Source organism: Lithobates pipiens, unplaced genomic scaffold, assembly GCF_037356315.1.
Source record: "Lithobates pipiens isolate NorthernLeopardFrog02 unplaced genomic scaffold, aLitPip1_a1.2 Scaffold_28, whole genome shotgun sequence".
Taxonomy (NCBI): domain Eukaryota; kingdom Metazoa; phylum Chordata; class Amphibia; order Anura; family Ranidae; genus Lithobates; species Lithobates pipiens.
Genome location: NW_027507789.1, coordinates 46,097,955 through 46,242,133, shown reverse-complemented (window position 1 = coordinate 46,242,133; position 144,179 = coordinate 46,097,955). Strand labels below are relative to the sequence as shown.

Below are 144,179 nucleotides of genomic sequence, written 5' to 3'. Positions count from 1 at the left end.
AAAGCCGGTTTCAAGAGATTCGAACATTGGCTAAGAAAATGCTGAGCTTGTTTGGCTCAACATATATATGTGAGAAGACGTTCTCTGTTATGAACTTTAACAAGAACCGCGTGAGGACAAGACTAAGTGACTCTCACCTGCGGGACATTTTGCGCATCAAAACCACTGCCTTTGACCCAGATTTGACCTATGTGCTGCAGTCCAGATCTCAGTTTCACCCTTCACATTAATGCAGACAAGTTTTCTTTTTCAATTCAGATTAATGTAAAATCTCAGTTAGTATCAGTTGGTCTAAATCAGTTATGACTATATTTCACAAGATGGACACTTGGTTTTATGTTCCTGTTCATATTTTTTTTTTAGCTTAAAAGTTGACAGACAGCCTTTATTAATGTACTTTAGAATGTTCCTGACATATATTTCAGCTTCCTGGATTTTTTTTTTCATCCGGCCTTCATATATGAAAGGCAGAGTGATTTAACACCTGTGTAGATTTGTCATCCATGTGACGAAATGAAAAGTATGCCGTTTGCAATAAACTTTGGTTAAAAATTTAATTTGCATTTCATTTTAACGGTTCAAAAAAAGTCAGGCAAAATGGTCGGCCCTCATGCATGTTCACTTCATGAAATCCGGCCCTCTTTGAAAAAAGTTTGGACACCCCTGGGCTAACTGGTCTGTAATTACCAGGGATGTATTTTGGGCACTTTTTAAATATTGGTGCTACATTGGCTTTTCTCCAATCACCTGGTACCATTCAGTAGGCGGTCAGTAAAAAATAGGAACAATGGTCTGGCAATTATTAATCTGGTGCAGTTGTTCATGCCAATCAGCATCTAACTTCAGCTTGTTCAGTTAAGCTTTGACAGCTTTACAGCTTTGACTGTTTCTATGCAGAGCTCCACCAGATTTTGCACTCTCCAGTTTTAGTAAATCAACCCCATTGCGACTTCAGGGTGTCCGCTGAGGGCTATCAGACTTCATTTACAATGTGTTGGTGAAGTACTGAAGTCATCTCTGTCAGTTCTTCTCTCTGCATCAGTAAGCACCATCAATCTTGAGGAAGAGGGAAAGATGTTCCTGTGGTGTCATGTGACTGGCCTGAAGACTTTGGAAAAGGTGAGTATAGAAAAAAAATCTAAAATACCCATGAGGGACCTTTGCAGAGGGAAAAGTGTGGGGCTCACACTGAGAATTTAACCCGACTTCAGTTCCAGAAGTGAAAGGAGGTCTACTACATGGATTTTGGGAATTCCATAAGGGATAATTCCACATTAAGCATGCCTGAGTGGTGGTTGAATAACTCTAAAATGCTTAGTAATATGAATATGTCCGAAACATGGAAAGGAGCATTCCTGGAATTCATGGGTTGTTGAAGATGACGACCGTGCAGAGATTAACGGAAATTACAGTGGTCTCATTCTTTCACACGTGGGAACCATGTCTGAACAGGAATCCACATCCCCAAACCACAAGTGCAGGACAAAGAGCAGGCTGACCATGTGAGGCCTTCGTGGAAGCACTGACGTAAAAAAAGACCAACTGTGCAGGGAAGATTCAGGGACTTTCTTATGGGAAAATTGGTGAAAATAGAAAGGTAAAGGACCAGGACTGCATAATTTGATCATTATATAAGGTTAGAACATGTTGTATCCAGTATTGGACTTTTTTCACATGACCTTATTTACATTGTGTGCACAATTATTAGGCAAGTTGTATTTTTGAGGATTAATTTCATTATTGAACATTTACAGTGCTCTCGAACAATCCAAAATATTAATAAACCTCACACCTGAATATTTAAGAAAATAAAGGTGAGGTTTTGGCTTTCTAAAGCCTCATACACCCGATCGGATTTTCCGCAGACAAAACCTTGGACTTTTGTCCGAAGGGCGTTGACCAAGAACTTGTCTTGCAAACGGCAAGAAATTGTTGGCCAACAAACACAAGCGTAGTGACGTACTACATGGTTTTTCAGCTCTTTAGCACCACCCTTTGGACTCCTGCTAATTTTGTGTTAGAATTTTGGTGAGTGTTGATTCGCGATTTTCAGTTTGCGCATTTCAGTTTGTTTCTGAACGGCTGTTCATCAACCAGCTATGTTGCGGAATCGGAGGAGATATTATTATTATATTATTGGAGTTATTGCTTTGACCCAAGTCCAGTCCAGGAATAGGAGGAAGAGAATTTCTTGGACCAAAAATTGGTTGCTTTATTAATCGTGACCAATTATGTCATATGCCTTTGCTGCGGTAGCTCCAGGAGAATAAGCCAGATGATTTTCAGAATTATTTCTGGAAAACGGACCCCTGCTTTCACCAACTCTTGGCATTGTTGACCCCCCATATTAAGAAGCAGGACAAATGCATGAGGCTTTTATTTTATTTTTTAATGAATAATGATTTGATTTGGTATATTTTCTATATTTTTGGATGCATAGAATGCACTTTTTGGTTAAGTTCTATTGGCAGATAGCATGTCTAATTTTATTTGTTTTCTTTTTTTAATGCACAATAAAAAAATTGTGGAGAATAATACTTGGCTATGTGTTTTACTTCAAATGACAGTTTGGGAGTAGGCAGTTACATTTTAAAAAATGGAATGTAAAATTAACAAGGGACACCAACATAGTTGTATCTTTGATCTTAAAAACTACAGGATAATCGTGTTGTGGTAACTTGCACAAAAAAAAATAACAACAAGCATAATAATATTATTCTTGATATCCCTAGAAACAAAAAAGCATTTGAAAATTAGTTTGCAATAACTCCATCAGTATCACCAGCAAAGCAGCTTCATTGTTATCCCATTAAAGAAGAATAGAATTGTGCGCTGCATTTCAAGATTTCATAATTTGCCACGTCATGAATGTTAATTCTCCATTATGAACGCTAGTTTACAAAACCGACCGCTTCTGGCTCATCCTTGCTTTCGAGCATACATGTTTGTACTTTGGACTTTTGTCCGACAGACCTGTGTACACACCGTCCACCAACAGCCTGTCATCACACAATTCCCATCATAAAATCCAATCGTGTGTACAAGGCTTTAGGAGAATATCTATGTGTGCACAATTGTTGAGCAACTATATTGTGAAGAATTATTATGCAACTAAATGAAAAACTAACATTTTCCCATCTCATTTGTTTATTTTTATTTGTTAAAGTGAGAATAATAAACAAACAAATTAAAATTTACAAAGAAACATTTCTGACATAAAAAAATAAATAAGTGACCAATATAGCCACCCTTCTTTTCAATAACAGTCATAAGGCTTCCATTCATGGCATGTCAGTTTCCTGATCTGTTGACAATCAACTTTTTGTGCAGCAGCAACCACAGCCTCCCAGACACTGTTCAGAGAGTTGTACTCTTTTTCTTCACAATAAATCTCCCGTTTAAGAAGTGCCCACAAGTTCTTAATAGGGTTTAGGTCAGGTGAGGAAGGGGGCATGTCATTTTTCTTTCATCTTTAAGGACGTTACTGGCTAGCCACGTAGTGAAGTACTTCGATGCATGCGGTGGAGCATTGTCCTCCATAAATATCATGTTCTTCTTGAAAGATGCAGACTTTTTCCTGTACCATTGAAATTGTCTTCTAAAAATTGGTTACAAATAGGGATGAGCCGAACACCCCCCAGTTCGGTTCGCACCAGAACCTTCGAACGGATCAAAAATTTGTACGAACTTTAGAACCCTATTAAAGTCTATGGGACTCGAACGTTCGAAATCAAAAGTGCTATTTTTAAAGGCTAATATGCAAGATATGCAACAGACAACACCAGCAATAAGGGGTATCATCAGGTGTATATTGTGCTGGAGACACACAACACCCACTTTAACTTCTGCAGATGCCTGTATTAGAGAACAGCAGCAATAAAGGGTAGATACAGGTGTATACTGTGCTGGAGACACACAACACCCACTAACTCCTGCAGATGGCTGTATTAGAGAACACCAGCAAAAAAGGGTAGATACAGGTGTATACTGTGCTGGAGGCACACAACACCCACTAACTCCTGCAGATGCCTGTATTAGAGAACACCAGCAAAAAAAGGGTAGATGGAGGTCTATACTGTGCTGGAGGCACACAACACCCACTAACTCCTGCAGATGCCTGTATTAGATAACACCAGCAAAAAAAGGGTAGATGGAGGTTTATACTGTGCTGGAGGCACACAACACCCACTTTAACTCCTGCAAATGCCTGAGAAAAGAACACTGTCCCTGCCTTTCTTGCTCTTTCCCTGCTCTCCGCAACACACTACACAAGGCCACCGCGCTGGCGGCCTTATATAGTGTGGGGCGTGCACTAAACCCCCTGAGCTATAATTGGCCACAGGCATCCTGCCTGTGGCCAATTATGGTTCTCCTCGCTGCCGGCGCTGTGATTGGCCAAGCATGCAGGGTCACAGTGCATGCTTGCCCAATCATGAGCCAGCAATGCACTGCGATGGCGTAGTGCATTGTGGGGCGTTCGTGCCACACGAATTTGGTGCGAACAGTCCACAAAGTTCTGAATTCGCCGAACAGACGAACGGCTGATGTTCGAGTCGAACACCGAGCTCATCCCTAGTTACAAACTTAGAAACATGTTAAACATTCAACAGCACCAGTGTACAATGCAGCTCCCAGATCAATAAAAGCAGCAATCTTCCCAGAATAAAATTATAGTAAGGAGAGAAAAGGGTACATACAATATATATATATATATATATATATATATATATATATATACTGTAAACAGTACAATATCCCCCCCCCCCCCCCCCCCCGCTGTACTAAAAGAGCTTGTATTTGGTGCCCATCAAGGCTTACACAAACCTCGCTGCTCACCACAAATTAAACCCTCAACCAGGAGGCAATTAATCTGATGCTGGGGAGCTTTTTTCTGTCCAACCACCCCATACCTTAAACTTATCAGGTATCCCTCTTAAGATATGTGGCTTCATACATCGGCAGACCCTTGTTTATCAATGCCTGATGGTGGGGGCCATGGGTTTCTTCCATGACAAGATAATTACTTTACATGCTTAATACAGGAGCAGGGTGAGCAAAGTACGGATCACCTTTTTGGGTGCTAACGTGTCCACCAGGCCCAACAGACAAACTTCTATAGATGGTTTTATGGTAATCATAGTGACCGACTTAACAGTCAGTCACCTCCACCCAAAACTGCCGGACATGCGGGCAATGCCAGAAGATGTGCAAAACATCTGCCCCAGGTGCATCGCACCTCCAACAGTTTAAAGGGTGCACAGAGAAAATTCTCACCATTTTAGCAGGTGTGTAGTATATTCTATGGAGGAACCTAAACGGCATCAAGTGACCACTCGCCGACCCCAATCTAGCAAATGTGGCGCTCTATACATCATCCCAATCATCATTGTCAAGCTGCGGGAAATCCGACAACCGTGTAGCATGGCAGGAGGCCAAAACCTTATTTATTAATATATTTATCTATTAAAATGCTTAACCTACGCAGTCTTACCCGAAGGCATCAATGCACAAAACAAAAGACTTTGACATTAAAAGACCTTAGGAGAGCCAACATACCAACATGACAACATACAAAATCAAAACCTGGGGGTCTGTCCATCACACCCCATTAAAATTAGGTGACTCCAAAAGCTTGTACAAAAAGTTTGGTTTTCAATTTCTTTTCGAAATTTTGCGAAGTCATTCTCAAGTCTCAATTTCAGAGGCAAGGAGTTCCAAAATTCAGCTCCTTGTACTTCACTTGTTCTCCCTCCGCAGGTTTTCTTTTTACATTTTGGAATCTTCAATATGGCCAAGTTTGTCGATCTCAAGGATCAGGTAGGCACATACTTGATACATTTTTCCTTCCTTTTCCTTGGTAGTGTCTATGAATAATTCCTTGTAGATAGTAGACAAGGCTTTAGATAGGTCTATGTGAAAAAAAGTCAGGTAGAATTGGCGCTATACCCTTAAATAACATTTTATTTAAGGGTATAGCGCCAATTCTACCTGACTTTTTTTCACATGCTAATAAGCCCCACCCATTTTCGGGGGGGGGGGGGTATACCAAGTAGAGGCAGCTCATACCTCAAAACATCTTAAGACATTGAAGAATTTTTCAGTAGTATCACAATTTTATATGTAATCTCACTTTTTTCCAAACACTGATTCAGGGCTGTTTAATCATCACTATTATACAGTCAGGTCCATAAATATTGGGACAGTGACACAATTTTAATCTTTTTGGCTCCATACACCACCACAATGGTTTTGAAATAAAACAAACAAGATGTACTTTAACTGCAGACTTTCAGCTTTAATTTGAGGGTATTTACATCCAAAGCAGGTGAATGGTGTAGGAATTACGACAGTTTGTATATGTGCCTCCTACTTTTTAAGGGACCAAAAGTAATGGGACAATTGGCTGCTCAGCTGTTCCATGGCCAGGTGTGTGTTATTCCCTCAGTATCCCATTTACAAGGAGCAGATACAAGGTCCAGCATTCATTTCAAGTGTGCTATTTGCATTTGGAATCTGTTGCTGTCAACTCTCAATATGAGATCCAAAGAACTGTCACTATCAGTGAAAAAAGCCATCATTAGGCTGAAAAAAACAAAACAAACCCATCAGAGAGATAGCAAAAACATTACGCGTGGCCAAATCAACTGTTTGGAACATCCTTAAAAAGAAAGAACTCAACGATGAGCTCCGCAACACCAAAAGACCTGGAAGACCACGGAAAACAACTGTGGTGGGCTGACCAAAGAATTCTTTCCCTGGTGAAGAAAACACCCTTCACAACCGTTGGCCAGATCAAGAACACTCTCCAGGAGGTAGGTGTATGTGTGTCAAAGTCCACAATTAAGAGAAGACTTCACCAGAGTGAATACAGAGGGTTCACCACAAGATGTAAACCATTGGTGGGCCTCAAAAACAGGAAGGCCAGATTAGAGTTTGCCAAACAACATCTAAAAAAGCCTTTACAGTTCTGGAACAACATCCTATGGACAGGTTAGACCAAGATCAACGTGTACCAGAGTGATGGGAAGAGAAGAGTATAGAGAAGGAAAGGAACTGCTCATGATCCAAAGCATACCACCTCATCAGTGAAGCATGGTGGTGGTAGTGTCATGGCGTGGGCGTGTATGGCTGCCAATGAAACTGGTTCTCTTGTATTTTTTGATGATGCGACTGTTGACAAAAGCAGCAGGATGAATTCTGAAGTGTTTCGGGCAATATTATCTGCTCATATTCAGGAAAATGCTTTAGAACTCATTGGATGGCAATTCACAGTGCAGATGGACAATGACCCGAAGCATACTGCGAAAGCAATCAAAGAGTTTTTTAAGAGAAAGAAGTGGAATGCTATGCAATGGCCAAGTCAATCACCTGACCTGAATCTGATTGAGCATGCATTTCACTTGCTGAAGACAAACCAGAAGGGAAAATGCCCCAAGAACAAGCAGGAACTGAAGACAGTTGCAGTAGAGGCCTGGCAGAGCATCACCAGGGATGAAACCCAGTGTTTGGTGATGTCTATGCATTCCAGACTTTATGCTGTAATTGACTGTAAAGGATTTGCAACCAAGTATTAAAAAGTGAAAGTTTGATGGATGATTGTTAATCTGTCCCATTACTTTTGGTCCCTTAAAAAGTGGAAGGCACATATACAAACTGTTGTAATTCCTACACTGTTCATCTGATTTGAATGTAAATACCCTCAAATTAAAGCTGAAAGTCTGCAGTTAAAGTACATCTTGTTCGTTTCATTTACAAATCCATTGTGTTGGTGTATAGAGCCAAAAAGTTTAGAATTGTGTCGATGTCCCAATATTTATGTACCTGACTGTATATACACATATATATTTTTTCAGCAGGAGGTCCCTGCAAAAGGGTATGGACACTAATATCTTAACAATTTGTATAACAACGATAGCAATTTTATAGTGCTAACAAGTTGAGGATTAGTGGCAAAAAATATATTAATTTAAAGGTATAGCGCCAATTCTACCTGATTCCTTTTTAGATAGGTCTACTTGCACTACACAGTTGAACGTAAATCTAAAGGAAATTGAAAATTAAAATTGTATAATGTATGTCCAGTTTAGGTATAACAATGCCAGGGGTGCCTACAATGGTCTCTGTGAATTCACATGGTTTAACCACTTCAGCCCCAGAAGGATTTACCCACTTTCGACAAGCCCATTTTTTGCGATACGGCACTGCGTTGCTTTAACTGACAATTGCGCAGTCATGTGACGTTGTGCACAAACAAAATTTATGTCCTTTTTTTCCCACAAATAGAGCTATCTTTTTGTTGTATTTGGACACCTCTGCAGTTTTTTTGTGCTATAAACAAAAAAAGAGCGACATTTTTGAAAAAATAATTAATTTTTGCTATAATAAATATACCAAAAAATAAATAAAAAACGTGATTTCTTCACCAGTTTAGGCCAATATGTATTCTACAGAAAATTGCAATAAGCGTGTATTGATTGATGTGATCAAAAGTGATAGCGTCTACAAAATAGGGGATATATTTATGGCATTTTTATTATTATTATTATTTTTTTTTTTACTAGTATTGGCGGTGATCAGCAATTTTTAGTTGGTGTCCCTTGTCAATTTTACTTTGTATTTTTTTTAAATGTATCTGCCTACTCCTGCAACATTGCAGCGGACAGATCGGACACTTTTGACACTTTTTTGGGACTATTGACATTTATACAGAGCTAAAAATAGCCACTGATAACTCTCGAAATGTCACTGGCAGGGAAGGGGTTAACACTAGGGGGCAATCAAGGTGTTAAGTGTTCCCTAGGGAGGTGTGGGGAGTGGACTGACAGGGAGAACAGAGAGATTGCAGTTCCTGATCACTAGGAACAGCTAATTCATTCCATTCATTTCTATCGGGTTGAGCCCTCCACCAAATGATTTGGAGCAGTGCACAAAGCAAGGTCCGTACAGACATGGATGAGCTAGTTTGGGGTAGAGGAACTTGACTGGCCTGCACAGAGACCTTAGCTCAACCTGATAGAAAACCTTTGGGATAAATTAGAGCGCAGGCTGTGAGCCAGGCCTTCTCGTCCACATCAGTGCCTGACATCACAAATGCGTTTCTGGAAGAATGGTCAAACATTCCCATAGACACACTCCTAAACCTTGTGGACAGCCTTCCCAGAAGAGTTGAAGCTGTTATCGTTGCAAAGGGCGGGCCAACTCAATGTTGAATATTTTTGGGACCATTGACTTTTATACAGCAATTAGAGCTAAAAACAGCTACTGATTACTGTTTAAATGTCACTGGCAGGGAAGGGGTTAACACTAGGGGGGAAATCAAGGGGTTAAGTGTTCCCTAGGGAGGTGTTTCTAACTGTGGGGGGAGGGGACTGGTAGGGAGAACACAAAAACACAATTCCATGAAGAATAGATTACAAGACCAATAAGTAATGGATGTGTATGGATTGTTTTTGGAGAATAAAGCTATCGTTTAGTGTCACTTTATTTCTTTACAGCAGAACTTTCTCTTGTTCTTACATCCAAAGCCCTGAAAATGAACAAACAAAATGAACAAACGTATCAATAACATGTATTCAATATACTGCGGTTTATAGCTGTTGGATCTCCCCCATGGAGCTTTTTTTTTTTGTAGCCAGGTCAGGAGACTCCAGCAAAACAGAGAAAGGCTTGGAAGAAATACACATACCACCCATGTCCACAGCTGGGACGCTGCCTCTTGTTGAAATGCAGCTGTTCTGGAAACGGAGACAGCTGGACACTGAAGGAATGCAGCTGTTGGCTGTACTAAGCTTCCAGTCAATGTCTTGGGCAATGCTCAGTCCTGTCCAATCATAACCCATGACCAGAGAGAAAGCACTAAAAATGTATCGGAACCTTTGCAGCTTGTGCCCATGGATAACCACATTTTCTCTTTGTGTTCCCTGGAATTCCCGCCAGCGTTACGGAAATCCATTACAGATGTTGGCTTAACCCTCTACGACATCTACAGTTACCGATAAAGGCTGTGCAAAGAGCATAGCTAACCTCATAGTGGCTATAGTATATATGATCGTTTTTGTTTTTTTTCCTGATCGACCCCTTCAGATTGAAATAATCGATCTGTAATATGCCACAACCCATTCGATCAATATGCCACACAAAGGGAGGTTGATTTCAACCATTTCAGTACCTGGGAGGGTGTCCATAGACATTCTCCCAGAACTCTGTCCCCTGCAATGCGCATTGGGCGTGCTTTTTGACGGGTGTGTCCTTCAGATACAGCCGATCACAGATTGGGGTAAAGGGCTAATCAGCCATTTACCATGTGATCAGCTGTGTCCAATGTGCTGATAACCGGGCAAGGCCGTCGGCACATTGTTTACACTGATAATCAGGGCACTGGGTATCAGTATCCTAATTATCAGTGCAGCCCCATTAGTGCCAATCAGTGCCCACCAATGCCACCTTATCAGTGCCCACCAATGCCACCTTATCAGTGCCCATCACTGCAGCCTCATCAGTGCTCATCACTGTAGCTTATTAGTGCCCATCAGAGCAGCCTAATCAGCACACATCAGTGCAGCCTTATCAGTGTTCATCATAGCAGCCTCATCAGTGCCCATCAGAGCAGCTTTATCAGTCCCCATTAGTATAGCCTCAGAAGCGCACATCAGTGCAGCCAATCAGTGCCCATCAGAGCAGCCTCATCAGTGCCCATCAGAGCAACCTAATCAGCGGACATCAGTGCAGCCTTATCAGTGCCCATCAGACCAGCCTCATCAGTGCCCATCAGAGCAGCCTCATCCGTGCCCATCAGAGCAGCCTCATCCGTGCCCATTAGTACAGCCTCATCAGCGCACATCAGTGCAGCCAATCAGTGCCCATCAGAGCAGCCTCATCAGTGCCCATCAGAGCAACCTAATCAGCGCACATCAGTGCAGCCTTATCAGTGCCCTTCAGACCAGCCTCATCAGTGCCCATCAGAGCAGCCTCATCCGTGCCCATTAGTACAGCCTCATCGGCACACATCAGTGCAGCCTCATCAGTGCCCATCAGAGCAACCTCATCAGCGCCCATCAGTTCAGCCTAATCAGTGCAACTTCATCAGTGCCCATATAACAGCCTATCAGTGCCTAACAGTGCCCATCAGAGCAGCCTCATCAGCACACATCAATGAAGAATAAAATTTACTTATTTGCTAAATTTTACAACAGAAACTAAGAAAAAGTTTTTTTTTTTTTCTTTTTTGGTATTTTTTCATTTGTTTAGCAAAAAATTTAAAATAAAACAGTGGTGATTAAATAAAGCTACAAAAGAAATCTCTATCTGTCTCAAAAATATGATAAGTTTAATTTGGGTACAGTGTTGCATGACCACGCAATTGTCCTTCAAAGTGTGACAGCGCTGAAAGCTGAAAATTGGCCTGGGCAGGAAGGGAGTGAAAGTGCCCGGTATTGAAGTGATTAAAATACAATCGTAACTTACCATCAGAAATTATGGCTTGCATCTCTGTTTCCATCTTGTGATGTCACATCTGATCCACTGAAATATGATCTTATTCATGAACAAAGTATTGCCAGCTGATGCAAAGCAATCAATAATATTCCACCCTGGCCAATCAGCTCAGTTTAATCGAATCTGAACAAAATAGAGTTTAGAGCCTCGTACACACGATCGGATTTTCTGACGGGAATTGTGTGATGACAGGCTGTTGGCAGAAAATCCGACCATTTGTACGCTCCATCGGACAATTGTCAGATTTTTCACGGACAAATGTTGGATGGCAGGTTATAAAATTTTCCATGGACAAATGTTTTTTGTTTGATTTTCCAAGCGTGTGTACACAAGTCCATCGGACAAAAGTCCAAAGTACAAACACGCATGCTCGGAAGCAAGGGCGAGCCAGAAGCGGTCGGTCTTGTAAACTAGCGTTTGTAATGGAGAATTAACATTTTTGACGTGGCAAATTATAAAATCTTGGAATGCAGCGCACATTCTCTTCTTGTTTAATGGGATAATAATGAAGCTGATTTGCTGGTGATACTGATGGAGAAATTGCAAACTAATTTTAAAAGGCTTTTTTTTTTCTAGTGACATCAAGAATAATATTATCATGGGTTTTTTTTTTTTTTGTTAGTTTTTTTGGAGCAATTTACCACAACACCATTATCCCCTAGTTTTTAAGGTCAAAGATACAACAATGTTGGTGTCAATTTTACATTGTATTATTTTAAATGTAACTGCCTACTCCCAAACTGTCATTTGAAGTAAAACACACAGCCAAGTATTATTCTACACTATTTTTTTTATTGTGCATTAAAAAAAGAAAACAAATAAAATTAGACATGCTACCTACCAATAGAACTTAACCAAAAAGTGCATTCTATGAATCCAAAAATATAGACAATATAACAAATCAAATCATTATTTAACCAAAATAAAAATAAAAGCCTCATGCATGTGTCCTGATTCTTAGGGGGTAAACAATAGCAAGAGTTGGTGAAAGCAGGGGTCCGTCATCAGGAGATAATTCCAAAAAACATCTGGCTTATTCTACTGGAGCTCCCGCAGCAAAGGCACATGACATAATTGGTCACGATTAATAAAGCAACCGATTTTTGGTCCAAGAAATACTCCTCCTCCTGTTCCTGGACTGGACCTGGGTCAAGATAATAACGCCAAGGCCAATAATAAATAACACATTATCCCCTCCGATTCCGCAACATGTCTGGTTGACGAACGGTCGTTCAGAAACAAACTGAAAAGCGCGAAATGAAAAGCGTGAATCAACACTCACCAAACTTCTACTAACACGAAATTAGCAGGAGCCCAAAGGGTGGAGCTAAAGAACGTAAGAACCACGTAGTACGTCACTACGTTCGTGTCTGTTGGCCAATAATTCCTTGCCTCTTGTATGCATGACAAAATCCAGGCACACGCCCTTGGACAAAAGTCCAAGGAAAATCTGATTGTGTGTATGAGGCTTAAGGGTCCTTTCACACGGGCGACTCGATCAGGTCCACCTGTCAGTTTTTCAGGTAGGCCTGATGTGATGGTCCATGCATTCCTATGGACCAGTGGGTGTAAACAGACTTGTGTCCGTTTACACCTGCCTACCTCCAATCCAATTAGGACCCCTAAAAAATGGAGGAGGACTGTGTCCTCTTCTGTTTGGATGGATCGGAGGCAGCCTGGTGTAAATGAACATCGAAGTCTGTTTACCCCCGGCCTCCTATAGAGCAGAGTGGGGTCTGTCTGTGTCCGCTCTGCATATACTGAGCAGGCACGTTCCTGTCATCCGCTCGCTCTGCTGTGATCAGCAGGGGGTCTGTGCATGGATCCCCTGCTAATCGGAATGCAAACCACCCGTGTGATGGGACCCTAACTTGATTGGAAGGGAAGTTATGACTATTCACATTTTTGTTTGGAGTTTTGATTGCTTTAATCGAATTGCACATCGATTAGATAAAAAAACAAATGTATGTAATTGTATGTAGGCCATACAGTACGTTTGATCAATGTGCGATGCAAACAAAATAATTTATTCTGCAAACAATCAGATAGGTATCATTTTCCTTCCCAATCAGTATAAACTCAATGGCAATTAAATTCTATCCAACTCGATCAGCCAGAGAATGCCAGAGTCAATTGTACAGATCAGAATATTATCAACCGTTTTGTACCAATCAGCGAGGCTGAGATATTTTATTCATCGGTAAAATCATATTTATATAGATCAGATTATGAGAGTGCATGGTGGAAACATAGATACGATTGGTAACTTATGATCTCAAATTGCAATCATATTCTGGCCATTGATCGAAATCCAATTTACTATGTGTGGCATATCAATTGAATTGGGTAACAAATATGTATAAATTATTCCCACCAGAAGAGATCGATCAGAAAAGAAATTGATTATTTATCAAAGCGAGTATAGGCGCTGTTATGTATGACCTTGTGTACCAACCTACAGGACATTTACAGTTGTGATTTCTTTTAAAGGGACCTCGGATCGATGAGGGTGTAACTACAGATCGAAATGTAAAAGAGTTATGGTAGAAAAAAGACCTAGTGGTTGGCCAATATTTGTGTGACCGTGTGTAGACAAGACAAGTTTGAGCCAACAACCTTCGAACAAAATTGTTGTCGGAGAGTTCGATCGTGTGTACGGGGCATTATAGTTTTTCTTATAAATAACAGCATTCTGCCTGAACATGGGTTAAATAAAGTGCATTCCATATGACATAAAAAGCAGGAATGAGGTATTTCCTATCTCTGCGTCTTGAGGTCGTAGGAGGCGTCTGGAAACACTGAGCCTTTTTGGCGTTCCGAAATCAACTTTATTTTCAGATTTTTTTCTAAAGTAGAAATTGGAGGGTCTTTAGCAGTAAAAAAAAGAAAGAAAAAAAAAAGGACTATTGAGTGGTTTGTAAGCAATGAGGAAAGCTTTTAGTTTTCAGGATACATCCCGTCCAGAACCTTGGCTCACTTACATGCTGTGCCTTTCTCCTGGGGCTGCATACATCATGGTGACACACTGCCTTCCCCTTGTAAAAAGAATCAACTCTGTGCTTTCCCGGAATAGAGATTTAACGTGCCCTTTTCAAAGCAATTCAGGTCATAGGCTACTTTTTGTAGACAAATCAGTATTTAATGGTAACTGTTGTAAAACGCATCATTAGAGATACCTTCCCCGTATTGCCTGTGTGTCCCCTGAAGAAGTGTGCTGTTGGTCTAAGAAACGTGTATCTTCTTGTCAATCACCTTTACAGTTCGTTGAAAAAGTATTCATACCCCCTTGAAATTTTCCACATTTTGTCATGTTACAACCAAAAACGTAAATGTATTTTATTGGGATTTCATATGATAGACCAACACAAAGTGGCACATAATTGTGAAGTGGAAGGAAAATGATAAATGGTTTTCAAAATTCTAAATATGTGAAAAGTATGGTGTGCATTTGTATTCAGCCCCCCAGTCAATACTTTGTAGAACCACCTTTCACTGCAATTCCAGCTCCAAGTCTCTTTGGGGATGTCTCTACCAGCTTTGCACATCTAGAGAGTGATATTTTTGCCCGTTCTTCTTTGCAAAAAAGCTCAAGCTCTGTCAGATTGGAGGGAGAGCGTCTGTGAACAGCAATTTTCAAGTTTTGCCACAGGTTTTCGAATGGATTTAAGTCTGGGCTTTGACTGGGCCATTCTAACACATGATAACCCTTTGATCTAAACCATTTCATTGTAGCTCTGGCTGTATGTTTAGGGTCTTTGTCCTGTTGGAAGGTGAACCTCCGCCCTAGTCTCCAGTATTTTGCAGACTCTAATGCCCCATACACACGGACATTCCAACAACAAAATCCATCAGATTTTTTTCTGATGGATTTTGGCCCAAACTTGTCTTGCATACACACAGTCGCACAAAGTTGTCGAAAAATCCTATTGTTCAGAACGTGGTGATGTACAACGCATACAATGGGACTTTAAAGAGGGCAGTAGCCAGTAGCTTTTGTCTCGTCATTTATTCTGAGCATGTGTGGCACTTTGTCCATCAGAATTGTCTACACACGCTCGGAATTTAAACAATCGGATTTTGTTGTCAGAAAATGTTAGAAAAAAAAAGTCAAATGGAGCCCACACACGATCTGATTTTCCGACAACAAGATTCAATCGCACATTTTCCGTTGGAAAGTCCGACCGTGTGTACAGGGCATAACAGGTTTTCTTCCAAGATTGCCCTGTATTTGGCTCCATCCATCTTCCCATCAACTCTGAACAACTTCCCTTTCCCTACTGAAGAAAATCATCCCTACAACATGATGTTGCCACCACCATGTTTCACAGTGGGGATGGTGTGTTCAGGGTGATGTGATGTATAGAACTCCTTATGGCTTTCAACAATGGCTTTCTTCTTGCCACTCTTCCATAAAGACCAGATTTGTGGAGAGCACGACTAATAGTTGTCCTGTGGACAGATTCACCCACCTGAGCTGTGGATCTGTGCAAAGCGGGCTGCACTTTCTGAATGGCCTGGCAGCGGGGGAAGGAGGAGGGGGCCGAACTTCCTGGTGATCTCGCCACAGCAAGGACTATCCATCAAAAACAGGTACCCTCTCCCCCATGAAAGGTGTCAAATGTGGCACCAGAGGGAGGGAGGAGTCAGATAAGTGGAGCTTCCACTTTTGGGTGGAACTCCGCTTTAACTAAACTGTAAAGTTATCAAATTGCTGGTGTCATAGCTGATCGCATGTGCAGTCCCATGCCAATTACAGATTAAACAGGGGCTAAGATGGCAGTTTAGGAGGGGTTAGTTCCAATTTATGTGCTTGATGCAGCCTGGCTCCCAGTTCACATGGGATTGCAGTAAAAAGGATCATTCCCCTTTCTTCACACACAGATTGGAAAGTGATCATCCTCAGCCTCATGCTGGGAGTTGTAGTTTAGCAACAGCTGGTGGAGGAAAAGCTGGCAAGTGGTAATTCAGCACCCCATTATGAATGATAATAAATCATCTGAGTATAGTCTGTCTCCAATTATTGTCTACCCACATATATGGCTTTTCTCCCAGCTTCAGATTTCTCTATTTTTCCCTCTTTTCCTGGACTGCATGCCTCTCACTTCATATTGCTATTTCCTCCCTCTCCATCCTTCTCTCTTTATCCTCTTCTACCCCGTTCTCTTTTCTTCATTTCTCTCTTTTATTTCTTTCTCTGTCTCTCCCTTTCTGCCTCTCACTATCTCTCATCTCTTTTTCAATCTCTCTTCACCTCTTCTCTCTTTCTCTCCTTGTTCTCCTCTCCCTGTCCTCTCTTTCTTTTTCCATTCCTCTTTTATTTCACTCCTATTTTATATCTCCATTTCATCTTACTTTGTTTTTCTCTCTTTTATTCTCTCTCTTTCTTCCAACATTTCTAATTTTTTTCTATATGATCTATTTATCTATCTATCTATCTTTTTCTCCACCCCTCTCTTTCTTTATCTTTCTTTCTTTTTTTTTACCCTTGCTCCCACCCTCCCTACTTTCTCTCTTTTATTCTCTCTCTTTCTTCCAACATTTCTCATATTTTTCTATATTATCTATCTATCTACAGTATCTATCTATCTATCTTTCTATCTATCTATCTATCTTTTCTTTTTCTCCACCTATATTTTCTTTCTTTCTTTCTTTCCCCCTCCCTACTTTCTCCGCCTCTATTTTTCACTCCTTTTCCAAAAATGTCTTATTTTTTTCTTATCTATCTATTTAGCTATCTATTTCTTCTATATTTTCTTTTTCTCCACCCCTCTCTCTATTTCTTTCTTTCTTTCTTTCTTTCTTTCTTTCTCCTTATCCTTCTTTTTTACCCTTGCTCTCTCCCTCCCTACTTTCGTCTCCCCTCTTTTTATCTCATTTTCTTCCCTTCTTCCAAAATTTCTATATTTTTCTACATTATCTATCTATCTATCTATCTATCTATCTATCTATTTCTTTTATTTTTCTCCACCCCTCTCTTTCCTTATCTTTTTTTTTCTTTCTTTTTTTATACTTGGTCCGGCCCCCTCCCTACTTTCTCTCTTTTATTCTCTCTCTTTCTTCCAACATTTCTCATATTTTTCTATATGATCTATCTATCTATCTATCTATCTATCTATCTATCTATCTATCTATCTATCTATCTATCTATCTATCTATCCGCCCCTCTCTCTATATATTTTCTTTCTTTCTTTCTTTCTTTCTTTATTTCTTTCTTTCCCCTTGCTCCCACCCTCCCTACTTTTTCCCCCTCTATTTTTCACTCCTTCTCAAAAATGTCTTATTTTTTCTTTATCTATCTATCTATCTATCTATCTATCTATCTATCTATCTATCTATCTATCTATCTATCTATCTATTTCTTCTATCTTTTCTTTTTCGCCACCCCTCCCTCTATATTTTTCTTTTCCTTATCTTTCTTTCTTTTTTTACCCTTGCTCCTGCCATCCCTACTTTCTCTTTCTTTCTTTCTTTCTTTCTCTCTCTTTTTTCCAAAATTCCTCATCTATCTATCTATCTATCTATCTATCTATCTATCTATCTATCTATCTATCTATCTATCTATCTATCTTTTGCTTTTCTTTCTTTCTTTCTTTCTTTCTTTCTTTCTTTCTTTCTTTCTTTCTTTCTTTCTTTCTTTCTCTTTTTTCCAAAATTCCTCATCTTTTTATCTATCTATCTATCTATCTATCTATCTATCTATCTATCTCTCTATCTATCTATCTTTTCCTTTTCTTTCTCCTTCCCTGTTTTTCTCTTTCTCTCCTTCTCTTCCAGACAGCTGTTTTCATTTATGTTGTTCGCCAGCGCAGCTCCCTCCCCTGCCATTCACTGCTAATTTATTATTTTCCCCTAATCACTGTAATTAGTTTATTGCGTTGATATTAATGGAGCTTGTGGAGTGCGCGGGAGCTAATTGAAATGTTTGTGATTCCTGATGGCTGTTGATTCTTGCAGAGAAGGAAATTTATTTTCTGTGTTTAGCGAGGAAGGTTGCAGAAAAGAGCAGACTGTAAATCCACCCAAATGATCTCATGTCTTAGGGAGGCCCCCAACCTTGCCGCCAGTCATTGTCTGGGGAACATTTGACTGGCACATTACAAAACCTGTCCTAATTACTGACATAAACATAAATGCTGGGCTGGGATGAGTACTCATGTTTATGAACCACCTGAGCAATGGGCAGCTTAAAGCTGAAGTTTGTAATAAGCAATTATTGTCTAAATACAAGAGATATGTATATTCTTACTTGAATCTTGGAGTGCTTTGTGTATTTCAGTAATCCAGTCATTTCAGTAATGGGAGACTTTGCCTCCTCTCCTTGTGCAGAGTGACTGGTCTTATCTGCCCCCTCTTGTAGTTTTCTTTTGGGATTTTACATCAGTGCTCTACAAACTGCAGTCCTTTGCTTGTCTTTGTCCGGCCCTTGGGGCCTTTGGGGCACTATTCCTCCTACTGACACCAACGATTGGGCACTATTCTTCCCATTGACACCAACAATGGGGGACTATTCCTCCCACTGACACCAACGATGGGGCACTATTCCTCCCATTGACACCAACAATGGGGCACTATTCCTCCCATTGACACCAACAATGGGGGGACTATTCCTCCCACTGACACAAACGATTGGGCACTATTCTTCCCATTGACACCAACAATGGAGGACTATTCCTCCCATTGACACCAACAATGGGGCACTATTCATCTCACTGACACTAACGATGGGGCACTATTCCTCCCATTGACACCAACAATGGGAGACTATTCCTCCCACTGACACCAATGATGGGGCACTATTCTTCTCACTGACACCAGCCAGCGATGGGGCACTATTCTTCTCACTGACACCAACGATGGGGCACTATTTCTCCCACTGATACCAATGATGGGGCACTATTCCTCCCACTGACACCAATGATGGGGCACTATTCCTCTCACTGACACCAGCAATGGGGCACTATTCATTCCACTGATACCACCGATGGGGAACTATTCATTCCACTAACACCAGCAATGGGGCACTATTCTTCTCACTGACACCAATGATGGGACACTATTCCTCCCACTGACAACAACAATGGGGCCCTATTCCTCCCACTGACACCAACGATGGGGCACTATTCCTCCCACTGACACCAGTGATGGGGCACCATTCTTCCCAATGACACCAACAATGGGGCACTGTTCCTTCCACTGACACCAATAATGGGGCACTATTCCTCCCACTGAAGCCAACAATGGGGAACTATTCCTCCCGCTGACACCATTGATGGGGTACTAATAATTCCCCTAATACCAAAGATGGGACATTGTCTACTTTCACTAATGCCAGGACATTTTCTGCTCCCAATGGCCATGGTCTGGCCCCTCTGAATCCTGAAGCACAATGAGCTGGGCCTTTGTTTAGAAGGTTTGAAGACCCCTGTTTTACATAATTGAATAAAAGCTGACCATTGACAAGGTTAAATGGTTTGTCTCAGTCCTCTAACTGCCACTTTTTCTGGACAGCTTGGTCTCTTAAAGTAAGTTTAGAAATAACAGACTTACTGGCAGGATAAGCAGGTGAAAATAAAGAAAAAAGCCTAAAAAAATTATTGTAGCCACATCTCCCAACTGGTAAATTATTGCATCACCTATAATATAGCTTGCCATGTCTGAGGTTCTCCAGAATGAGACAGATTATCCATATGGATCCACTACAAAGAACCACTTTCTTTTTCAGAAGCTGCTGGTACATCTTGTGCCTGAGAACACTAAGCAGGGGATTAATCCTTTAATAAAATCGTTATACGACACTTGGGTCTCCAGCGAGAATACAGAAGACAATCCCATCACTGTGAATTGTGCTACTGTAAAATTTACCACTGCAGCAGTCTAATTGGCTTCATAGTAAGTGAAGAAATTATATATATATATATATATATATATATATATATAATTCTGACCTACAGATTTCCCGACATAGAAAACAGGCACCTAAAATATCAACTAGACAAAATATCCCAATACTGGTCTGAAACTGAACTCCAGCTATATACAGTATTCACAGCGCTTCACTTTTTCCACATTTTGTTATGTTACAGCCTTAATTCAAAATGGATTAAATGTATTATTTTCCTCAAAATTCTACAAACAATACCCCATAATGACAATGTGAAAGAAGTTTGTTTGAAATCTTTGCAAATTTATTACAAATAAAAAACAAAAACAAAAAAAATCACAGGTACATAAGTATTCGCAGCCTTTGCCATGACACTCAAAATTAAGCTCAGATACATCCTGTTTCCACTGATCACCCTTGAGATGTTTCTTCAACTTGATTGGTTCAGTTGATTGGACATCATTTGGAAAGACACACACCTGTTATAAGGTCCCACAGTTAACAGTGCATGTCAGAGCACAAACCAAGCCATGAAGTCCAAGGAATTGTCTGTAGACCTCTGAAACAGGATTGTATCGAGGCACAGATCTGGGGAAGGGGACAGAAAAATGCATGCAGCATTGAAGGTCCCAATGAGCACAGTGGCCTCCATGATCCATAAATGGAAGAAGTTTGGAACCACCAGGACTCTTCCTAGAGCGGGCCGCCCGACCAAACTGAGCAATCGGGGGAGAAGGGGCTTAGTCAGGGTGGTAACAAAGAACCTGATGGTCACTCTGATAGAGCTCCAGCTTTTCTCTGTGGAGAGAGCAGAACCTTCCAGAAGAACAACCATCTCTGCAACACTCCACCAATCAGGCCTGTATGGTAGAGCGGTCAGAAGGAAGCCACTCCTCGGTAAAAGGCACATGACAGCCCACCTGGTGTTTGCCAAAAGACTCTCAGACCATGAGAAACAAAATTCTTTGGTCTGATGAAACAAAGATTGAACACTTTGGTCTGAATGGCAAGAGTCATGTCTAGTTAAACCAGGCACCGCTCATCACTATGCTAATACCATCCCTACAGTGAAGCATGGTGGTGGCAGAATCATGCTATGAGGATGTTTTCAGTGGCAAGAGCTAGGAGACTAGTCAGGATTGAGTGGAAGATGAATGCAGCAATGTACAGAGACATCCTTGATGAAAACCTGCTCCAGAGCACTCTGGACCTCCTGATGGACCTTGAGAGGTCCTGCATAGAAGAATGGATGAAACTACTCACAAATAGGTGTGCCAAGCTTGTAGCATCATACTGAAAAAGACTTGAGGTTGTAATTGGTGCCAAAGGGGCTTCAACAAAGTATTGAGTAAAGAAAGGCTGTGAGTACTTATGTACATGGGATTTTTTTTGTTTTTTATTTTTAGTACATTTTCAAAGAATTCAAACAAACTTCATTCAAGTTGTCATTATGGGGTATTGTTTGTAGAAATTTGAAGAAAATAACGAATTGAATCCATTTTGGAATAAGGCTGTAACATAACAAAATGTGGAGAAGGTGAAGTGCTGTGAATACCTTCCCAGATGCATGTACACAGATGAACTACACATATGGGATCTGTTTTATCTGCCAAGTGGGTGACAACACTTTGTCTGTTAGAGATGAGGCATACAGTGGTGTCACCTCCCTTTCTGCAGCCCCTTTGTGCTGTGCTTTGTAAATGGGGAAGCAGAGGCACAACCCCAAAACTGGAGTTATCCATAAACACTGTTTTAATGCTGCGGGTAATGTCAAGTGTGCCTTGTAACTGTGCTTGTCAGAGCTTAGAGAGCTCTTGAAATAGTAAAAAAAATTACAGTCCTAACTTGAGTATTAAACATTAAATATCCATAAAAATAGCAGTGCCTTAAGTTTTAATCATCCTAGAAAATTAATTCTAGAAAATTTATTATCAGTCACTAACTAATTTGAAACAAAATTATTATATTATCTTGAAGGCAAGTTATCACATTTAAAATACCTTTAATAACATAAAATGCCCATTATAACATAACATGGATAAAAAAATGACCTAATACAGCAAAAAACATGTAGACCAGTGGTCTACAAACTGTGGCCCGGGGGCCGAATGTGGCCCTTTGCTTGCTTTTATCCTGCCCTTTAAGGGATTATTCCCCCCTACTGTCAGCAACAGTGGGGCATAATTTCTGACACTGACCCAGACAATGGAGCACTATTCCTACCAACGACACTAATGATGGGGGGGGGGCACTGTTCCTCCCATTGATCCAACGTTGGAGCACTATTCCTCCTATTGATACCAATGATGGGACTCTATGCCTCCCACTGATACCAATAATGGGGCACTATTCCTCCCACTGATACCAATGACTGGACATTATTTTTCCCATTGATACCAATGACGAAGCACTATTCCTCTTATTGATACCAACAATGGGGTACTATTCCTCCGATTGATACCAACAACAGGGTGCTATTCCTCCCATTTATACCAACAACGGGGTGCTATTCCTCCCATTAATACCAACTACAGGGCGCTATTCCTCCCATTGATACCAACAACGGGGTGCTATTCCTCCCATTAATACCAACGACGGGGCACTATTCCCCCAATTGATACCAACAATGGGCCAACTATTCCCACCACTGACACCAATGATGGGGCACTATTCCTCCCATTAATTTTAAAGTTACTAACTTATTCTCTGAGGACTGAGGTTGGGAACTACTAGTTTAAGCTAACCAGTGCTTTTTCTTCACTGCTTTTCTTCACAGGCTCTAATTGGCTTCAAAAAGGGTGGGCTTGTGTGACGATAGGGAATTAATATTCGCTATTGTCTTCCTACTTCTCCTCCCGGCCAATCCCGGCTCAGGAAGCGGGTCCTGAGACCCAATTGCTCAAGAGGAGAATTGATCCTATTGGCTGCCGAGGAGCAGGAGGGAGGAGATGCAGGGGAAGCTGAAACTGAAGAAGGAGGAGACGCAGAGGGAAGCCACCCAGAGGAAGCCTGTGACCTAGATGGGGTAATTGCAGGGACTAATTGACTGACTGGGGGGGGGATGCGGGAGACCAGACTGACCACCAGGGGGGTGGGGATGGCTGCGGACGGATTCCCCCCCCACCAAAAAAAAATATACCACCAGCCACCACTGATGATGACATTTGAATAAATGTAAATCTCCTATGTCATCATGTTTACATACAAGGAATACTTTTTGTTCTTCACGTGCTCCAGAAAAAGAGGGTAACCCTGAATGTAGAGCATTAACCCAAAAATGGTGGAACCCCTGGTGGAATATAACCTTAAATTTTAAGGTTTACATTGGTTTTAACTGTTTTTATATGTTTTTGTAGTACTTAATAAAAGCTGTTTATTTTGTACCTTTGTGGTTCTTGAGGTGCCTACAAAGTCCATATTTTTTTCTTTCTGTATTTGATTCGTATTTGGGTAAAAGTATGCCATCTTTGTACATTATGGCAAGAGCTTGGGGGACCCATATTAACTAAAGCTTTGCTCTAAATGGATTTTAGGTCCCTGATACTTGTAAATTTCTCCAGTTTAAATACTTTCTTCTTGGTAAACCTGAATATTCTTGATACAGACTATTGACCTCGGAAGCTTGAATGACTCATGGTGGTCAACCTTCCCTTACCATTAGTTATTAACATGACCACCTTGTTATTTCTGCACAGTGTTTTATGTACAAAGATGCTTAAAAAAGTTTGCTAACCAGCTGTCACTGAATAATGAAATATGTTAAATAGCTATGCAGAATGGCTTCAGGCTAACTAAGGCTCTATCTCCCCCAGCCTGTGGCTGCTTAGCAGTCAGATGGCAGATAGAGACAATAGTTCACACTGCTGCCTGTCCCATTGTACTACCTGCCACGTGCCCCCTACTCTCTCCCAGGGCCAGCTGCTGGTAAAATCCTATTATACAGAAGGCCCAGGCGGGACATGGCCAGGACTGCGACCATCTGTTCCTCCATCATTCCCAGTCTGGCCTACAATGGTCATCTGTGTCCAAGCTGTGGAGGCCTGGGGGGGGGGGGGGGGGGGGGAGAAGTACCCTTTCAGTGCTGGTAGCATGCAGAAGCAGCTGAGCAAATTGATTTGAACATCACTTTCAATAATCAGGCAACACAGAGAGCACCCCTGAGAGCAACAATGAGTAACCCCTATGAGAACGTGTTATGGGACAGTAGATTTTAAGGTGTCCACATATGTTGCTGTCCAATACGGATAGTAACATTCTTAGCAATTTTTATTGACCATTTTAAGCCCCCATACACACGGTCGGACATTCCGACAACAAAATCCGTCGGATTTTGTCCGACGGATTTTGTCCGAAACTGGTGTTGCATACACACGGTCAGACAAAGTTGTCGGAAAATCCGATCGTTCAGAAAGTGATGACGTTATTTCATTACGACTGGACTACGTTCAGGCTAGTAGCCAATAGCTTTGGTCTGGGAATTTGATCTGAGCATGCCTGGCACTTTGTCTGATCGTAATTCTCTACAAACGATTGGACAAAGTCCAATCGGATCATGTTGTCGGAAAATTTTATAGCCCAGCTCTAAGCCCTTGTACACACGGTTGGAGATTCCGACGGAATGTGTCCTATCGGACTATTTTTGTCGGATAATCCGACTGTGTGTGGTCTCCATCAGACTGTTTCCGTCGGAGTATCCGACGGACCAAGTTTTCCAATTTGTCCGTAAAATTTTCCGACAAAATGCTCCGATCGGACATACTCCGATCATGTGTAGCCTACTCCGACGGACAAAGTGCCACGCATGCTCAGATCAAATTCCTAGACCAAAGCTATTGGCTACTAGCCTGAACATAGTCCCGTTGTAACGAAATAACGTCATCACGTTATGTACAATCAGATTTTCCGACAACTTTGTCCGACCGTGTATGCAACAGTTTCGGACAAAATCCAACGGATTTGGTTGTCAGAATGTCCGACCGTGTGTACAAGGGCTAAAACTTTTTCGGTCGGATATTCCAGCGGAAACAGTCCGATGGAGCCCACACACAGTCGGATTATCCGACAACACGGTCCGATCGGACATTTTCCGTTGGAATGTCCGACCGTGTGTACAAGGGCTAAGGCTGCTTTCACACGGCTCCATTGCGAAAAAGTAAAGTTGCATATGTGTTTCCAGTGCGTTTTGCACCTGTGAAAAAAGAAATGTGACTTCAAAAACGCAAAAACCGCGGTTGTATTTTTGATACTTTTTTGCCACGTATTTGATGCGCTTTCTATTAGTTTCAATGGGAAGGTGCATTTATTTTTTTTATTTTTTTACTGCACTGAAAATGCAGCATGCAGTACTTTTAAAAGCACAGCTGGCTTGCAACTGACTGGTGTAAAGAGTTCAATAGAATTTAATAGTCTTGCAATTTTCTTCCGCTTTTGGTATAGCAAAAACGGAAGAAAAACTGATTAGAGTAAAAGGGGTCTTTATTGTTTTGATATAGTTATTAAAAAAACAATCGTGGCTGTTTCCGGTCACTTTTTATTTTTTACTTTCTGTATCAGTCTTTTTATTAAGATTTCAGGTAATGATAAAAACATTATAAAGTAGCAAAATTGAGTAAAAAATTTAACAGTCAAATTAGTCAATATATAATAAAAGGGCGACAATAACATAAATGAAGGATGAGGGGTTAGGCCAAGAACCCATGGAAAGTCCAAAAGTAGGTATGAGGAACTGCAACAAAGTAGTCAACCAAGAAGAGACCCGTGCTACAGTACTACAAGTTCTGCCATATTCTAAGAAAAGGCCAAACAGTGTACAGAAAAAATAATTAATAATTGAAGATCTATAGCATATGAAAAAATATATATTTAATGCATACAGTACACTATATTACCAAAAGTATTGGGACACCTGCCTTTACACGCACATGAAATTTAATGGCATCCCAGTCTTAGTCCGTAGGGTTCAATATTGAGTTGGCCCGCCCTTTGCAGCTATAACAGCTTCAACTCTTCTGGAAAGGCTGTCCACAAGGTTTAGGAGTGTGTCTATGGGAATGTTTGAACAATCTTCCAGAAGCACATTTGTGATGTCAGTCACTGATGTTGGACAAGAAGGCCTGGCTCACAGTCTCCACTCTAAGGGTCGGTTCACACTGGGACAACTTGTCAGGTGACTTAGGCGCCTGACAAGTAGCGCCCCCTTCTGTACAATGGAACCATTCTAATCGGAGCGACACAAGTCGCTCCGACTTAGAAAAAGGTTCCTGTACGACTTTGGGGGCGACTTGAGGCGACTTGCAATGACTTCTATAGAGAAGTCATTTTTGAAGTCGCTGCAGCAGTCGTGTCTAGGTCACCTGAGGCAGTCGCACTGCAAGTCATGCTGCCTCAGTGTGAACCGTCACTGATTCATCCCAAAGGTGTTCTATCGGGTTGAGGTCAGGACTCTGTGCAGGCCAGTCAAGTTCCTCCACCCCAAAGTCACTTATCCATGTCTTAGCCTTGCTTTATGCATTGATGTGCAGTCATGTTGGAACAGGAAGGGGCCATCCCAAAACTTCCCACAAAGTTGGGAGCATGGAATTGTCCAAAATGTCTTGGTATGCTGACGCCTTAAGAGTTCCCTTCACTGGAACTAAGGGGCCAAGGTCAACCCATGAAAAACAACCCCACAACATAATCCCCCCTCCACCAAATGATCTGGACCAGTGCACAAAGCAAAGTCCATAAAGACATGGATGAATGAATATGGGGTGGAGGAACTTGACTGGCCTGCACAGAGTCCTGACCTCAACCTGATAGAACACCTTTGGGAATTAGAGCAGAGACTGCTAGCCAGGCCTTCTCCTCCAACATCACTGCCTGACCTCACAAATGCGCTTCTGGGAGAATGGTCAAACATTCCCATAGACTCACTCCTAAACCTTGTGGGCAGCCGTCCCAGAAGAGTTGAAGCTGTTATAGCTGCAAAAGGTGGGCCAACGAAATATTAAACCCTACAGACTAAGACTGGAATGCCATTAAAGTCCCAGTGCGTGTAAAGGCAGGTGTCCCAATACTTTTTGGTAATAAAGTGTACTGTATGCATTTAATATATATTTTTTTTCATTTACTATAGATCTTCAATTATTAATATATTTTTCTGTACACTGTTAGATAATTTAAAATACAATCATCGGACTAAAACTGGGATGTCATTAAAGTTCATGTGCCTGTAAAGGCAGGCGTCCTAGAACTTTTGTAAAACAACAAGGGGCAATATCCGCGCTAGGATGACGATCAGCTAATAACATACAAGCAGCTGGCATAAATACAGTGATTGCAATATATAAAAGAACACATGAAGTCCAAATGCAGCACTGAAGGTAGGAGATAAATAAGGAGACGGTGGGTATAGATGGATGGGGGAATGAAACACCTCACACCAACTTCAAAGCGTAAGGGAACAGACACCACCATGCTGACAAATGTATCTTCTTACCAGAGGTCAAATAAAATCAAGCATTGGGGTACATGCCACATCCAATAACTCCTGCAGCAGCATCATCATCAGTTTTCACATAGGACGCAGAATGGAAGCTCAGAGGAATATTAGGATCCTCTGCAGATTTCCAATAGCCAGAGTGGAAAAGCATCAGACTGCAACGCCAATGAATGGAAGCGATATATGCCATATAAGAAAACAAGGAGGCACATAGTGAAGCCCATAACGACAATCCTCAATTTATTAAAAAGACTGCGGTAGTGGCGTGGTAGTGTCTTCACATTATCATCTAAGGCAGCCTTTCTCAACCTTTTCAACACAGAGGAACCCTTGAAATAGTTCTCGAGTCTCAGGGAACCCCTTCTAAAAATTTGAAATCTACAACTCATGATACATTAGTGTGATAGACAGTGGGAAGAATGCTCCTTACACTTGTGGTCATTGGGAAGAATTGCCCCCTTAGATAGCTAAAAAGATCAATGGTGTCGGTGGGAACTTATCTGAGAGGCAGTAATTGCCCAATGCTGAAGCAACCCCTAGCAACCTCTGGAGGAACCCTAAGGTTCCACGGAACCCTGGTTGAGAATCACTGATCGAAGGTGATGATGTGGGGATGCTACCATGCCACTACTCCAATCTTCTATGATTTACATGTAGCACCCTGCTCCTAATGAGCAGACGCTATTGTTTTTTTTCAATTTAAGTTGTCTGAGCTGCAGTTTGGCTCAGGCTAATTATTCCAAAAGTTCTGGTTTCTGTACCAGTTCAGCTGATTGCGCTAATTTCCACTTGGCTATAGGTGTCGCTGTCACCACCGGTAAGTGTAGAAATGCAACAGGCTGGATGCATTGAATACCACCTTTGCTCGGAAATAGCCCAGTGGGAGTGGTTCACCCGCTGTGCATTCTGGGTGGGGGTATTTAAGGTGCCGACGCCATTTTCTGGGGTTTCTTTTGCAGGGGTTCGCTATCCCAACCTCATGGCCCTCCTGGCCTGGGGTGTGTGTCGCATGATCCTGCGGCTCGGGGCCGGCTGGCCCGAGGCTTTGCAACTGAGAGAGTAGGCCCAAAGGTCTTGGGGTCTACAGATGCAGGGGTGGTCCCATGCTGTCTCGTCTGCGGGGAGAAGCCAATCGACTGGAGGATTCAGGGGAGGACTTTTCTAGGAGAGGACCGAACATAAGGCTGGTATCTATGGAGGAGCCTGGAAACCCAGTTGGAGGACCCAACCCGGGTCAACAACCATACAGTATCGCCGGATCGGCTGAAAGGAAACTGGTACTGTATGACAGTTCTTTAAATCTCTCAAGAAGTTTCAGTTCATTTGACAAAGTCTGTGGCAGAGACTTTGTTTGAGCATCCCACCGGCTGCTAGGTCAGTGAGAGAGGCCTATCCAGTGATTGCTGGATCCAGTCTGTGGAGCTGTTTGTCCTTTGGATCAGAACAATACCTCGAACACCCCTTAACCCTCTGACCCTCTATTGAAAGACTTTGTGTTTATCCCAAATAAATCATTAAAAAAGGACTAAGTGTCGGACCTAACATTCTTTGGGCTACTTTCCAATGGGACCCCTGAGACGGAGAAGCGAGCAGGTGAGGTAACGGTAAGCCTAATAAAAACCAGCAGCTCCTTCGGGGATCAGTGCTAAATACATGTTTGTATTCATCTTTCATTTGTGAGTACCCCCTTATTTTTAATAAATTGAGGATTGTTTTTATGGACTTCACTATGTGCCTTAGATATAAAGAGCATTTGTTTTATGTTAGCCTAACATTGAAAGAACAATTACACTCTTTGAATCTAAGTGGCTGCCTGCAACTGCAATGTTATGCCACGTACACACGGGCGGACTGTATAGCGTACTTAGTCCGTCGAAACACATTTCAGCGGACAGTCCGCTCGTGTGTGGGCTTCAGCTGACTTTTTCAGCGTGCAGTCTGGCGTACTAAGTATTTTGGATTTTTCGAAATTCTGTCCGTCGTACTTTGGTTTCAGCGGACAATCCGCTCGTCAGTAGGCTAGTTCGACGGACTAAGAATGGCGCATGCCCAGAAAGGATTTACACGGCGGAAGGGTGCTTTGCTGTGTATTGGACTTCCTATTTCTAGTCCCGTCGTACGTGCTGTACACGTCATCGCGCAAGCTTTCGACGGACTGTTTGGGTATCCGTGTGTGGTCAAGTCCGTTCAGTCGAAAGTATGACGGACTGTCCGTCGGATTGTACGACGGACTAAGTACGCCATACAGTTCGCCCGTGTGTACGCGGCATTAGGCTAACATACATTGAACAAATGCTTTTTCTATCTAAGGCAGGGGTCTCAAACTGGTGGACCTCCAGCTGTTGCGAAACTACAAGTCCCATGAGGCATTGCAAGGCTGACAGTTACAACCATGACTCCCCACAGTTTCGCAACAGCTGGAGGGGCCGCTAGTTTGAGACCTCTGATCTAAGGCATATAAACCCCACTTCACTTTCGAGCATGGCCACCCGCCAACTGCATTGTATGCAAAGTGACAATTCTTAAGTAAGCGGTGGGGCCGCCCAGCGATGTCACATGGTACCAACGCTCTCTTGTGACATTACCGACCGGTGCATGCTGGAGGGAGGGTCCCTGAATGGCAGTGTGGAAATGTGGTAACCCTCACCCTCCCCTTCCCCCACTGTTATCTAACCATGCAGCTCGCAAGGGGGGGTGTAATAAGTGCTTATTGATGATGCTGGTCTCTGTCATCAGGCAAACAAGTACCTTCAATTGACAGACAGAGGAGTCAGCACAGATTATAGCAATAGTAAATTCACTTGCAAAGATCAGTCAGAGTTGGTGGCAGATTAACCCTTTCCCGCCGAGCGTACGCACATCTGCGTACTCGGCTTCCGGGGGTTATACCGGGATGATGCCCGCACCTGCAGGCATCATCCCGGTACCGTTTTTTACAGCAGGCGATTGGCTATCCAGGCATAACAACCGATGCGGCTAAAAGCCGCTCGGCTGTTATGCCGGAGGAGCGGGAGGGGACGTCCCCCCCTCCCGCCGCCTCTCGCCGCTGTTACCGGTGCTCCCGCTCGATCGGGAGCACCGATTAAAGATCCGTCGGCTCTGGCTGCTGGGGAGGAACTGGAACGAAGCCGTAATCGGCTTCGTTCCAGTCTCCTCATCGTAAACACGGAAGCGACGTCATGACGTCACTTCCCGTTTACTCGGCTGCCAATGGCGCCGGTTTTAAAAAAATATCCGGTATTCAGAATCGCCGTTTTCGGCGATCTGAATACATTGAAGTGTAAAGGAGGGGTGGGGGGTCTTTTAGACCCCCGATCCCTCCATAAAGAGTACCTGTCACCACCTATTACTGTCACAAGGGATGTTTACATTCCTTGTGACAGCAATAAAAGTGATCAAATTTTTATTTTATTTTTTTAAACAATTTAGTCATTTAAAAATAAATAAAATAAATAAAAAAATAAAAAAAAAATTTTCAAAGCGCCCGCCGTCCCCGCGAGCTCGCGAAGCAAAGAAAACGCATACGGAAGTCGCGCCCGCGTACGTAAACGGTGTTCAAGTCACACATGTGAGGTATCGCCGTGATCGTCAGAGCGAGAGCAATAATTCTAGCAGTAGACCTCCTCTGTAACGCTAACCTGGTAACCGTAAAAAATTTTTAAAGCGTCGCCTATTGAGATTTTTAGGTACCGTACTTTGTCGTCAATCTACAAGTGCGTGCAATTATAAAGTGTGACATGTTTGGTATCTATTTACTCGGCGTAACATTATCTTTCACATTTCGCAAAAAAATTGGGCTAATTTTACTGTTTTGTTTTTTTTTTATTCACGAAAGTGTCCCTTTTCCCAAAAAGTTGCGTTTAAAACACCACTGCGCAAATACCGTGTGACATAAAATATTGCAACAATCTCCGTTTTATTCTCTAGAGCCTCTGCTAAAAAAATCTATATAATGTTTGGGGGTTCCAAGTAATTTTCTAGCAAAAAATATGTATTTTAACTTGTAAACACCAAATTCCAAAAATAGGCTTAGTCATGAAAGGGTTAAACCCACAGCCCCGCCACCACTGACTGATCCTTTGTAAATGCAGGGCAATGTTTACTACTAGTTAACAGATAGATCCCACAGCCCCTGCAGCACTGAAGGATTTAGTCGGTGCTTAGTGGGGCTGTGTGATCTATATGGCAGTTGGTAGTAACATTCCCTGGTACTTTCAATTGTAAATGATCACTCAGTGCTGGTGAGGCTGTGTGAGCTATTTGGCAGCTAGTAGTAACATTCCCCCGTATGTACAATATTAAATGATCAGTCTGGGCTGTGTGATGTATCTGTACACAAAGTGAGAATCTGAGTGAGGCGGAAGTGCCTTCAGTGTTGTCTGTAGCTATCCCATAGGAACATCCATGCCCATAGGAACATACACAAATTGGGCTTCAGCCTGGGGTGGAGCTGACAACCACACATAAAGAGGTACTTTCAGAGCAAAACACAGCATAGATCAGAAAAGGTCCAAGTGTTCCATCTACTTGGTGCCCTGGGATCTTTTGGTTGTGATGATACTTTTTCTTTCACCCATGCAGCATGAAGAGCGGGGAGGCAGAGAGGATTGGTACTGCATATTTAAATATTATGCCATCAATTGGTATGCCAGTGGGCAAATCTCTTACTTCTAATCTTTACCAGTCTGTTCGTCTATGGGCAAACTACCGTAAATGCAAAATAAATTAAAAATAAACCTTATATGATAATGAAAAGATTCAACTGCTATATGCCAACTGCAGTTATCTTCCACTACAACAATCTGCTTGGTGTATTGAGCTATAATTACTGATTAATATCCTTTACCAGATAATGTTTGTGTTAACAAAAATTTGGTTTTCACAAAATATAGTTCAAGCATTGTGCTTACAAAAAATACTTTTTGTGTACAAAATTTAGTGTTCCACAAATGCAAGGTGAGACAGAGCAAAGCAAAACAGAACATCCAACCAGAATTCACTTTTTCAATTCATAGCAGTCAGAATGATAAAACATGAGTGCTGATTGGTTACTTTGAAATACTGCTCTTTGCCCTATTAAATAAGGACAATTGTTACATGCAGCCGCTACAGGTTTTACGTGATAAATAAATAAAACCTTAATGATCTACTTAACTATTAATGATACCACACTATGAATAATCAATCAAAGCAATAAACTATTTTGTTAAATACTTAATGCAAAACAACATAATGATTTACTAAAATGATTTTCTACTTTTTTTTTTTGTTAGTTGTTTTTCTATGCTGGCCACGCTTTCTGTCAGGGTGGTCATACGTGGCTTGGGAAGAGCAAGGTATATGCTAGGTTCAAGCATTATATGTGATAACTGAACCACGTAGTGCTTAACAAGAGGCCAGCAATGATTGAACGATGGATCACCCATTACTGCAACTCTCTAGGACTGACCACCAATTGTTCCCTTTATTCCACGGGAAAGGATACATACCTGCATTTACATGTGTGGTGTATGTGTTCATTGTCATGGAGGCAGGATGGGTTCCATTGGTCAGGTGACTCAAGCAAGGATAGAACTACCACTAGCTGTTGATCTTAGCAAGTTACCCATACCAGTATGGCCACCACCTAAGGTTTGTAGCCACTACTGCTGGAGTCTGGTGTCTTGGGTAGGAAAGAAGGAGCGCCCAGTGTCCACAAAACTGCAACTTTTGATGCATGGTTCATAGACGTTTATTAAAAATGTAAACATATATCAAGCCAATGCGTTGTTGCCAATGCAGATCTACATCTCTAGCCTGCACTCTGTCATTCTGTTTTCCAAAACCTTGTAAGCAATATATCTTTTTGGGAACTATTCCCATCCAATAGCACGCAGCAACAGCCTTGAAGAAGGGGGAGTGCATTCCCCCCGAAAGGCGTTGGCTCTATGGACATGTTTACATTTTTGACAAATCATGCATCCAAAGTTGTCGTTTTCCAGACACCAGGTGCTCTTTCTTTCCTACCCAAGTCTTCTCCGTGAAATGACCACAAGGCCATTTGAGAAAGGTAGCAGCCCAAGCCCCTAAAAGGGTCCATCACCACCAATCAGTTCAGCGTGGTCTCCAGCACAAACCAGAGGAGTCTGGTGTCTGTCCTTCAGACCCCGTATCCAATTACTGTCCAAACTTTGCTGCCTTCAGCTTCCTAAACTTCCAAAAAAACTCCCTTTCTTAACCAATGACACCTCCAAGATACTACAATGACACCATCAAGATATTAAATCATTCCCTTGTTATCTCTCACCTCAACTATTGCAACTCCCTCCTCAATGACTTACCGCTACATAGGCTATCCCACTTTCAGTCTATCATGAATAATGCTGCCAGACTCATCCACCTTACCAATCTTCCAGTGTCTGTCACCCCCCTCTGCCAATCCCTCCACTGGCCTTCAGTCGTCCAATAAATAAAATTGAAAATACTAACAACAAAATACTAACAACAAAGCCATCCACAAGCTACAACACCAACCTCATCTGAAAATATCAACCAAACTGTTCTCTCCACTCGTCTGAAGACCTCCTGCTCTATAGCTACCTTACCACCTCCTTCCATGCTCGTTTCCAGGATTTCTCCAAAGCCTGTCTGGCTATCCTTTACTCTGCCTGTAGGAGATTCCTTGAAACTCATCTCTTCAGGCAAATCTACTCAAATTCTACCTAACAACTGTACTTTTACTTCTCCATCAGCTTACTCTGTTAGCCCTAATGCTCATATGAGCATTTATATCTTGAAGCTTAAAGTTCCATAACGCTCATCAACCAAAATCCAACATTTTTAAATTGTGCCTGTTCACACAGAGTGCTCGGGTGCCTGTAGCTCGAGGTCTGAAGCTTACAAAGGTATATGGGCTACTATTTTTGGAGCAGAATGGGGTGTTCTTAGACTCAGAGACTTAAATGGAAGCACCTGAAAATATCTGAAAATTAGTATTTCTCAAGCTATTTACAACCATCTCCTCTACTAGTAATTAGCTTTCCATTGGCTAAAACAAAAACACTCAAACCTGACCTAAAGCTGGTCATAAACTAGTAGAATTTTATTGGGGTATTTTTGTTTTCAGAACATTTAATTTTCTAATCATTGGTGGGCTTAAATCTACACTTGTTTTTGACTATAGTGCTGAGAAAATTCGATGAAGCAGGATGGAAATTTTTCTGGAACATAATAGATTTTGAACAGTGAATGTGTTTTTTCTTTGGCAAAGTCCACTCTTTTAAAAATCAAATGTTAAAAGCAAACAACATTTTGAAGTGCTTTCAAATGATGTGTCAAGGCATCGGATGTACTGATCACAATTTTTGTATGAATGTTTAGAAATCTGCTAGTTTATGGCAAGCTTCATTGTAAGCTTTCATGAGGATTGTATTGTATTTCAACTGTACTGCCTTTCATTACATTAGTAAAGCGCTGTGCAAACTGTTGCCACTGTATAAATCCTGTATAATAATAATAATTCTTATATCTAAATTTGAATATCCACTCAGTAAACGGCCTGTTTTCGTCTTATAATCCCCTTCTAATCAAAATTGGATTCCCATTGGATCATGTACGCTCAGGACTCCTTGGGTTGGTGGAGGGGCTGAAAAACATGTCAAAATTAGCCTAGAGTTCAACCAGTAAGCCTGATATAATAAAACAATACCTTTTATATGCAATATTTCAGATTTTCTAAGTGTAAAAAAAAAAATAATAATAATCATTTGAGTGAAAACATGTTTCAAGTCAGATTAATCGGTTGATTAGTTGCTATAGGTAATCACGCTTTGAACTTCCTGAGAGTGTGCGGCTCTTGTTCTGCCTGCCCTCGCAGTCTGACCCTGATCTCCAACGCCAATTCTATTTTTATTAGGCAGCTACTGGTGAGTGCAGAAAAAGGTAATTTGGGAAAAATCAATAGTGAAATTGGATTTGTGCCTTGGCAGCTTATTGTTCTCTATTGATTTCTGTTTCCCATCGCTCACAGGCATTCACTTGCAATACATCAACCCTGAGAGCAAGAGCACTGATGCTGCACAAACCATGGGAGATACAGCATTCTATTCATACCATCCCCAATTCATACTTCTACTTCCCTCAATCGCAACTCTCATCACACTTCAATACACATTTGACTTCCTTTCCTTTTCTGTTTTTTTCTTTCTCCTTCCTTCCTTCTCAATCTTTATTTATTACTTCCTGTCCCCTTCTCAATCTTTCTTACTGCCTCCTTCCTTCCTTCTCAATCTTCCTTCCTTCTTAGTCTTTCTTACTTCTTCCTTCCTTCTCGATCTTTCTTACTCACTCCTTCCTTCCTTCTCGATCTCTCCTATTCCCTCCTTCCTTCATCTTCAATCTTCCTTCCTTTTTGATCTTCCTTCCTTCTCAGTCTTTCTTACTCCATCCTTCCCTCCTTCTTGCCCTTCCTTCCTTCCTTCTCAATATTTCTTACTCTTTCCTTCCCTTTCTTCCTGCCTGGTCTTTTTTACTCCTTCCTTTCTTCCTGGTCTTTCTTACTTATTTCCTTCTTGATCTTCCTTCCTTCCTTTCTTCTTTCTTCTTTCCTTCTCAATCCTTCTTCCCTCCTTCCATCCTTCTTGATCTTTCATACTCCTTCCTTCTCGATCTTTCTTACTCCTTCCTTCCCTCCTTCTCGATCCTTCTTACACTCTTCTTCCTTCCGTATCGATCTTTCTTCCTTCTCGATCTTTCTTACTTCTTCCTTCTCGATCTTTCTTACTCCCTCCTTACTTACGTAGTTCTCAATCTTCCTTCCTTCCATTTTGATCTTCCTTCTTTACTTCCTTCTTGACCTCGCTTCCTTCCTTCTCGACCTCCCTTCCTTCTTTCCCTTTCTTCCTTCATTCCTGGTCTTTTTTATTCCTTCCTTCTAGATCTTTCCTGCTCCTTCCTTCATTTCTGGTCTTTCTTACTCTTTCCTTCCTTCATGATCTTCTTTCCTTCCTTCTTGCTTCCTACCTTCTCAATCTTCCTTCCTCTCTTCCTTCTTTCCTCCTCAATCCTTCTTTCTTCCTTCCTTCTCAGTCTTTCTTGATCATTCTCAAAATAAACTCTGACGTTTTTTTCCAACGGAATTCCATTGAAATGGACTTGCCTACACATGATCACACCTGATCATTTAGAACACGGTGGCGAACAACATGTATGACAGGACTAGAAAAAGGAAGTTAAATAGCCAGTAGCCAATAGCTGCCTTTGCAACGTTTTTGGTCCGTTGGAACAGCATACAGACGAACAGTTTTCCAGAGGATTTGGGATTCCGTCTAAAAGATTTAAAACATGTTCTATTTCTATGTCTGTCAGAATTTTCGAGAAAAAAAAGTCAGCTGAAGCCCATACACGATCGGAATATCCGATGAAATTATTTCGTCTGACTTTTCTGCCGGAAAGACTGTGTGTACACGCATTACTCCTTCCTTCCTTCTTGATCTTTCTTTCTTCCTTCCTTCTCGATCTTTCTTTCTTTCTTTTTTGTTCCTTCTTATTTTTTTTTCTATTTTTTGTTTTCTTCTTTCTTTCTTTCTGGTCTTTCATACTTCTTCCTTCTCAATCTTTCTTACTCCCTCCTTTCTTCCCTCTCGATCTTCCTTCCTTCCTTCTTTTCTTTAGCTAGGTTCACACTATTGCGGGTGCAGGAAGGGGTGTAAATCACCCGCATCCACAGGCGCCTACAGCCAAATTGTGAATGAGGGTGCCCTACAATCACTTCGCAACCGCGTGCAATCCAGAAAGTTATAATACCTGTATTCTGTATCCTTTTAAATGATCTATCTATTGAACCTTTTATTATCAATCTATCTATCTATGGCTGGCCATACATTATACAATGTTATTGTAGATTTAACAAAACCATATAATATGAGGTCAACCTCAAAACATTTTCAATTTGTATGCAGGTCCTCGTACTACATAGGTAAATCGAAAGAAAATTGTATAATGTATGGCAAGCTGAAGTCTACTTTCACACTGAGGCGCTTTGCAGGCGCTATAGTGCTAAAAATAGCGCCTGCACAGCGCCCTGAAAGAGCCTCTCAATTCCCTCCAATGTGGAAGCGCCAATGGCTTTCACACCGGAGCGGTGCGCTTGCAGGACGGTCAAAGAAGTCCTGCTAGCCACATCTTTGCAGTGTTATAGGAGCACTGTATTCACCATTCCTAAAGCGCCCCTTCCCATTGTAAACAACCGGGCAGTGCCGCAAACCCGCCGGCAAAGCGCTGCTGCAGTGGTGCTTTGCGGGTGGTTTTAACCCTTTTAAAGGTTTTAACCCTTTAAAACCGCCCCGCTAGTGGCCAAATAGCGCCGCTAAAATGTCAGTAAAATTGCGCTAAAAATAGAGCCGCTTTAGCGCCGGTGCCTGCCCTCCCCAGTGTGAAAGTAGCCTAACTCTGTCTGTATATCTAGCTCTCTATCTATCTGTCTATCTATCTATGTCTGTATATCTATCTATCTATCTATCTATCGATCTATCGATCTATCTATCTATGTCTGTATATCTATCTATCTATCTATCTATCTATCTATCTATGTATATCTATCTATCTATCGATCTCAGTCTGTCTATCTATCTATCCTTCCTTATTTTCTCTGTGTCTTTCCATGTGTTCTGGGTCTGGAGGCCATATGGTGGGGTTAGAAGCGGAGCTCCCCTCGGCTCTATTGTACAGCGAGTTCCTCTTTTCTATTTATAAGGTCGGAGTGGTCTGTCAGTCTCCTTTTATGCATTATGTTTAGCATATGGTGAATTATTCAGCTTTAACACTGCTCACATTTCTACTTGTCTTCACTTAATATTTGATGAATACGTAAGGAATAAAAGCAGTATGCAGCAATACACAGGGTATAGATGTATTGTTCTACAATCCCCATCTTTTGCCACTTTGTTTTGGTTTTGAATTGTTAAAATTAGTTAAAGTGACTCTAAACAATATCCTTATTCTCCTATTCCATACACATCCACTACTTGGCCCTGTCATCTATTTTTCATGAAATAGTTCCTTGTTCCGTGTTTTCTGTCTCCTTGTGACACCCTCTGTGAGCTCCCAAGCCTCTAATTTTCCCCATCCTCATCATTTGTTTGGAATGAGCAGTGCACGTTAGTTGCGATCATTTACAGTGCTCTATGCACACTACAAATCCCATAGTCCCTAGTCCATCTCGGAAGCAAGCAAGAGAGGGTGGCTACCTTCCTACATAAAATGAATCCACACTTTTATAAAAAAAAAATGTAACCACTTGACAACTGGGCACTTAAACCCCCCGTGACCAGACCAATTTTCAGCTTTCGGTGTTCTCACACTTTGAATGACAATTACTCAGTCATGTAACACTGTACCCAAATTATTATTTTTCCCCACAAATAGAGCTTTCTTTTGGTGGTATTTGATCACCTCTGGGTTTTTTATTTTTTGCGCTATAATTGAAAAAAGACCGAAAATTTAGAAAAAATAATAGTGATAAAATTTTACAAATTATACATTTTTCTTCATAAATTTTGGCCACAGTTTATACTGCTACATATCTTTGGTAAAAAATAACCCAAATTAGTGGATATTATTTGGTCGTTCTGAAAGTTATAGAGTCTACAATCTATGGTGCAAATCATAAAAAATTAATCACACCTGATGTACTGGTGGCCTATCTCAATTCTTGTGACTTGAACAAACCGGGAAAGTACAAATACCCCCCAAATGACCCCTTTTTTTAAAGTAGACATTCCAAGGTATTTAGTAAGAGGCATGGTGAGCTTTTTGATGTTGTCATTTTTTCCAACAATTCTTTGCAAAATTAAGATTCTTTTTTTCACACAAAATTGTCATTGTAATAGGTTATTTCTCTCACATGGCATGTGTATACCACAAATGACACCCCCAAATACATTCTGCTACTGCTCCTGAGTATTACAATACCACATGTGTGAGACTTTTCCACAGCCTAGCCACTCAGAGAGGCCCAACATGCAGGGAGCGCCATCACGTTTTTTAGGAGCATAAATTACACATCTAACTTGTTGACTACCTATTACACTTTTGAAGGCCCTGGAGAACCAGGACAATGGCACGTGACACTGACATGGCACTGATGACAGATGGCACTGATACGTGGCACTGATGACACGTGACACTGATGTGGCGCTGATTACAGATGGTACTAATATGTGGCACTGATGACACGTGACACTGATGTGGAACTAATTTACAGATGGCACTAATATGTGGCACTGATGACAGATGGCACTAATATGTGGCACTGATGATACGTGGCACTGATGACAGATGGCACTAATACGTGGCACTGATGACCAGTGATGTATGTAACGCAGTTACTTATCGCAGTTACTTTAGAGGCTAAGAAGTAATCTAACTGATTACTCTTCCCCTCATGGCAACTCAGTTCCCATTACCTGGGCGGCATTACCGCAATTACATCTACTGCCCGGGAGGCCCGCCGTGGCCGCGCTGCCTGGCCGTTCATTGCGCCGTGGGCAGGGGGGCTTTCGTCCGCTGAGCTGAGAAGAGGCTGAGACTCAGAGAGACTGTCTGGACCGCCCCATCCCGCTCCGCCTATCCAGAGAGAGAGAATGTAGGGAGGCGGGGCGGACACTGAAAAATGAAGTCAGCCGACCAGCTGACACCAATCGAGTGAAGGGGAGGGTCTCTCTCTCCCCATGAGGAAAGGTATCCCTAGAGGCATTCAAGTAAGTGACTGTCTGATGATTCAAATTGCAGTGCAATCGATCCATCCCAAGTCCTCCACCACCTCTGCTTCTTACTGATCCCATCCCTACCCACCCAACATCACTTCTACAACAGAGGTGTTGGGGGGGGGTACTGTAGGTATGAGATCAGTGGTGGTGGGGGATGGGATCAGTAAGAGGCAGAGGTGGAGGTGGGAGAGGATGGCACCACCACCGCTGCCACCTCCCCAAGTACCACCGCTGCCTGCCACCCCCCCAGTACACCACCGCTGCCACCCCCAAGTACCACTGCTGCCACCCCCCCAAGTACTGTACACAACCACCACTGCCACCCCCCAAGTACACCACCACCACCTCCTCAAGTACCACTGCTGCCACCCCTCAAGTACCACTGCTGCCACCCCTGTCACAGTTACTTTGCTGAGTAACTAATTAATTTTCCAATGTAGTAATCGAGTTACTTACGCAATTACTTTTTGGGAGAAGTAATTTGTAACTTAACTAATTACTTTTTTAAAGTAAGATGACCAACACTGCTGATGACAGATGGCACTAATACATGGCACAGATGACACATGACACTGATGACAGATGGCACTGATACGTGGCACTGATGACACGTGGCACTGATGACATATGGCACTGATACGTGGCACTGATGACAGATGGCACTAATATGTGGCACTGATGACATGTGACACTGATGTGGCACTGATGACACGTGGCACTGATAACAGATGGCACTTATACATGGCATTGGGAACAGGTGGCACTGACAGGTGGCACTGACAGGTGGCACTGACAGGTGGCATTGGGGACAGATGGCACTGACAGGTGGCAGTGGGGACAGATGGCTCTGACATTTATCATGGGCACTTTATTTTAGTTTTTTTTTTTCACTAACTTCCGCAGCTGTTGATCTCTCCCTCCTCACACGCTGTCTCTGTGTGAGGAGCGAGAGCCGGTGATGAGAGATTATCTCCTATGGTTAGATATGAGATCATCTCTCATTGGACACTTAGATTGCGCTGTAAACGGCCACTATGATTGGCCATTTACAGCGATCTGTGACTGGCTGTGTCCAAGGGACACGGCCAGCACAGAATTTCCCTGATGCGTGCTTGTGGGAGCGCGCATCACGGAAATAAACAGGAGGATGTCCAGGGACGGCCTCCTGGAAATTGGCGTCCGCGCTTTAGCCGTCTTTCGGCTATAACGTGGGCGCCTAGTGGTTAAACCAGAATTTTGTGTCACTTTAATATAACATGCGTTTTGTGCTGTTGCAACAGGTTTTAACAAGCCTTGGGGAATGGCTGCTCACTCGATCCACTCCAAATCCTAAATGTAAAAACGCATTGGAAATACACATCAATAACGCATTGGTAATATACAAAGGTAATGCAGGTTGAGGCATGACAATGCACCTCCCTAGTGTAACTGAGCCTGAAGTGTATGTTTACACAGCTATATAGTGTGTACATGTGTCAATCAAGAGCACTAAGGGGTTGATTTACTAAAACTGGAGAGTGCAAAATCTGGTGTAGCTCTGCATAGAAACCAATCAGCTTCCAGGTTTTATTGTCAAAGCTTAATTGAACAAATTGAATTTAGAAGCTGATTGGCTACTATGCACAGCTGCATCAATTCTGCACTCTCCAGTTTTAGTAAATCAACACATAAGTGTAATTTCTGTCTGCAGCCCCACCCCATTCTTTTGCTATCAGCATGAGTCACTTATGACAAGTTTTCCTGACACCAATAGAAATAAGGTGACAGGGGAGAGAACTCCAGCAGATTGACAGCCTCAGTTCTGTTCCTGCATGCTGTGTGAAGGGGGGGGGGGGGGGCTGTCCCTTTCCTCCGATCTGCTCCCAAGGCTCCCCTCACTGAGCCCCACTGAGCCCACTATCAGTTTTTCTGCTGAGTTTTTCCTTCAGATTTACCAAAACCATGTAATATGAGGTCAAACCTTAGGAGTTTCAATTTGTATGCAATCAGGCAGGCCCTTGCACTACATGGTTTTGGTAAATCTGAAGATAAAACTCAGCAGAAAAACTTATAGTATGTATGGGGCTTTAATCTCTCAGCCACCTTTTTTCTGACTGCCCAGACAGGCTTGACAAATTCTGGACTTTGAATGAATGTAGAGAAGAGAAGTCTGCAGATAAACTGGTACACCTTATGTAGGAGGATTTGTTTCATCTCTGTGTATCACCTGTGGCAAGTCGCTTCACTGGATATATGGAAGGGTTTAAAACCAGTTTAACCACTTCAATACCGGGCACTTTTGTCCCTTCCTGCCCAGGCCAATTTTCATCTTTCAGCGCTGTTACACTTTGAATGACAATTGTGCGGTCATACTAAACTGTACTCAAACAAGTTTTTTTTAATCCTTTTGTTCCCACAAATAAAGCTTTCTTTTGGTCACCACTTGTTTTTTTTTTTTTTGCGCAACAAATAAAAAAGACTGTAAATTTTGAAGAAAAAAAGTTTTTCTTTGTTTCTGTTATAAAATGTTGTAAATAAATACGTTTTCTCCTTCACTCACAGGCACTGATGAGGCTGCACTAATGGGCACTGATAAGGTGGCATTGATGGGCACTGATGAGGTAGCACTGATGGGCACTGATAGGTGGCACTGATGAGCACTAATGGGCACCGATGGGCATTGATAGGCGCACTGACAGACGGCACTGATGGGCACTGATAGACAGCACTGATGGGTACTTATGGGTGGCATTGATGGGTGGGCACTGATTGGCACTCATAGGTGGGCACTGATGGGCATGGATGGGCACTGATGGACACTGATGGGTGGTACTGATGGACACTGATAGATGGCACTGCTGGGCATCACTGAAGGGGAGATATCTGGCAGGCACTGACTGACTGGCACTGACTGGCAATATGCGTGGGCACTGATTGGCATTGTTTGGGCACTTACTGGCATCCCTGGCGGTCTAGGGTGGCATCCCTGGTGATCCATCTGTTGTGGTGGTCCTGGTGGTCCGATGTGGGCATCCGCGCGGTGCTGTGCTGATAAACAATCAGCACAGACCCCCCCCCCCCCCCTGTCAGCAGAGCCGCCGATTGGCTCTCCTCTACTCGCGTCTGTCAGACGCAAGTGAGGAAAAGCCGATCAATGGCTCTTTTTGTTTACATTGTGATCAGCCGTGATTGGACACGGCTGATCACATGGTAAAGAGCCTCCGTCAGAGACTCTTTACTGAGATCGGTGTAATGCTGTGTCAGACTGACACACCACAACAATGATCGCCGCGATGCAAGCCCCCACAGGAGCGCAGAGGCTGTTATACTGCTGGACGTCAGGATAACTGAACCACCGCCTGGCCATCATTCTGCTTTAGGCCAGACGGGAAGTGGTTAAAATGCAAAAATATACACAATGGGGTTGATTTACTAAAACTGTAGCAGAATTTGGTGCAGCTGTGCATGGTAGCCAATCAGCTTCTAACTTTAGCTTGTTCAATTAAGCTTTGGCAATAAGCCCCCGTTCACAATGGATCGATTTGTCATGCGATTTAAAATGGTCAAAACGCATGACAAGTCGCAGCCTATTGTTGGAAATTGCATTGTACCAAGTCGGCGTCACACCGATTTTCAAAAGTAGTTCCTGCACTACTTTTGTCGACTTCAATAGACATCTGTGCATGAAGCTGCACAGAGTCTTTCAAGTTGCACCTAAAGTCGCACTGAAATGCGACTTTGAAATTGTGGGATTTCAAATGAAGTCACACGATTTCAAAGCCGCTTTCAATGTGAACAAGGGCTAAAACCTGGAAGTTGATTGGTTTCTATTAGAGATGCACCGAAATTTCCACCGCCAAAACACGAGATTGGCCAGACACGAAAGTGAATGCCAACATTATTTGGTGAGCTTTATTCCTAAGGGAGTGGAACCAGCACAGATCACTTTGGTGGAGGATATTTGGTGTTTAGTTTGCTTTGGCTAATTACACCTGTTCATTACATGACTTTAGACTTGATTTTGCTATATAATGTATGTGTGTGTGTGTGTATATATATATATATATATATATATACACATACACATATATATACACATACACATATATATACATACATATACATACACACACACACACACACATTATATATATATATATATATATATATATATATATACAATATCTTCATGGACACTTTTTCATTTTTGGTTGTGTATTTGTGGTTGTGATGTTTCACAATATTTATACACATTAATTGCACTACTGTATTATATTTCACCATTTATTTGAAAATGGTGTTAGCTCCATTTTGCCGATAAGAGAAAACGGTGCCGATAATGGCTCCCAAAACAAATGCAATTTTGCTGCGATTTTACAGAGTTATTGCCACGATATTGCCACGAATTAACTGTGCTTATGGTGTGTTTTTCATAGGTCATGTGACTGAAAAAATGCATCAAAACGGTAACATGGGTGCGGTATTGATGCGTTTTCAATACATTTCAATGGGGAGGTGCATTTTTGGTGTGTGTTTTTTTTTTAACTGACCAAAAATGGCACAAGCAAGATTTTTAACACCACAATTGAAGCACAACAGACCACTGAATAGACATACGTGGAATTTAAAGGGATGCATTTTTCTTGAGCTTTTCTTTCGCTAAAGGTGGCAATAATGAATTCATATTCATTAAAATTTTTGATATTAATTAAAAAGTAGAATATAATACAGTTATGTATAAAAATATGTATTATTTTTTTTTTTAAACTGTGATTTTCAGTTTCAGTTTCCGTTTTCGGCCAAGTGTATCCTGCAGTTCCTCAGTATTAGTAAATGACCCCCAATATATCTTACATCCTGCATGACATCCTCTAATAATTAAATAAAAGACAGTAGAGAATGTACTTTCCTATGTAAATGCTAAGCTGACAATGCCATATGGACAGAAGCCCATAGGGATGAGAATGATCCAATGACCCCGCCATGTAAATCAGCTGTTTGTCCAATAAAAGGCACACGCTCCTTCTCTACGAACAGTCAACAGGCCCTCAGCCTGCCACCTGCCCCAGTGACACCAGATACTTGATGAGCACACAAAGTGACAGGCAGCAAAGGACGTGTCCCCAGTGCAAGCACAACACTGGCTTGGAATGGTGATTTACTCTGCACAGCAAACATTCAATAGCTATGTGTTACACTTGGAAATTAACTTCGGAATGGAAAACAAGAGGTTAATTTACAAAAAAAATAAAACTGCAAGGTTTAAATGCTCATTTTTGTCTAGGCTAACATTTCTCAAACTTTTTTTTTTCTTTTTTTTACGTAAATCAGCCGTTAAAAAAAACGCAAAATCTCGAGGCACCGGGTAAATGTTACTTACCATCAATGGGAAATCTGAGCCTGGGGCGGTGAACACAATCCCCTCGATGAAATTAACTTCACATCAGCGGTCACCCTCCACATCAGAGGTCACCCTGTTGGCAGATGCAGTTAGCTTGTCTGCCACTTGGTGGCTCTGTCCCCAATATAGTGTGGTAGAGGGAATTATGTGGGCCCCTTTTAGAGAAAAATTTCCTCTAGTGTAAAAAAAAAATCCAATTGCCATACAATAGCTACAACAGCAGGGCGACTGCAGCTGGTCCTTCTGGGTGTTGAACTACCTCACCCGGGGTTTCAAATTTGTTGGCAGTTGCTGACTACATCCGCATGGCTCTTGGGTGTTTGGCTCCCATGCCCCAACCCACAAGTCCCCTTCCATCCTGACATTGATATGAGCACTAACTCCACCCATGGCATCACTAGAGGTAGTGACCATGCAAAGCTTGGGGTGCTGCTCTAAAACCTCCACGACTAAGCTTTGTGGATGGGGCGAAACACGTAGGGGAGTACGGCCTGGATGGAGCCGGTGTTCTGTCAATTTGTGCCCTCCATCAAAAAGTGCCAGGGCATGCGCAGAATAGAACGGCACTCCAGTTGATTTCCCCAATCAGCTGGAGTGACGTCACCATAGCGCATGCGCACATCGTAGGAGTCTTTCTTCGACAGGAGATACCATTTCTCTGACACAATTTAATGCTATGTAAACAGCGGAGGGACACCGTATTTGTGATATTTTGCCTCGCTGTTGCGCTGCGGGTTTGCAGCAAGGCACAATCTGACATCTACGTTGTCCCTCCGCTCTTTGCATAGCTTTCAATTGTGCCCGTGAAATGGTATCTCCCGTAGAAAAAAAACTCCTACAATGTGCGTATGCGCTATGGTGACGTCACTCCAGCTGATCGGCAAATCAGCTGGAGTGCCCTTCCATTTTGCGCATGTGCGGGCACTTTTTACAATGGAGGGCACAAATGTATAGAACACCGGCTCCATCAAGGCTGTGCTCTCCGATGCGTTTCGCCCCATCCACAAAGCTTAGTCATAGAGGTTTTAGAGCAGCAACCCAAGCTTTGCCTGGTCACTACCTCTAGTGACGCCATGGGTGGAGTTAGTACTCATAGCAATGCCAGGATGGAAGGGAAATTGTGAGCTGGGGAATGGGAGCCAAACACCCGAGAACCATGCGGATGTAGTCAGCAACTGCCAACAGGTTTGAAATCCTGGGTGAGGTAGTTCAACACCCAGAAGGATCAGCTGCTGTCGCCCTGTGTGTTTTTCGATATTTTATTTGTTTTTTCAAGGGGCCCAGTAGAAACCCAGTTCAGTAGTACCTCCACTCAGCAGATTGTTATATCAGAGCCCCCCATCACATCAGAGTTCCCCCCACCATCAAGTCAATCCCCCCACCCCACCACATCTGCAGCCTCTGCCTATCAAAGAATCCCCTCTGCACATCAGAGGTAATAGGAGGAAGGGTTAGAACGTCTGTCAGACATTAAAGTGTATGTCAGGGCAAAATAAAAATATCCTGTACATCTCTGCAATACATGCACAGTCCCCCATGTTCTGTCCATTTAACCTCCTGCTGACCAGCCTGTGGCCCTTGGACCTCAGTAGTCTATAGTGATTGATTAAGGTAATAGCATTGATCTCTACTATCCTCATGTACTAGTCATGTACTAGGTATGTGATCCTACACAGCAGTGCCGCTTTGCTGCCACATATGTAAGTTATACGGCCGGCAAGTGTTTAACCACTTCAGCCCTGGAAGATTTGGCTGCTCAATGACCAGACCATTTTTTGCGATACGGCACTGCGTCAATTTAACTGACAATTGCGCGGTTGTGGGATGCTGTACCCAAACAAAATTGACGTCCTTTTTTTACCACAAATAGAGCTTTCTTTTGGTGGTATTTGATCACCTCTGCGTTTTTTTTTTTTTGTGCTATAAACAAAAAAGTGTGACAATTTTGAAAAAAAACACAATATTTTGTACTTTTTGCTATAATAAATATCCCCAATTTTTTTCCCTATAGATATTTTTGGTAATAAAAATCGCTACTCAGCTCTTTTCCTGTGTGCTGTGTGAAGTTGGTGTGTCCCTTCCCTCCAATCAGCTCTCACTGAGCTCTCACAGCTCTCTGACCCCTGCCCTTCTGAAAGCTCAAACATGCTGTATACATACCTCCCAACTTTCTGAAATGGGAATGAGGGACACCTATTAGCAAAAGTATGCAGGCATAGGACACGCCCCTTGCCACGCCTCCCTTAAAGGAGAATTGTATTAAAAAAAATGATTGGTTAAACCCACAATTGCTTTTTACCACGACTATTCCTTTATATTGGCTTTTGGTATTTACAAATGCAGCAATTTCGAAATTGGATGAAAGGTTTAGCACTGGGAAACACTTTTTGAAAGATAAATATTGCATTTTATATACAACTATATAGATCAGACCAAAATGAGGGACAAATGAGGAGGAATGAGAGGGACAGAGGGACATTGCTCCAAATCAGGGACAGTTGGGAGCTATGTGTATAAATTCAGCACTTTGAATGGATGTAGAGAAGACAGCAGATAAACAGGTACAGCTTATGTAGAAGGATTTGTTTTATCTCAGTGTATCACATGAGGCCAGTCACTTCACTGGGTATATGAAAGGGGTTACATCCACTTAAGGTCAGAAATTTACTCTAACAGTATATGAAGGAAGAGAAATGTTTTTTTTATGTCTCTTTATTGTCTAATGCAGGGGTCTCAAACCGGCGGGCCTCCAGCTGTTGCAAAACTACAAGTCCCATCATGCCTCTGCCTGTGGGAGTCATGCTTGTAACTGTAAGCTTTGCAATGCCTCATGGGACTTGTAGTTTCGCAACAGCTGGAGGGCCACCAGTTTGAGACCCCTGGTCTAATGATTAGCCACTGCACCTGTCACCAGTGAGCTGGACAATGAACCTCATTAGACCTTACATGCATTCAGAGGGATGTCAAGTCAAGGAGGCCCCATTTTATTGTAGTACAAGCTAGATTTCTTTCTTTCAATGTAATTTACTGATCACCGAGAGAGATCAATGGCCACAAAAAGGACACTTTGTCACGTAAATGTAAGACAGCAAAGCTGGGTGGTAATTTCCCTGAATTCAAAGCTAATGTAGAGGCTTCTAAAAAGAGTATCATAGCCGTATGGGCTCCGCAGGGTTTTAAAAAGAAGTCCACTAAGCTCTGCTTAAAGAAAAAATATGTAAAATAGTTTTTAAAAAAAAGAGGAGACCAGCATACTGGTCTTCTCCTTGGAGGAGAGAAGGCTGAGTTCCCAGCACAGCTAGAGAACTGTCCACGCTGGGCTTTCATGTCTATGCAGAAGTTATCCTGATTCTGCACTTTCCAGCTTTAGTAAATAAACCCCATTGTGTACTTAAAAGTGGGGTATGCCTGTGCAGTATTTAGGAATCCCCAAAATCTGCCAATCAATCTGACAACTTCAGGAGCCTGCCAGTTTTGCTTATGCACTCCACTGGACCAGGTCTTATGGACAGGAACCTTCTCTACCTTATGGTTTTAAAGCCAGCCATAGACGTTCGAATTTTGGCAGGTTCAGCAGGGACCAGCTGAGATTCAAACCATGTATGGGCAGACTTAGGGCTGGCCCAAGACATTGTGCTGCCTGGTAGTGATGGACGAACTTCCGATGGGACGTTCCGCGAACGCGGACTGCGAACACGGCCGATAGTTTGCGAACCGTAACGTTCGCGGCGGGCCCCATTGACTTCAATGGGAGGCGAACTTTGCAAACCTACAGGTCAAATTTGCAGCCACAAAATAATTACTAGCTGTGCAAACATAGTCCCACCACCTGGCCAATGACATAACACATGTATGAGGTGAATCTGGGATCGACAACAACAAGCATTCTTTTTTTATATGTGAAATTGTTGTGACAATTCGGGACTGTGGAGCGCATGAAGGCAATGGAGGAGAGGGAAGGTCAGGGACCAGGGTAGGCAAAGAAGAGGGTGCAGGAGATGATCACCAGCAGCGTGACATACAGCAATGACACCTGCATCGTGATAGAGTCACCTGACACCAGCACCATGATAGAGAGTACTGACATCAGCAGTGTGACATACAGCAATGACACCTGCACCGTGATAGAGTGATCTGACACCAGCACCGTGATAAAGAGCACTGACATCAGCAGCGTGACATAAAGCACTAACACCAGCACCGTGATATACAGCACTGACAGCAGCACCGTGATAGAGAGCACTGACATCAGCAGCGTGACATACAGAAATGACACCTGCACCGTGATATAGTGATCTGACACCAGCACCGTGATAGAGAGCACTGACATCAGCAGCGTGACATAAAGCACTAACACCAGCACCGTGATATACAGCACTGACAGCAGCACCGTGATAGAGAGCACTGACATCAGCAGTGTGACATACAGCAATGACACCTGCACCGTGATAGAGTGATCTGACACCAGCACCGTGATAGAGAGCACTGACATCAGCAGCGTGACATAAAGCACTGACACCAGCACCATGATATACAGCACTGACACCAGCACCGTGATAGAGAGCACTGACATCAGCAGCGTGACATAAAGCACTCACACCAGCACAGTGATATACAGCACTGACAGCAGCACCGTGATAGAGAGCACTGACATCAGCAGCGTGACATACAGCAATGACACCTGCACCGTGATAGAGTGATCTGACACCAGCACCGTGATAGAGAGCACTGACATCAGCAGAGTGACATAAAGCACTAACACCAGCACCGTGATATACAGCACTGACAGCAGCACCGTGATAGAGAGCACTGACATCAGCAGCGTGACATACAGCAATGACACCTGCACCGTGATAGAGTGATCTGACACCAGCACTGTGATAGAGAGCACTGACATCAGCAGCGTGACATAAAGCACTGACACCAGCACCATGATATACAGCACTGACACCAGCACCGTAAGCAGACCCAGGAGGAAGTCAGCATAGCACAGGGATGGTGGGAGCCCCTCATAATAAGCAGCCCCAGGAGGAAGTCAGCACAGCACAGGGATGGTGGGAGCCCCTCATAATGAGCATAGCACAGGGATGGTGGGAGCCCCTCATAATATGCACAGCAGAGGTACAGCCCCAATAGGAAGTCAGCACAGCACAGGGATGGTGGGAGCCCCTCATAATAAGCAGCCCCAGGAGGAAGTCAGCACAGCACAGGGATGGTGGGAGCCCTTCATAATAAGCAGCCCCAGTAGAAATATGACACCGCTCAACCTCTTCAAACAGGAGGGTACGGGCATATAGTACGGTGTGCTTTTTTTGGACAAGGAAGTGAGCCAAATGAAGAAAGAAGGTCTGTGTGCTCGATTAAAAAAATTGTTTATAGACATATACATGGTCTACTGGTCACGTGTTGAATTCCCATGAGATCCATGCCTCATTCATTTTTAGAAATGTGAGGTAGTTAAGCGTACTCGCCTAGCTCGCGACAGTGTTATCAGTCACGATCCCCCCTGCTGCACTGAACATCCTTTCGGACAGGACACTGGATAAAGGGGCAAGCCAACAGTTCGATTGCAAATTGGGCAAGCTCTGGCCAGAGGTCAAGCCTGCCCACCCATAGTCCAGGGGTTCATCACTCCTCAGAGCGTCCACATCGGCCGTTAACCCGATGTAGTCGGACACCTGACGGTCTAGGCGTTCCCTGATGCTGGATCCAGATGACACCTGTCGATGGGTCAGCTGAAAGAATGACCTCATATCCGAAGTCACCAACACATCGTCAAACCGGCCTTTTCTTGCAGGCGCTGTTGGATTGGTACCCGCAACTCCTTCTCTGGGAGTGGGAATTGCTCCTCTGCCAGCGCACGCAAAAGCAGAATGCAGCATTTCTCGAAGCAAGGCCTGGAAGTGCTCCATTCTGACAGCCCTCTGTGACGGCTGTAACATTTCCGCCATTTTGTGTTTGTACCGGGGGTCTAAGTACGTTGCCACCCAGTACTGGTCCTTGACCCTTATGCTTTTTATACGGGGGTCCCTATTAAAACACTGGAGCATGAAGGCCCCCATTTGCACTAAACTGGAAGCGGTGTGGTGCCCTGGCTCCTGCTCATCATCCAGGATAATGTCGTCCTCTTCATTCTCCTCTCCCCATCCACGCACAACAACAGGGATCCCAGAAAGGTTTAAAGCATGCTCTTCTTGCTCCTCCTCATCCGCCTGGCACCATCCTCCTCTGACTCCTCTTCAGACCCCTGTTGTTCACTTGTCTCAGATAGAGTAGCCCCCCCTGGGAATTCATCCAGCATTGCGACTTCCTCATCTTCCCGCTCCTGCTCCTCCACAGCTTGATCAATGACACTACGCAATGCACGCTCCATAAAGAAGGCATAATGTACCATGTCACTGATGGCGCCATGGCTGCGACTGACCAGTTTGGTGATCTCCTCAAATGGCCGCAGAAGTCTGCATGCGTCGCGCATGAGCAGCCACTGGCGCGCTGAGAAAAACCCAGCTCCCCAGAACCTGTTCTGCCGTAGAGTTCATACATGTAGACGTTAACTGCACGTTTCTGCTGGAGCAGCCTATCAAGCATATAGAAGGTTGAGTTCCATCGCGTCGGGCAATCGCAAATAAGATGTCTGACCGGCAGATTGTGTCGCCGCTGAATGTCAGCAAGGCGAGCCATGGCCGTGTAAGATCTTCTGAAATGGGCCGAGATTTTCCTTGCCTGCCGCAAGATGTCCTGGACCCCAGGGTATTTGACAACGAATCGCTGCACGACCAAGTTTAAGACGTGTGCCATGCATGGCACGTGCGTGATTTTGCCCTGTTTCAATGCACTAAGCAGATTGGCACCGTTGTCACACACCACTTTACTAACTGTCAAATTGAGCGGTGTTAGCCACTTATCTGCCTGTGAACGCAAAGCTGAAAGGAGTGCCGGGCCAGTGTGGCTCTTTGCTTCCAGGCACAACAGACACAGCACGGCATGGCAACGTCTCACCTGGCATGTCGAATAGGTTCTGGGGAGCTTGGGCGGCGCAGCGGAAGAGACGCTAGCAGCGGAAAAGGAGGAGTCAGCCGAGGAGGAGAGGGAGAAGGATGGAGTAGGAGGAAGAGGAGAAGAAGAGCCAGGCCTGCATGCAATCCGTGGCGGTAAAACCAAATCTACACGGGTGCCACGGGTTACATGCTTGACGGCCGTCAGAAGGTTCACCCAGTGGGCAGTAAAAGTGATATACGTTCCCTGCCCGTGTTTGCTAGACCACGTGTCTGTGGTCAGATGTATCTTGGCACCGACACTGTGTGCCAGAGATACATTCACTTGTCGCTGAACATGGCCATATAGCTCTGGGATGCCCTTCTGTGAGAAATACTTCCTTCCTGGGACCTTCCATTGTGGTGTTCCAATGGCCACAAATTTCCGAAAGGCCTCCGAGTCCACCAGTTTATATGGCAGTAGTTGGCGGGCTATCAGTTCTGACAAGCCAGCTGCCAACCGTTGGGCAAGAGGGTTATCCGGCGTCATCATTTTTTTACGCTCGAACATTAGGCTCACGGAAGCCTGCCTTTTTGCAGAAAAACGTGAGCTTGGCGTGATGGAAGGTGGAGTGGAGGACAATTGTGAGGAGAGAGGAGAAGGAGAAGTAGAAGACGAGGCTGGACGGTGAGAGCCTGGAGTGTGGCTTTGTGTGTTCCGTTGCTCCCACTGGGCTTGGTGATGGCTGCTCATGTGCCTTCTTAAGGCGGTCGTCCCTAGGTGAGTGTTGGGCTTACCGCGACTAATGCGTTGACTGCAAAGATTGCAGATGGCAACACTATTGTCAGTAGCGGACACGTTAAAAAAAGCCCACACTGCGAAGCCATGTGCCGATGTCCAGGGAGCGCCAGATGTGACCGTACATGGTCGATGACTCGCTCCTGATACATTTGCAGTCTGCTTTGTCCCTCCTGTGCAATGTAAGTTATTCCTGCTTCTCCTCCCTATCTACTGGTCCATATCTCCCTCTGAACTCCCCTCCTCTTCCTCTCTTGTGAGCACCCACGTGACATCACTAGACACGTCATCATTGACGTCACCTTCCCCACCGCTATAAGTAGAGATCTCGGAGTAGACAGCAACAGTGGGGACCAACCTCCTCCTTGGGCTGATCTGGGTACTGTCATCAGACTGCTGAGTGGCGGTTGTTGCTACCTCCTCTTCCTGATCCAATACCAAGAGTGGCTGCGCATCAGAAATGTCTTGATATGGATCGGAAAATAATTCCTGTGACTTAAGCGGAAGGTATGTGGTGGTGGTGGTGGTGGTGGCGGTGTTGTTGGTGGTAGTGTCTTTTGGGGTGCACATAGCAGAGAGTGAAGAAGAGGGTGCAGATCGAGAGGATGAGGAGGGTGCAGAAGAGTAAGGCTGAGTGAGCCACTCAACCAAGTCTGGTGCATCCTTTAAAGTAATTGAACGCACCTTCTGCAACTTCCCACTTTGGCTCAAGCCTGTTGCTCCTGCCCTACCCCTACCACCCCTGCGGAAGAGCCTGCCTCTTCCTCTGCCTGTCATTTTTTAAATGACCCTGTGACAAAACTCTCAGTCCCTATACTGATAAAGGACTACTGCAGCAGAAGGGCAGCAGTCAGCAGTAGTGCACCTCAACTCTATGTATTGTGGACCTATACCAGTCCTTAAGGAATAGCAGACTGTACCTCACTCAACCCTATGTACTGTAGTACCCTATACCTTACCAGTCCTTATAAGGATCTTTGTGGAACAAGTAGGTTGTGAATGATTAGCAGACTGTACCTCAGTCCCTATACTGATAAAGGACTACTGCAGCAGAAGGGCAGCAGTCAGCAGTAGTGCACCTCAACCCTATGTATTGTGGACCTATACCAGTCCTTAAGGAATAGCAGACTGTACCTCACTCAACCCTATGTACTGTAGTACCCTATACCTTACCAGTCCTTATAAGGACCTTTGTGGAACAAGTAGGTTGTGAATGATTAGCAGACTGTCCCTCAGTCCCTATACTGATAAAGGACTACTGCAGCAGAAGGGCAGCAGTCAAGTATAATATTCTTTCTATATTTGGAAGAAAGAATATTATACGTGTACAAGCCTATTACCATACCAGCCCTGAAAAGAACCTTTGTGGACCTAATAGTAACAGCTACTGATTAAACTGACTGTCCCTCACTGCCTCACACACAGCTTCCTGCCTGACCCTATTTAAACTGACAAAACAGAGGCTGCTGGAACAATAACTTCAATAGCACTTTTGTGGACCTAATAGTAACAGCTAATGATTAAACTGACTGTCCCTGCAGCACACACCGTCCTGTCCCTCTCTCTACACTGACAAAAGATAGGCTGCTGCAAAAATCAGTAGCACAGCAGTGCCTCAAACCTATATCCTGAACTACACCTAACACCTATACCAGTCCTGAAAAGAACTTTTGTGGACCAAATAGCTAGCGATTTGGGTCACTGCAGTCTCTCCCTGCTCCACACAGCAACCTCTCCCTATAGTGACAGAAGAAAGAATGTAAAATGGCCGCCGGATCGGGTCTATTTATAAGTTAGGGGGAATGTCCAAGTGTCCATGTGCTGTAATGTCTCAATTGGCTGTCCTGTACCCCATGATGGATGTGTCATCATAGGTCAAAGTTCTTTTACACAGTAAACACGGAAGTCCGTCGGGCGAACGGCGGCAATAGTCCGCCGATCGGGCGGACGGCGAACAGCCGAAATTCGCCGCAAAACGACCGCCGGGGGAAACGTTCGGCCATCTCTACTGCCTGGGTCCAAGAATGAAATGCAATGGCTCCCCAGCCATGTGCATTATCCTTAAGCCCCATACACACTATCAGATTTTCTGCTGACTTTTTCCCTCAGATTTACCAGAACCATAGTACAAGGGCCTGCCTGATTGCATACAAATTGAAATTCCTAAGGTTTGACATTAAGGTTTTGATATTATATGGTTTTGGTAAATCTGAAGGAAAAACTCAGCAGAAAAACTGATAGTGTGTATGGGGCTTTTGATAATATTTATTGGAAAGATAAGAAGAAAACTACTCACAAACAATAATGAAAGTGCTTGCCATATGAGTGGTCAACAAGAAACAGCACCCAGTCACAGATGAACGAGACCTCTCAGAAGGTGTCACAGAAACCCCACAAAGGTCACTGCCACGTTGTGAGTAGTTTTCTTCTTATCTTTCCAATAAATATCATCTAAGGATAATGCTCAAATTTCATACATTTTTTACTTTTAGGGTTCCCCGACTCTTGAGAGCAGCAAGGCCTGTGCTTGTGTACTGCTGGTCCGGTGGTTCGCTTGTGTGTGCAAAAAACACAATGGCTCCACAGGAGGGATTCCTCCATCAGCACAGACTGTGTTGATGTGGGAATCAAGCGATTTAGTTTCCTGCAACCCGTGGTTGCAGGAAAGAAAATCGCACCTTCTATGGGCAGCTTTACTATTAGCTCATGATATTGTGTTGACCATCAAAGCGATGGGCCAATAGTGAGGCACAGAGGCTAACGAGGAAGCTTGTCTTTCAACAACGGGAGCTGATGGAAACTTGCATATCAGAGCAGCTCACTATTCAGGACTTCCAGGCAGATACAGATGAAGAAAGAATGGGACCCTAGTCAAGATAACAGCTTTGCCCCTCCCCCTCCATTCCTTTGAAGGGAATTGATAAGGGCTGCAATACTCACAGAGAAGCTGCTCCATTCGCATTGTCTCTCTCTCATAGGTATGCGCAGCCTATTGCATTAGGGTATGCACCCCAAACAGAAGCTCAAACACACATATATATATATATATATATATATATATATATATATATATATATATATATATATATAAGTATATTTATATATATATCAATCACACAAACACACAGAAGTCTGTGTACATAGGAATAGTGATCTGGCCCTTTCTGGCCCCAACATCAGAGCATGGCACAGTAGTGCCCCTGACATCAGAGCATGGTACAGTGCCCCCTGACATCAGAGCATGGCACAGTAGTGCCCTCGATATCAGAGCATGGCACAGTGCCCCTTACAGCAGAGCATGGCACAGTAGTGCCCCTACATCAGAGCATGACACAGTGCCCTTACATCAGAGCATGAAACAGTGTCCCCTGATAGAGCATGGCACAGTGCCCCCTGACATCAGAGCATGACACAGTGCCCCCTAACATCAGAGCATGATGCAGTGTCCCTTACATCAGAGCATGGCACAGTGCCCCTTACATCAGAGATATGGCACAGTGCCCCTTACATCAGAGCATGGCACAGTTTCCCCCTGACATCAGAGCATGGCATATTCCCCCCCCCCCCCATCATAGCACGGCACAGTAGTGCCCCAACATCATAGCATGGCACAGTGCCCCCGACATCATAGCACGGCACAGTGCCCCTTACATCAGAGCATGGCACAGTGCCCCCTGACATCACATCAGAGCATGACACAGTGCCCCCTGAAATCAGAGCATGACACAGTGTCCCTTACATCAGAGTTAAAGAGGTTGTAAACCCTGGTGTTTTTTCACCTTAATACATCCTATGTTGTGCTATGTACTCATGCTGTGCACGATCACACCAGAGGACATGCTATGGTGAGTGTTGGTGTGCATTCGCCCAGCAATGCATTGTTACAATGTTACATTGCATCACAGTACAATCTATAATCGATGCATTATAGAGTGTCGCTGTGCTGCACAAAAATATATTTTGTCCTATTTTTACATTTTTTAAATATTACTTTGACTCGTGGCACTCATGAACAAGCAGGAAATGTGCAATATATTGTCAAAAGTTTTGGGACGTCTGCTGTTACACACACATGAATTTTAATGGTATCCCAATCTAAAGCCCCATACACACAGGCAGAATGATGGGAGACAACGGCTGGTTAAAAATAAAAAATAAAATGGCTGACATTCTGCCCATGTGTGTGTGTCAGTCTGCCAGCCGTTTTCTGTCGGATGTCCACTGACTCCAGGTCAGAGCTCTCAGCCAATGGTAGCGCTAATCGGAGTGATCTGGCAGGGGGGGAACGACCCATCACCCTGTCAGAACACAACAGCTCAGCGGGGGGGGGGTTAGTACAGTGGCTCTGACCGGTGCACAAAGCAAGGCCCATAAAGACATGGATGAGTGAGTTTGGGGTGGAGGAACTTGACTGGCCTGCACAGAGTCCCGACCTCCACTTGATAGAACACCTTTGGGATGAATTAGAGCAGAGACTGCGAGCCAAGCATTCTCATCCAACATAAGAGCCTGACCTCACAAATGCACTTCTGGAGTAATGGTCAAACATTCCCATAGACACACTCCTAAACCTTGTGGACAGCCTTCCCATATGAGTTGAAGCTGTTATAGCTGTAAAGGGTGGGCCAATGCAATAATGAACCCTACGGAATAAGACTGGGATGCCATTAAAGTTCATGTGCGTAAAGGCAGGCGTCCCAATACTTTTAACAATATAGTGTATGTGACGCTAGGTCTACTTGTTCGCGTGTGCTAGCTTTTTCCCTCTTTAAAATTTAACAGTTCTTCAATGAACTCTATGCATTTGCATGCTTAACACGCAAGTATTGGTGTGCACAGTGCATGAGCGATGCATTGTCACAGTATATTGGAATTAACTCTGTGTGCATTGCTGTGCATTGCATTGCATTATAGCATGATGGAACATGTTGTGCTGTGCAAAAATCCAACACATCCTATTTTTTAATGATTCCGAATGAATGAGCATAAAATATATAGCTGATGCTAGTTCTGCTTAGTCACATGCACAACCCACAAGTGCCAATATGCGCAGTGCTTGCTTTTTTCCCCCCTTTCCTTAAAGTGGACTTCCACCCATTTAAAGTCAGCAGCTACAAAAAATGTAGCTGCTGACTTTTAATAATCAGACCCTTGCCTGTCCCACGGTCCAGCAATGCCGGCGTTACGAAGCCCCGCTCCTCTACGCGGCGCCGGCATTGTTACTGTGGGCGCCCGGCTGTGGCTTCACAGCCAGGCGCGCACTGCGCATGTGCAAGCAATCTTCAGGGACTTGTGACATGTCCCAGAAGATTGCAGGTATGGAGAGGGGGGAAAGGAAATCTTCCTTCGGACGCTGCTGCGCCAGGGAGTAAGTGGGAGCTGAGTGCCCGTAAAAACAGGCTACCCGTTCCTCCCCCAAAAAAAATGACATGCCAAATGTGGCATGTCAGCGGGTCACCTACAATTAAAGCGGAAGTTTCATTTTTGGGTAGAACTCCGCTTTAAATTTCAACTTATTCATCAAACAAACAGTGCGTCATGATGCATACTAGTGCGTTGAAATGCGCTGTGCTGCTCAAAGATCCTATTTTTTTTCATGGCACAGGAATGGCGAACAAAGTGAACTTGTCAAGGAGCCCTTATGCTGTGTACACACGATCGGAATTCTCATCGGTAGAGCTTTGGATGGTTTTTCCGATGGAATTCTGCTCAAGCTTGTGTTGCCTACACACGGTCACACCAAATTCCGACCGTCAAGAACACAGTGGCGTAAAACACTACGACGAGCCACGAAAATGAAGTTCAGTGCTTCCGAGCATGCGTCGAATTGTTTCCGAGCATGCATCAGAATTTCCGATAGAACCCTTTTCCGTCTAAAAAATTGAGAACACGCTCTCAATCTTTCGCTGGCCGAAAATCCGCTAGCAAAATTTCGACGGAGCCTACACACCGTCGCATTTTCCGATGAAAAGCTCTCATCGGTCTTTTGCTGGCCGAATTTCCGATCGTGTGTACGCGGCATTAGGCTAGATATTTCTCATTTATAAATATTTTTTATACAAGTGTTTGTTGTTTAATAAACAACACAGAAATATTTATATTATGTTTTATATATTTTACTTTTTATTTAAATGTATTTAGATAAGTAGTGACTGCTGCATTGCTACACTTTTCTATGGAGGCGAAAGTGATCCAGAGGAGAGGGGAAGAGTCATTCAGAAGGGGGGGAGGGGTTCACTCCTGTAGTCTGCATGCAGGCAGAGCCCTCCCCACTTCTCCTTGTCTATCCCTGCACCTTCTCCAGTCCTACAGACTCCTCCAACCCAAGCACAGAAAGCAGGAGGGTCAGAGAGAAGATCTGTTACATTGCATCACACACAGGATATATAAGATGGTTGGGATCCCTGGATCATTTCAGTGTAAGTACTGATTCCTATTATCACTTGTTGGCAGCTGTGGGAGGGCAGGCTTGCTTTCTTCTTCCATGTTGTTGGAAGGGGCGGCAGAAGCATAGCAAGCTCCCTTCACTGATCCCTTGCTTTACAGACTGTGTTGATGTTTTGCAGTTTGTGTGTTGTAACTGCATGTTGCACATCAAGGGCAAGCAAAACCCTGAAGGAATCCTAAAGCGCACTAAAAAATTGAGTTTGATTCTGTCCATGCATTGCTGATAATTGTAGCCGGGACGGTCCTGGGTTTTGAAAGTTTGTCCCAGAAAATGCTCCTTTTTAGGAAATTCCTTGTTTCTCTGAACTGACCATTTAATTCCTTTCTTATTCACGTAGACCGAATATTTATTTATGTCCTGTTAGCCCTTTAATTTGATGTTTCGAAATCAGCCTTTCTCAACCAGGGTTCGGTGGAACCTAGGGGTTCCTCCAGAGGTTTCTACGTAGGTTTGCCACCTCATCCCTTTAAAACCCGAACACATCTAAATTACACCGGTTCTGAGGCTAATTTATTGCAGGTAAGGCACCAAGTGAGTTTAATTACCCACAGAATCTGTCTAATTAATGTGTTCAGGTTTAAAGGGATGAGGTAGTAACTATTTCTACTGGGTTTTTGAGCTGTGGTTGCTTGAGGGTGCATGCATTGTTATGGGGTCAACACCATTTGAAAGAGTCAGCAAGACAACTCTAATGAACTTTGTAGCTGTTTCTAAGGAGCCTTTCAAAGAATTGTATTTTTGCAGAAGTTCCCCTAGATCTGATAAAGATTTTATAAATGTCATGTTAGCCCTTTTCTAAATAAACCTTTCTCAACCAGGCTCCAGAGATTGCTACAGAATTCTTGAGTTGTGGTTGCTTGATTTTCAGTTAAAGGGGCCTGCATAGTTATGGGGTCATTGGCACTTGAGAGAGCCAACAACACAACACTATTCTTTGTAGCTGTTTCTAAGGGGGCTTTCTGATCACTGTTGTAAGGGGTGCTTTCAAAGAATTGTATTTTTGCAGGAGTTCCCCTAGATCTGAAAAAGATTTATAAATGTCATGTTAGCCCTTTAAGTTGATATTTCTAAATCAGCCTTTTCTCAACCAGGGTTCTGTGGATCCTTGGGGTTCCTCCAGAAGTTGCTAGGGGGTGATTGAGCTGTGGTTGCTTGATTTTTTTTTTTTTTACTTGAGGGTGCCTGCATAGTTCTGGGGTCAATGCCACTTCAAAGAGCCAACGATACAACACTAATCATTTTTGTAGCTGTTTCCAAGGTGGCATTGTGATCACTGTTGTAAAGTGGGCATTCTTCTGGTCACCAAAGAATAGGTCTTTTTCAGGTTCCCCTAAACCTGAAAAAGATTTCACAAATTTCTTTGAGCAAAATAAAAGGTTGGGAAAGACAGGTCTGGGTCCAACTAATAAACATGAAACAGAACTATATACCAGTATTCCATGGAACCCAAGTGTTCTTCCAGATGTTGCTAGGTGTTCTTTGAGCTATTCTTACTGGACTTTCAATTTTAGGGTTCCTACATAGTTCTGGAGCTAATACCATTTGGAGTACAACATGTCCCAGCTTCAGTGGGAGTAAACCATCCCCAATCATTGGTGTCAGTCAGAGAAATTGTACCACATCATTGGTGCCATTGGGAGGAATTGTGCTCCATTGTTGGTGCCATTGGGAGGAATTGAGCCCCATTCATTGGTGGTATTGGGAGGAATTGTACCCCAATGGCACCAACAATGGAGCACAATTCTTCCCAATGACACCAATGATGTGGTACAATTTCTCTCACTGACACCAATGATTGGGGATGGTTTACTCCCACTGAAGCTGGGACATTTTGTACTCCAAATGGCCACATCCCAGCCCCCCTAAAATACGAAGGACATTAAACTGGCCCTTTTAGAAAGTTTGGTGACCCCTGATCTAGAACCCTCAGGTTACATGGCACCCTGGATGATAAAGGCTGTTTTATATACTTCTGTCTCATGCTTATTAGATGCTCTAGAAAAGCCTTTGCATAATTTTTATTGGGGAACTCCTGCTAAAACCAGTGGTGGTCAGTGGAAAGAATGTGCCCTCAGAGTGCCCAAACTTAGAAACAGCTAAAACATTTATTGGAATTGAGCTGCTGAGTCTTTCAAGTGGCATTGTCCCCAGAACGATGCAGGCACCCTCAAATGAGAAGTCAAGCAACCTCTAGCAAACTCTAGATGGTTCCACAAAACCCTGGCTGTGAAAGACTGCTCTGCAGACTTCTGTTTCATGCTTATGATCTAGACCAGACTTTCTCAACCTTTCTACCCCAGGATATCCCTTTAAATAACTTTGAGGTCTAGGGTGACCCCTTCTAAAACCAGTTCTTTCTTCATTATTAAAGGGGGGGGGGGGGGGGGGGCTCCCGGATTCTGATAAGCTCTCCGCCCACAGCCCCTGACAACCAATGCCCAGGGTTGTTGGGAAGAGGCCCTTGTCCTCATCAACACGGGGATAAAGTGCTTTGGGTTGGGGTGGCCACAGGGCACTCCCCTTCCCCAAAGCACCCATCCCCCCATGTTGAGGGCATGCGGCCTGGTACGGTTCAGGGGGGGGGGGCGCTCACTTGTCCCCACCCCCTTTCCTGACCGTGCTCAGATAAGGGTCTGGTACGGATTTTGGGGGACCCCCATGCGTTTTTTTGGCGTAGGGGGTTCCCCTTAAAATCCATACCAGACCTAAGGGCCTGGTATACTCTTGGAGGGGAACCCATGCCAGTTTTTTTATTTAAAATTTGGCGTGGAGTCCCCCTCGAGATCTGATTATTCAGTGATTGGCCACAGCCAAAGTTGCCTGGCCTGGGGGAGACTTGAAGTCGTGTTGTAAGTCGCCCCAAGTTGCGATGTGATTCATACTCAAGTCGTGTCCAAGTTTTCTCCCAAAGTTGCGCTGGAAGTCATGTTGCCCCTGTGTGAATATCTTAATTGGTAAATGATACTATAATTTTCTGAAATATAGTAGTTACTGACACAACACTATCAATATAACCATGTCCCTGTAAATTGTTGGAAAGTAAATTGTGATGCAATGTGTGTGGTCTACAGACTGTTGCTGATTAAATAGATAATTTGATGTCCATGCTGTGTGATGGCATTTAAGACATGCTGGGGTGTAATGTGGTTTTTTTATCAGTATGGTGAAACTGCTTGACGGTGAGACCAGAAACAGCAAAAGGAGTATGAGAAGATGTGTTGCGGAAGATAAAACCTAAGTTGACCACACAGTCTAATTGTACAGTCCAGTGGTGTCACCTGGTGCGGTAAAACATGGTGTCACACCCACCATCCATACCCCATTGGACTCTCTTACTGTCTAACCTGCAACAGTGCACCCCAATCACACTTAGCCTGATAAATGTGTGTGTTTTTTTTGTTTTTTATTTTTGCTGACGTGCAAACAACTATCTCCTTTTTTTAGTAAACAGCTTTCCATTGGCTAAAATGAAAAAACGCTCAAGCCTGAAAAAGTGGCAAAAAAAAAGCTGCTCCAGAATCACACTCATGCTCAAGTGTGAATCCTGGCTCATACGTAGCCTGAGTTGTTACGGTAGCAGCGCTATTTTTACCGTTGCTTTAGCGGCGGTATTTGGCCACTAGCAGGGCGGTTTTAACCACCCTGCTAGTGGGGGGTTAAAACCACCTGCAAAGCGCTGCTGCAGCGGCGCTTTGCCGGCGGTATAGCCGCGCTGGCCCATTGATTTCAATGGGTAGGAGTGTTTTAGGAGCGGTGAATACTGGGTTTAGTAACACTTTCACTTGATATTGCATGATTTCAAAGCCACATGTCAGTGCAACTTCAGGTGCAACTTGGCTGACACCTATGCATCTTCATGTGAAGTGTCCACGATCAAAAAAACGTTTCCTCGAGTGTAAACAAGCCCATTGAGAACAATGTGATTCTTCTTCATCTTGTGCGTTGTTGCTCTTTGGGAATACAGCAAGAAAACACTTAAAAGATAAATAAACCTACATACTCACCTAGGTGGATGCAACGTCGATCCAATATCGCATTCCCCCCCCCCCCCCCCGCTGCCTCTAACACTGAGAACTGAGCAAAAAAAGATTGCTAAGCACTTAGTTCTCGGGGTGGTTGCGGAATCAGATTGTACAGTGTATGGCCAGCTTTAGATGGCTTGCATAATCAATGATCGTGTTTCATTGCTCTACACACACATAGACGAAATTTGCTAGCTTGTAGTTAATGGATTTTTGCGCTGCTTGTGCCTTGCGGTGATCGGGGTCCTGTAAGTGGAAGATCTTGGTGGTGGGTGGTAATCCTGCGGCTCTTAGCCTGTGTATATATATAGATAGTACTGGTCTACACGACGTTCTGTAAATATTATGTCTCCGCATGGTGTGATGTTTATTTCAATATATAGTGTTACGCTGTGTATATAGTTGAGCGCGGTCTGTATCCTTTTTTGGTCCTCCGCTATGATGGGGGCCATGCTCTACTACAATGCGCTAATGTCTCTGATCAAAGACTCTTGTATGCGGCTTTGGTGACATGGGACCATTGGGTCTATTAGATCAGAACTGTTGAGAATCCCCCCCCCCCCCCCATTGGCTTTAGGTTTGATTTGCTGAGTGCGGTAACATGCTTTAAACGCAATCAAAAAGGCGCATTTACTATATACACTTACCGGCCAGTTTGTTAGGTACACCTTGTTAGTACCGGGTTGCCTTCAGAAATGCCTTCATTCTTCTTCATGGTATAGATTCAACAAGGTGTTGGAAACATTCCTCAGAGATTTTGGTCCATATTGACATGATGGTATCACGCAGTTGCTGCAGATTTGGCGGCTGCACATCCATGATGCGAATCTCCATTCCACCACATCCCAAAGGTGCTCTATTGGATGAGATGTGGTGACTTTTGAGGCTATTTGAATACAGGGACCTCATTGTCCAGTGGTGAGATGATTTGAGCTTTGTGACATGGTGTATTATCCTGCTGGAAGGAGCCATCAGAAGATGGGGACACCTTAGTCATAAAGGGATGGACATGGTCAGCAACAATACTCAGGTAGGCCGTGGCATTTAAAGGATGCTCAATTGGTACTAAGGGGCCCAAAGTGTGCCAAGAAAATACCCCTCACACCAGTACACCACCAGCCTGAACGGTTGATACAAGGCAGGATGGATCCATGCTTTCATTTTTACGCCAAATTCTGACCCTACCATCTGAATGTCGCAGCTGAAATCGAGACTCGTCAGACAAGGCAACTTTTTTCCAATCTTCTATTGTCCAATTACGGTGAATCTGTGCGGATTGTAGCCTCAGTTTCCTGTACTTAGCTGACAGGAGTGGCACCCGGCGAGGTCTTCTGCTGCTGTAGCACATCTGCTTTAATGTTCGATGTGTTGTGCATTCAGAGATGGTATTCTGCATATCTTGGTTGTAACGAGTGGTTATTTGAGTTACTGGTGCCTTTCTATCATCTGGAACCAGTCTGCCCATTCTCCTCTGACATCAACAAGGCATTTTCGTCCACACAACTTCCGCTCACTGGAAATTTTTCTTTTTTTGGGAACATTCTCTGTAAACCCGAGAGATGGTTGTATGTGAAGATCCCAGTAGATCAGCAGTTTTTTAAATACTCAGACCAGCCTGTGTGGCACCAACAACCATGCCACGTTCAAAGTCACTTAAAGTGGAGTGCCACCCAAAAATGAAACTTCGCTTTTCGGATTCCTCCCCCCCTCCGGTGTCACATTTGGCACCTTTCGAAAGGGAGGGGGGAGCAGACACCTGTATAATCCAGGTACTTGCTCCCACGTCCGGCGACGTGCGGCCTCTCCTCCGTCCCCTGTCCCCTGCTGTCTTATGGGAGACACACAGGTTCCAGAAGACAGCAGGGACCAGTCAGGACCTGCAGTGCTAATCGCGCATGCGCAGTAGGGAACCAGGATGTGAAGCCGCAAGGCTTCACTTACCGATTCCCTAACCGAAAAATGTCAGCGCCTCCCCTGGGAGCCGAGGAATGGATCGGCTTCGGGTGAGGACATCGCAGGCACCCTGGACAGGTAAGTGTCCTTTTATATTAAAAGTCGACAGCTGCAGTATTTGTAGCTGCTGACTCGAAAAAAAAAATATGTTTGAACTTTGCTTTAAATCCCCTTTCTTCCCCATTCTGATGGTCGGTTTGAACTTCAGCAAGTCGTCTTCACCATGTCTAGAAGCCTAAATGCATTGAGTTGCTGCCACGTGATTGGCTGATTAGCAATTTGTGTTACCAAGCAATTGAACAGGTGTACCTAATAAAGTGGCTGGTGAGTGTATAATCATTGTCATACATTTTTAATAGCCCCCCCATACATGTATACAGTATCGCCTAAGGCACTTGACGGATCTGAATTATTAAGATAAAAGTAATCAATAAGTAATTAATAAACTTGCATAATATCAGATTATAGGCATTTTTTTTTCTAGATCGTAAACTGTTGCATTTCCAAACTCATAGGGCCTATTCAGACCTTTCCATTGCGTTGCTGCACACGCATTTAGACCGAAACATGCACGCATGTTTTTTGTTTTTTTTTGCATTCCGTGTGAACCCAGGCTGAAGTCACTTTGGGGTTGATTTGCTAAAGGCAAATAGACTGTGTACTTTGCAAAGTGCAGTTGCTGCAGAGCTTAACAAATGAGCAGAAGCTCTGCTGACTTCCATCATCCAATCATGTGCAAGCAAAAATTCAGTTATTTTTTTTAAATTTTCCTTGCACGTGATTGGGCGCTCTTTGCAAAGTGAAGCCTTACCTCATTTACTAAGCTCTGGAGCAAATACACTTGCAGAGTGAAACTGCATTTTGCAAAGTGCACGGTCTATTTGCTTTTACTAACTCAACCCCTATTACATGCAAAACACATCTGCTGTGGGAAAAAAAGTCCCTGACCCTTTCCAAGGAAACGCACCGGCTCAAAACGCTGTAGTGTGTTTTCTGCAAAATTCGCTAAAATACTTAGGTGTGAGCGAAGGGTAAAAACACAGATCGACCACCTAGTTTGGCAAACCGGTGTGAAAGGAGTCTAAAGCCCCATACACACTATCAGACTTTCTGATGATTTTTGTCTTCAGATTTACCAAAACCGTATAATATGAGGTAAAACCTTAGGAGTTTCAATTTGTATGCAATCAGGCAGGCCCTTGCACTACATGGTTTTGGTAAATCTGAAGACAAAAATCTGCAGAAAATCTGATAGCGTGTATGGGGCTTAAGAAACTAAATTGGAGATGTAATGCCGCGTACACACGAGCAGACTTTTCAACATCCAAATTCCGACGGACTGAGTCCGGCAGACTATTCGATCGTGTGTGGGCTGCAACGGACTTTTGACTCGCCAAAGTCCGAAGGACTTTAGAATATGGAACATGCTTCAAATTTTCCCGACGGAACTCCGCCGGACCCGGTCCCTTCGAAAACTCCGCTCGTGTGTATGCTACTCCGACGGACTAAAACCGACGCTAGGGCAGCTATTGGCTACTGGCTATGAACTTCCGTATTCGAATCCAGTCGTACGTCATCACGTTCGAATCCGTCGGAGTTTAGTGTGATTGTGTGTGGCCAAGTCCGCTCCGCCGAAAAGTCCGTCAGAACTCCGTCGGAACTCCGGCAGAACTCCGACGGAACTCCTTCGGAAGTCTGTCGGACATAAGTCCTCTCGTGTGTACGGGGCTTAACTCTTTCCTGTGGTAGTGTGGTCTGAAAAGGGGGATGTTCAGGGCCTGTACCTCATCCCTTGAGTACAACTCACCTAGTCCAGTACCTACCTCTGTCCCTTCTTCAGCGATGGTCACTGTGAGGCCCTTCAGAAAGTGTCTTCACCGTGTCCACTACAGCCCCATTATGAGGAAAGCTTCAATTTGCTGGACTGCGGGGGTCCACCAGGAATACAGTAGAAATGAATGGGTCATGGTGTCCAATAGAAGAATGAGGGGGACCTGCTTGCAATCGATGCTCACCAAACACAACATTAGCGGAAGGAGCCCAAAGGGTGGCGCTCAAGAGCTGAAATTCCATGTAGTACATCACTACCTTCGTGTTTGTGGGCCGACAGTTGTGTCCCGTTAGTATGCAAGACAAAATCCAGGCACACGGCCTTCGGACAAAAGTCTGACGCTTTGTTGGCCAACAGTCCGCTCGTGTGTGCGAAGCTTTAATCTCAGAACAGGATGGACACAATACAAATCCTTTGGCAGCTAGAATGTATTTCATCCTGTGTATTTAGCGGTTTTGCCTGGAGTTCGGCTTTACAAAGGAGAACACCAAGACTTTCATTGTTGACCAAGGTCTCCAAATATGTTTTGCAAAGCTGCAATTTACTATTATGCCTCGTACACACAGATTTTCCAACATGAAATGTTCGATGTCTGGCTGTTGGCGGAAAATCCGACCATGTGTACGCTCCATCGGACAATTGTTGTCGGATTTTCGGCGGACAAATGTTGGATGGCAGGTTTTCAAATTTTCCACCAACAAATGTGTGTTTTCCAAGCGTGTATACACAAGTCCCTCGGACAAAAGTCCAAAGTACAAACACGCATGCTTGGAAGCAAGGACGAGCCAGAAGTGGTCGGTCTTGTAAACTAGCGTTCGTAATGGACAATTAACATTTGTGATGTGGAAAATTATGAAATCTGGAAATGCACAATTCTCTTCTTCTTTAATGGGATAATAATGAAGCTGCTTTGCTGGTGACACCGATGGCGTTATTGCAAATGAATTTTCAAAGGATTTTTTTTTTCTTTTCTAGCGATATCAAGAATATTATCATGTATTTATTTTACATTTTTTTTTATTTGGGTAAATTACCACAACATCATTATCCTGTAGTTTTTAAGATCAAATATACAACTATGTTGGTGTCCTTTGTTAACTTTACATTGTATTTTTTTTTTTTATGTAACTGCCTACTCCCAAAATGTAATTTGAAGTAAAACACATAGCTAAGTATTATTCTACACAATTTTTTTTTATTGTGCATTAAAAAAAAAAAATTAGACATGCTAGCTGCCAATAGAACTTAACCAAAAAGTTCATTCTATGCATCCAAAAATATAGAAAATGTACCAAATCAAATCATTATTCAACCAGAAAAATAATGTGAAAGCAATAGCTCCAAGGCCTATAATAAATAACCTCCGATTCTGCAACATGTCTGGTTGACGAACGGCCATTCAGAAACGAACTGAGAAGCACGAAAAGAAAAACGTGAAATGAAAAGCGCAAATCAGCACTCACCAAACTTCTACTAACATGAAATTAGCAGAAGGAGCACAAAGGGTGGCGCTAACGAGCTAAAAAAGGTAGTACATCACTACGTTCGTGATTGTTGGCCAACAACTGTGTGCCGTGTGTATGCAAGACAAGTTTGGGCCAACGCCCTTCGGACAAAAGTTTGCGGTTTTGTTGGCCAACAATCCGATCGTGTGTACGAGGCTAAACACTTTCATTGTTGACCAAGGTCTCAAAATATGTTTTGCAAAGCTGTAAATTTACTATTATGCCTCGTACACACAATCAGATTTTCCAACGGGAAATGTTTGATGTCTGGCTGATGGCGGAAAATCCGACCGTGTGTATGCTCCATCGGTCAATTGTTGTCGGCCTTCTCGTGGTTGCCCCTAGAGTCAGCCCGCCCTTCCATCCTGACCTATTATAATCCATCACATAAACCCCACCCACCTAGCTTTGGTGAACATCACACAGGCTTCCGGCCAGCTTGGTCCGATTTGGGGGGCCCACAAATAGGGGCCTTCCCTAAGAAAAAAAAAAGGTGGACATTTGGGAGATGTGCAATAGCATTACGCAGCTTGTTCACACTCCATCCATGAAATCTATTTGTCGAATGACATGTTGAGTTTCTATATCGTTCACCATGGTCCAATAAATCTGATGAGTAGCCCAGAGACTGGAATACTGCGTGGAGCCAAAGTAAATTCCTACTTCTCCGAGGACATTTCCAGGCCCCGCAGAAGAAATGTCTAAGTTATGGTGTGTGAGCTTTCACAGAGTCAGCCCGTCTCCTGAACAGCTGCTATAGATTACAGGCCGAGACTCCATTGATTAGAGGTTTTTTTTTTTCTTCTTTTTTAAACAGACAAAAACCGACCCGCGTATAAATAGATTTTCCTTGAAGATTTTATTTTTTTTTTTAAACGAGAAACGTGTTACGTGTTTGCAAGTTTCCCGACATGTGTTTGTCGTTATCGCCGTACACATGTGCGACGCATGTGTGTGAGCAGGTAAAAAATATCAACTCGTTTTAGGGATACGTCTTTGGAGCCAGACTGTCTAGCTTCCAAACTACACCCCGGGCTCCAGAGTTTCAAGGGAATTCTTTATATAAATATCCAAATTCATCCATTCCTCAGATGAAAAGACCACTGTCCAAGTCACGTCATATTTTTTTTTCCCCCCACAAACTGATAGCGAGATCTGTTTGAAGAGGGTCTGTTGGAAAAGGCAAAAATTGCAATATATAGGATCAAAATGCTTTGAAATTTCTCAATAGCTAGAAATGGTATATAAAATCATATATACGCTCACCGGTCACATTATTAGGTACACCTGTTCAAGTTGGTAACACAAATTACTAATCAGCCAATCACATGGCAGCAACTCAATGCATTTAGGCATCAAAACATGGTGAAGACGACTTGCTGAAGATTAAACTGAGCATCAGAATGGGGAAGAAAGGGGATTTAAAGTGGAGGGCCACCCTAAAAAAAAAAAAAAAAGCATTAATATTCTTAAAAAATATATAAAAAAATAAAAAATTTTAACCTGTCCAGAAATCCCTGTTGCTAGGCAGTCTTCCTAATCTGCCGCCTTCCTGCTCCTCGGTGATCTTCGGTCTTCTCCCCTACTCCGCGATGTCTTCTAGGTAATGGGGTGCGCTGTGTTCTGGGAACTGTGTGTTCCCTAACACAGGGTGTCCCATTCACAAAGCGCCGCGCGACTCACGCATGCGCAGTAGGAAACGGGCAGTGAAGCTGCAAGGCTCCACTGCCTGTTTCCCTTAGTTGGAATGGCAGTGCTGGGACCTGAGAGCCGAGGGACATGTCAGCCTCGGCAGCCGACATCGTGGGCACCCTGGAAAGGTAAAGTCTCCATATTAAAAGTCAGCAGCTACTTTTGTTTCAGCTGCTGACTTAAAAAAAAATAAAAATGTTAGGGCTGAAACACTGCTTTAAGTGACATTGAACGTGGCATGGTTGTTGGTGCCAGACAGGCTATGTCCATGACGATTTTTCGTACAGTGTATGGCCAGCATTAGGCTGGGATGTTATTAAAGTTTATGTGTGTGTAAAGGCAGGTGTCCCAATACTTTTGACAATATAGTGTAAATGTGAGAACCCTACTCCAGTCAAGCCAATGACCTTTCTCTTCTTCACTACAACTAAGCAGCACAGCTTGGTCACTAACCCGCCCCCAGTGCTGTTGATTGGACAATGAAAGAGCTTCAGCAAACTGATGAGTTTGTCACTCTGCTCTCTCCTTCTCTCAGGAAACTTTCAGTGTTAAGCCGGTCATAGATGGTACAATCTTCTTTCCTCCAATCACAGTGTTGATGGGGGAATCCCTTATGCTGAGCTATTGTGGCTATAGCCGCTGGCAATAATCACACAAAAAATTGATCGATGGATCATCTTGTGTACAATCAGCCTACCCGTACATGGTCCGAATTTTGACCAGTCCTTGCCGAACCGGCCAAGTTTTAAATCATCTATGGCCAGCTCTAGATTTGTCAGCACTTTTCAGTGCAGTAGAGTCTGATTGGCTTGTGTTGCTGTTCCTACCCATCTTCCAGTCTAGGTTTTGCTGTAGAGGGAATAAAAGATTTATTCCCTGTACGGCAGGGATGCAAGACATCGTTTTTTGTTTTTTTTTAAGCTTTTAAGCTGTTCTGTAAAACCATTTAAATTGCCATCATCCTCTGGACACCAGATGGAATTCCAAACCAGGGTCACGGTGGGAGTTCACACACTAAAGGCTGAAATGAAAGACAAGGGACAGAGCAGGACTGATTGACATAAAATAACATCTGCAGTATATCCTCATGTATAGCTACATTTTTGTCATATTTTATACACAGGGAGAGGGCAGGGAAGGTGTTTAGGTTGATCAGTTCATAAATGCATCTGTGTTTTAGGAGGTGGAGTCATTAAATTATTTATATAGTTAATTATGTTTTATTATTAAAGATATGCATTGCATACTCCCTAGCTTGCTTTGTACTAGCAGTCGGTGGCTACTCCAAGATTCATACATGGAAGTGGAGTTTGAATGGAGCTGGCTCTTCACCAATAATGACCAGCTCTACAAAGCTTGATCACTACTCCCTTATCTATATCATGTTGTCAACTGTATAATTAAATAGCATTTAAATACCTGCCCCTCCCCTCAAATCAGTTTAACATGATCCATAGGCTGGCGATTTATTATCCCTAAAGATCTCAAGTCTCTTTAGGGATCCTGTGGCTAACTATTATCACTATGGGTGTTGAATATGTTTAGCAATCCCATGGCTGGCAATCATCCCTATGGGTATCTGGTTCCTTTAGGGATGCTGTAACTGGCAATCATCCCTACGGGTTTCTAGTCTCTTTAGCGATCCCATAGCCGGAGGTCATCCCTACTACTGGTGTCACGTCTATTTAGCAATCCCGTAGCTGGCATTCATCCCTATGAGTGTTAATTCCCTTTAGTGATCCCATGGCTGGTGATCATGCCTACAGGTGTCAAGTCTCCATAGCAATCCCATGGCTAACAATCATCACTATGGTTTTCAGGGTTTTTTTAGTGCTCTTGTGGCTAACTGTCATCATCACTATGGGTGTTAAATCTCTTTGACACTCCCGGGCCTAGAAATCATCCCTACCAGTGTTAAGTCTTTTTAGCAATCCTGTGGTTGGTATTCATCCCTACAGGTGGTGTCAAGTCTCTTTAGCGATCCCATGGCTGATGATCATCCCAATAGGTGTCAAGTCTCTTTAGCGATCCCATGGCTAACAATCATTGCTACAGGTGTCAAGTCTCTTTGGTGATCCTGTGGCTGGCAATCATCCCTATGGATGTCAAGTCTCTAGTGATCCCATGGTTGGCAATCATCCCTAAGGGTATTGAGTTTCTTAAGCGATCCCAAGGTTGAAGATTGTCCCTACAGGTTTCAAGTCTTTAGAGATCACATGACTTCCAAACCTCGCTATGGGTGTGAAGTATCTTTAGCGGCCCTGTGGAAAATGATCATTGCTATGGGAGTCAAGTCTGTTTAGCGATCCTGTGGATGATGAACATCCCTACAGGTTTCGAGTCTTTCTAGCAATTTTGTGGCTACTGATCAACCCTACAGTTGTCCAGTCTCTTTAGTGATCCTGTGCCTGGTGATCATCACTACAGTTGAAAACTCTCTTTAACGATCTGTAGTTGAGGATTATCCCTATAATAAGGTTGCCACCTCATCCCTTTAAAACCGAACACATATTAATTACACAGGTTCTGTGGCTGATTAAGGTGGTAATTAAACTCACTTGGTGCCTTATCTGCATCAGCCTCAGAACTTGTGTAATTCATATGTGTTCGGGTTTAAAAGAATGAGGTGGCAACCCTACCCTATGAGTGTAATGTTTCTTCAGCGCTCCTATGGCTGGTGATCATCCCAACAGTTGTCGAGCCTCTTTAGTGATCCTGTGGCTGGCAATCATCCTTTTTGATGTCAAGTCTCTTTAGTAAACCCATGGTTGGCAATCATCCCTAAGGGTGTTGTTTTTTTAGCAATCCCATGGTTGAAGATTATCCCTATGGGTGTCTTTAGAGATCCCATGACTGGCGATCATCGCTATGGGTGTCAAGTATCTTTAGCAACCCCGTGGAAAATGACCATTACTATGGGAGTCAAGTTTCTTTAGTGATCCTGTGGCTGAGGAACGTCCCTACAGGTTTCGAGTCTCTGTAGAGCTTTTTATGGCTACCGATCATCCCTACGGTTGTCCAGTCTCTTTGGTGATCCTGTACCTGGTGCTCATCCCTACAGATGTGTTTTATTTTTTTTTTGAAAAGCCAGTGGGGTGTGAAACACACCCAAAAAAAGTGCACACACATAAAGAGTGAACACAAAATGTGCAATGGGTGTAGCACTGTCCTCCACTAGGAAAGACCTTACCCTGATCCCCCGGGGCATTAGGCTCCAGACAGGGACTGAGGTACTCACTTGGTCCATCTGGCCAAAACCAGACGGACCCCTCTCTCTGGAAGGTCTGCTGAAGCAGAGCCCCCCAAGTACTTGGTTGGGGCTCCACCAAAGGGAGACCACCTAAGAGAGGGTGAACCAGGCCAGAAGGCCTATGTCCACCCCCTCGCAAGACGTTCAGGGCAGGCCCGAGGACCTACACCCTACTAATCACACTGTGACAAACGTGCTACACCAAACCTAAAAATACAAAAAAGTGACAACACAGGGAATAAATAAAAGGAAGTGGGAGAGAGTGAAAGTGACCATTGTGCAATACAATGGCCGACCCTCCGGCCAGGAATAAAAAATTCCTCTGGTTCTAGCCAAAAGGCTCGGCTCATCCCTACAGATGTAAGCTCTCTTTAGCAATCTGTAGTTGAAGATTATCTTCATGAGTGTAAAGTCTCTTCGGTGATCCCATGGCTGGTGATCATCCCAAGTCTGGCGATTTGCCGTCAATATCGGTATTGCTAGTGTGACATGGTCCATGAACTTAATTTTCCTTTTGCAGTTTACCATTTTGTTTTTTTGTATGTAATGGAGGCATGTCATTTTTACTGTGAAAAGAACCTGGTGACAGCTTGTCATTGAATTTCACAGCGGCTTCATTGTACGCGGCCCCTGGGTGTGTGCGACCAGCCAGGTGTGTGCTGGGATCCAGCAGGTGTGTCCTCACACTCTTACACCTGGGCTTCCTTCTGCTTTTCCCACCAGGTGCATGAGTCTCCGCATGACCACAGGCTATACGGGAGGGGGGGGGGGGGTTTATAAAGATCTATAGAAAGATATGCTGCTGTTTGTTTATCCAGCCCTTGCCATGGGGATGCAAAATCGCTCCATATCTCTATCTGCATCTCCGTTCCTTTTCTTTGTCGTCCGCCCCTCCTTTCTCTTTGGAGGAACAGTTGTGTTTATAGTTTAACAGAGAGAAGAAAGAAATTTTTTATTTTAGCCAGATGCACTTTTCTAAGGGAAAGGCAGCCCAGTATTTATATGTTAACAGCCCACTCAGCTGGGTGACAAAACATTTCCTTCTTGCAACGAGGGGCCTTTTGTGTGGCTAATGACCCCTCCCAGAGTCCTTTGCAGCAAGCTGCCTATTAGCTGGCTTAGTAATGTGGTTTGAGAACACAAAGGGAGCGCTCCACGCTCACGGATCAGCTGCAAACAATTCCGTTCAGACGAATGAATTTGGCTTATTTACTTTTCATTTCTCAATGACAGTCGCTGGGTAAAACGTATAAATGGTGTGTTATATTTCTCAATTGCTTTTCAAGAGCAACATTTTTCCCCAAGGGGATTCCGTCTTTACTAGCAGAATATTCATGTATTTGTATAGTTCTACCTTACACCAGTGTTTCTTGAGTTGGTCCTATAGTGGTGAAGGTTTTCATTTTTTTTTTTTTTTTTTTTTTTAAAGGCCCAGTCACACAGTAACGTACTGTAAAAGGTTAAAGTGCAACCCCAGACAGAAAATATAATACTCCCTCCATCCTCCCCATAAACCATCTCCAAAATAAATCTAACATGTAGGGTCCTTTCACATGGGGGGGTCCGATCAGGTCCACCTGTCAGTTTTTCATGCAGACCAGATCACACGATCCAGTCTCCCCCAAAGGAGCGGCGGATGTCAGTGGTGACCCGCAATTATCCGATCCTGTCCGCCAAATCCAGATGGATGGTGACCCTATTTTCCATCCATCTGGTGGATCAGATTGCCTGTCTGTTTCCATCCAATCTGCTTTCATTCGATCACCCCATAGAGGAGAGTGGGACTCTGACAGGTCCGTCTCTGCACGGTGAGCGGAAACGGACCTGTCATCCGCCTGCTCGGCGGGGATCAGTGGAGAGATCTCCGCTAAGCAAAGCGGAGTCCGCCGGGCGGGCCACCCCGTGTGAAGGAAACCTTATGCACCATACACACGGTTGGATTTTCCCACGGGAAATGTGCGATCGGATCATGTTGTCGGAAAATCCGATCGTGTATGGGCTCCATCTGACTTTTTCTGTCGGATTTTCCGACGCACAAAGTTTGAGAGCAGGATCTAAAATTTTTCAGACAAGAAAATCCGATAGCGTAAATTCCGATCGTGTGTAGACAATTCCGACGGACAAAGTGCCACGCATGCTCAGAATAAACTAAGAGACAAAATCTATTGGCTACTGCCCCATTTATAGTCCCGACGTACGTTTTTTACATTGCCTCGTTCAGAACGATCGGAAATTCCGACAACTTTGTGCGAACGTGTGTATGCAAGACGATGGATTTTGTGGTTGGAATGTCCGAACGTGTGTATGAGGCATAAGGCTCGGTTCACACTGACGCGAATTGGGATCTGACTTATGAGGCCCCAAGTCCCATGACATGTGAAATCCTATGCTAGTCAATGAGAGCTGTCTTAATTAGCACTACTGAAGTCGCTACGACTTTAGAAAAGGTCCCTGTACTACTTCAAGGCGACTTCTATCTGACTTGTGCCCGTAGACTTTAATGGAAGTCGCCTCCAAGTCAGACCATGGCTTTTGCTGTAGGATGCGACTAAGAAAATGTCAGGAAAGACCTACTAGAACAGCTGAGCTTTATTTGGGGTTAATCAGGGGCACTTTAAATGATGGTGGGTGTGTACTGACTTCTATTTAACATGAGTTTGAATGTGATTGCTTAATTCTGAACACCGCTACATCCCCAGTTAAGAGGGTGTGCACACTTATGCAACCACATTACTTTATTTTTTTTATTTTTACCCCCCCCCTAAAATATTTCAGTTTGTTGTTCAAAGCAGTTGTACAGTTTATAGGTCACATTAAAGGTGGAAAAGGTTCTGAAATGATTTATCTTTGTCTAATTTTTCTTACATCACAAAAACCTGACATTTTAACAGGGGTGTGTAAACTTTTTATATCCACTGTAGCTTTAAGGCGTTTAAGACCCAGAGGTCTCCAGACTACGGCCCGCAAGCCACATCTGGCTTTGTGCAAGATTTAACATGGCCCACAACTAGGGTCAGTGGTGTATTCTCAATGTGCTCAGGCTGAGGATTTAACTCAGCAGGGGCTGCCTTTGGTCTCCACGTTTCCACCCCCTTGTATCTTGTAACCAATGATGTGCTTGCCCCTGTATGCAGAGAAAGACAGACCTTCCTTTGTCCAGACCTGCTGTGCCTACAAGGTCCTGCCCTGCTGGTACAGCAACTCTGTAAACCTTAAAGTGGCAAGGGGGACGCTGATATAAGAGGTAACTGGTGTAATGAGGGGACTCTAATGGGGACTTTATTGGAAGGACTGTGATAGGGACCCTGATGTAAAGGGGGACTCTGATGGGTACCATGATATAAGGGCAGGGGATCCTAATGTAAGTGGAGGATTCTGGTGCTACTGCCTGTGAATATCTATCTGCAGCCTGAGTTAAAAATGCCATGACTATGAAGCAAAGCATCACAGTTGTGATGTGTACAGCCTCGTTTGGCTGTTTTGATACAATTCAGCTGGAAGGGCGGTAAAACAGTGGTTTAGCCACTTGTTTTTACTGTCCCTTGGCTGCCCGTCTGAAAGAACTCTTAAGGATCCTGCAGGGGGCTTTTGGAAATTCTTCTCCTGAGTCAACAGGGGTTCTCAGATCAGCAAACGGAGAAAAAAAGGGAGTGGGTTGGACTGGAGCGCTACAGTAAAGCCTGGATGGAAAAACTGAAGTACTAAGCAGATCGGTGATGCTCCATCAAGATCTGATTTTCAGTTTTGCCTGGAGTGTTCTATCTCTTTAACTGTTTCATTAAAGCAGGAGCCTAGACACCACCAAACATTTTTGGATTTTCACAGATATGTTGTCAATGTTTAAAGCTCTGCTCCAGCCGGGTTGCATTTGATTTTTCCTGAAACTAGGCTTTAGTTCACCTTTTATCAAAAAAATATATCTATACAGGTAAGGGGTGACTATAGATGAAAGCAAACTGCAGCTTGACCAATATTATATAATGCCCCTGTTATAGATTTAGGCTATTTATGTACTTTCTAATGCCTGTCTGAAAAACTACTAGAGATTACATCATTCTGTCCTGCCTTGTTGCTGGGATATTACTAAGGCACTCCTAGCCAAATCAATCCCCCATGCATGCGCTCTTTTCCCCGCATCACAGTAGCTCTGAGCTCAGCAATGCTGCGAAGGAGGAGATGGTGGACCACACATGTGTTGGGTTTCGAGAGCTTGCTCCTGTGATAGGGCAGCGTAGGTAATGGCTAGTAGTGACTTAGCAACGTCCTAGCAACAGAGCAGGGTGGCATGATGTCATCTTGAGGAGTTTTTCAGACAGGCTTTGTGAGATACATACAGTGCCTTGAAAAGGTATTCATGCCCCTTGAAATTTTCCACATTTTGTCACGTTACAACCAAAAACGTAAATGTGTTTTATTGGGATTTTATGTGATAGACCAACACAAAGTGGTACATAATTGTGAAGTGGAAGGAAAAAGATAAATTGTTTTCCAAATTTTTTTACAAATAAATATCTGAAAAGTGTTGTATGCATTTGTATTCAGCCCCTCTGAGTCAATACTTTGTAGAACCACCTTTCACTACAATTCCAGCTGCAAGTTCTTTAGGGTATGTCTCGGCCAGATTTGCACATTTATATAGTGACATTTTTGCCCATTCTTCTTTGCAAAATAGCTCAAGCTCTGTGAGATTGGATGGAGAGCGTCTGTGAACAGCAATTTTCAAGTCTTGCCACAGATTCTCATTTGGATTTAGGTCTGGACTTTGACTGGGCCATTCTAACGCATGAATATGCTTTAATCTAAACCATTCCATTGTAGCTCTGGCTGTATGTTTAGGGTCGTTGTCCTGCTGTAAGGTGAACCTCCGCCCCAGTCTCAAGTCTTTTGCAGACTCTAACATTTTTTTTTTTTCTAAGATTGCCCTGTATTTAACTCTATCCAGCTTCCCATCAACTCTGACCAGCTTTTCTGTCCCTAGTGAGGAAAAGCATTCCCACAATATAATGCTGCCACCACCATGTTTCACAGTGGGAATGGTATGTTCAGGGTGATGTGCAGTGTTAGTTTTCCGCCACACATAGTGTTTTGTTTTTAGGCCACAAAGTTCAATTTAGTCTGATCTGACCAGAGCCCCTATTTCCACATGTTTGCTGTGTCCTCCACATGGCTTTTCGCAAACTGAAAATGGGACTTCTTATGGTTTTCTTCTTGTCACTATTCCATAAAGGCCAGATTTGTGGAGAGCTCCACTAATCCTGTCCTGTGGACAGATTCTCCCACCTGAGCTGTGGATCTCTGCAGCTCCTCCAGTGTTACCATGGACCTCTTGGATGCTTCTCTGATGAATGCTTTCCTTGCCCGGCTTGTTAGTTTAGGAGGATGTCCATGTCTTGGTAGGCTTGCAGTTGTGCCATACTCTTTCTATTTTTGGATGATGGATTGAACAGCACTTTGCGAGCTGTTCAAAGCTTGGTATATTTTTTTTTTAATAACCTAATCCTGCTTTAAACTTCTCCACAACTTTATCCCTGACCTGTCTGGTGTGTTTCTTGGCCTTCAGGATGCTGTTTGTTCACTAAGGTTCTCTAACAAACCTCTGAGGGTTTCACAGAACAGCTGTCTTTATACTGAGATTAAATTACACACCTGTGGACTCCATTTGCTAATTAGGTGACTTCTGAAGGCAATTGGTTCCAATAGATTTTAGTTAGGCCCCTTTCACATGGGACGGATCCGTGATGATCCGCCCTGTGAACATCCGCTTGCTCAGAGGGGATCGCTCCGTTGATCCCCCGCTGAACCGGCGGATGACAGGGTGGTCCCTGCACAGTGCAGGGACCGCTCTGTCAGATCTCCACTCTCCTCTATGGGGGAATCGGATGAAAACGGACCGTCTGTTCGTGTTCATCCGATCCGCTCTGCAGACGGATAGAAAAATAGGATTTTCCTCCGTCTGCAGAATCGGACCATATCGGAACGGATGATATCGGGTGTCAGCAGATGTTCATCCGCAGACACCCACTATCCCATAGGGATGCATGTATGTCCGTATTTCATCCGAAAATGGATAAATGAAATACGGACATACTGTCCGCATGTGTGAAAGGGGCCTTATGCCGCGTACACACGATCAGAATTCTCGTCGGATAAAGCTCTGATGGTTTTCCCGATGGAATTCTGGCGGAATTCGGCTCAAGCTGTCTTGCCTACACACGGTCACACCAAATTCCGATCATTTATAACGTGGTGACGACCAAAACCTATGACGTAACTAGAAAAAGGAAGTTCAATAGCCAGTAGCCAATAGCTTCTGTCTCGTAGTTGAATCTGAGCATGCGTGATTTTTGGCGTGTCGGAATTGCATACACACGATCGGAATTACCGATGGAAAGCTTTTCCTTCTGGAAAATTGAGAACATGCTATCAATTTTTGGCTGTCGGAAATTCGGAAAGCTAAATTCTGATGGAGCATACACACGATCGCATTTTCCGATGAAAAGCTCTCATCTGTCTTTTTCTGGCCGGAATTCCGATCGTGTGTACGCGGCATTGAAGTAAAGGGGGCTGAATACAAATGCATGCCACACTTTTCAGATATTTATTTGTAAAGAAAAATTGAACTACTTTGTGTTGGTCTATCGCATAAAATCCCCCAAACAATCCATTTACGTTTTTTGGTTTTAACATACTAAAATGTGGAAAATTTCAAGGTGTATGAATACTTTTTCAAAGCACTTTAATTGGCCTATACCTATAGCAAGGGCATTATAAAACTTTATTAAAAGCTGCAAAGTTTGCTTTTATCTACCGGTGCCCCTTATCCGTATAGACATTTTTTAGATAAAGGTGAACTAACCTTTTAATTTGGGAAAAAGTTCATCTGGCAGCCAAAATGTAATCCTCCAAATCTCTCATACTGCATTTCCCTATAGAGCAGCTTTGTGGGAGGGCTATCATGTCAGCCATGTATGGTTCCACTTTAAAAAGTGATACAGTATAACCTCTATAATTGCTAGACAAGCTACTTTGTAATAAAAAGCACTCCAGGATCACTTGATTGAGGTGGTATGAATGTAACACTTGTAATGATCTTCTCTCTGTGTAAATGGTTCAAACAAAAGAACGCCTTTTTGTTTTATTCTACAGATTTAAAAGCACCACGTCCTCCACTTACAGATTCTGAACAACCTTTTCTTGTCATAATTAAGACTTGATGGTTTAAAAAGAGTAAACTGTAGATATTGTGTGTTTCAATCCGTGCATCTGAATACGTTTAGTTTTTTTAAGGGATCCTTTTCAATTGCACAGACTATTCACACTATAGTAATAAATGACTCCGCAGAAATTGTGATCAGCAGTATCAGGTACAAGACCTGCCAGCTACAAGTGGTAAATCTGAAATATATTGTTTCAGATTTTATTTTTTATTTTTTGCTGACACCTCAGTGGTTCTGATCTCCTCCAGCCTTCTCTGTTGTCACATTTCCCCTGTTTGAGACCACAGGCATGGTTCATTACTGTCACTGTTAGGAAGCCAGTCCAAAGCAATGAAGTACAACCAATGTTGGAGCAAGTGTATATAGACAGAAAGTGGCTAAAAATGAGAGAAGATCAGAACCATTTGAATTGCAAAAAACAAAACAAAAAGCCAGTTAGGATCTCCTCCAGCCTTCTTTGTTGTCACCCCATCACATGCACCGCTGGCTGAGATTACATATGGTAATGCCAGCCTTCAGGCGTTGTCCATTACTGTCACCATCAGGAAGCCAGTCCAATGTAATGGACAACTAAAGTTGGAGCAAGTGTATATAGAAAGGAAGTGGCTGAAAATGGTTGGAGAACAGAATCATTGAAATGCAAAAAATAAAAATAATAACAAAAACACAAAAAATCCAATGAAACCCTGAAAAGTGAAATGCAGAATAGTTAGTTATTTTATGAAAGAATCAAAATTATGGAATTTGTTTATGATATAGTGTGCTGAGCAAACACATCCATTGACACCTGGGCATTTTTTGTATGTTTTTGGGCCTTCAGCTGCTTTGGTGTTAATGAAATGAAAATGGGTGCACTAGATGGGCAACAATGAGACAACCTCCAAAGTCGGAATGCTTTTACAGGTGGAGGCCACTGACACTTTTTTTTTTTCCATACTCCTCTTTTCTGACTGTTTTTCACTAGTTTTGCATTCGGCTAGGGTCAGTGTCACTACTGGTAGCATGAGGCGATACCTGGACCCTATAGAGGTTGCACAGGCAGTCCAACTCCTCCTGGATGGCACATCAATATGTCTCAAGAGCATGGAGGAGATTCCAGGAGACAGGCAGTTACTCTAGGAGAGCAGGACAGGGCCGTAGAAGGTCCATAACCCATCAGCAAGACCGGTATCGGCTCCTTTGTGCAAGGAGGAACAGGATGAGTACTGCCAGAGCCCTACCACATTACCTCCAGCAGGCCACTGGTGTAAATGTCTCTACCAAACAATCATAAACAGCCGTGGAGCTTGATTGGCATTTGCCATTGAACACCAGAATTGGTAGGTCCACCATTGGTGCCCTGTGATTTTCACCCTGAGCACATGTGACAGACTTGAAAGGGTCTGTAGAAGCAGTGGAGAATATTATGGTACCTTTTAACATCGTTCAGCATGACCGGTTTGGTGGTTGGTCAGTGATGGTCTAGAGAGGCGTATGCATAAAGGGACGCACAGACCTCTACAGGCTAGACAATGGCACCCTGACTGCCATTGGGTATCAGGATCAAATCCTTGGGCCCATTGACAGACCATACGCTGGTGCAGTGGGTCCTGGGTTCCTCCTTGTGCACGACTAGGCCTGGCCTCATGTGGTGAGAATATGCAGCCATTTCCTGTAGGATGATGGAATTAATACCATTGAATAGGCTCCATATTCGTCTGACCTAAATCCAATAGAACACCTCTTGGACATCATGTTTTTGTCTATCCGACGCCACCAGGTTGCACCTCAGTCTGTTCAGGAGCTCAGTGATGCCCTGGTCTAGATCTGGAAGGAAATATCCCAGGGCACCATCCGTCATCTCATTAGAAGTATGCCCTAACATTGTCAGGCATGCATACAAGCACGTGGGGGCCATACAAACTACCATTTTGAGTCACTGCAATGAAATTTCAGCAAAATGGACGAGCCTGCTGCATCATTTTTTTCACTTTAATTTTCGGGGGGTGTCTTTTGAATTAAGCCCTCTGTAGGTTGATAATTTTAATTTCCATCAAACGATGTGGCATCCTTTCGTTCCTAACACATTACCCAGTCCATATCAGTATAGATATCCAACATGATATTTTTCCCATTGAGATCTGATGTGTATTCAAAGTGTTCCTTTAATTTTTTTTGAGCAGTGTACTGTATAAAGGATTTTTTTTTGTGTGTGTGTGTGTGTGTGTGTACTATACAGTGGGGAAAATAATTATTTGATCCCCTGCAGATTTTGTAAGTTTGCCCACTTACAAAGAAATGAAGGTTCTATCATTTTATCATAGGTCTATTTTAAATGATAGAGACAGAATATCAACCAAAAACACGATACAAATGTTATAAATTAAGTTTCAGTTCAGTGAGTAAAATAAGTATTTGATCCCCAAGCAAAACATGACTTGGTACCTGGTGGAGAAACCCTTGTTGGCAAGCACAGTGGCAAGATGTTTCTTGTAGTTAGTGACCAGGTTTTTTGGGCCTTTACAATATTTACATTGTTTCCTGAACGAAAACCACACCCACAACTAGAACTTTTTCGTTCAGCAAAAGATTTCCATCCTGTTGTATTGGATTTTCTCGCCAAATATCAAATATCGATTTGACCCCATTAACTATTAGAAAGTCAAGCATTCCAAAAAGGAATAATTTTGAATGTTTTTTTTTTCTGGCGTGTGGCCATCTATAGTACGATCGGAGGAGAATCTACGGTCCTCAGTAAGGATGAGCTCCGGCGTGTTCGCACAGCCCACGTGCAGAACCCGCCAGGAAGTCGGCACTGCGCTGCGCTAATCACAAGCAGTAAGACATCTCCCGATCTCTGCAGCCGCGCATCGGGACAACTTCTCACTGCCCGTGATTAGTGCAGCACTGTGCCGAGTTCCTGGCGGGCTCTGCACGTGGGCTATGCGAACACGCCAGAGCTCATCCTTAGTCCTCAGATAATCCAGAACATGTGTCTCTCCTGCACCGCCTTTTTCATGACCCCCTTGACTGATCAATCCCATGATATTTATCAGCCATCCCAGCCGCTGCCGCTCTCCCTTTTAGCGGTGAAGACATAGAGCACTTCTTATTTGTAATATCGTACCGCTTATTAATTATGGATCGCTTCTGCAGGCAGCAAAACATTCCTAAGCTCAATTTGAGGCAGTTATTTTCCTCTGGTGGAATGACATCTTTGTTTACACACATGGAAAGGCACTTTATGAAGTTTAGAAGAAACCAGCGAGTCCAGGCTGATACAAAGTCCAGTCCACATGTTGGAGTACCCCCCTCCCCCTCCTCGGCCCTCCAGGCTATGCTGTAATGACATGCTGTGTAATAGAGGTGGTGGGTGTCTCACTTCCTTGTGAAATGAATAGCTCCAAGCAGCTCAGGCCCCATCAGACTTCCTGGAGCCATAGGCCGGACTTGTGGAATGCAGGCAGACCTCACTCTCTGCTCCCTCCTGCAGGCCCAACAATTACGGGTGGTAGATTCTGCGCTCAGTCGTGGGAGATCAGACTTATCAAGCTGCTGTAGACCAAAACTCCATGTGTTTAGAGTCAAGAATAGCAAAGTGATATCCTATAACACAATGGTGACATTGTACGAGAGGGAAACAAAAGTTGGCCATACCCGCTGGGCTGAACGATAGAAACCCATAGATTCCCCCATCCACACTAAAATGTTCAGAATACCCGTACAATGACTGTAGCTGGCTGCAGCCAACTTTTTCCTTCCCAACTTTTTCAATTTCTTAAGATATAACCAACTTAAAATTTAAGTAACTCCCCCTATCGTTTTCAGCCAAGGAAGCTGCCATCTTTGCATTTTTTAATCTACAACTGCCATGATGCTGCACATGTGATCAGTTATGACACCAGCCATTGGATGGTTTGACGGTTTCGTTGAGAGCACAACCAATGGGAGTGTTACATTTCCGGAACGTGCTGAATAGAGTGAGGGCAGGGCTTTTTTTTTCAGCAGGAATGTGGGGGAATGCAGTTCATGCCCCTCCAGCACTGAATGTATATAATGGCAAGGGGAGCTAAGGTGTGCTGGAGAGTCTGTTAGGCTCCATTCACACCTAGACGGTTTGAATCGTGGATTTGAAGCCGCGATTCTGCCCGTGATTCCAAATCGCAGCAAAACGCAGGATACGTTTGCGATGGCATTACTTCTCAATGGCATGATTTTACCGTGATTGTCATGCGATAAATCGCACTGCAATCGTGGAAAATCGCAACATGCAACGTTGTTGCTTGAAAGAAGGTCCGTTGTGATTTGCCACAATTGCAGCACGTTTATCACATGACAATGGCAGCACGATTGGAGTGCCATTAAGAAGTAATGGCGTCGCAAATGCACCCCGCGTTTTGCAGAGATTTGGGACTACGGGCAGATTTGTGGCGATTCCGCCCACAATTCAAATTGCCTAGGTGTGAATGGAGCCTAAATGCTGCCTGCTGGGGGGGGGGGGGGTGGTCTATTGTTGCTGGAGGGGATCTATTTTGGCTTGGCGGTCTATTGTTGCTTGAGATGTCTGTAGTTGCTGGTGGTGGATCTAGGGTTGCCACCTGTACGGGATTCACCCGGACAGTTCGAGTTTTGAATCATAAGTCCAGGTTTCAGGCGGACTGAAGCCCGGACACATTATTGAATTCAGACCAGGCTGTGGCTCCCCAAGTAACTAAGATAGTCGCACACAAATCTGTTGCCATCCGAAAGCTGCAGCGGACATCTGGTGCCAGGTTTGACATCACTGGAGGGCAGGTGTCAGGAAGAGTAATCTGGCCACGCCCACCATTCGCTGAGGCACACTATGCACACCAAATTACTCCTCTACTTGGGGCACCCAAAGGTGACCCAGGCCGCTAAATTGTTTGAGTTTGGCTTGAAGAAAAGGTGGCAAGATCTACTGTTGATGGAGGGGTCTATTGTTGCTAGTTGATGGAGGGGTCTATTGATGCTGGCTTCTGGGAGATCTTTTGTTACTGCTGGGGTGGTATTTTGTTGTGGGGGTCCATTGTTGCTGGGGGGGGGGTCTACTGTTTCTTAGCAAATCTATTGTTGCTAGGGGGGGGGGGGTCTATTGTTTCTTAGCAAATCTATTGTTGCTGGGGGGGGGGGTCTATTGCTGCTGGCTGCAGGGGATCTATTTTACTACTTTTTTTTTTTTGTTATCATTAACAAATGCCATATAACTTACTTGGCACCACAAAATATTTGGCTCTGTATTCTCTAAAAGGGGTGCTACTAGGAGGTGGGTAGGGGGTAGAACCAAAGAACAGTGCCCGTGGGTGGGTAGGGGGCGAAGACAAGAAGTGGCTCAGAAGGGGGTGTTCCTACACCTATTCTCTGAGGAAAAAAAGCCCTGGTGGAGAGGGATTAGAACACCTGTCAGTTTTTATTGCTGTCTGTGGCCCCGTTGGAGAGATTCACCCTCTCTGTCCTGTTTACCATTATCTCCAAGTGAAAGAAAATCCAAAATTTTGGGTTGCCACCAGGACAGAAATAGAGGGGAAATCTTGCAATGTGGACACTAGTTCTAGTGACAACCAAGGAGTCAATCACTTTGGAGGGATTTCCTTTTACTTCCTGTTTTGGTTATGGGAAGTGAAGGAAAAATAAATTAGACGTTCCATATAACATAGCAAATCTTCACTTTTTTGAGTTCTGGTCGAAGGTAGGTGAAAGTAGAGATGTGCTGCTTAAAAAGTGTTAACTGGAGCTCTGCTTTCATTTGTTAGTCACTCATGTAAAGTCCATCCAATTCTACTTGCCCAGGGGACTCCAAACTGCAGCCCAAGGGCCAAATTTGGCCCACTGCAATAGTTTATCCGTCCCTCTGAAGTAAGAGGTCACTTTGATGGGGACTCCGATGTAAGAGGGGGACTTTGATATAAGGAGGGACTCTGATGGGCTCAAGTTTATTTGCAATATCTTTGCTTTGTTTTACTGAAGTTTTTCTCTGACGCGCACTCGTTCTGAGGACATTACTGAACGTCTACTCAGAACGAGGAAAGGCCCACCTACCTGGCCACTGTACAAAAGGAGGTTAAAGTTTTATTGCAGAATGGTTAAGAGGTGAGGGTTAGGGGTCCCAGATACCTTAGCACAGGGATCTGCAATTAGCGAACCTCCAGCTGTTGCAGAACTTCAAGTCCCATGAGGCATAGCAAGACTCTGACAGCAATAAGCATGACACTCAGAGGCATGATGGGACTTGTAGTTTTGCAACAGCTGGAGGTCCGCTAATTGCAGATCCCTGCCTTAGCAGATCACTTACAGACTCGCCAGGTCAAAGTCCAGCTTCAGTGTCAGAACCTTTAAGCTAACCCGGCAACACTGTAAGCACGTTCCTAAATTTCAGTGCATTCTCCAGGTGAGACACCAGGCCCTTTTGGGAGACCAGCCTTCTTCCTGGCTCTCTCCAGTAAGGGGTCTCCTCCTGGGCACAGCTTCCTCCAGACCCGGCAGAATAGCTTCACATGTTAGGCCCCAAACCAGGCTTTAGGGCCTAACGGCAGAGCTCCATCACAGCATCGCCTCCCGAGGCCTGTTCCAAATATTTATATCTTCCCCCAGCATGTACCAGTGGAATAACCCTCCTACTGCATTGGCTGAAGAAAATATAAATGTTCATAACTTAGTTTTGTTTGTGAAATCTCATACTATGTCCAGTGATACCAGTGACATAGTGGCGACAGTGAGAAATCACAAGCCAATTTAAGCTTAGGGAAAACCCAGGTGAAAAACTATACAATCAGTCTGAGCTAACTACAGCCCAGCCAAAAATGTACTGTACTAGTCCATCTAACATAATCTTCTCCACAGAAGGGTGATTGTGCTGCTACTCCATAGATGCAGCAAAGGAATAATTGTAGCCACCCTAAGACACAGAGTGTGTTACTGGCAGGATAACTAGGTGAAAATAAGGAAGAATCCTAAAAAAACGAAGGCAGCCATCACATCTAAGCACTGGTAAGTGCAATATAGAAAAAATGTTCTTTTGGGTTTAAATACGTTTTAAACACTGAAAATATAACACAGGGCAGCACCTGTCATACTAAACTTCTTTGTTTCATTACATAACTTTCCTAGGTTTGTTATGCTAGTGACATAACTGCAGAGTGCTTCGTTCTACTCGGATCCAACATACATAGAGGTGACATGTCTGCAGCTGTGCATTCAGTACAATTGAAAGCTTTCTGCAGACTGTAAAAAGTGTATCGTTGGTCACAGGAGAATAATTCTCGATCAAATTACCTTGCCAGAATGTATTTCTTGGGACAAGTCCAGCCTAGCATGGGAGAGGGATTAGAGGGGGTTAAAATTCAGATTCCAGATGGAGATGGCAAGTAGGAGGAAGTCATATGGGATCACTTTGTTGCTCGTGGCTCGGTGACATCATAATTTCCTCGTGAGCTTAATATTGGCGCAGACCACATTGCCGCGTGTGCCATAGTCTATAGAACGATAGAAGGTTACTAGAAATGGGTGACAGTTCTGCCTACATGTTCACCACTGTGGCCTGCTGGCTTGTTGGGTGAAAGCCTTCTTTACTTTGCATTTTCAGACATATTTCAGGTAAAGTACACCTGGTGGTGCAATATTTAAAGCTAAACTTCAGGAAAACTGCTAAATACACAGATAACGTTATACCTTCCAAATTAATCAGAATTTTGACCACTGGATACATTTGGCACTACCTGCAGACAGGGGCGGACTGACAACTCATGGGGCCCCCGGGCAATAGGAGATTATAGGGCCACACAGTACACACACACACACACACACACACACACACACACACACACACACACACACACACACACACACACACACACACACACACAAAATACACATGCACACACTGAAAAGGTACTGGAGAGGCGGGGCAGCTATAATCTTGGGATTTTAGAAAAAACACAGATTTTTTACATACTTTCCCTGGTTTTATTGAGGCTGGCAACCCTTATGGGGCCCCCTAGTGGCATGGGGCCCTCGGGCAGTGCCCGAGAGCCCCAATGGTCAGTCCATCCCTGCCTGCAGACGTATTCCATATCATGTCAGGATTGTGAGACCTGGGGTGCCCTTTTATGTAAATACTAACTTCACCTAGGACAGCCTTTCTCACCTTTTTTTTTTAACATGGAAGAACCCTTGAAATAAACGTCAGGTTTCAGGCAACTCCTGCTAATAATTACCATTTCTATAGCCCATGCTGCATTAGCAAGAACAGTAGGTTGATATATAAGAATAAATTAAAGTATAAGGAATGTGGAATGCTTACAGTACTTGCTACCCTTGGGTGCTCTACACAACAAAATTATTTAAAGTGATAATAATATTGCTTACAAAAGGAAAGCAGACAGTGAAATTAGTAGCGTCCCCTCATTTTGGTGGTCCATGGAGAAGACCCATCTTACACTAGTGGTCAGTGGAGAAGGCAGTCTTTACCCTTACCATGAGATAAAGTGTCCTCTTATACTGGTGGCAAGCAGAGAAATGCCCCCCATGTTGGTCATGACTGGAGAAGACCCATCTGACACTGGTGGTCAGTGGAGAAGACACTCTCTGCCCTTACACTGAGATGTAGTGTCCTCTTATACTGGTGGCAAGTGGAGAAGTTCCCCCTACGTTGGTGATGAATAGAGAAAGACTGCCTTACATTGGTGGTCAGTGGGAATAATATCCAGTACATTGGTGTTTAGTTTTGGAAGAATTCCACACTTACAGATAAAAAGATTGTTTCAGTGGTTACTTATCTGAGCATAGAAATTGCTAATTGCTGAAGGAACCCTTAGCTGCTTGTAGGGACCTGATGTCCAACCTGCAGCCCAGGGCCTTTTGGTATATGATGCGTGGCCCTCGGACCTCAGTAGTTTGTAGTGGGAACATTAAGTAGGGTAGCATCGATTTCTACTAGCATCATGTAACATGTTCCCAGTTTCATATCGTCTTCTGCAGCATATCCCCCATCAAATATGTAGCATGGTCACACTCTCTGACCATCATTTACTCTGTTAGGTCTACAGTTTCTGATTGCCCTCTCAAGCATTACATATATTGAACATTATGTGCAGCCCTCTGGTGATGTCAGGAGCTGTATTTGAGGCTCATAAGTTGACAACCACTGCTGTAGAGACACCCTAGGGTTCAATGGGACCCTGGTTGAGAAAGGCTGATCTAGGAAGGTAAAGCTGTGCCTGCCTCTCCTACTGATGCCTGTCAGATCGGCCTGGCATTTGGCAGTACCAGGTAACAGCAAGGTTCTGGATGAGCATGCAGTTATGTATAGGTACCTCTAGGTTCCTGCACAAGTTGTTTTTTATTCCTTCCATGAGAGTTTCTATGAAGGTGATAAGATGGAGGATCGCCACACCTACGATCATAAGAAAATAGCTATGCCACTAGCAATTGCAGTTACCGTTGTGATTTGAATGCAATAAACGCATAACGTTTTCCACTGAGTCCTATCATTTCAAGCCTGCACAGCTCTCAAGCCCCAATAAAGAGGGAGTGCCTGAATCCCCAAAACAAATTTAATATGAAATAATTATAAACAGCTTGGATTCTACAATCATTGGTGTGGCGCTCCTATTCCTTTTTTAACGTTTGGTTTCTACCCAGGGTTCCCTTTCCAGGGTGTGTTTAATGAGAGCAGCCTGAAAAATCATTTGTGAGAGCATTCAGTAGAGCCATTTAGGACTCGACAAATTCCAAATGAATACCCATGCCAGTGCCATGTGATGCTGTGTGATGCACATTACAAAAAGTTCCTTAATGAAAACCATATTTACAGTTAAAATTTTGTTAGTTCTAGAAACATTTGATCTCCTTATACATCGATCGCCCATTTGACCCCATTAACTATTAGGAAATCGAATAAATCTACTGAAATTTTTTTTTAGCAAAATTCTACTGGTGTAAAGCCAGCTTAAAGCAGAGCTATACTCGCCTTGGATCCAGCAATGTGTCGTCCCGGATCTCCCTGTCCAGCTGCTGACATCTGCGGGCGGTGGGCGACCAGATCTCGACCGAACTGCTACAACTTCTTGTGCCGCTCAGGCTCTCTAAACTGGGTGTTTCAAATCCTCAAGCATCCGCCACTGGGAGTGCTGGCATGGGATGGAGCTGGTCCCAGCTCCTGCTGCACCTCAAGGCAAAAGGAAGGGTCCCTGGAACCGCACATCCATGTGGTCCCTAGGATTGGTGTGAAAGTGGCAACCTCTCCAACTGTTCTTAGTGGGCAAATTGTTATATGATTCAGGAAATCTAAATTGTTTTAGATGATGATTGAACTTATATGTGTGCAAAAATGCGATTTGAAGGATGTAATTAAACAGCTCAGACAAGATAGTAATTATTTTCTCCTGTCCGTATGGTCATTTTACTATACGTGTCCATTATTTTTATTTTTTTAACCTGCATGTGTAGAACAGTGTCAGTGAAGAACCTTGGAATGTGTAGGTAGTTGGCCAACATCCTCCCAGTAGTGTGAGCCTAGGTCCACATTGGTACGATCTTGACATGCCAAATCGGTGGTTATTGCCGGCAATGGCACCGTCCGAATCGGTGTGGCGCCTACTTTGCAGATTCCCAAAAGTAGTTCCTGTACTACTTTTGGCAGCTTTGGGAGGACATTTGTATAGACATCTCTTCAGGAACCTACACAGATGTCTGTGAAATCGCCCCGAAAGTTGGACTGCATTGCCAGCTTGACTACGATTTCAAACCCGCAGCAATGTGAACCTAGGCCTAAACTGATCTATACCTGCGCAATTCAAGCTAAGCATATGACTAAAAAGTGCTCAAGCACAAGTTGCCTTCAGAGAAAAATAAAAAATATTATGACCGGCAGATCCAATTATAGACAGTTAAAGTAGTAGTGAACTTGGGAAATGCTAAATCCACTGACAGGCAGGGCTTTTATAACAGAAGAGACCCTAGAGGTCTCTTCTGTCATAAATCTCCCCCCTGCCTGTCAGGGGGTAATGTCATCTGAGCCCTACCTGCTCAGCTCAGGCCACATTTACGGCCCACTCTGCGTGCCACGGCGATGTGACTCCTGTGTGTCACCGCTGCCCGGCCACTCAAGTGGCCACAGATTCTGAACCCGGAAGGAAGACCAGGTGAAGATGAAAGTGCCGGGGAGCCATCACAGTTCAGCCCTGGAGGGCTTTGTTTGTAGGCAAGTCTGTCATAATGTAACCCAGGACCCTGTATTCACTATATCTGGTCTCTCACAGTGCACAGAACATAGAAATACAAAAGTTTTAGTAAATATAAACTGCTAGATACCCTTTCTCATCAGCAGTATATAGCAGTTTTGTGACTTCTATCAGTGTCTGGTTAAAGCTTGTAGGAGGACTTTACTATAAGGCTGCAGGCCCCCGACCCTCTGTCTGGACTGTACTGATTGCCCATGTGCTGATCACATGCACCCTCCCTAGAAAACAAAAAACACTCTTGCAATACACACCAAACTGGGCATGTGCAGCTTGCCCCCAAGGCTCTGTCCTATCAGGAGATGGGTTGGGGACAGTGGAGGATCAGAGTAGACAGGCTCAAACAGCCTTTACACAATACAGAGAATTAACCCCTTAGGTTCCACAATGAGTAAAACAAGCATGCTTTACTGCATATACACACTGATTATTTTACTGTTGTGGGTTTATTAACACTTTTGACCTTGTCAAAAAAAAATGGAAGTTGATTGGTTTCTATGCAGAGCTGCACCAAATTTTGCACTCCCCAGTTTTAGTAAATCATCCCCAACGCCTATCAGGGCCTCTTCTCACATAGGTGTATTCCTTAATGACAAAGTCCCTTTAAAAGAACAGTAATGCATCCGCCTTATTGTCACATAAGGTCTAAAATTTCTCCCCGTGTATGGATAGCTTTAGAGCTTCAGACAAATCAATATTTTCCAAGCTGTACAAGGAAAGGCAGTCTTGCGGCCTTCTCTCTCCCACCCCTCTGTGCATCCCTCTTGGCTCGGCGACGTCCCCGCTGGTGCACCCAGCCATGCACAAGCCCTGGGTACATTAAGGACTTCCAGTTCTATTGGCTCTGAGCCAGCAGTAGGTGTATATCTAGTGACATAGACATGAAGGAAGCCCTAGTAACAGAGCTGGAGAGTAGGAAAGCGCCAGGCAGCTATAGTCAGGAGGAGGGGGTGTCTCTCCTCCAGGAGGAGAGGAAGGGGTGGGGGGGATAATTCAGTTTGACAACACATCTGCAGTCCATCTGCGCCAGCACAGTCCTGCTTCTTCCAACACACTGAGGCATCACAGATGTGTTAAACACACGCAGGGGCGGAGGGCTATCCCACTCCATTCAGCCCAAGAAAAAAAAAACCTATTTAAAATTCCAAGCTGGCAGATCCCAGACGGTAAGTGGCTTGCATTTCAGCGCACTCCCCTCTTGTGTCCTTGACTGGATCAACACCCCTGTCCCCACTGCAGACTTCTTAAAATGGGTTAGCTTAATTAGTTAAAAAAAAAAAAAAAACTATATATATATATATATATATATATATATATATATATATATATATATATATATATATATATATATAATATATATAAAAATATATACTTTGTTATTGCATGCCTTGTCATCTGCCTTGCCTGCTATTGGAAATAACTGTCAGGAATGTTGAGAGGATGGTACAGGGGAGTAAAATGGGCTAGTGCATACGTGACCCCTTACATTAACTTCTAAACCTTAATGTGTACAATGGTTATTACATATGCAATGCTATACTACAATGAGACCTATGAACCCTTGCATGCTAAATACATGTGTATTTTAAGATATACTAAATATATATATATATAATATTATATTATTCATATATTTGTATACGTATTTGTAAACGTATTTATTCAATTCTGTGTAGGTTTGTATCTATGTATAATGAGGTGAATGTATAATATATATGTAAAGCATTGCGTAAATTGATGGCACTATCCAAATACCAGTAATAAATAAACAATGTGTGTGTATATGTATATATGTGTATATATATATATATATATATATATATATATATATATATATATATATATATATATATATATATATATATATATATATATATATATATATATATATAAATATATATATATATATATATAAATGTATGTATGTCAAAATATTGGAGATGCATTCTCCGTTTCAGTTAAATTTCTTTTACTTCAAATCTTCATGCATATAAAGGTTTACAAGTCAAGGGACTGCACAGTTTCGGACAAACACATGTCCTTCATCAAGCTATAAAGAATAAAAATATATATATATATATATAGGCTGTGGAAATTTAAAGATTAATTCCCTCAATTAATCGATGATTTTTTTGATCGGTACTCACCTCTCCACCGGCTTCAGGGAGTTCCGTCGGAGATCCGGTGACGTCACGGAATCAATGTCACTGGACTCCCCCCTCCCCTTCCCCAAGTGCCCCCGTCTGCTAACGAAGGGAAGGGGGAAGAGTCCGGGGACGTTGACGTTCTGATTGAACGTAACACATACGGGGGAGGAGCTATGCATGACGTCACCCGCTGCTGCCCTACGGAACTAACACGATTGTCGGCTTTACATGCTGTGTTTTTATCATCTTTATGTGAGTAGTTTGTGTTTGAGCACAAAAATTAAATCTTATTAATTATAAATTAAATCTCATACTTAAAAATACTTAGATAAAATTAAATCTTATACTTATGCGGTGAGCACATCTTTTCATTCTACCCATGACTTGGCGTCCTTGCTGAGATCTAAGGGGACGTAAGAGAAGTTTATGGTCTGTGTTAACCCTTTTGATACACGCCTGCGTGACTACCTGTTTGCACAGGGGTCCATGCCATAAGGTGAGAGTGATTAGTTCGATCGGAGGTGGAGGGATTGTCGCGCTACTGTTGAAAAGAAAAATGACTCCCGTCAGTGCTACAGTTTGAATTTAAAACATACTTGTGTGAACTGTGAAGTTAAGTCATGGATTGTGGAAACTAACTAGTGTCGGGTGATTGTATATAGCGTATACCACATTTTACCACTAACTAATGCAGAGTTGCAATGCAAGGAGATCTGCTAAAAGTAGTTGGATGTGTATGTGTGTGTTATAATTAATCGAACACAACATTTTTAATCAGTAACAGCCCTAATATATATATGTGTGTGTGTGTATATATGTGTGTGTGTGTGTATATATATATATATATATATATAATATCTATCTATCTTAACATTTTATAATTTTATATATGTATTTTTTTGTATTCTTGTGTAGCTTGTACTCTGTTGGCACATATCATTCTGTCTAGTCTTTTTTTTTTTGTATAGACAAATTATCGTAGAATTCAGTAGACAGTGTACGACAGCCAGCAGTTGTTTCCAGGGACCTGACCCAAATTAAGGGAGTTTTGGGTGGCATTATCCTTTTAATAAGAATATGTGCAAAACAAAGCCACAAATTATTATTAAGGTAGCAAAAGCTTCTTGCGAATGATACTACGTAAATGACAGTCAGGCTTTTTCCTAAGAGGTATATGTAAGTGATACTGTATCTCAGGGGGTCACCAAAATTTCTAAGCAAAGAGACAGTTAACTGTCATGCAGGTTTTAGGGCGGCCATACTGTGGCCAATGGAATTAGAAAACACGTTGATGTTAGTGGGCTTAAACACTGCCCCATCATTGGTTTTAGTAGCGGTAGAAATTTTTTCCTATGGTTGGTACCAGTGGGAGGAATAGAGCCCTGTCATTGGTGTCTGCAGGAGGAATGGTGCCCCATCACTGGTGTCAGTAGGAGGAATGGTGCGCCATCACTGGTGTCAGTGGGAGGAATGGTGCGCCATCACTGGTGTCAGTGGGAGGAATGGTGCGCCATCACTGGTGTCAGTGGGAGGAATGGTGCGCCATCACTGGTGTCAGTGGGAGGAATGGTGCGCCATCACTGGTGTCAGTGGGAGGAATGGTGCGCCATCACTGGTGTCAGTGGGAGGAATGGTGCGCCATCACTGGTGTCAGTGGGAGGAATGGTGCGCCATCACTGGTGTCAGTGGGAGGAATGGTGCGCCATCACTGGTGTCAGTGGGAGGAATGGTGCGCCATCACTGGTGTCAGTGGGAGGAATGGTGCGCCATCACTGGTGTCAGTGGGAGGAATGGTGCGCCATCACTGGTGTCAGTGGGAGGAATGGTGCGCCATCACTGGTGTCAGTGGGAGGAATGGTGCGCCATCACTGGTGTCAGTGGGAGGAATGGTGCGCCATCACTGGTGTCAGTGGAAGGAATGGTGCGCCATCATTGGTGTCAGTGGATGGAATGATGCGTCAAAGGCTGAATAAAGGCAAGAAAAGGGCCACATCTGTCCCATGGGCTGCAGTTTGGAGACCACTGCTCTAGCTCACCCTTTCTGAACCTTTTGAACACAGAGGAACCCTTGAAATAACTTTCCGGTCTCAGGGAACCCCTGCTATAAATTACTATATCTAAAACTCGTGATACATTAGTGTGATAGTAAGTGGGAAGAATACTCCTTAGGCTTGTAGTCATTGGGAAGAATATTACCTCCTTAAAAAGTTCAATGGTGTCAGTGGGAACTTATCTGAGAAGCAGAAATCGCTCGTTGCTCAAGGAACCCCTAGCAACCTCTGGAGCAGGGTTTCTTAACCAGGGTTCCATTGAACTCTAAGGTTCCTCGAGGTTCCTTGAGCAATGAGAAATTTCTTCCACTGACACATTGATCTTTTTAGCTATCTGTAATGGGGTAATTCTTCCCAATGACCACAAATGTAAGGAGCTGACCATCATGTTAGGCTTAACCCTAGTGTATCATGAGCTGTAGATATAGAAATGTTTAGCAGGGGTTCCCTGAGACCGGAAAGTTATTTTAAGGGTTCCTCTGTGTTGAAAAGGTTGAGACAGGCTGCTTTGGAGGAACTCCGGTGGAGAAACCCTGCCCCAGCCTCTTGCTAATGATACTTTGTAAACTTAGCGGAGTTTGTTGAAATTAGGACTTTTTTTTTTAATTAAAAAAATGATGGACCAATGAGCATAAATTAAATTTAGCAGTGACATTTTGATCCACCCTTTCTGTCCATTAACAAAATTAGAAAAATGGTGATATCTACATTTTTTGCTTGGCTGTGACTGGTGTCAGTTATGATTGCATAAAACATTCTTTTGCAGTTAGCATTAGGGAGAGCAAGGACCTAGAAGCCAACATAAACTTGGCCTGCCACATCTTATGGTAAATAATGAAGTCAATAATAAATTGAAACTTTTCAGGTCATGGGAAATGGTACTGTTAAATCTTCATATTCTTTAGAGTTGTCGTCATAGTGTATAATGTATGTTTGTTTTTTAATAAACACACTGATGCATTATAAGCTATGAGCTAAACTTAGATTGGAGAGTAAATCCTATTTATCAAGGTGTCCTAAGTGGGATTTCTCATGAAAATTGAGCTGGCGCCCACCCCCAATTAAAAACACTACTGAAACACTACTCAAATATTATGATTAATTAAAAATAAAAAAACATTAGAGGTGCATTCTCATGAGATTTGGGATTTTTAGCTTTCCCAGGATCCCACTGGAATGAGTGACTTCACTGGCACTAAGGCAAAGAGGCTGGAAGCCAGGAGTTTTTTTTTTTTCCGTTATTTGTTTGTAACGTTTTTACATGGGTAAGGAAGGGGGCTCACCACTAAGGCCTGGTCACCACCTTGCAGGAGAACAGCAGCATCAAAAACACGCTTAAAGGGGTAGTAAACTCCCATGGGTAGAATCACCCATGGGATTCACCCAATTCTCAAAACGAAGGGTGACATGATAGTGTGGCAGTGCAGTGCATTGGCTGTATGGTTGAGTGCGGAGGACGTAGGGGGAGCAGAAACATGGCAAGTCTTCCTTAGGACTCAATGGAGAATCATTGATCAACTCATTTCCCATTTGAAAAAGTTGAATGTCCAAAATACCGGTGACAGCAGTTGTAACATTCACTGTATTACAAAATACTGTTACAGACTCCCAGATTTCCCATTGAACCATGTACAGCGTCTACTGCAGGTCTCAAGTCCTGCGGTAAAGCATGGGAACGGAGTTCCTGTACTTTTCCACAACAGGAACTCCGTTCCCATTAGCAGCCGTGTCCTGCACGACTTTGAAGTATGCGAGCTGTGTGGCAGGTGCTACACCAGCAGCTGCCGACACAGCTCGCAATAGTAAGTGCCGCACACCTGACCATTCAGGCATTGCCAGTAGGGGGCCCCATGACAGCTTCCACTTCGATCCACCTGTAAATCACAGCTAGCTGACCCAGAGGAGGAGCACAGCTATTCTGCTCACAGGACATGCAGGGAGAAAGGTGAGCTGAGGGAGGAACATCAGTTTGGGGTGGTAAGCTGAGCACAATACCTGGCAAAGTTTAATGCCAGGAGGGAAGTTTATGTGGAAATATGTGAAGGGTTGGAATAGCGGCGAGTGTGTGTTGGAGCCCCTGCAGAGTTTGCAGCCCCCCAAGCTAACATACATCTCCTAAGCAGGAACACATTACTATCTACCCAAGCATTCTGTCCAGATAATGTGCAGTTCATTTATGACCTTTCCGTTGAACCCTGTGTTATCAAAACTCTGTTCAATGAAAAGTGTACACTTACCACATAAACACTCTATATACAAAATAACATTCCCCAATAAAGATCAGAACATGATGTTCACATTTGCATTGAAGCACAATTGAATGATTGCTGATTATTCAGAGAATTACCGTATTTATGTTTGTTTATTTTTTTTATGTACTAACAGTTAAGCTTCATACACACAATACGGAAATTGAATGAAAAATACCACTTTTGAAGCGTTCGTGCATATGAGCGTATCATTTTTATTTTTTTTGGTGGGCGGGCGGATCTTGGGTGGGAGTTCCCACACTTTTTTTTCCCCCAGGACTTGACCCCTGGTCTACTGCAACTTGACCTGGTGAATGTGTGGGCCAATTTGGTCAACGATAAATCTTTTTCACTTGAACAAGAAATCCGCGGGGGTCCGAGAGAGAATACATTTAGGAAATATAGAAGAGTGACGGCAGAAAAAAAGAAAAAGTGGTCTTCCCCATTTCTTTTTTTTCTTTGCTTTTTAACCTTTTAAACCATTTGGGTTCCGATTTAAAAGATTATGAGATAGGCATCATATATTTTTTCGTTAAATATATTATTTTTTATTAATACTTAAAACAATGGTTTTGTACGAAGATTGATGATTATATATTATAATAATATATTATATATATATATATATATTCTTGTTGTGCAGTTGAATTATACTTTATAGCTGGTGATTACGGTAAATGTGAAAGGTTAACTACTTGGCACTCAGTGTAATTAATGTTTTTTTCCCCCCAAAGGGTGCTTGGTGCGCCACTAGTGTCCAGGGAAAAATAAAAATTCACTCCAACTTGTTGCATTTCTGGATCAGCTGAGCCCAAGATAAACCCATGTGCAGAAAGAGTGAGGAGGAGGTGGAAAGCACTTTGCTATTGTCTAGTAACAGATGTGCGCTGTGCCTCCCCCTCGCTACTGACACCAGGTGCAGCCTGTGCTTCTCCTAATCCCAGTCGCCAACACTCATCTGTTTCCATTGTCTCTTAAGGAAATTAGCATTGCATTTTGACCTCCCCTATGGTTGCAGGTGACTGTCACAGCATCAGCTGTTGTCCTTGACTCCCTTGTATAACAGACATATGAGGAGGAGGGAGGGTTGGACTTCTTTTTTCTTCTTCTTTTTTTTCTGTGTTTCAATTAGTCCTTCACCCAACAAAACCGCGCATGATTACACTTCACACATAAAAGTTGGCTCTGAGGAGGTCATTTATCCTTGCAAACTTTTTTTCTGTAGGGTCACAAACTCTACAAGTTCCATTGTATGTCTATAGAAAAACAATTTACCAATCGTTTATAAAAAAAAAACAAGCGTAAAAGTGTAAATTTTGCATTGTGTTAGAAAACGTATTTAATTGTGAAATTACGATGTGCGCCATAGAGACTGTGGAGATAACTATGTATTTTTAAAGGGGCGAAGGTTTTATTTGTAAGAGGTACCCACGCTGAGCAGATTAAGTACTGTGTGCAATTTAAGAAGTTGCAAATAAAAAAAAAAAAATAGTACATTTTAAGATTGTATGCTTTCTGCAACCTCTCGTTTATTAAGGGAGAGCTTGAGAATGTGCATGCAAAATACGGTACATTATGTTTTAGTGCCAACCACAGGGCTTGGTCACATTCAAATGCCCCTTCTTACAGTTTTCTTATGCCTAACCCTAATTTTGACCCTTAAAGGAGAAATGCAGCCAAATCTTGTTTGGCTGTACTTCTCCTGTGGATCTGCTGTATTACAGAGCCCACCCAGGCGAGACCGTGACCACATGGTTAAGATCTGCCTACATGCCTGGGCTGGCACCCGTCTCAGCCTCTCAGCAAACCATTAAGTGCCTGAGTTGGCCACCCCCCCCCCCCTCTCCACAGCCCAGCACTCCAGTGAGCGCGGGGAGCTGAGCAGAGAGCCGATGACTGACAGTCACCAGCTCTTTGCTCAGGGAGCTCTGAGAACCGATCAATCAGGAGTGTTTGATCGCTCGGTTCTCAGTTTTGGAGCCAGCAGGGGACAGATGCAGCTTTGGAACGATGCTGCATCCAGCAAGGTAAGTATGATTAAAACAGATTCCTATACTTCCCTATTTTATCTTACTTCCATAACATCAACCTGTGCTTTAAAGTGCTGTATATCTAAAGCAAAGACTTTTTTTTTACTTTAAAAATAATGGAGGTAATGGGGGTTAATATGAGCCCCATTAGAATTATCCTTCACCTCCTGTCCTGTAGACTCAACAGGAAGCAAGAGAATATCTTTCCAATGTGAGAGAAATCCCCTCTTACACAGTTGTCGTGGTGAGCAAATGCCCAAATTAGAGGATTTCCCATCTATTCCTGTTTTGGTGGCAACATTTGGGATTTGCTCAGAGAGAATTTCTTTCCTATAACCATGGGTTGCAGGAAAGAAATTTGCTTGACACCCCCATCAACACTGTCTGTGTTGATGGGGGAGTCAAGCAAATCCTTCCTGCCGAGCTATTGTCCGGGAGGGCAGGGGAAGCCATCCTCACTCGGAGAAGACAGTTATTATCCGCTGAAATAGCTGCTAGTGATAAACATAAGAGAATCCGGCAGGCTGGTTGTACTCCAATTTGATTGATCGATCAACTTGGTACATTCAGTCTGCCCATTAACGGTTTGAATCTTAGGCCGGTTCCTGCTGACATGGTCAAGATTCGAACCGTGGATAGCCAGCCTAAGACATCAATTAAAAAAAAAAAACTGACAGTTTCAACCCCTCAACACTCTATCCAGGTCTTTAAAAAAAACACTTTGGGTAGAGTAAGGAGGGGTTAGAAGCTCTATCAGTTTTTTTGCTATCTGTGACTTCTTAGATTTTTCTTCCACTGCCCATCCTAGTGGGAACATTCATCTGGACAGGAAGTGTAGGAAAGTTTGACCGCCCTTCCCGCAGACACTATTGACAACTCCTGCACAAAAAGTAAAGAAAAAATAAGAATTTTTTGCCACACTTCAACCTTAAACCAAGCTATTTGAAATGTAACAATAAACCCTAAATCTCTGTACTTACCTTAAGAGTTCCAGTTACTAATGGTAACTGTCCAGTCCTTGATCGTCTGATTGCACAACCAGATCAGTGTTTTAATATTTTTTTTATTAGCAAACCTGGGCTTACAGACAGTGGCTCCATGAAATATGGCATTCTCCACGTCTTTAGTGCTACTGGACAGGGGGTTTCATCCTGAAGATATTTATACATTAATAGGGTGCTCATTCCATGTTGAGCACATCAGGGTTCTGGGAGTCCCGGGACATTTAGAAGGACCACAAAGATGGGTATAGTAGTTTAGATAGACTGACAGGCTTAATTGGTGATCTATCAAACAAAAAGCCAGCACTCTGCTGCAGAGCCGTATCAAAAGCTTATTATTTTTGAAGACTTATTAGTCCATGCATGGCCAAGGTGCTAACAGGTTTCTGCCATTAAGACAAATTATGAGCTATGATTAAGGCTTTAATGGCCAAAATGCATTAGCACTTGGAACATATATGGATTTATTGTCCTTTTTAAAATAATAAAGGCAAAATAAGGATTTGCAGCGAAGTTCCCGCTTCTTGTATGTTGGACTTTAGTTTGTGGATTAACAGGAGCCTTGCCATGGCACCAGCATTCTAAGCCCTTGTATACACGGTCGGAGATTCCGACAATCAAATCCGTTGGATATTGTCTGAAACTGTTGCATACACACGGTCGGACAAAGTTGTCGGAAAATCCGATGTGATGACGTTATTTTGTTACAACGGGACTACGTTCAAGCTAGTAGCCAATAGCTTTGGTGTAGGAATTTGATCTGAGCATGCGTGGCACTTTGTCTGATCGGAATTCTCTACACATGATTGGAGTATGTCCGTTCGGAGCATTTTGTCGGAAAATTTTACCAAGTTGGAAAACTTGGTCCGTCGGATACGCTGACGGAAACAGTCCGATGGAGACCACACACAGTCGGAATATCCGACAAAACGGTCCGATCGGACACATTCCGTCGGAATCTCCGACCGTGTGTACAAGGGCTAAGAGTCGATATAGGGCATGAAGGTTGAGCACATTTATTTTCTATATGTCCTTAACTAGTAATGAACAAGTTTTATTTTGGTGTCTTACCATTACTAACCAGTAAAGAGAAGGATTTAAGTAATAACTGGATCACAATCTTGTAGTAATTTGATCCCAACTATTCAAAGATTTTTGTTTATGATCTTCCTCTTCTTAAGCCTTGGTTGATAAATCTGTTCTATTCTGGAGAAGAGTGGCATGCATATTGAAATAGTGGGATTTTCCCAAGGAAACCTCTGAGCTGGACACTCTGGCCATTGTTCAACTGCATGGCTTAACTCTTTAATTCCTTTACAAGTACTGCTTCTACAGCACATATTATCACCCGCAGGGCCTGGCATATGGTGTGGTGTTTAGCCTTCAGAATTGGAGACCTTGGACTAAAGAATAATTTCATTAGTATGTGGCAGGTGTGGCATGGATGACGTCATAATTTATCCATTATGCTCCTGCTCCGCATTTCATTATCTCCATATGATTTCAAAGATGGTAGTAAATACTATATAACGTTGTGTACTGCAGTGTTTGTTGCCTAAAACTACTAATGCTGCTAGTAGGTAGACATGTGCGATTAGTTTCGTACGAATCTCAAATTTCCCTAAATTCGTACGTTCGGGAGGATCTGAAATACGAATTGCCATGCGTCCGAATTTTGGATGAAATACGAACTTTTGTTTACGAATTTTGGATCAGCCGTCGTTGGCGACTCATTATGCTTATGATGATGGGCTCCCACCATCCCTGGGCTATGCTGACTTCCTCCTGGGGCTGTACCCCTGCTGTGCTCATTATGAGGGGCTTCCACCATCCCTGTGCTGTGCTGACATACTGAGCACAGCAGGGGTACAGCCCCAGGAGGAAGTCAGCACAGCACAGGGATGGTGGGAGCCCCTCATAATGAGCACATGGCTGCCATGCACAGCTGCTCCAGTTTTTTCCTGCTTCAGTTTTGATCCCCTGCATTGTACGGGGTCACCGGGGATGTGCAGGGTCACTGTAAATTGATTGGTGTTACCACGTATGTGCTCTCCGCACATCCCCGGTGACCTCAAACAGTGTGGGGGATCTATCGAAACTGGAGCAGGCGAAAAATGGACTAGCGGTGCATGGCATCTCCGCTTTTCTCTTTCATTTTCAAATCTTAACAGAACGAACTGAAGAGAAGCTGATTGGTTACCATGGGCAACTGCAATTTCTCTAAATGTCTTTTTATCTGTTCTAGCAGTCATATGTGTAAATGAGAAGAATGGTAGGGGCACATCAGGGCACATTGGGGCACATCAGGGCATATTGGAGCACACCGGGGCACATTGGGACACAATGGGGAACGTCAGGGCATATTGGAGCACATTGGGGCACATCAGGGCATATTGGGGCATATTGGAGCACATTGGGGCACATCAGGGCATATTGGAGCACATTGGGGCACATCAGGGCATATTGGAGCACATTGGGGCACATCAGGGCATATTGGAGCACATTGGGGCACATCAGGGCATATTGGAGCACATTGGGGCACATCAGGGCATATTGGAGCACATTGGGGCATATTGGAGCACATCAGGGCATATTGGAGCACATTGGGGCACATCAGGGCATATTGGAGCACATTGGGGCAAATCAGGGCATATTGGAGCACATTGGGGCACATCAGGGCTTATTGGAGCACATCAGGGCATATTGGAGCACATTGGGGCATATTGGAGCACATCGGGGCACATTGGGACACATTGGGACACATTGGGGAACATCAGGGCACATTGGGGAACATCAGCATCGACTGTCATATTGAGGTGTATATATATATATATATATATATTTTAGCTTTAAATTAATCGTAAAGAACATTCGTACAAGTTAACGAACCTAACGACAATTCATATTTTCGTACGAATTGAAATTGAATTTCGGACACGAATTACGAAGTACGAATTCTAATACAAACTGTAAACAACGAAACTAAACAAATTTATTGACGGCACCCAGGTCTACTAGTAGGTACATAATTGAAAAAAAGTAGACTGTAAATTGGACAACATGGATCGTATTGAGACTATTACATGCGTGAGATGTTTGGAGAGCCAACCAGAGTGGAGAATGGATATAGGTGAACTCTCTCCATAATTGTAAACTGTCACAGATTCCCCTTGTTTAATACATTTCAAGAATGGTAGTAAATACTATATAATGTTATGACTACAGCAATGTTTGTTGCCCACAAGAACCAGAAACTCATGTTGCTAGTAGGTTAATAACTGAAAAAAGAAGTCTGTAGGTGGGGCAACTTGGATAGTCATTGAGACCATTTCATGACGTGATGGGTCACTCCAGACTGGAGGATGGATATTCGTATCTTTGTTCCATAGTTGAAAACTGTCACTGATTCCCATTGTTTAATACCTCTTCATAATATCTAACCTTTCAAAGATATTTTCAGATGTAGATTTAAAGTGAACCTGTCACAAACCCGGGCAATTGAAACTACGTACATAAAGGAGAAAATCCTAAACAGAGGTTGTCTTCTTTTAAAACCATGAAATTGTTCTGTAGGCAGCGGAAGTGATAATTTCTACCCCATTTCCTTTCCTTACCTGCTGACCTTTGAGGCTGTCCACCATACTAAACTTTTAAATGTATCCAATTAGGCAGGCTCTTGCCTAAATCTAAAGGAAAATTGTACAAAAAAATTGAACATGTAACTGTAGCTACGTCTGCTGGTACTTTTTTCTTCATACTAGTATTTGAAAAAAAATAATGTTTTGTGCAATATAACACATCTGAAAGTTAAATAGTACATTTATTTATAAATGTCTATACATTAAACCAAAAAGAGGACAACTGAGGAGGGTTACCCTAGAGCGAAACTTCACACTAAAAACAAACCTCTCCATCTTCAAATTCACTCACTAGATGCACTAGGTATCATTGCACCCCCCAATCAAAAATTACACCAATTTTTGGGGGTTTAATGCTTTATTTCTTAATTTCAGTCCAGCCCTCCTACCCACCACCATTTGCACTTAGGTGATGTCTCCTCCGCTCTGAGGATGCATGTCATATACCCCATGATGCTGGAGGTCCCATACAGCAACAATCGGTAGACCTGGTTGCCCATCATCATTGGGATGACTGCTTGAGCTAGAAAGAGACAGCCAGCTCCCAATGACATTAGAAACTAAAAAATGGCAGCTTGGGACCCAGTGTGTGGTAGATCATAGCAAGATGACGCTGGACTCACTGGGTTAATGAAAATGTGAACTGTATAGCACCAACAAAAAAGGTAAGAGGGAGAAAAAACACATGGGGGGGGAGGGAGTTCCTCTTAAGGCTAGGTTTGAATGGTGCCTTAGGTATACCTATATATAGTATTCTAGAAACTTCTGACTTTTAAGTCCTGTTGCATAAAGAATCTTTATATGCAGCTTTTTTTGTGTCCAGTGAGTGTATATCTGCAAATTGCAGCTTTTTTTTACACTCTGGATGCATTGATCCTGGGCACGTTCTTCATTTTGGCACTGCAAAGGTTAATATCAGAGGAAAACCTCAGCTTGGCAGAAACGGGAAACAGATGGAAAGTGGTTTTACCACAGCGCTCAGGGAAAAAACACAGAGAGGATTCTGGAAAGCTCACAGTCAGGGAATTTTAGTTCAAGATTTCAAGTCCTTTATTCATGGGGCATTATTTGTTTGTGTACTGAATATTTCTCTTGGACCCTAAACTCTATTAACTGAGGCCTACGTAAAAAAGTTTGACAAAATGTCAAAATGGATTCTGATTGGCTACATAATAATTTTAGTGCAACTTGTGGCCTTGCGATAGGTGTAACCTTCTCTGCAGATTTTGATTTTTTTTTTTTACATTTTGGTTGAACTTGTTCGTGTGCTTTCTTCGAGTAAAAAAATCTGTTTCTGGCAGTTCTATATTAAATGTAATCTATTTGATTCCCTAATGTTTAGAAAAGTAACTAAAAGAATACATAATATAATGGTGTCTATGGAAGGGCCAATTTCGGGTCAAGAAAGTTGGAAGAACTATTAGAAAGTTTTGAATAATGTGCTTTTGACATTGATATGGTTGGGTTGACCTAGGTCAACCCAATCCTCATTTGAAAAGCATTCAATATTCCCTATGACTGTTTTGGAAAAGCAGAAAAAACAATATTAGATAAAGCTTTATGGACAGGCTAGTTTTTGGCCCAAAAAGATGGACCTTATTTATTGGCAGTCAGCCAGTGTTGGCAGTGCCCCCATATTGAAGGCAAGAGATAACCACTTGGATACAGGTGGAAGAAGAGGTGTATTTAAACTGCTTACCACTAGGCTTACTGTCTCGTTCTTACCCTTTTACCCTAGTGATTGGACTTAATATCATACTAAAATGGATGGAATCTCCCTTGGTTCAGCAGGGACCAGCCAAGATTCAATCCATCTATGGGTAGGCTGGTTGTATTGAAGTTGATCCACTGATCGACTTCATAACAAGAGCCAATGTCATATCCACACAAGAGACATCAAGGCTGGGACCATTGATGTAAAGGAAACTGCTACATTCCATGGCAGTACATCTAAAACCAAGAACGGAAGAATAGACAGAAAATGCCATATTCTACTAGCAGTATGATTTTAGGTGTACAGACCGAGAGTGGCGGGAAAAAAGCAAGGGCACGGGCAGCAACAATCAAGATAGCACTGACAAGCAAGACATCAGTCTATAACCTTTTGATAAACAGTATATGGGACTGTGCTGACATTCAGCAACATGATGTGTGTGTGGCTGAGTGCCACCCCAACAGCCCTGCCACCCGAGGCTATGACCTATGTTGTCTATGCAGGCATCCAGGTCTGGGTACAAGATGCAGCCATCTGGTCCTCCTACAACTTCAACTGTCCTCCACACAATACGGCTGTCACATGAGATCAATCAATGGATGTGCATAGCCAAATCTCTGCTTTATATCTGGTTGTCTGTAGCTGATTTAGAAGGCTTGTGCGACCTGATCTTCTTTCGTATAGGCAGGTCAAGCTGCAAAAGATATTCAATGTCTATAACAATGAGTTATCAATAGTACATCATTAAAAAAAGGAAATGGTATATGCTGGTCTTTTTGGCACAGTAAAAGTAGAACATTAAAGCCGAACTCCAGACTTCCCTTCAGTCTTGCACAGTTGTACATGCTCCTTTGAAATATCTTACTGGGATTTCATTGCACACTGTGAGCTTCTCACAATGGAAAACTTTTATTCAATAATTTCATCATGTTGATGATACGGGGGGGACCAGGAAAGGCAAAATGTAGAATAAACACCAGCTTTAATAGAGTGTGTGTTTCTAGCAGTCTCTGTATTCATACTGTACCCTCTCTGTCACTTTGTAGTTCTTGGAGACAAGAGGGTGCCAGCAATGCCCGGGTCCCCCATGGAAGTGAAGATTCATTCTAGATCCTCCCCTCCCACCATGGCACCTCTGCCACCAGTGAATCCATCTGGCCCAAGGCCTGTATCGTTTCCACCCTCTTCACGTACGTATATTGTACTTTTGAGTACTTTTTTTTGTTGCTGCATTTACTGTATATATTGTAATAGAATACTTTTCACCATTCAAATGTGTCCCTGTCCTAAAATGACCTCACAGTCTCTAGTCTAGTTGGGTATCTACACATCTCGGATCAGTTTGAGTGGCTGTGGGAACAAACTGGAGCACATGGGAGAATCGCATGCAAACACCATGAAGATAGCACTTCATGTAGGAATTGAATCCAAGTCCCCAGCGTTAGAGATCAGCTATTCTAACCTCTAAGCCAGGGGTCTCAAAACTTTTCATTATGGGGGCTACATTGAAAATTTTAAAAATAATTGAGGCCAAAAAAAGATTAGTAAATTATTCCCCCCCATTCCCTTTATATCAGGGTCCACATCAGGGTTCCCCCTTATATCAGGTTTCCCATCAAAGCCCCCCTCCCCCTACACCAGGGTCCCCTGCTGCATCCAAGCCCCCCCCCCGTATATAAGGGTCCCCGCCAGGGTCTCAATCAGAGTTGCCCCTTATATCAGGTTCCCCATCAGAGCCCCCCCCCCCCCCACGTCAAGGCCCCCATCAGAGTTTACCCATTATGTCAGTGTCTCTATTGGAGCCTCCCTACATCAGGATCCCCATCAGAGCCCCCCCCCACATCAGGGTCCCTATCAGAGCTCCCCCTTACATCAGTGTCTCCAACAGAGCCCCCCCCCCCCCACATCAGGGTTCTGTCCTACATCGGGGTATCTATCAGAGTTTTCCCTCACATCAGGGTCCCCATCATCAGGATCCCCTCCTACATCAAGGTCTCTATCAGAGTTTCCCCTTACATCAGGTCCCCCATCAGAGGCCTCCTTACATCAGGGTCCCCATCAGAGTTCCTCTCTTACCACTGTAATGCTTACAGCATGTTGTAACAGCAGGCCAGGAGGACTTTGGATGGATTCATACTGGTTCATATTGACCGGGATGGATTCTCAACCTGGGGCAGTAAAGAAATTAGCAGTCGTGCTGGGCTTTCTTACCTTAAAGCCTAGCCTGCACTGCAGAGTGCAATTTAAGTACCATGTATTATAAGAATATTTGTAAAAAAAAAAAAAATGTGTTTCTGATGGTCAAATGCACAAGGAGTCCATGTGACCCATAGGAGAAGCCCAGCCTAAAAAGCTCAGGCTGGACTTCTCCTTTAACACTCAGCCTCCGCCCTGCATGCTCTCAGCGCAGTTCCTGGTTATTGTTTACGATCAGTAGCTCTCAATCATGTGACCTCTGTTACAGATCCACTTAAAGGGTCCCTGGGTGGTGGTGGCACGAGGTTAAATCGGTATTAAACCCAAAACCAAAAAGTAATATATTGCAGCTTACAATCATTAAATGTGATGGTTGCATACATTTTTTTTTTAGGTATTTTTCCTTCTGTTTTCACTTAGTGATCTAGCCAGTAACACACCTTCTGTATTAAAGTGCCCCCACTCTAGATAAAGGAGCACAGGGGGCACCTTTGGAAAGCGGAATTGTCAATCTGGGGGGAGGGGAGTGTTAGATCTACTAGCAGATTTAACTACACTAACAAATTGAAGCCAAACGCCAGCTCACACTTTATAAGCAGTTACAGCAAACCGTTTTTTTTTCCTTTCTGAATAAAAGTTGTACACAAATAAAATGTGATCAGTGTAAGCATCCCTGCCAGTGTTAAACGGTTTGTCTCATCCATGTAAACTGATACTTCTGCAGGATAGCTTGTTCTTTTGAAAAACAACAGACTTGCTGGCCAGATCACCCGGTGAAAACAGACGAACGAAAGCCTAAAAAGAAAACAAATGAAGTCATTACATTTAGGAATTGGTAAGCTGCAATATATAAAACGTTCGCTTTTGGGTTTATTACCATTTTAAGGACTTGTAAATGTAAAAGAAAAATAATTAAAAAATGATCCATGGCTTCCCTTGTAAAGGCTAAGTACTGCCAAAACCGTTTGTAGCACCCTGGTGTTTAGACAGGGTTGCTAACAAATTTAGTTTTCCAGGTTCCTCCCTAAATTCTGGAATTGCTGCACCTTTTCTCTTCTGTCACTAGGTGGCATTGTAGCTGGTGACATTAGATTGACAGCGGCTTAGCAAGGTCAGATCATGAATGTATGGGGTGTCTCAGCTAATTGGCAGAGTTTTCTTTTAGTCCCTTAGACTGCTGGGAGAGCCTATTTATTTGGGTGGAGTCAGGTGATGGGGGGTTCTGTGCCACCCGGACGGCTGTCTGGGTGGACATGTGTTATGTCGCTCCGGGCTGCTAGGCCGGAAGCCTGAGGCCTGTCCCGGGGACACCTGGTTGCTAGGCTACATGAGGCCTATCCAGGAGCAGGAGAAGCAGCGTAGTGTTGGGACTGCAGGATTTGAGTCCAACCGAGTTGCAACGTTCAGCCGGGCAGGGAACCAGTTGTGGTCGGAGGTAGAGGAGAAACTGGGACCGTTCACCTTGTTACTAGAGACTACTGTGAGTAAGCTGATGCAAGTACCTGAGCAGTCTTCTCATCAGCTGGGGACGGGGGGGGGATTTCTACATTAACCTTGTCTATGTGGAAGGAGAAATTGCTGGCTGACAAAACAGAAATGAACCATCTATGGGCAGCTTTACTCTCCTGCTGTATTATTGTCATTGTCGTCTAATGAATATACCCGGGGTATATGACCCTCCCCTAAATAATGTCTGCATATAAAAGGCAAAGCCTAGAAGTTCCCCACACGTGTCCTCAGTAGCTGAAACTAGTAGATGGTTCATTTTAATTTGCTGCGGTCCACCCAAAGCCTAAAAATCGTGTTAGTGTGGACCGTTCTTGGCTTTTAGGAGACATCGAACACCTACTCCATGATTGTTAAAACACCCCGAGTACACATTGTTTTATTTGGCTTTATGTTTGCTTGCGTTCTGTGGATGATTCAATGTTAACCTTACTGTATCATGACTCATGAATGGAGACATTTTAAAATAATAAACTTCCTAATTTTACTAGCCTGGTTGGTGCTTTTTTTAAACCCAGCAACACCATAGATTTTTTTTTTTATAGGAAACCTGTAATGAAGGGAATATGTGGGCTGCTACTGCTGAAATCTTTCCAAAAATAATAGTTGCATGGCTGTCATATTGATCACCAGATTCCAGTACTTTCTGGGTCTTTTTGGCCAAGAAGGCAGAAGGTATAGATCTGAAACCTTGTACTGGGTGCTGATCCCGCTTACTTGTTCGGGATCAGTTACTTAAAGGCTATGTTTACCTTTTTTTTTTTTTTCTTCTTCTAAACTCCAGATCCCCTATGTACTAATATACCGTTGTACTTCAGTTTCAAAAAAATATAAGCTTTCTTTGAGTTTGAAAACAAGGCCTTACTTCAGCCATGGCTAGATTTCTCTGAAGGCCTCACAAACTCCCTGGTATACAGACACAGACAGATTAGCCAGTAAGACACAGGAAGGAGTTTACCAGCTGACCTCATTAGCACACCTTCACCCATCAACTACCTTTTCACAGCACCCCGGGCTCAGGCTGCAAGCTAAACTCCACGGGCCACATGCAGCCCACAGGAAACCCATGATGTAGTGCAAGAGCCTGCTTGATTGGATACAGAGTGATTGGATTGATGGTGTGGTCATCCATTCACAGATCCTTTCACCGCAGCAGAGGGATTTAAAAATTGTGCCAGCACAAGCGTGTACTTGTTGTTCACTGTTAACTTCCTCCGTTCTCTATAACAGGAGATCCATATGGACCTGGGGCTGAGATGTGACTAATGCACGAGTCTATGGGGTTGATTTAATAAAGGCAAATAGACTGTGCAAGTGCATTTGCTCCAGAGCTTAGTAAATGAGGTAAGTACCCAATCACGTGCAAGGAAAATAAAAATATTTTTGCTTGTACATGATTGGATGATAGAAATCAGCAGAGCTTCTGTTCATTTACTAAGCTGTGGAGCAACTGCACTTACAGAGTGCAACTGCACTTTGCAAAGTGCACAGGCTTTTTGCCTTTAGTAAATCAAACCCTTTGAATTGCATTCATGATGCACTGGCCTGCAGGCGTCAGTGCAAACGTTTAATAGATATTAATGGCAATGGTAAAATCAGCAGAGCTTCCACTCATTTCAGATCTTCCGCTCAGATGTAAAGCAAGTGCACTTGTAATGCAAAGTGGATTTGCCTTTAGTAAATCAACCCCTATGCCTTCAAATTGGGTGTAATGTATGGCAACAGGGCACTTCCTATTGGATAGTAAGTAAACAACATTAATTTCAGATATTGTAAATATTTCTGGGATGGTGTGATTAGCAGTGTCTGTGATGGGGCTTTTAGTGACACCTTTGGGCAGTTAGTGGTATGGCATTATACATTTTTAAAGGAACTGTATAATGTTTTATAATTTTTTCTTTTTTATTTCTAAATCCAGTTTACATTGACTGCAGCTTTGAAATCATACGACTATTTCATTATTATATACATTATTTCAAAGCCGCATCTCAGTGCGACTTCAGGTGCGACTTTGAAGAAATCTGTGCAGCTTAATGCACAGATGTCTATTCAAGACGTATCCGAAAATCACCAAAAGTAGTGCACGTGCTACTTTTTCAAATCGGTGCGGCACTGCAAAGTCGGTGTCCCACCGATTTGAACAGTGCCATTGACGGCAATAGGATGCGACTTTACAAGTTGCTCCAATGTGAATGGGGGCTATTGGTAAGACAAAAAAATGTTTTGCATGTTGTCATAAATAACATGACACATTGTAGTTAGTGCATGACTTAGTATTGATGATTTCATCTATATACATAACAATGACATAGGAGCAATTCATATATTTTAGGGATGGATGGATGCTTCTGGATGCAAACTGTCTAAATCAAGGGGTGCATATCCATCCCTAACAGCTGGGGACAGCCCTGGAGAGTGTCAGCCTGTCATTGGTTTGTGGAGCCTTCTTGTCAGCATCCGAGCCAGGAACACCTGGCCTTACCCGCCTCAGAAATATGCTGATCTGGGCAGTATATAATCCTAATTGGCCTGCAGCTATTCGTACATGGGCCATTAGGGATGGGATGCAAACTTATCTGCATCAAGGGATGCACATCTATCCCTAACAGCTGTAGAAATCTCTGAATAGTGTCAGCCTGTCATTGATTTGTACAGGCTTCCTATCAGCGGCTGAACCAGGAACACCTGGCCATACCCACCTCAATATACTGATCTGGGCAGTATATGATCCTAATTGGCTGTGTGCATGAGCCCTAACACACACAAATTAATGACTCCTCCTCCCTTCCCTCTCCATCTCCATCTCTCTGCTTGTTTTACACTGAGAAAGAGAGAGCCAGAAAGTAATCAGCTTCTGCTGGGCTATCTCTTTTAAAAACATATGACCTGTGAAACCCTATTGCATGGGTGTTTTTAAATTTATATTTAGAAAACAAAAATGTTGTTATAATAGTGAAAAATATGTAAAAACAGTTTTGCAAATGTATTAATTTACATAAAGTGGCAGGAAACCATTTTAACTATGGGTGTACTATGGAAGGATGTACTTTGAGCACATAGCTGGTAAAGAGCAGAAGCAGTTTTAGTATATGAGCTCTCTTACCTCGGCTCCAACGTTGCTGCATCCTCTACAACCTCTATAGTCCCAAGTATAGTCCTTTAAATGAGTGCTATTTCTTAATGGACATCTGAATCAGATTTTGAACTACACTGGATGCAACTGCCACAGTCCAATGCCAATTTATTCTTACTTGTGATATCTTCAATCCATCTTTTTGTCAGCTTTTTCTGCCCTGCTAATTTGATGAATACTCTGCGCCCAAAACTAATCAGTATCTCTCTCATTATTCCTCAGTTTCGAATGGCATGAATCATTCTCCTTCTTTACTGAATGGAGCTCCGTCCCCTCCGCAGCGTTCCAGCAATGGGCCTTCTTCCTCGTCTTCATCTTCTTTGGCCAATCAGCAGCTGCCGGCCACCTGTGGGGTGAGACAGCTCAGCAAACTCAAGAGGTTCCTCACCACTCTGCAGCAGTTTGGCAATGACATCTCCCCTGAGATTGGAGAGAAGGTCCGGACCCTTGTCCTTGCCCTGGTGGTAAGTGTGCTTGAAAGCAAGGGATGAAATCTCCGAGGCAGGGTTGGGGAAATACAGAACACAGTGCAAAATACCATGGGAGGTTATTTTATAGAGGTTGTGAGGGAAGTTACCGTTGGCACAAAAAGCCATCCCTACTCTCAGGCCAGGGTGCTAGGTGTAATCCTGGACTCTGGCCTCTTCTTTCAACCCACATCAAAACACTGTCAACATCTGGTTACCTTCGCCTCCTTAACATTTCCATCCAAAGCATGCCCCTTCATAACAATCTTATTTTGGCTTGACTAGTCCAACTCTCTCCTCGTTGGCCTACCTTTACACGTGATATTCCCCCTTTAGTCTATCAAAAATGCTGCTGCCAGACTTAACCAACTTACCAACCACACAGAGTCCCCCACTCATCCCTGCCAATTCCTCTACTGCCTACATATTGTGCAACAAATTCAACAACAAAATTCAACAACAACATACAAAGCCATCAACGACTTTGCCCCAATCTACATCACCGACCTTGTCTCAAAATATCAACCTAACCATACTCCTCACTGCTCCCAAGACCTTCTGCTCTTTAGCTCTCTTTTCACTTCTTCCCTCAGTCACCTCCAGGACTTCTCTAGAGCCTCTTGTTAGGATTTTACCCATCCTATCCTCTAGAACTCTCTACCCCAATCTGCCTGTCTATCTTCTATTTTATCTGCCTTTAAGAGATTCCTGAAAACTCATCTCTTCAATGATATCTATTCTACCCCTTTTTGAACTGAACCTTTACATTCTTCATCAACTCATCTTCATTTTTTGTCACCTGCCCTTCCCATTCAGAATGTAAGCTCTCATGATAAGGGCCTTCTAATCCTCTTGTCTTAAGTTGTATTGTAACTGTACTGTCTTTCCTTAGAATATAAAGTACTGCGCAAACGGTTGACACTATCTGTTGCATAGAGTAGGGAATAGCTAGGAGCTGTTGTCCCCTCTTCTCCTTTGTCAATAAAAACTTCAAATTTTTGGATTTTCCCTCATCTCCTCTCCTGGTGACATTGGTCACCACCCTTTCCAACTCTATCCAAACCTTGAACTTTTGACTGGAATTTTAAAATAGAGAAAAGATAAGCCCAGTGTAATTTTAACAAAAACAAACACCCACTCGGCCCCTTCTGTTAAAAATTCTCTTGAATTGACTGATAATTATTTTTTCTTTCCATAACCCAGAACTCAACTATAACCATAGAAGAATTTCATTGCAAGCTTCAGGAAGCCACCAATTTTCCTCTCAGACCCTTTGTCATCCCATTCCTCAAGGTGGGTGTTTCAACCACATCCTGAACTGGTTGCTTTGTGGTAACTCTTGGCTTAAATTAATGGCATTTTTGGTTTTATCTCTAGGCCAACTTGCCGCTCCTCCAGAGGGAATTGCTGCACTGTGCCCGCGTGGCCAAGCAGACTCCATCTCAGTACTTGGCACAACATGAACACCTGCTACTCAACACCAACACATCATCCCCATCTGATTCCTCTGAGCTGCTCATGGAGGTCAATGGCAATGGGAAAAGATACAGCCCGGAAAGGTAAAGCGCAAGAAAATGGCGGTTTTTCATGTACATTAAAAACTATGCATTGAGTTATGAATTTTAAAAATTAACATACAGCATACCGATATAAGGTATTTATATCAAGTTAGTTTTACATAGCATTCCTTTAAAGAGGACCTCCAAGAAAGAAACATAGGAAATCTGTAGTTAGATAAATATGGAAGTTTTCATTGCTGAGCATATTTTGATAATCCTAGTCGCTGGTTATCTTTGTTTTTCATATTTTCTAAGTCAAAGTCCTGGAGGAAACAAAGTCAGAGTTTCTTGGCTGCATAGTTGTCAATCCATAGCCAAGAAAGTACTGAAGACATTAGATCAGTGTGACCGCCAACCAACTAGCATGTTTAGGAGAGGATAGTAATGACTGTCCCCAAATTTCTCTGTATAGGCTCCCTCTGTTAGAGCCATTATTAAGTAACTTTTAGCCAGGGGTTCGAGGAAAGACAAGCCCGTATCAGAAATGTACCAGGAGGGACTGATTGTAAGGCAAGATGCTGTTGCAGACACTTGCTTAGCACTGAGAGTATCTGATTAAAGCCCACCAGAGCTTAAACACATCAACTTTGTGTGTAAGGCTGTAATCCTGTGGAGTTTTCAATAAAGATTTTTTTGAGCAATCGATCTGTTGAGTATCTTTAGCAGCTCCTCATCTTACAATCTTTGTATTTTCAATATTTTTTTTTTATTGTCGATTTTAGGCATACATTGCAACAGCATTGTACAATGGCAGTCCAAATTATTCCCTTGAGAACAGTCATTGAGCTGCCCCTCTCGAAGCAGAAGCAGCTGCAATTTACCATCATTTATGTATTGGGAGTATCCCTACACCTAAGGCATCAATGTATAAAGTTGAAGTAGTCATTAAGCAGATGAAGGATGGTGATGAAGATGAGGAGTGTGTAGGGTTCTACCATCTTTTTAACTCCGTACCTCTTATTTTCTGAAACGGTACAGGTTTAAGACAACCGTTATGGAAAGTATTAAGCTAAGGTCTGTGACAGAGCCAATCACCCATAACAAGCTTTATGTACTAGTGGATAGCTGCAGTAATATAGATAATGGATGGGACCATTAATCACAAATCAGGCCATATGTGGATGCCAGCAGAGCCTATTGCATCTGCATTTTAAAGACCATGCTTGAGCAATGTTGGAGAGCTGGTGACATCCACGTAGAACAAGGATATGCAATTAGCGGACCTCCAGCTGTTGCAGAACTACAAGTCCCATGAGGCATAGCAAGACACTGACAGCCACAAGCGTGACACCCAGAGGCAGAGGCATGATGGGACTTGTAGTTTTGCAACAGCTGGAGGTCCGCTAATTGCATATCCGTGACGTAGAGACATTCACCCAATCCAACCCATGGGTAAGCAGAAAGTGTTAAAAGTTGACGTGTCATGGCTAACATTAAAACAGCAAGAGCAAATACAATGTGCCTGCCAGTAATGTTATTAGTAAAATTCTCTTATGTGTGCCTGGAGAACCCCCATTCTGGCAGGAGCACACTGTCATGGTGGCCTCAACATAAACTCCACCTTAAAGTTGTGATTTTCTGTCCACCTTCCTTCTACCTCTGCTTTTCTCAGCCAGGGTTTTGCATAACCCTAGGGTTCCTTCAGATGTTGCTAGGGGCTCCTTGCGCAATGCCTCTTAAATAAGTACCCACTGATACCAATACTCTTTTTAGCTGTCTGTAAGAGGGCTTTCTTCCCACTGACTATCATGCTAATGTACTGCGAGCTTGAGAAAGGCTGCTCTACCCAATCGGTACCTCCATTACCAATGTATAAATATCTTACTGAAATGTTCTGTTGATTAACACTCAGTTCACATATTTCTTTTTGAACTGTGTTGTTTGCAGAAGAGAAGATAACGTGTTTGAAAGGGAGCCTCTACCTCCTGAACCACCTGTGAAAAGGGTGTGCACTATTAGCCCAGCTCCCCGTCACAGCCCGGCCCTATCCTTGCCTATCCTGAATTCTTCTAACCAGTATCACCCCACCCCACCTCCTCTACAACACTACTCATTGGATGACATCCCAGGGCCACAGATGTACAGAGATCCATTGTGCAAGATGAGTGAACACAGAGAAGTTCGAGAGCGCCATCATCCGGTGGGCGGTAAGTAAAGGCCATGTCAGCTGATCTATACAAAGTAGAGAAACATAAAGTGTATTGTGGCCAAAGCATCCATTCAAGCACCATTTCATATCGTGCCGTAGGAAAACAGCCATTCTGGGTGATGCCAACAACACAGTGGGCTCTATGTGAGTCCTGTGTATTATTTAATCAGTAGAACAGAGTGGGAAATCTTGACGTATAGCACCCTCTAGAGGCGGAATGAGATGATTTTCTCACCTAGCTTCTTGCCCAAAAATTGGAAAGCATCCCTATATGTACAAAATTGAGTAAATATAATCAATTGAATTATATTACAGCACTCCTCATTTTTAGGTTTTAGTGGAGTAGGGGTTGGACATTTAACATTTTTATTGCTATTCCTTCCAGTCCATTTGACAACTATAGCCATAGAGCAATAAAAATGTTAAATGTCCAACCCCTACTCCACTAAAACCTAAAAAAATGAGGAGTGCTGTAATATAATTCAATTAATTATATTTACAATATATAATTTGTTATATGGGTATTACAAGGACAGGAAATCTCCTCAATGGGGTTACAGGCAGATATATAAAATGTCTGAACGTTTTAATCTTTTTGCTCTGGCCAGATGAAAAAAGAATGAGCTGGAGTTTCGTTTTAAGGAGTTAAAAGGAAAGGGTTAAGAAGCATATTGCATTTTCTGGAATGTTGTTGGGTTTGATGTGATTGGGCAGAGATTAACTATAATATAACGCTATATGTTTGGCTTCAGGGATTAACGGCAATGTGACCAATGGCTACCAAGAAGAGTTGGTGGATCACAGGCTGACTGAGAGAGAATGGGCAGATGAGTGGAAGCATCTAGACCACGTAAGACTTTTTTCATTATCTGATGATACTTAGGGATGTTTGTATAAAACATTTGCTGCGTAAAAGTGCCAAATATCGGCACACTGAGAACAAAAATTGCCATATTTTCTCTAATAAATTTAGTTCATACATCATCAGCTCTATCTAGTGGCTGTAATGTGTTTGTGTCCCGATTTGAGGTATTCTGGAAAAATACATTTTGGATTATTGCACCTACATTACCTTAGTCCAGCTAGTTGCTTTTGCATTACTAGAGACTTGCACCATACACTTAAATTTATTGTTACATGTCTCACAGAGCTAAGTGCACTGAGGACCTTTTTTGTTTACATTTCCAGGGCTCCTTAGTACATGTTTTAGCAGCACCAGTCCATATGGACTTTTTTCACAGATTTATGGTCATGCATTATTCTTTTTTTTATCATCGTCGAGCTCAGTTTAGGATAATATTGGGCAACTGGACAAAAGCTTTATCTTGCGTTTCTATACACTTGTCTGGCGCCATCCAGTGGTTTGTTTTATTCTGGGGGGGAAAAAAGCATTCATAGCTTCGGCTAGAGTGTCTGGAATGCGCTTTTATTGTCTATAAAGCGGATTTTCACAGAAAGTGGAACTTCTACTCATTTGTCTCCTCTCCCCCTGCGGTGCCACAATTGGCACCTTTTGGGGGCAGAGGAGACCGGATACTTCCAGGTGTCTGGGCCACAGCCCATGACATGACCTGGGGCTCCCTCCTCCTCTCTCCTCTCCCTGTCGCCGGGTCAGTAGGAGAGAGAAGCGGGGCATCCCGCATGCGCAGTAGGGTTCCCGGCGTGAAGCTGTAAGGCTACACTGACGGGTTTCCTTACTCGCAATGGCGGCAGCAGCACCCGACAGCTGATGGAAACACCAGCTGCGGTACCGGCATCGTGGGACTCCAGGACAGGTAAGTGTCCTATTGTTAAAGCCAGCAGCTGCAGTATGTGTAGCTTCTGGCTTTTAATTTTTTTTTTTTGGGGGGGGGGGGCGGAACACTGCTTTAAAGCTGACAAGTATAGTACAATATCCTATAGATTTACCAATAACTATATAGTGCAGAGGCCTGCTTGGAATCTTAAGGTAGACCCTAAAGCTGCAGTATATAGCTATGTAACTCTGAAGCTGGCCATACACATTTGAGGACTTACAGTGAGTATAGAAAAGAATCCCCCCCCCCTTTAAAGTATAATAAGTTGCACTGAGTAAATACAACAAAAGCTGTGTCTGTCTTTATTTCAGGCTGCAAAGCAACAAAATGTGATTATTTTATGGTGGGGGGTGATTCCCTTCTATACCCACTGTATCTTACCTATTTATGCAGTTTGCACCCATCTAGGAAAGTAACAACATAATTGATGTAAGATCTAAAGGAACTTGTATAATCAGACTGTAATGCCCTGTACACACGGTCGGAAATTCTGATGGAAAAAGTCAGATCGGATTATGTTGTCGGAAAATCCGATCGTGTGTGGGCTCTATCGGACTTTTTCTGTCGGAAATTCCAACGCACAAAGTTTGAGAGCCGGATCTAAAATTTTCCGACAATGAAATCCGAACGCATAAATTCTGATCGTGTGTAGACAAATCCGACGGACAAAGTGCAGCGCATGCTCAAAATAAACTAAGAGATGAAAGCTATTGGCTACTGGCCCGTTTATAGTCCCTACATATGCGTTTTTGACGTCACCTCGTTCAGAATGATCGGATTTTCCAACAACTTTGTACGACCGTGTGTATGCAACACAAGTTCCGGACAAAATCCGAAAAAATCTGACGGATTATGTGGTTGGAATGTCTGACCGTGTGTACAGGGCATAACAGGTATAATCCTCTTAAAGAATATTGTACAAAGTTTGGCAGGTTAAAGCCTCGTTCACATGGGTGGCCAGGGGGTGGTAAAAAAAAAACAGGTGATTGAGCTGCAATTTTACCACCCCATGACCTCCCACAAAAAGAACAACATACAGCTGCTCTGGACTGTACACACAAAAATGATGCTTCCTGTTATATTGTCAGGCAATACTGTTACCAAATGCATTTCATTTAAAGTGGTTGTAAACCTCAGAAATGAAATATGAACAAAGCGTATGCCTCTATAGTGTGTACTTGTCTCTATCCAGTGCACAAAGTGTAATTTTTGTTTGCTGCTTCATTAATCTGTTAACAGTGTTAGTCACGTGTTAGTCAAGTTTTCCCGACGCCAAGAGAAAAATGGTGACAGGGGAGGGAGCTCCAGCTGATTGACAGCTTTAGCTCTGTTCCTGTGTGCTGTGTGAGGAGGGGGGGGGGGGGGGGGTGTTCCTTCCCTCCAATCAGCTCTCAGAGTTCTCCCCACTAATGTAACTTTTTCAGGGCCGAGACATTCTGTGTAAATTGTGCACTTTGAATGAATATAGGGGAAAGACAGCTGTAGTTACACAGGCAAAACTTATGTAGGAGGATTTGTTTCATCTCTGTGTGTCACTTGAGACCAGTCACTTCATTGGGTATAGGTAAGCGTTTACAACCACTTTAAGTGAATGGGATCTTCCTGGAGCGTTGGTAATGCTCGTGGAGTGGTGGTGTGGCTTTTCATGGTTAAGGCAACAGATCGCCTCCCAGACACCTGCCAACCACCCTCTAAAAAGCAATCCACTGCGGATCACCTTTCAAAGGGGCTTTAAGGGTCGTCACCTGTGTGAACCAGCCCTGAGAATCCAGATTTTCTATTTGTCAGCTAGTTCCTTTTCGTTCGTAAACCACATCATCTTACATAATTTTTTTCCACAGGCCTTGAATTGTATAATGGAAATGGTGGAAAAGACAAGGCGTTCTATGGCCGTGTTACGTAGGTGTCAAGAAGTGGACAGAGAGGAGCTGAATTACTGGAAAAGACGGTACAATGAATCCTCAGAACTCCGGAAAGGAAGCGAGCACTCAAGCAGGCAACACAGTCCAACCAGTACTGAATCTGGTACCAATGGTGAGAACCCCTCTGGTTACTTCACTAGTTGGTTTCCCCCGAGACATGAAACTTATTTCAAGGATTCCACTGTATAGAGCAGCCTTTCTCAGCCTTTGCAACACAGAGGAACCCTTGAAATAGTTCTGCGGTCTCACGGAACCCCTGCTAAAAATTAGAAATCTACAACTCTTGATACATTAGTGTGATGGTCAGTGGGGAGAATGGTCCTTACGCTTGTGGTCATTGGAAAGAATTACCTCCTTACAGATAGCTAAAAAGATCAATGGTGTCAGTGGGAACTTATCCGAGAGGCAGAAATTGCACAATGCTGAAGGAACCCCTAGCAACCTCTGGAGGAACCCTGGTTGAGAATGGCTGCTTTAGAAATTTTATTTATATTTATATTCTGAATAGGCTTCTTGAGCTACTGACCCCACTTAGTATCAACAGACCCAAAATATTTATGATGGAAGTAGTGCCTTAATCTGTGAAGTATGTTTTTTATATCATTATTATGTGTTGGGATTTTTAAGTTTATTTAGATTTTTTTTCTACTTTCAGATCTTCAGAGGGACTTTAGTAGCAGAACAGGAGGAAGCTATGTTACTGATGAGATCTGGAGGAAAGCAGGTACATGTTCTCAGCTGTGATCATTTAGGGGGAGAGTGTCGGGTGGGTTGTTCACACTGGGTAGGTATGTTTTGGTGTTCACTCAACTGAAGATAAATAAAGTGTGTGTGTGTGTGTGTGTGTGTGTGTGTGTGTGTGTGTGTATGTGTATATATATACACATACATACATACTTAAAAATAAATGTAAACAAAACATTTTAGGGTGTTTTTAAAGTATGGACGGTGTCCGTAGGGCAGAAGAGGGTGTCAGTAGGACAGTGGATAGTGTTAGTAGAGCAGAGGTTGGTGTCTGTAGGACAGTGGATGGTGTTAGTCTATAGAGCGGTAGACAGTGTCAGCAGAGCAGTGGTTGGTGTCAGTAGAACAGTGGACGGTGTCAGTAGGACATTGGTAGGTGGCAGTTTTTTATTCTTTTATTTTCTATTATTTTGTACAATGTTTTTATTTGCATTATTTTTTACAATATTATTTTTCATTATTTTTTTAGGAGCCCAGTTGCGGAACTTATCAGGAGTCTAAATAGACCCCTGGTGTCTCACTTTTGAGAAAGGGACTGAGGACAGGGATTCCCCAGCCTCTTTCTCCACAGCCTCAGCTGCACTAGACAGTAAGGCTGAGTTCACACTATTGTAAATTGGGTGTGGGTTTCCCCACATCCAAGTTGCATGACATGAGAGTGTGACTGGCTCTCAATGGAGTCGGTTCACACATCTCTGGGGCGGCCACTGAGCGCACAGTAGAAGGGTCCTGTGCGTCTTTGGCTCCATGTCAGGTCCGAATTCAGGCAAAAATTTGGACCTAATTCGGACCTGAAATGGATGCCTGCTGTGCCCTGCGCTGCACATAGTGTGAACCCAGCCTGGATGAATAGAAAGTGATCTGTGCTGAGAGACTTTCTGTTCATTCACAAACTGAAGCACAGTAAGCACAGTTTACTATGCTTCAGTTACGAATGAACACAGTGAGCGATCAGTACCGATCATTTACTGTGTTCATTCAGAAAAGAAAGGTGCCAGTAAATTACATTACTACCAGTGCCTACCCCCGCTCTTTATCCTGAAACATCCCCCTGTGTACCTGCAGCAGCAGCCAGCAGGAGAGGAGGGAAGCCAGCAGCGCTGTGGGGTGGAACACAGGGGTGGGGGGAGAGCTGGGCATCAGGGGAAATCGGATGCCGCATGGTGTGATAGGGATGTGTATGCCTATGGTTATTGTCTGCATAACAAAGTATTAGCTTTGGTCCAAAGCCCCCACTTTAGACAGCAGTTAAGGGCTGCTTCTGTGTGTAAGCAGATGTCTTTCTGCAGTGCTCTGACCCGCCTTTCACTGAATCCCAGCTTGTTAATCCAAAAGCTCACACTTTTTGCGGATATGGACTCCTAGCTGTGACTCAAATGGGACATGTTAGGCCACTATAGAAAGGCGTAACAAGTAGTAACAAAAATTCTAGAATTGGTTGAGGGCTACATGGAAGGTGTAACAGATATTCTGGAATTGTTTGTGACCACATGGAAGGAGTAGTAGATATTCTGGAATTGGTTGTGGGTCTCATGGAAGTAGTAACAGAAATTCTGGAATTGGTTGAGGGCCACGTGGAGGCAGTAACAGAAATTCTGGAATTGGTTGAGGGCCACATGAAGGGAGAAAAAGATATTCTGAAATTGGTTGTGGACCACATGGAAGGAGTAACAGTAATTCTGGAATTGGTTTAAGGGCCACGTGAAGATAGTAACAGAAATTCTGGAATTGGTTTAGGGCCACATGGAAGGAGTAACAGATATTCTGGAACTGGTTGTGGGTCTCATGGAAGTAGTAACAGTATATCTGGAATTGGTTGAGGGCCACGTGGAAGTAGTAACAGAAACTCTGGAATTGGTTGTGGGTCTCATGGAAGTAGTAACAGAAATTCTGGAATTGGTTGAGGGCTACGTGGAGGTAGTAACAGAAATTCTGGAATTGGTTGAGGGCCACATGAAGGGAGAAAAAGATATTCTGAAATTGGTTGTGGACCACATGGAAGGAGTAACAGTAATTCTGGAATTGGTTTAAGGGCCACGTGAAGATAGTAACAGAAATTCTGGAATTGGTTGAGGGCCACATGGAAGGAGTAACAGATATTCTGGAACTGGTTGTGGGTCTCATGGAAGTAGTAACAGTATATCTGGAATTGGTTGAGGGCCACGTGGAAGTAGTAACAGAAACTCTGGAATTGGTTGTGGGTCTCATGGAAGTAGTAACAGAAATTCTGGAATTGGTTGAGGGCTACGTGGAGGTAGTAACAGAAACTCTGCAATTGGTTGTGGGCCTCTATTTGGACATGATCAATCTACCCCATCCCCATACTTTAAGTAAGCCCCAGCCATTTGGCATTCTGAGAATTTAGACATTCCCTTGAAAGTAAGAACATATGCAATGTGTAGCTCCTGGCCATCCATGTGTAATTTAATTTTGTCCCAACTAAATAAAATGTTGAAAGCTTACAAAGGGAGAATACCGTACGTAGTAAGATGTTTTGACATATCCATCATCCATCATAGCTTTGTTGTAATTTGCAATGTTCTCTAACTCCCTGCTCATCTTTTCCAGAAGAGGCCGTAAATGAGGTGAAGAGGCAAGCCATGTCTGAAGTACAGAAGGCCGTATCTGAGGCCGAACAGAAAGCATTTGAGATGATTGCATCAGAGAGGGCCAGGATGGAACAGACTATTGCAGATACAAAGAGGAGAGCAACTGAGGATGCATTCCTTGTAGTAAATGAGCAGGAGGAATCAACTGAGGTATGAGATAAACTGCCCTACTCTACACTTTTATCATATTGACATGACGTGAGCCATTGCCTTGCTGTAATGTGTTTGTTAGAATCATAGTATTGGTCTGTTTGCTTCAACCCAGTGACCTGAATGCTAACACCAGTTCTTCCAGAGATCTTAAAGTATATCTAAAGCAATTTTTTTTTTAATATTTAGTTTTTGGCTAAGATTAGGCAATGGTTAAAACCCTGCGTGTCCTGTTGGGGAAATTTTTCCTTACTTCCTGTTTTGGAGATACAAAAGGTAAAGAGTGATAATACTCCAGATTCCCAGCACATTATGGGTTTTCTAGGTAGAGAGCATGGAAAAACCTGTTTACCTTCAGGCTCTCTCACATGTTTAATACGTTCCATTGAGCTGCCTGAAGGGTTCAAAAGGTAGGAGTGCTAACAGAGCTAATGTGCTGTGTAAACGTTGGGCCTTTTTTTTTTTTTCTTTTAAATAGACGAGCCACGAAAAGCCTGGAAAACCATGTAAAAATGATTTCACAGCTTTACAGAATGGCTGGGTATGAGAATACAGCATTTTATGTGCAATGGGAATTTCATGTTCATTAAAGCGGTTGTATACTGGCTGATGTGTTTTTTTTTTTTCCCCCTACCTGCAAAGGAAAAGGCATAATGAGCTAGTATGCACCGCATACTAGCTCATTATGAAATACTTACCTGACTTCCCGACATTTGGTCCGATCCACGCCGAGGGAGCTGACATGTTCCCTCGGCGTTTCTTCCAGGTATTGCGGCTCCGGCGCTGTTAGTGGCCTGAGCCGCGATATCGTCACTCCCGCGCATGCGCATGAGAGATTTCTTCCTGGCAGGGTCCGTCGCCTGCCAGGCTTTCAGCCGGGAATTGCCTGTGTGCATGCGCCGTTGCAGTCAGCGGCGCATTGCGAGGGGAATATCTCCTAAACTGTACAGGTTTAGGAGATTTTTTTTTTTTTACCTACAGGTAAGCCTTATTATAGGCTGTCCTGTAGGTAAAAGTCCCAAAAAGAACTATACATCCACTTTAACCTGATTGAAAAAAAAGAAAAAGGTTTTTATCTTATATTTTAGGCCTTACTATAATAATAAAAAAAAAAAAAAAAACTTTTATAGCACACCTGTCTTTTACCTATTCAAGGCATAGCAACAAGTTGTTTTTTTTTTTCTTTCCCCTATCCCCAGCAGCAAATACTTACATTTTCTTCATATGAGGAGTCCATAGCCTTTCAATCCTGGTGGCTGAATAGAAAAGTAGAGCATAGGTATGAATGTGCTGCTGGGGAGACCTGCATTAAACCCTTAACAACTTGTTAAGAAATAATATTATTTAGCAAGGAACATGCATTCCACATTAATAATTCTGCTACCAAAATTAGTGTTTGCTGTAAATTGCCTCCAAGAGTGCTCCTGTTTCTTCTTGCCAGAGACTGCCATTTTGCTGAAGCCCAGAGCCCCTGAACAGCAGTAAATGATAAAGCTGAACTAAACCCATTGATTTAACAGTTTTAAAAAACAATTCTGTTCCTGGAATGCTGGAATCGCTAACTGTCGCATTTGTCCTCCACTAAACTGTCAAACCATCAAATGGCTGGAGTTATAACTGATCACATGTACAGCACCATGGCAGTTGTAGATCAAACAGAAACTGCTTCCTTGTCTGTAAAGGATAAGAGGGTTAAATTTGACATTAAAGCTGTCAGCAGATCTGCCTCTACAAACTCAGCAGTGCCTAAAAATGGAGAGCAACTGAGCATGTACAAAGCAGGGTGAGAGGGTGTATTACTGGATTTTACACATTATAGGCATTTATTTTTAATGTTTTACATAGTTATACCTACAAAAGGGGCCAGCCTGAAGTGATCTGGCAGGACTTAAAGTGGAGGGCCATCCTGAAAAAAAACAGCATTAATATTATTTAAAAAAAAAAAAAAACATTTGAATTTATTTTTATTTTTTTACCTGGTCAGAAATCTCTGTTGCTAGGCAGTCTTCCTAATCTGCCTTATTCCTGCTCCTCGGTGATCTTCGGTCTTCTGGGTAATGGGGCACGCTGTGTTCTGGGAACTGTGTGTTCCCTAACACAGTGCCGCGCGACTCGCGCATGCGCAGTAGGAAACGGGCAGTGAAGCCGCAAAGGCTCCACTGCCTGTTTTCCTTAGTACGAATGGTGGCGCTGGGACCCGAGAGCCGAGGGACATGTCGGCCTCAGCGGCCGACATCGCAGGCGCCCTGGTAAGGTAAGTCTCCTTATTAAAAGTCAGCAGCTACTTTTTTTTTTAGCTGCTGACTTTAAAAACAAAAATTTTTTACAGCTGAAACACCGCTTTAATTTTTTTTTTATGTTCCACTCTAAAGAGGGCTTGTTGCTTTTCCCTGCATTGGGTACTTTAAAGAAAATCTGTGCTGGGGGAACATGTATGTTGCATGCCAATGTTGTCTTCTCTCTCTATGGGTTTTCCTTAAAGCCCAACTTCAGGAAATGTGAAAATTATTCCCCAGGGTTAAATGCTCATTTAGACTAGAGAAGAGTATAAACACTTACCTGATCGTCCGCTCCCCCATACTCTGGCAGTAGACTGTCCCTTGGCATCATTATGTCCAATCCAGGGCAATAGACCCTACACAGGTCTTGATGATGTCAGGACCTTAGACTGCTAGAGCGTTGGCGAGAAGACGCTGTGGAGACCAGTCTAGCCCCACAGAGGATCAAGTTAGTAAATCTTCCTCAAGAAGTCTCCTAGACTTAAATGAGCAATGAACCCTTGAGCATCCATACCGCATAGGATAAGGTTTACCTTCCCTGCAGTTGGGCTTTAAAGAGCAACTATACTTTTGATCCAACCCCAGTTGTATAGCCCTCTAAGCTATAACCTTTCCACCCTGGTGCATACTTACAGTGAGAAAATTAATTATTTGATCCCCTGCAGATTATGTAAGTTTGCCCACTTACAAAGAAGTGAAGCGTCTATAATTATTATCATATCAGGTGTATTTTAAATGATGAAGACAGAATATCAACCACAAATCTAGAAAAAAACACATGATACACATGTTATACATTGAGTTGCAGTTCAGTGAGTAAAATAAGTATTTTACCCCCAAGCAAAGCATGACTTGGTATTTGGTGGAGAAACCCTTGTTGGCAATCACAGAGGTAAGATGATTCTTGTAGTTGGTTACCAGGTTTGCACACATCTCAGGAGGGATTTTGGTCCACTATTCTTCTTTACAGATCTTCTATAAATCCTTAAGGTTTCTTGGTTGTCTATTGGCAACTCGAAGCTTCAGCTCCCTCCATAAATGTTCTATAGGATTAGGTCTGGAGACTGACTAGGCCACTCCATGACCTTAATGTGCTTCTTCTTGAGCCACTCCTTTGTTGCCTTGGCAGCATGTTTTGGGTCATTGTCATGCTGGAAGACCCATCCATGACCCATCTTCAGTGTTCTGGCAGAGGGAAGAAAATTTTACAATACATGGCCTGTCCATTGGCCCTTCTATGCGGCAAAGTCGGTCTGTACCTTTAGCAGAGAAACAGCCCCAAAGCATAATGTTCCCACCTCCATGATTGACTGTGTTCTTATGGTCATAGTCAGCATTTTGTTTCCTTCAAACACAGCGAGTCGAGTTAATGTCAAAGAGCTCAATTTTGGTCTCATCTGACCACAGTACTATCTTCCAATCCTTCTCTGAATCATTAAGATGTTAATTGGCATGAGTGTACATGTGCTTTCTTGAGGAGGGGGGCTCACTGTGTTTGGAGGAAGAAAAATGCTGACTATGACCCTAAGAACACCATCCCTACAGTCAAGCATGGGGGTGGAAACATTATGCTTTGGGGCTGTTTCTCTGCTAAAGATACAGACCAACTTTGTCTCATTGAGGGGGCAATGGACAGTGCCATGTATTGTAAAATATTGGATGAGAACCTTCTTCCTTCAGCCAGAACACTGAAGATGGGTCATGGATGGGTCTTTCAGCATGACAATGACCCAAAACATACCGCCAAGGCAACAAAAGAGTGGCTCAAGAAGAAGCACATTAAGGTCATGGAGTGGCCTAGCAAATCTCCAGTCCTTAATCCTATAGAAAATATATGGAGGGAGCTGAAACTTCAAATTGCCAAACGACAGCCAAGAACCCTTAATAATTTAGAGAAGATCTGTAGAGAAGAGTGGACCAAAATCCCTGAGATGAGTGCAAACCTGGTAACCAACTACAAGAAACATTTTACCACTGTGCTTGCCAACAAGGGTTTCTCCACCAAGTACTAAGTCGTGTTTTGCTTGGGGATCGAAAACTCGATTTATAGCATTTGTATCGTGTTTTTTCTGGATTTTTGGTTGATATTCTGTCTCTATCATTTAAAATACACCTATGATAAAAATTATAGACTCTTCATTACTTTGTAAGTGGGCAAACTCTGCAGGGGATCAAATAATTATTTTCCCCACTGGACTTCTCATTGGTAGACAACCATAGTGTTTATATTCCCCATGCCAAAATCTCCTCTGGCTTTGCCTGGTCAGTAACTTTCGAAGGACACAAATGGAGCTAATAAAAAAAAAAAAAGATGGAGCGCTAGAACTGTAGCTAGTTTGATATGGAAATAGTTCCATGGTCCAGTTGTGCCAGTAGGGAAAGTTCATTCACTGCAGAGACCAGACCAGGGTTTAGGGGTTCTGGTCTGTATCAGTGTGGACAGCTAGCTGTAGAGATCATAAATGACTCTGTGGATATGGGTGAGAGAGGAGCGGCGCCACTCTGAGTGCAGTATGTAAATTAAAATTCAATGTTTAATAAAAGGAAGATCAACTCACATTTTGGTGAGATATAATGTGCATGGCATAAGTAGCTTGGGCTCCTGTAGTCCAGCTGGGCTGCAGTGGTGGTCAGCAGTTCCTGGTGGCTCCAGTGGTTCAGAGCCACCGGGAACTGCTGACCACCACCGCTGGTCAGCTGGACTACAGGAGCCCAAGCTACTTATGCTATGCACATTATATCTCACCAAAATGTGAGTTGATCTTCCTTTTATTAAACATTGAATATTAACTGACATACTGTACTTTGAGCAGCGCCGCTCCTCTCTCTCTCTCTCTGTCTCTATCTCTCTCTCTCTCTCATGAATGGAGCTATACTCCCACAGGATATGCCAAGAGAATGGCTCCATTCAACCCTACAGGATATTACTGCTGCAAGCACAGGCAGATTAGATTTTGAATGGAGGATGTAAACACCTCAGAAGGCTGCCGCTGGGGTACTTTATATACTTGGGTGAGGTTGTTCCAGGTTGGATCAGCTTAGGGAGCTAAAGAGAGGTTTTTTTCAAAAGTGTAGTTGTACTTTAAACGCTATACATGCATGGACTGTTGCACCAAGAAACATTAGATGGTACATGAAGATGAATGAACGCCTTTGTACCTGTAGCATTCTGCATCTAACTGAATCTCTTACAAGACCTCACTATTTATCTCTGCAGACTTGTTGGAACTGCGGCCGTAAAGCAAGCGAGACTTGCAGCGGATGCAATATCGCTCGATACTGTGGATCGTTTTGTCAACACAAAGACTGGGAGAAGCATCATCGGATCTGCGGACAAACCCTTCATGGCCCAGCCAAGGCCCTAACCTCAGTCCGCTCTCTACTGCCGAAACCCGCCGACCCTATATTGCTTAGCCCAGCTGTTGAACGCTCATCCAGCGCCACCTCTCGTTCTTCCACTCCTGCATCTGTGACCGCCGTGGACAGCTTGTGAATACAGAACTTCCGTCCTAAATGTCCCATCTAACATTTTTTTACCTGCCATTTGTAGATTTGGATTGAAAAAAAAAAAAGAAAAAACTGGTCACATTACAAAAGTCAAACCTTTCCCTTGAACCCATTTAAGCTATCTATAAATTTCAAATACACTTTTATTTTTAAAGGAGACCTAATGGACCAAAATATTTAACTTGTAGGACCCTGTACAGCACCCTGGACTGTGAACACACTAAAGAGGCACAAAGCGTTGTGAAAATTGTTGAACATCGCTGATTTTGTCATTCTCTGGCAGAGAGAAACCAGTAGGATAATTTCTCCGCTTGTGCAGATCGCCTTTTTGTCATCATTGGCCTGATCCTTCCACTGCTTCCAACTTAGGATATAAAGACTATTGTATATTTAAATTATTTTACTCTAAAAACAGCTATACCAAAATGGCAGTATATAGCATTACGAAAAAATTGCATGTTTTTATTTTTTATTTCTGAAAGTCTTCCCTTGTTGTTGTATATGCTTACCTTTGTAGTTAACTTTTTAAATGTGTACTATTAAAAGCAAAGAGACAAAAAGGCTTTTAAAACAAAGTATTCTTTCAAATATGGCTGACTATACAGAATCTGAAACATTACATACAGTATAGCTGATCAAAATGGAAGCTAGTGAGAGCAAGTGAACATCCATTTGGAATTTTGTAAAATTTGAAACTTTAAAAAGTTCTTTGTATCACATTTAGTAACCAAAAAAAAAATCCTTTTTACTAAGAGCTTGATTACCACACCTTCTAAACTACAAACCTTCCTGATTATCTCCAGTGATGGTTCCTCTGTAACTGGTTAAGGTGGTCTCATTGAGCAAGGGCTTAAGAGTGGGCAAAACCTTGATATAGAACCAGGGCTAAAATCTGGGCTCTAGCCTTCCCTTCAGTCTTGCACCGTTGTACAGATTCCTTTCCTGTACTGAAAATCCTTAGTTTAATTTCACTTCATACTGTGAGCTACTCGCAGTGTGCATTAGAAGGTGCAGTCAGATAGAGCCTCATTTCTTAGCTAGGGGACATCCAGCATCATCTAGACCAGCCATTCTCAACCAGAGTTCCTCAAGAGGTTGTTAAGGGTTCCTTGAGCTGTGGCTGATTGGCCTCCCATTTGATAGTCCCTGCATAGATCCAGGGCCAACACCACTTGACAACTCAGTGGCATGACACTAAATGATCTATTTAGCTATCTGCAAGGGTGGCATTTGGGCCACCACTTTAAGGGGGGCTTTCTTCCCACTGGCCACCAAAGTAAGGGACATTTTTCCCACTGACCCCCAATAAATTGGTTTTAGAAGAGGTTCCCTGAGATCTGAAAATTATTTACAGGGTTCCTCTGGGGTAAAAATGGTTTTACCTCTGGGGTAAAGGGGTTGAGAGAGGCTGATCTAGACCTTTCTTTGACTGGCTGTCCCTGGTCCACCCCTTTCATTCAGTTTCAGGATTTCAGTTCATTCAATCAAGGAGGCGCAGCATCACATGTGGACATTACCTATGGCAGTGACACAAATGAGTTGAGATTTTGATGGTTAAAACAGGTGGATGAGGAAGCGTCATATCGCCTCCTCACTGCCTGCCAAACGTCCAGTGACATTGATGTACGTGATGTCACTAGATCTCTGACAGAATTCCTTGAAGACCCGGAAGCCAGCGGAGAGGTGAGTACTGATCAATAGGAATTTGATTGATCAAAAAAATTAACTATTAATTGAGGAATTAATCTTACATTTTTCCAGCCCTAATATATATATATATATATATATATATATATATATATATATATATATATATATATATATATTATTTTCCTAAATGGAAACTACAGACCAAAACAAGAGTGTGTTATGGAGAAACTTACTGAAGGTGGCTGAGTCCAGCACTGATCACTGCACTGCCTCATCATTCTTATCTCAAGGTTCACAGGACAAGCGTCAGTATAATTTTACACCACAAGATGGAGCTCTTGTCCTTTTCAGCCACAGCCTTTATTAAAACATATCCAATAGCCTTGTATAGATTCATAGATACTTTCCCAATTGGAGGTGAGATTAAAAAGTTCTGAATAAACAATTTCTATTACTGTGCCTGAACTAAGCAGGCTGATTTTTAAAACGGGAATATTTACTTTATTTAAAAAAATATGCAATAATAAATATAGCTTCACTGTGTTATTCAGCAAACACTGAAGCTGTTCAAAAGTTTTCTCTCTTTACCTTTATCTATGGTTCTCTGTGCAGCCACTCTGTCATCAGAGGTGTCTATTAATTTAGTCCTCCTGGGTAGTCATTTTGGCCAGGTCAATTTGAAGTTTTCCCACTACCCCCCCAGGATTAAGCTTGCTGCTGTTCCTGTTGCCACCACTGGGTGTCACTAGCACCCAGGGCAATAGTTATGGGGTCAGTGAAAATCTTGTGCTATTTACTATTTATGCCCTATCTGGCAACCACTAGGTTGATGACCAGTGGTGCATGCTTGGGGAGCATATAAATGTTTGGAAAATGGCCTGGTGAGCTCTCTTCCAGCTCTGTTTTGGGCTGCGTAGGCTTGAAGTGGTTGTAAACCAGGGGTCTCAAACTGGTGGCCCTCCAGCTGTTGCGGACTACTAGTCCCATCATGCCTCTGTCTGTGGGAGTCATGCTTGTAACTGTGAGCCTCGCAATGCGTCATGGGACTTGTAGTTCTGCAACAGCTAGCTCATTATGAATTACCTTGGATAGAAGCCCCCGCAGCGGTCCTTGTTCACCGCTCTGGCACCCAACGTCTCTCCCGGGGTTTACTTCTGGGTATCGTGGCTCCGACATTTGTGATTGGCCAGAGCTGCGATGACGTCAGTCCCACACATGTGCACAGGAGCCGCCGGTTATGGCACAGTATAACTGAAGCAACAGCACCTACGTGCCGTTGCTTCAGTCTGCTTAAGTGCGCATGTGCCGATGACATCGGCACATGCAAATACATGGATATCTCCTACACCATGCAGGTTTAGGAGATATCCAATGTAGCTACAGGTAAGCCTAATTATAGGCTTGTCTGTAGTATAAAGTGGTTGTAAAGGGTTTACAACCACTTTGAGTCTGTTTGGAGCCTAGCACAGAATGTCTCAAGCTGCCCTGGCTGGTCAAGAAGGGTACAGCACCCAGGGTGCTAAAGCCAGAGGATGGAAGTCCTGTTGGAGGAGGATTGGTGTCCACCCTCAGAGGATCCTGGCTTTCCCTTGATTGGAAAAGAAAGCTGGTGGAGTCTGGAGCCCTGATGCTGAAGGAGACCTATATAGGGTTGCCACCTGTCTGGTGTTCACCCGGACAGTTCGGGTTTTGAATCATGTGTTCGGGTTTCAGTCCACCTGAAACCCGGACACAATATTCAGACAGGAATGTGGCTCAGAACAGGGCCCCATAGGAGGGTGAGGGGTCACTATGCACGCCACATTACTATTCTCTTTGGAGCGCCCAAAGGTGTCCCGGATCTGTTACAATCCTATAGTGCAGGGATATGCAATTAGCGGACCTCCAGTTGTTGCAGAACTACAAGTCCCATGAGGCATAGCAAGACTCTGACAGCCACAAGCATCACACCCAGAGGCAGAGGCATCATGGGACTTTTAGTTTTGCCACAGCTGGAGGTCCGCTAATTGCATATCCCTGGTATAGTGTATGCTAAAAAAAATATATATTTTTGCTGTGCGTCGCTAAAGTGTTCGGGTTTGTCTTGAAGAAAAAGTGGCAACCCTAGACCTATATCCTAACCCTCTCTCCTTGGGAGTCAGAGCAATCAACCTGAAGGAAACGACTAAAGTGACAAGCGCCCATTATTGTCGTGACTATCTCCACTGTGGGAAAGGACTCCACCCTGGGATAATGTCAGCCATCAGAAAGTGGAGGCAACTTCTCCTATTCCCTGCCCAGGAGGGGCACTATATCTGTACCCAGCCATAGCTAGAATCCAAAGAGGCTCACTAGGAGTGTATTTCCTGCATCGTGTGCTGTGTAACCTCACCTTCCTCCACTCCCTGTTTCACCAATTGTGATCAAACTTATAGCGGGGCATTTAGAGGTTAAATGCAGGGGGTTCTTGGCTATTAGCTGCAACCATTGGAAGCAACGGGAGATATTTGCTCAAGCAGTGATTACCTGTGATGACTTATGGAAAGGTTTCTTCACAGTAAGAGCTGTCACCAGTGGTCACCAGTGAGATACCATTCTCTGAGAAATGTTTAGACTGATATGTCAAGAGAGATGAGGGCATTTCTTAAAGCTAACCTCTATTGTCTAAATACAGAAGAGATACAATATTTGTTCTTCTTGAATCTTGTGTATTTCCTTCAGATCTGTGTGGTAATCCAGTGTGAAAAAACTCTTGCGCTTCCTGTAATAAAGACTGCTCACTGCTGCTCTCTCTCCTTGTGCAGAGTGACTGGTCTTGTCTCCGCCCCCTCCTGTCGTTTCCTGCAAGCAGCCTGTAGTGGGTGGAGCCTGCTGGATCCCTCCCACAGCTCAGCTCTCTCTTTTGTCTTACAGGGGTGTTTAGTGCACACAAAGTGGTTTTTACAGTTTGTGGCTGTTGCGGAAAATCCTGTAAGGATGAGTTAAAAACCCCTTTTTTTGCAGACTCATTGGGGAGATTTCCCTTTAATCCTGTCCCCAGGGCCGTCTTTAAGGCAGGGCAAAAGGGGCAGCTGCCCTAAGCCCTGTCATTGTTGTGGGGCCCAAAGCAGCTGCCTCTTACTAACTATCCCAGTTTACAGTCCCTTGAGGTTTTAGTCCTGTGCTGTGTCCTGATATCTCAGTGTGAAGTGCTGCTATTAATGCTGCCCAGCTCTGACCTATTGTTGTGTACAGATGACTCACATGCAGACCCTGTGTTTACATGTAAATGACCGGCCATCATATGTAAATAGCAGTGACATGCATATGTAAATAGCTGAAGCCAACGGCATTGATATGTAAATAAAGGCAACATTCATATGTATATCATGCACCCCTGCAGTGAGGAGATGATGTGCTTTAACCTATAGCAACCAGTGAGCAGTATTACTGCAGAGTATCAGTGACCCTTAAGGAGTGCTGTAACCTCTAGCAACCAGTCAGTAAGCAGTAATGATATGCTGTAACCTCTGGCAACCAATCGCAATCGCTGCCTGATCTGATACAGTAAACTGATTTTAAGTCTAGCTGCTATTTATTGTATGTCTCAGAGAAGGTGGAGAGCGAAACTGCATGGGGGGAGGGGGGCCCTAAGAAAATGTTTGCCCAGGGCCCAATCAATATTAAAGACGGCCCTGCCTGTCCCAGCGACACATCAGGAATTGAGAGTATATCACTAAAAGGAGAAAGACTAAGGCCCCTTTCACACTGAGGCACTTTTCAGGCGCATTCACGTTAAAAAAAAAAAGCGCCTGAAAATCTCACGAAAACCTATTTTCAGTAAAATCAATGAATGCTTTCACACTGGGGCAGTGCGCTGGCAGGGTGGTGAAAAAACACTCCTCTCCATTGAAATGAATGCGCTTCAAAAGCGCCTGAAAAGCTCTTCAAAAGTGCTCAGTGTTTTACTGACAATTTACAAGCGTCTCGGTGTGAAAGGGGCCTAAGGCTACTTTCACACTGGGGTGTTGTGGGTGGCGGTAAAGCGGCGGTATATTTAGGGGCACTTTACCGTCGTTTTAGAGGCGTTATTCGGCCGCTAGTGGGAGTTAAAAGTTTTAACCCCCCGCTAGCGGGCAAAAAAGGGTTAAAACGGGTTTGCAGTGCTGCCCCATTGTTTTCTATGAAAAGGGGCGCTTTAGGAGCGGTAAATACACCGCTCCTACAGCGTTCCAAAGATGCGGCTTGCAGGACTTTTTTGACCGTCCTGCAAGCGCACCGCTCCAGTGTGAAAGCCCTCAGGCTTTCACACTGGAGAGACGGCAGCGGTTGATTCAGGGCGCTTTGCGGGCGCTATTTTTAGCGCTGTAGCGCTCCCGCACAGAACCCCAGTGTGAAAGGGGCCTTAGACTGTTGTAATGGGGAGTAGATGTCCCTATTGGTGGATTCAGAGGGGCAGCAATGATAGCTGCACATCTGAAGTTAGAACACCAGGATATGTAGAGAGAGGGAATTTGTGGGGACAGTACGGTCACCTGCTGACTTGGCAGCATCCACAAGCAGCTTAAAGAAGTTATAAACTTAAAAAAAATATATCAATGCAAGCCCCTCTCTTTTATGCAGGCATCGTACACTGTGGAAGTGTTTGTGTCAATTTATCAAACAGTGCCTCTAAATACCTTGTTTCAGATCTGTGCAGCCCCTCAGAGAAGACTGCCAGTGCCCACCAGTGATGCCAATCAGTGCACATCAGTAATGTCTTTCAGTGATGCCTGTCAGTGTCTCCTTATCAGTGCTGCCTATCAATGCCGCTCATCAATGCACATCAGTGCCTATAATTTCTGCTTATCAGTACCCATAAACAATGTCTTTCAGTGCCCATCAGTGATGCCTGTCAGTGCCACCTATCAGTGCCCATCAGCATACCTCCCAACATTTTTAGATTGGAAAAAGGGGCACTTACTAGCAGATGTATGTAGGCATAGGACATGCCTCCTGCCACACCCCCTTAAAGGAGAATTAACCAAAAAAAAAGTTAATCAAATCCACAAGTGTTTTTTTTTTGTTTTTTGTTTTTTTACCACTACTATTCCTTTATATTGACTTTTAAAATGTACAAATGCAGAAAATTAGAATTAGGGTGAGAGGTTTAGCGCTGGGAAACATTTTTTGAAAGATAAAAAGTGCATTTTACTTTCAAAATTTTTATTGGTTTTAGACAAACATGAGAATCAAAACAGAACATTACAAAACAAGTGAACGTACAAACTCGTTATAGGTAACAGACATTGATATAAAATGCTTCAGGGGTAGCCTAGTATACTAACAAGAAGATAAAGCATAAACACACTCCATAGAAGATGTTTTCTTGCTTGCTTAAGACAAAACGAGGTCTAATCTGGATATCACCAACTAGCCCTCCCCCGCACCCTGACTGGGAGCACACTGTGCGTGGAGGGGACTCTTGGTAACCAACGTTATCTACCAGAGGTGAGGAGACCTCCCGAACCCAGGTGGAGAGGTATTATTTTAGTGGGGTGAGTGCATTGCCCGCACATCGTCTCTACAGTAGAATATAACACTTAAGGCATAAAAGAGGGGAGCCGTGCAGGTCTTGGGGATTGAGGCAACCCACTGAAACCCAACTTAACAAAATACAACAGGCTTCTGTACCTGTGGACAGGGGGTGAGAGGGGTGAGGAAGAGGGTAGAGGGGGGGGGGAGAGCGTGTCCGCAGTTGAGCGTCCCTCATAATCGAGGGTAATCCAGGGAACTAGGGTGGGACACCCGGAATGAGCGATATGCCTACATGTTGAGCCCAAGGCTCCCACGTTGCTTCAAACTGAGCCGTGGTATCTAGTAGAGTGCCGGAAAGTTTCTCTTGCACCATAATCCAAGAGATTTTTTTGACGGCGGCTGCAAAGGAAACTTTAGGGAGTTTCCATGCTTTGGCTATTGTCATTTTGGCTCCAAGGAATATAAAGTGAATTAGTTTACGGGTGTATTTCGGAATCCCTGGGAGATTAGCATTGAGTAGTGCAATGGCAGGGCTTCTCGGGAGAACATGGTTAGTGACATTCTTTATTAAGGTTAGGACTTTGTTCCAAAAAGGCCTAATTCTGGGACATTCCCACCAGATGTGGGCCATGGTCCCCGTCAGGTGGCACCCCCGGAAGCAGCAGGGGTCAGCTGAGGGAAACATCAAGGAGAGTCTTGAGGGGGTTAGATACCACCTGGTGAGGACCTTGACATCGGCCTCAATTAGTGAGACATTTCTAATACCTTTAAAAGCTCTGGAGAAGGAGGTCTGCCACTGCTCTACCGTCATGCCAAATGCCAGTTCAGTCTCCCAAGCCGTCATGTAAGAGGATCTATTAGGTTGATGGGCAAGGGCCTTGTATACCACTGAAACTGCCCCTCTCTGTTCCGAGGCTTGTCCGCACCATGATTCGTACGGAGTGCAGCCTGGGGAGGCTTGCTTACCCGTCCAAAGCTGTAGAAGGAAATGACGGATTTGGCAGAACCTAAAGCGTTCTGAAGGAGGCATCTCTAGTTGGCTCACACAATGTCCAAGGGTAATAGGGCCCCGAGCGTCCAGAAAGTGACCTATGCGATATAGACCCTTATCCCTCCACCATTTAAAAGCCGTGGGGTCCAGGCCCGGGGGGAAGTCCGGGTTGTTGAATATTTGAGCTAGTGGTTTTAGATGAGAGATGAGGTGGGGGGATTTTTTCAACCTGTCCCACAGGAGGAGCGATTGTGAGAGGATCGGGGAAAGAATAGGGGGCCGAAGCCTTGGGGGGGACCAGAGTAGCGACTCAATTGTGTAGTCTGGGGCAGCTTGATTTTCCAGGGTTACCCAATCAGGTTTTTCAGAGCTATTATAAATTATTGAGAGCTGAGCTATTCTGGCTGCCTGAAAATACCATAGCAATCTCGGCAACCCCAGGCCACCTTGTGATTTGAGGACGTACAAAGTTTGCTGGGGGATCCTATAGCCTCTACCTCCCCAAATGAATTTGTTTATTTTAGCTTGGAATGACCTTAGATGGTCCAATATGATATTGATGGGTATAGCCCTGAAGAGGTATAACAATCTTGGAAGCAAAGTCATTTTAATTGAGTGTATTCTACCCAACCATGATAACCCTCCCTTCTCCCATTGTCTCAGATCTTCCTCGAGTTTTCGATAAATAGGGGGGAAGTTTGCGTCGTACAACTGTTCCACCCTGGCCGTTAGGTTGATGCCCAGGTATTCTATAGAGGAGTCGTTCCATTTAAAATTGAACGAGCTCTGTAGAGCTAATCTAGTTTCGTGTCTAAGAGAGATATTCAGGGCATGTGATTTAGTGTAATTTACCTTGAGACCCGAGACGTCTGAGAAATCCTGGAGGAGTTTACATAGATTGGGTAGGGAGACTGTCGGTGAAGTAAGGAAGAGAAGTAAGTCATCTGCAAAGAGACCGCATTTGTGAACCTTTGTCCCGTCTGAGACTCCTTGAATATCTGGATTTGAGCGGATTGCAATAGCTAAGGTCTCGATCGCCATAGCGAAAATTAGGGGGGAGAGCGGACAGCCCTGCCGAGTGCCCCTCGCTATTTTTAGTGGTTCTGAGTGCTGACCCTGTATACAAATCAGGGCTGTAGGAGTCGAGTACAATGAGCCTAGGATTCCTTTGAAGCGGGGACCAAATCCCCATTTGTCTAGAAGAAGGAAAATATATGTCCAGTCTATTACCTCAAAGGCCTTGTGTAGATCTAGGGATAGAATCATCCCTTCCTGAGCTTGTTTACCGTTCCAGCCGGATTGGAGTAGGGAGACAATGTCAACTGCTCTTCTAATTTGGTCAGGTCCCTGTCTGCCCGGTATGAAGCCTACCTGGTCTTTTCGGATGTAATGTTTAATAAAAGAAGAGAGGCGATTGGCTAAAATTTTGGTTAGAATTTTGAGGTCATTATTAATAAGGGAGATAGGGCGATAATTTTCAACTTCTTCGTGATTTTTGTTGGGCTTAGGAATTACCGTGATAAAGGCGGTGTTGAGGTGTGGGTCTAAGGGGGATCCTTCCGTTTTAGAGTTAAAGAATTTTGCCATGTGCGGAGCTAAGATGTCTCCGAAGGTCTTATAGTAAGGGGTAGAAAATCCGTCAGGGCCGGGGGCTGAGCCAGGTTTCAAGGCCTTAATGACTGCCAAGACTTCTTCCTCCGAGAAGGAATCTTCCATAATGTCTTTATGTGCTGAAGACACGGACGGCAGGCTAATGCCTTGAAAGAAGGCAGACATAGTTGGGGCCTTCCCTGTGGTGTCTTGGCTATATAGTTTGGCGTAGTAATCTTGAAAAGCCTTCAAGATCTTAGTTGGGTTAGAAGTAGGGGGTTGGCCGTTCACTCTGAGTTTGGGGAACGCAAGCGATTTGAATTTAGGGGTGAGTTTACGTGCATGCATGGTTCCTATTTTGTCTTTATGCATGTAGTATTTGGCCCCACTCCATCTAATATGTTTCTCTGCTGACGCGGTTAATTTTAAGTTAAGTTCTAATCTAACTTTATCTAGTTGGTCCGCCGAGGCCTTAGAGGGGTGTTGCTTATGTGCCCTTTTTAGGTTCGCAAATTTGGATTCTAGAGCACGGATTTCTACGACTCGTTCTTTCTTGAGACGGGAGGAAAGTTTAATCAGTTCACCTCTGATAGTAACTTTATGGGCCGCCCAAATAATTTCTGGGGAGATGCCTTCCGTTGCGTTGGTGGAAAAGTATTCCTTGATGGAATCGGCTATGCATTTGGCGTGAATAGGGTTACTGAGGATAGACTCGTTTAGGCGCCAATGTGTACCTCCTTTGTTGGAGAAGACATTGCGGATGGACAGAAAGACCAGCGAATGGTCCGACCATGAGGAATCAATAATGGATGCTTTCAGGGCCAAAGGAACTAGCGTCGGGGGGATCAAAATATGATCGATCCTGGCATAGGACTGATGCAGGGGAGAATAATGTGTGTAGTCCTTACTCTTAGGGTTTAATTCCCTCCAGATATCTACTAGGCTTTTAGAGTGGAGGAATTTTGCAATTTTACTGCTCATTTTTGAGGGTCTGATCGCTTGATCTTTAATGGGTTTAGTCTTGTCAAGACCCTGGTCGAATGCTACGTTGGAGTCCCCACCCATAATGATTTTGCCTTCCAGCATTGGCCCCAATGTTGAATAGAGAGAATTGAAAAATTTGGCTTGACCCTTATTGGGCGCATAGTATGAGACTATGGAGTATAGTATTCCTTCAAACGTACCCTTCACTAGAATGAATCTGCCTTCTGGGTCCCTATATTCTGAAATGTGTGTATAGTTGCAGTGTCTAGAAAAGAGGATCGCAACCCCCTTGGTTTTTGTAGGGGCATTCGCCAGGAAAAACGTGGGGTAGGAAGAGTGAATAAAGTTAGGTCTATATCGCGTAGGAAAGTGCGCTTCCTGTAGCAGGACGACATCAATTTTAAGGGCTCTATACCGATCGAATGCTATTCTCCTCTTCTTGGGGGAGTTAAGCCCCTGGACATTGTGTGAGACCAGTCTCAGATCCCTGTTAAGATTGGGAGTATCAGCCATGAGAGCAGAGAGGGGAGATGATCAACCAAATACATCCACTAACCTTTTGGGTGGTGACCCTCCGAGTCGAAGTCCCCAGATCGATTCCTAAAACACGGATGACCCCAGCGCTAATCACTCTATTCGTCTGCGGACACGCTTGGGGGAAGAGAAGGAGAGAACATGAGGGTGGGGAGGGAAGGGAGACAAAAAACACAGAGACATGTCTTCTACGAAGACTGGTGTAGGGTCGGTGCGATAGAACCCACCGACCCCCAACAAAAATGCTTTGGGCGATCCCAAGGATCGTCCAAAGGCCCATGTCAGAGAGGAGAGAACTACCTCTATGAGATGGGTGAGAGCACATTGGGCCCACCCCGGACCCTAACATACAACTATATAAAACATTAGAAAACATGGCGACTGAACGCTATAAAATTAAGAGCATCAATATCCTGCTAGCCGTTGGGCCCCGGCTGTTTCTGGAGAGCAACTGTCGAGGGAGGAGAAAATCCGACCTGGTCCAGCTAGGTCCAAGCCCAAGGTGCAGAGATCTAGGGCTGTGGCGAGGAGACATTGAAATGATGGGACAGGCTATTGCCCATCCCCGAGCCATTGGTCCTATTAAACCATATCCACCTCCTGCCCCCAAACTTATAAACTAGGGAGCAACAGGATACCGAGTAGGGGGAGGGGGAGCCTGGGGATTTGTGGACTCATCAACCCACACATACCAGGTAGACTTATGAGCCACAAAGGCCTAAAAATGCAAGGAGGGTCTGCTCTGACCTAGAGGGACATGACCAGGGTCAGCCTGGGCCCCCAGGCGGGCAGATGGACCCCTCCCCAAAGACCCGGCAGGCTCCAGTAAGGTGTACCTAGAGCCCATCTACGATCATACCGTTGTGGGGTTATAGGGGGATAAACCCGCTTAATCGCCCGGAGGCCAACCCTATAAGAAAAAGTATACGTGTAAAAAACAATATATAAACAAAACCAGAACTAAGAGCCATAAAAGATCAATCGGGAACAAGGATGAAAAGGTCAATTCAACCGTGAGGTTGGAGGTTATCCCTCCGGCCATCGAGTGGGCTAATGCCCGAGGAAGTCCACTCGAGGTTGGGAAAAGAAACGAAAAGGTCAGCTTCGCAATAGACTTCCATCAGGGGGGACCTCCATCCTTGCTCTTCTTGTTGCGACCGTTAACCCAGAGTGGGGAAACCGGGCTAGATGGGGGGGGTCTCT

At 43.4% G+C, this 144,179-nt stretch overlaps 1 protein-coding gene across 5 annotated transcripts; it reads left to right on the top strand.

Moving 5' to 3' along the window:
* Positions 1–60,009: 60,009 nt before the first annotated feature.
* CBFA2T2 (CBFA2/RUNX1 partner transcriptional co-repressor 2) lies at positions 60,010–132,312 on the top strand. 5 transcript variants are annotated; one of them, XM_077459168.1, is made up of 11 exons: positions 60,010–60,172; positions 108,782–108,925; positions 114,793–115,034; positions 116,241–116,330; positions 116,415–116,596; positions 118,484–118,743; positions 119,498–119,595; positions 122,383–122,575; positions 123,119–123,187; positions 125,779–125,966; positions 131,463–132,312. In XM_077459168.1, the coding sequence occupies exons 1-11, from the start codon at positions 60,145–60,147 to the stop codon at positions 131,736–131,738; spliced, it is 1,770 nt and encodes a 589-aa protein (XP_077315294.1). In that variant the 5' UTR covers positions 60,010–60,144; the 3' UTR covers positions 131,739–132,312. The 5 variants fall into 5 exon arrangements, with proteins under 5 accessions (XP_077315294.1, XP_077315293.1, XP_077315295.1 ...); XM_077459167.1 differs by having other exon boundaries at positions 125,776–125,966; XM_077459171.1 differs by lacking the exon at positions 60,010–60,172 and adding an exon at positions 93,856–94,071 and having other exon boundaries at positions 125,776–125,966.
* The last annotated feature ends 11,867 nt before the right edge of the window (positions 132,313–144,179 follow it).

What these genes read in the sequence shown, in the direction of transcription:
- CBFA2T2 (XM_077459167.1), top strand. Translation starts at nt 60,145, where the DNA reads ATGGTTGGGATCCCTGGATCATTTCAGT. An exon ending in ATCGTTTCCACCCTCTTCAC is followed by an intron (nt 108,926 to 114,792) that starts GTACGTATATTG and finishes ATTATTCCTCAG; the next exon opens with TTTCGAATGGCATGAATCAT. An exon ending in CCCTTGTCCTTGCCCTGGTG is followed by an intron (nt 115,035 to 116,240) that starts GTAAGTGTGCTT and finishes TCCATAACCCAG; the next exon opens with AACTCAACTATAACCATAGA.